The 127370-nt window shown below is 48.1% G+C and overlaps 2 protein-coding genes and 5 non-coding genes across 13 annotated transcripts; 3 read left to right on the top strand and 4 right to left on the bottom strand.

Annotated features, from left to right (window-relative positions):
- The first annotated feature begins 5942 nt into the window (after window positions 1-5942).
- LOC127056416 (uncharacterized) lies at window positions 5943-71906 on the top strand. Of its 4 annotated transcripts, none has more exons than XM_050964222.1 (6): window positions 5943-5959; window positions 70596-70715; window positions 70797-70880; window positions 70977-71063; window positions 71156-71230; window positions 71316-71906. In XM_050964222.1, exons 2-6 carry the CDS (start codon window positions 70602-70604, stop codon window positions 71904-71906), a joined length of 951 nt encoding a protein of 316 aa, XP_050820179.1. In that variant the 5' UTR covers window positions 5943-5959; window positions 70596-70601. The 4 variants fall into 4 exon arrangements, with proteins under 4 accessions (XP_050820179.1, XP_050820176.1, XP_050820175.1 ...); XM_050964219.1 differs by lacking the exon at window positions 5943-5959 and adding an exon at window positions 70272-70470; XM_050964218.1 differs by lacking the exon at window positions 5943-5959 and adding an exon at window positions 70272-70521.
- Window positions 18257-18329, bottom strand: TRNAK-UUU (transfer RNA lysine (anticodon UUU)). The gene has a single exon. It is a non-coding gene; the product is annotated as a tRNA-Lys (tRNA).
- TRNAS-AGA (transfer RNA serine (anticodon AGA)) lies at window positions 39477-39558 on the bottom strand. The gene has a single exon. It is a non-coding gene; the product is annotated as a tRNA-Ser (tRNA).
- On the bottom strand, window positions 69215-83398 carry LOC127056419 (uncharacterized). 4 transcript variants are annotated; one of them, XR_007775805.1, is made up of 6 exons: window positions 83315-83398; window positions 83169-83223; window positions 83034-83087; window positions 82622-82720; window positions 70004-70143; window positions 69215-69655 (listed from the first exon to the last, which is right to left on the bottom strand). XR_007775805.1 is itself a non-coding variant. In XM_050964232.1 (5 exons), exons 1-5 carry the CDS (start codon window positions 83330-83332, stop codon window positions 76946-76948), a joined length of 237 nt encoding a protein of 78 aa, XP_050820189.1. In that variant the 5' UTR covers window positions 83333-83398; the 3' UTR covers window positions 76326-76945. The 4 variants fall into 4 exon arrangements, 3 of the variants coding, with proteins under 3 accessions (XP_050820189.1, XP_050820186.1, XP_050820188.1); XM_050964232.1 differs by lacking the exons at window positions 69215-69655; window positions 70004-70143 and adding an exon at window positions 76326-76956; XM_050964229.1 differs by lacking the exons at window positions 69215-69655; window positions 70004-70143 and having other exon boundaries at window positions 80926-82720.
- A 22689-nt stretch (window positions 83399-106087) lies between these two features.
- On the top strand, window positions 106088-106169 carry TRNAS-GCU (transfer RNA serine (anticodon GCU)). Its single transcript has one exon. It is a non-coding gene; the product is annotated as a tRNA-Ser (tRNA).
- Window positions 106170-112904: 6735 nt separating this feature from the next.
- TRNAF-GAA (transfer RNA phenylalanine (anticodon GAA)) lies at window positions 112905-112977 on the bottom strand. Its single transcript has one exon. It is a non-coding gene; the product is annotated as a tRNA-Phe (tRNA).
- A 1619-nt stretch (window positions 112978-114596) lies between these two features.
- Window positions 114597-114670, top strand: TRNAI-UAU (transfer RNA isoleucine (anticodon UAU)). The gene has a single exon. It is a non-coding gene; the product is annotated as a tRNA-Ile (tRNA).
- Window positions 114671-127370: the final 12700 nt, after the last annotated feature.

Here is a 127370-nt window from a genome sequence, read left to right as displayed (position 1 = left end):
CAGAATCCTGGCTCCAAGCACTGCCAGGCAGTCCCCGGTCAGGCCCAGTTACTGTCATAACTTTCTATCCACTTGTCAAACACTGTGAGGTGAAATCACTGATGTTTCTTTTCTCCTCCCTTGAAAACTGCAGGAACTTCCAGTTCCATTGTGAATATTAATTCCCTCCCCCCAGCCCTTATCCTAGATCTGGGGGTGAGGGAGGTGGGAAGAGGGTCAGCACTGCCACACAATGGTCTCTTCCACAGCATTCTAGACTCATTTCTGAAATCTGGTGTGATTGAGACCATTGTTAATCCAGAGTCACTGTATGGAAAGACAAGGAGTGACTCCAGATGGACAGTGGGGCAAATGAGAGCAGCAATTCTCCCTGTGAGGAGGGGTTCTCATTAGCTGCTCTCCCCAGAGAGCTAAAGGAGGGAAGCTGCTTAGATGCTCTGTCCCTCTCTGCTCAGGATATTGGGGTTCAGTTTCCTGGGTCAGATGCTGTAAACTTCATTGTGATCTGTGAGACCAGGCTTGGCAGCTGCTGCTCCCCCAGTGGGTTTCTGTGCTGGCAAGTGACCTTAGTTAAAGCTTCTTTTCTGCCCAGCCCAGGTGATGACTTTCTCCAACTCGTACTAGCCCCTTGTGGGAGACCTGGGCCCTGTTAATACCAATTCTACCACAGACTCCAGGTAACTGAAAGACTTCAGGGAAAGTGCTGGGGATTGGCAAGAAAGTGACTCTTCACAAACAGCCCTTCCTCGTTTCTCCTCCCATTAGCAATTGCCAGGAGAAAATCCAGCCATAGAAGAGCAAAACCCCCAGGAATGGGACATTCCCAGCCAGAGGGGCGGGGAGGGAGGACAGGGGAAGGAGAGACTGAAAGGGGCAGTGGGAGAAATGAGTGGAGGGAGAGATTTCCAGCTCTCTAGTCCACCCAGACACATGTATTGCTGCATCCCTGGGCAGAACCACTTTCCAGTGAACAAAAGATGGATCAGAGAGAGGAAAAGCCAGGTCCTGACTCCATATTCCCCTGCTGGGGTGTGGCTGATGTAGGGTCAGTGTCCGAGGGAATCCCCCACAGTGACTCCTTTGGTTCTGCTCTTTTCTCTCCTTGTGTTCAGAGACTTTGTTATGAGGTCAGGGGAGGGAGAAGGGAGGTTAAAAATCTCTCTGTGGGCTTAGCCTGGCAGCAGGGGCCAGGTCTACAGTGTAATAACATGCTTGATCTCTTTCTCAGCATGGCAGAATCTAGGGTGTCTGTCTGCAGGGAAAGGGCCTGGGAGAATCATCTGGTGAAATTAACTAAAGCCTGTTCTGAAACCCCCACAACTGCTCTTCTCACCCAGACAGGTTGTAGAATGACATCCTTTTTTTGCTCCAGCTCATCCCATCCTCCCATGGGAGAGGGAAGAGAAATGGGTGCAGGGGAGCCTGTTAAGGTAGGGATTATCGGGAGGTTGCTGGTGGGTTCCTGCAGGGCGGGAAAGGGACAGCAAATATACCAGAGATGGGAAGATTTGCACAATCTGGTTTGGAGGTTGAAGCAGGCCAGGAAATGCACAGGGTGGGGAAGGGCGGAGGACAGCTTGAGATAAACCTCCTGGGAGTTGTTTATTAAGTGGCCTAGATTCTAGGAACAGGCCCATGAAATTAGGTGGTGGAAATATCCTAATTTGTGAAACTGAGAATAACCCACCCTCATAGAGCTAGTCAAACTGACCAGACCCCCAGTGCTGGAGCCCGACCTGACTAACCAGCGGCTGCTGTGAGATATGAAGGGGGAACCCATCAGTGAGGTTTAGGGGAGCTGCCTCTCCCTTCATATCCAGCTCCTCACGATGAGGTTATTGGGCTTCCTACCAGGGAGCTCTCCCTTGACCCTGCTCGGACCTCCATCTCCTATATCGTTCGGTGGCTAGTAGGGTGGTGATGGATCTGCTGAGAGAGAAAAGGGGCTCTCTCTTGGTCCCCTTAACATGGTGTTTCCAGGACGCTAGTTGCAGGGTGAGGGTGGGACTCTGTTAACTTTGATCCACCCAGAGCTTGCATTTGATTGGCTCCTCTCCCCCACAAAGAGTGGGGCTGAGAGTGGGACATCACGTACTGAGTGTTGGACTCTTACTCTTTCGGGGGCCGGTCACCATCGAGGAGGTGGCTGTGTATTTCACCAGGGAAGAGTGGGCTCTGCTGGACCCCACTCAGAGAGCCCTCTACAGAGATGTCATGCAGGAGAACTATGAGAATGTGACCTCGTTGGGTAAGGATTCCCGTCCCCTTGGTTCTTGGAATAGGAAATGAAGAGTTAAGGTTCATGCCAACCCCAAAATGCCACCTCTACTCTGCCCTGTTTCAGCATCACCCCAATATGCCAGTGATACACACACTGCCACATGCTCTCCCCTACTGCAGAACATTTTGGGAACAGAGCACAGGAGCCATATCGCACAGTGTCAAATAGCTCCTGTTTGCTCAAGGGAACTTCTTTGAGATGGGATGACCATATCTGCATGGAGTATTCGAGATGTGGGCGTACCATGAGTTTATATAGAGGCAATAGGAGATTTTCTGTTTTATTATCTATCCCTTTCTTAATGATTCCCAACATTCTGTTCACTTTTTTTTCACTGCTGCTGCAGACTGAGTGGATGTTTGCAGAGAACTATCCACAGTGACTCCAAGGTCTCTCTCTTGAGTGGAAACAGCTAATTTAGACCCCATCATTCTGTATATATAGTTGGGATTATGTTTTCCAATGGGCTGCAGTATGTGTTAACCTGACATCTAGTACTGCTGAGATCCTGAATTCAGTGATATCCCTGTCCTTCCTGTTCCCTTTCTCCACCGAACCACACCAGCCCATGCTTCCTGTTCCCAGCTTCCCCAGGACTCTCTCTTTTTCACTGTCTCTGGACTTTTCTGTCAGCAAGAAGCAGTGCCAGGGAGACTTGCCCTCTCTCTGGAGTCTTTGATTTCTGGGACATGGATTTACCTTCTCTGTGTTCTAGGAGACTCTTTGAAATTGAGTGTCTGTGATATTAACCACAGTGCAACCTAGACTGTTGAACAGCTGTGTCCCCTCAGTTTTCAAGCTGGGGTGCCTTTTCCACTACTCTACTCTGAGAGCAGCCACTCCTGGGCAGTTCACACACAGCCTCCAGCATGTAACTCACTCCCAGCTACAAAGTTTTGAGTGCTGCTAGTCAGTGACTCACAAATTACAGTACCCCACAGGAGAACCCCAGAAAATTCTCTGCTCCCTGACTTTCCCCAGAAATGTGCATCTTTCCCTTTCCAGCACACTCCTGAACAACGCAAGCTCATATGAAGTCTGTCATTTCATCAGTGGAAAATGACATGCGCCAGCCTTGTTATCCCAAATGGAGTTTCCAAAACACTTTAATACAAACACACTTGTTAGATAAAGAATAAAACAAGATTGTTAACTATAAAAAAAAATGTTAAGATACAGATAATAAGGCATAAAGCTCAGAATTGTTTACAAAAGAAATGCAAGATAAAACACAAACTAATGTCTAAGTTAACAAGCTGAAAAGGATTGAAGGCAAATGTTTTTCTCACCCTGTTCAGAAACAGGCTGGTTTTCCTTTCAGCCAGGACTCGGCCTAACCCACCCCTGCCGCCCGCATTCAGTTCTTCAGGAGTTGTCATGAGCAGAGGGAAAGGGCAGAGAGAGAGAGTCTCATGCATTTTCCTCACCTCTTTTTAGAATTCAGTCCTTTGTAATAGAAACCACTTCGGTTCTCAGCTCAGTCATGGAGACAGGCTGTCTGTTGGAGATGTGAGAATTGTGCGGGAAAGTCTACAGAAAGAGCTTTGGAGCTTTGGTCAAGCTAGTAGGCCTAAAGTATTAGCTGAGCTTGTTTCTCTGTGTAAAGGGCAGAGAAAGGCAAAGTGAAATGGAAAGTCCCCAAAATTGGGGAACAATGGCTTAGTGTGCCGAAGGGCCGAAGTAGGTGAAGTGGAAAGTCCCCAAACACACTGATTTGCAATAACCGAGATTGTGAAACATAACCACAGTGCAAGTGTTAGAAAAGTCAAACTACAAACTAGAGTAAGAATAACAATAAGAGGATAGGCCGAATATGGAAAAAAGATTGTTCAGTTTGTTTTTGACCTGCATCATATTTTGCAATATATTCCAAATAAGGTAATTAATGTGCAACCTATGTGTTTGTAGTTTTAAGCTTTAAAAGGCTTGTGTGATTTTTAGCTCAGGGGGACAGCATTTCAATAGCTGTCCGCCCCTGCATGCTTGTAACCAAGAAAAGAGCCTCAGGCTGAGCTGATTCAAAATCAATCGTGTGGTCATTTTCCACAACAGCTTCAAGAGGTCCCTGTGATGGAATGTAAATGTCTTCTTCACACCTTCCTCCTGCAGGAGAAAGGCTTTTTGACCAGCTGTTTGCCTTGCTGTCTCTGAGGAAATGGTCTGTGGGTGTTCCCCAGAACTGTAACTTTTTCAGTAATATCATACTGTAGAATCTCATATCTTTACATACAGTGTTACTACACATTTTAACAGGAGGATAATATTCCGTAGGTTATAGGTTTCCAAATGATACCTCAGAAGCCATACTGTGTACAAAATTGATCATAATTTTCTAGAAGAGTGAACACAGGGGTACAGACTGACACAGTGTCTGTGTTTGTGTTCCCATCAGCTTTGTGGGTATTTCAATCCCTCTAAGCATAGTGTTCGGCATCTTCATGGACCTGGAAATTCACTGGTTTCCAAGTGTGACACTGTATGGAATTGTGAGACACTTTGGTATTAATAATAAAATAATAAAATCTGATAAAATTGCAATGAATCGGGCTAGATATGCCATGAAAGGAGTCAGTGAAAATGTTATGATTTTCCAAGTATGATCATTTTGTTTCTATGTTTCGATCACCTTTGTATTGTGAGTTATAGATATGTAGGGTATATCTGTATTTCCAGACTTGGGCAGTGTTTCTGGGTGACACCTCCAGACATATTGGCATCAACACTGCCTAGCCTGTTTGATGGCCCATTGAGGGTCATCAGCTGTACAATGAGCCCATGGAAAGGACCAAGGGGATACACCTATTGAGTCAGTAAGACATTCCCGGGTAAGCCTGTGTAATGAGAACTCCAAGGCTTTTCCATGCCATGTGCTGTGAATCTTGTGTTTGGGACACAGGAAGAACAAGTCACATAGCAAAAGGAATATAAAGCGCAGCTGCATCATCTCCGTTTTGTCATCAATCCTCCTTCCTGCCTCTGGAGGAACTTCTCTACAAACTGAACCCTGGAACAAAGGACTGAATGAGTCATCCAAGCTGTGGATGTGTTCCCGACAGACTTTCACACTGGAAACTCACTAATACTGCTAAGAACCTGATCTATCCATTTTGGAATGTATCTGACTGCTTTCCCATTTCACTTCATTCTATCTTATTTCATTTAAATCTTTAGTTTAGATGCTAAAGATTGGCTGGGAGTGTGGTATTTTGGGTAAGATCCAAACCTTTACTGACCTGGTAACGTGGCTGACCTTTGGGGTCAGAAGATCATTTTGTTTATGTGAGCAGTTTTTAAATAACCTCTCACTGTGCTGGATCTAGGTGCTGACTGGGAGTCAGAGAACTGGGATGCAATGAAGGGGACTGTGTGATTTCTTTTTTCAGCTTCTCGGTAGCCTGTGTGGGTGATCTCTTTTTTAGCCTGCCCCGATCTTGGCATTTTCAGTGAGAACTGCCTCTGGCCCACCAGCTCACACTTAGCACTGAGGTTAAATAAACAGAATTTTTTTTATGACAAAGTCTTATGAAATCAACTGAACTCCTTTGTTTTGTTTCATCTCAGCAAGATTTCCTCTTACCCAGCCTGATATGATCTCCCAACTGGAACAAGGAGAAGAGCCATGGGTCCCAGACCTCCAGGGCTCTGATGAAAGAGAGATCCTGAGAGCTCCCCGCACAGGTGAGAAAACATTAAACCAACTCAGAATCTGTAAGTGCCTGAAGGAAACATCTGGTATGCCCAGCAAAGCCCTTGGGAGGTCTCTCAGTTCATTATTGTCCCTAGCAGGGGTTGTATCCTCAGGGTAAATATAGCTCATGGCTTCCTGTAGGTCCTATCAGACACCAGGCATTAGCTTCTTCCCTTCCCCCTGCGTATTTGGATAGGACGAAAAGGCTGAATTAATCCCCCTCCTCTGTCCTATTTAGGGGAAAAGTTTGGGGGAGTCCAGTTCCTGATTTTTATTTGACCTGTCTTCAGCGCCTGTTTTGGTTTGGTCTTCCCCTTTCCATCCCTGTTTTGAGGTTTCTGTCTCTATCGCAGCAGGTGATGCAATGACATGTGAGAAAGAGGAGCAGAATTATCAGCAGGGAAATGTTGAGCAACTGGATAAACACAGAGCATTATCGCAAAGTTCGAAAAGGGATGTGTCCAGGAGTAATGAGGAGGGAAACTCTTTTGAGATTCAGCACAGACCAGAAAGAGAGCAAGGAAACCAGGCAGGGGAGAAATTGGGTAAATGTATTTCCTCTCGGGAAACTCAGAAGGTCCTCATGGAAACCACAACACACTAGGAAATCCTTAGGCAAAAGAGAAAAAATACATGCACTAAGTGTGAGAAAAACTTCATTCACAGATCAAGCCTTTCTGTTCATCTGAGTATCCACACAGAGGAGAGGCCCTACGAATGCCGTGAGTGTGGGAACACCTTCAATAGCAGCTCAGACCTTTCTAAACATAGGAGAATCCACACAGGGGACAGGCCCTACGAATGCAGTGATTGTGGAAAAACCTTCACTCACAGATCAACTCTTTCTGTGCATCAGAAAATCCACACAGATAAGAGGCCCTATGAATGCCGTGAGTGTAGGAAAAGCTAAACTCACAGATCCTTTCTAGACATCAGAGGATCCACACAGGTGAAACACCCTATGAATGCAGTGAGTGTGGGAAAACCTTCAATAACAGCTCAAACCTGATTACCCATCAAAGAATTCACGGAAGTGAAAGGCCGTATAAATGTTGTGAGTGTGGGAAAACCTTCACTTGCAGATCAGGCCTTTCTGTTCATGAGATTATCCACACAGATGAGAGGCCCTATGAATGCCGTGAGTGTGGGGAAAGCTTTATTACCAGCTCAGCCCTTTCTAGACATCAGAGGATCCACACAGGGGACAGGCCCCATGTATGCAGTGAGTGTGGGAAAACCTTCAATAGCAGCTGAAACCTTATTACCCATCAAAAAATTCACATAAGGGAGAGGTCGTATAAATGCTGTGAGTGTGGAAAATGCTTCACTCACAGATCAGCCCTCTTTGAGCATCAGAGAATCCACACAGGGGAGAGGCCCTATGAATGCCGTGAGTGTGGGAAAAGCTTCACTGATGGATCAGCCCTTTCTTGACATCAGAGGATCCACACAGGTGAAAGACCCTATGAATGCAGTAAGTGTGGGAAAACCTTCAATAGCAGCTGAAACCTTATTACCCATCAAAAAATTCACACAGGGGAGAGGCCGTATACATGCTGTGAGTGTGGAAAATGCTTCATTAAGAGTTCGGCCCTTTCTGAGCATTAGAGAATCCACACAGAGGAGAGGCCCTACGAATGCTGTGAGTGTGGGAATACCTTCTCTTGGCTCTCAGCCCATGTTAGCCATCAGAGAATCTGCCACTGAGATCAACATTGTAACAATCTCTAGGGCTATCAAGACTTTCTTTTCTTTAACACTTTTCCTGATTCCCACACACATAGTAACTTTTAAAGCTCTTTGAACTGTTTGCAGCACCATTATTCCTCAGCTTGTCCAGATGAGTGGCCCATTTTTGCCTTTTGCAGTTCGCCCTCTTTTGAGATGGACCTATTTGTCCTTTCTATTGTCTCACAAGTAATTTGAGTGTGCCCTTCCTATGAGGAACCAGGGAATGTCACATTTGTACCATTCCTCCTATTGCAAAGTTATTGTTAGTCACCAGTGGTACAGATTGTATCATTGCCAGTTGTTCTCACGTTGCTCTGGGTTGTGCTGAAGAGCAGTTATATTGGGAATTTTTCAAATTAGATGTAAATGAAGAGGAGCAGGGGCAGGAAAAAAGTGTCATTTCAGCTTCCGTGACACTGGAAGGAGATGGGGTGACTCAAAGATTCCCTCCTTCTCCTTCACTGCAGAACTGTTACCTTTTGCCTGGGCCATGCAGAATTTATGTTCATCACATTCTATCCATCCACTTCTCAAAGTGTCATATGATGAAGCATTCTATGTTGTCTGTGCTTGCAGATGATGTTTTTACTACTATAATCCTATATTAGAATCACTGTGACTGGAGATGAGTGTCAAAAGTCCTGGCAGCGGAATTCAAATGGATTCCAAATACAGTGTGATCATTTAGAGTTTAAATCCCAGGTTCCATCTATTGTAAAGCCACTTCTGGGAAGAGGGCTGTTTTTCCCTTATTATGGGGATGCTAGAATACTAAAAAAATTGTAAATAACATAACTGACTATGGAGACAGGGATGAGGGAAGCAGGTTTGAATGGATCAGAGGACAATGTGGTGGGAGAATCTCTTGTCCCGGTTCTGAATAATCAGATGTAACCTGCTCCGGAATTTCACTTGACACTCTCTTTGTAATTTATTTTCTCTCTGTGATGTGGGTTTCTATCTTTCCTGAAGGCTGTGTTTGGTCACCCAATTGGATATTAGTTCATTTTGATAGGATGTAGCTCAGATTTATTGAAGAATTTAAGACAATGAGCCTTTGCTAAGTCCGCATTTATGATTTCAGCTTTGCTTTTTCCCCATCCCTCCATGATGACATGGAGAAAGTTGAAGTGCAGTGCTATCAACAGGAGTGAACTCTCTAATTTACTGGACAGGCAAACACGGAAACAGCAGTGATTTAAAATCTCAACTCAGAAATGGTGAACAACAGCACAACCCCAACTAACTGAAGGAAGTGAATATGATCACAGTGTATTTCAGTTGTTTAAGGCAATATTGTCTCCGATGATCTGGGAAGAGAATTCCATGGTAAATGATTTTGAACTAGGCAAAATGCTCATGTGTTTGGTTCCCAAAGTGTTTGTAACCCAGGCCCTACAGAAGATCTCTCCTAGCTAATCCTATGCTATGGGAAATGCAGCTGTTCATGACACAGATGTTGAGGAAATAGAGGTGGAGTTCTTGCTGAATTTATCCTTTGTAGGTTCTAAAGATGTGTATAAAAAAGCAGTGTTTAAAATGTAATATCTTCAGAAAAATGCCCATTTTTTAATAGAATCTCCAGCTGTGGTAACTAACGAAGATTCTGATCCAGGCCTGTATCCAGTCCCTTTCCTGGACCTGTGCCACTGAATTAAAGAAAAACTAGGTATGTTTCAGGAAGCCATTGCTCATTAACACTGCTGAGATTTTACGTGGTTTTGAAAAGGATTCTACTTCAGAGAAGTGTAAATTTCCCCTATCCAAGACCAAGTATTTGGAAAGAGCTGAGATTGAAAGAGTCCACACTCAGTTCTTGGTTTCCGCCACAGTAAAGGAAGCTATGGTGACCCAAGGAAAATTGTTTGTACAACTCCACTTCCTACTTCAGTGTCCCTGATTACACTTCCAAAGTATGCCAGGGTTAGACCGAGAAGAGTCATCCTTCACTGTTTGGATGCAAAGAGAGAGTGCTTCATAGGACATTCCTTCCCTGTGGATCCCAAACTTGCTGCCTGGCTGGGTAACAAGGACTTTCAGGCTGTAGAAATGATGGTAACCAATGAGGCAACGAATTTGTCAGCCTCCAATTTCAGACTTCCGGATACTCGCATGTTGAGTCCTGATACTATGGCTCTGTGTCTGACGCTGTGGCTACACAATTAAGCTGATGTTGGCACAGCTGCACCAATGTAGCTGCGCTGCTGTAGCACTGCTATTACAGATGCTCTAAGCCAATGGGAGAGATTTCTCCCATCGGACTTGATTAGTCCAGCCCCCGCAAGCAGTGGTGGCTTTGTTGGCAGTAGAAGCTCTCCTACTCATGTAGCACTATCTATACAGGGGGTTAGGGCTGTGTAACTACGTTGCTCAGCTGTGTGGATTTTTCACACCCCTAAGCAATATAGTTATCCCGATAAATGTCTTTAGTGTAGACCAGAGAGGTTTCTCTTGTGCTTTATGCATTTACATTACTTCTCTACCTCCTCCTACTTTGAAAGATTAGAAAGTGTGAAAAGAGAGGTATTTTTCTCCATGATGCAAAGATTCCGACATAGAAGACCCCTTCTACCAACACGTATGGAAGAAGATCCTCACAGAAGTGGTTGGGTCCTACATTGGGACAAACCACAATAAGAACCAGGGTTCAGTTGTTGGCAGTGGGGATTAAAAGAAAAGTAACATATGACAACAATTTGTGATCTTTGAATATGTTGTTGTTACCAATTAAAATGAAATTATAGGTGAAGTTACTGGTTAAAGAGTAAGAGACTGTGTGATAATCTGAATTATTTTGGAAAACTGACAGTTGTCTTGTTTTTGTTAGTCATACAGGAAATGATGGCTAATCTTGAAAAGTTACTTTGATTTAATTTACCCTGGTTCCTCAACTGTTGCTACAGCTCTAGTACCCATCAATCCAAAGACTGAGAGAAATGGAGAGTTCCAACCATTGTCCTTTTAGTATCTTATTGTTCCTCTCTCTGTTTTTTGTGCTGGCCTTTCTCTTCTATCATTTTCTGCCTTTCTTTAGCTGATAACAGTTGGTATCCATCACTCACATTTGTTTGTTTAAATCTCTATTCGTTAAATAATTTTTTGCTTGTTCAATAACTGTACTCAAGTGCTGAGTGAGATACTAGTTTTACTGTGGACCCTTGCTACTGTATCTTGGGATACTTCAGTAAGAGAGGATCTGGGATTTCACCAAATATCTGGTGGACACACTGAAGGAACTCAGGGGTTAGGGTGGCTGCTGTAACTCAGAGGAGGGTCCTTGAGTTCCAGCAGGCTGATGAGTTTGGTCACTAACATCCAGCTGCCAAATGCAAAACTCCCTCTTCCTTGTGGCAGGTGGCAACAAGGAGACTCACAGTCCTCAGTACCCTGAGAAAGGTCACAGGATGTCTCTATGTTGATCCACCTGTCAAATTCGCACAGGGAAAGCTCCCAATACCACAAAAGTCTGCCCTATGAAATCATGGAACATGTGCACTTCGCTCTGTGAAAGAATGTAAAAAATCCAAGCCCTGCAGGACAGGGTTTGGGTCCAGAGTGACCTAGACAAATTGGAGGATTGGGCCAAAAGAAATCTGAGGAAGTTCAACAAGAAGAAGTGCAGAGTCCTGCACTTAGGATGGAAGAATCCGATGCACTGCCACAGGCTGGGGACTGACTGAGTGTGGGGGGATTTGATAGCAGCCTTCAACCACCTGAAAGAGCAGGATTGTGGACTCTCTCCTAGCCACTTTTATTGGGCTGGGCAGGCAGCCTGGAAGCCTTTCTAGAAGAGAATTGGGAACTGAGTTAGAAAAAACAATGTGGAAACCAGAACCTCAGGTTTAGACTCATTTGTTTATAATATTAAATCTTCAATTCTAGTGTCACGGTCAATACAATTGTTTCTGCCTGATAGTTGCCCAAAGGGAAACTTAACTTCTCTGCAAAGGGAGTGGAGAGAAAACACTTTTCAGAGGCCAAGAGAGACAAGGCCAGCTAGGGTAAGAGCTTGTAGAGGACCAACCTCTGTTGGTGAAAGAGACAAGCTTTGGAGCTAACCCAGCACCCTGCTTCAGTTTTGTGTAGCCTGGAAGATCGTCTCTTTCCTAAACAGCAGTTAGAACACAAGAACAGCCATACTGAGTCAGACCAGTTCATATAGCCCACTGTCCAGTCTTCTGAAAATCACCAATGTCAGGCGCCCCCCAGAGGACCCATGGGACCAACATGGATACAACACCACAGCAACCAAGGTTAAAAGTCAATGCACGTGGGAGAAGCATCTTGTGTTTCATTCCTTACGTGCTAGTCCCATTGTGTTGCCATCTCCTTTTCTTTCTTTCTGTTAAAAGCTTTGGTGTTTTGCACAGAAACATTATTTCCCCAGCAGAGACCCAGGAGTGGTGGCTGCATTCCGGTACCAAACAGTCACTAGAAGGGGGCAGACAAAGGCCTTTAGGACGAGGCATCCCTCACTGTCAAAAAATCATCTCGCTCCTGCAGGTGACTGGCAGCCTGAATTTGTTCCTTATCCTCCCAGAGTCTGGGGGGCTGGAATTAGAACTACCCAGCCCCTCCATATGTAGGAGGAACAAACGTACACCTTGTCTTTGAAACAAGCTGTTCCCTTCCTTCTCAGGGAAGATTTTTCTATGAGTGAAGTTGAGTTTCAGTTCCCCTTTCCTGGGGTGGGGCCAGTTCCCAATGAGCTCTGATTTCACCTTTGTCCCCTTTCAGTCACTCTGGGATCCGAACTCTGCTCCCTGCCGTCAGGCAACTTCCAGCCCATCCATGCTGCTCATTAATTCCATGGTCATATATCACCCCCCTTTGCCAGCATCCAGAGCCTGCAGGAAAGTTACTCATACTAGATGCATTGGTGCTGTAGTGTTGTGTATAGGTGCTGTCCAAACAGTTGATCTGGGTTTGAATCCCAGCCAGTGCAATAATGGCTTTTTGTCTTCTGTCTCCTCGTCTGGAAGTGGTTTAATTTCAGTCCCATTGTGTTACAATCACATCCATAGAATGAGACAATAAGTGTGTCAAAGTCCAGCAGGTCATACACGATGGAGGCACACAAGGGGCTGGAATGTTTTCATCTGAGAAAGACAGAACACTTGGAAACCTGCATCTCCCATCCCCTGGCGTTCCGTGTTATGATTCCAGCTGTGTGAGCTGTTTGTATGATGTTCTGGCATGATGGGGAAATAAAGTATTGAGTCAGTTTTTGCTCCTGCAGATTCCTTTGCAGTTACAATTATAATGACATGAACAAAAGGGAGGCAAAATAAAAATAATCCCCAAATTGCAATACAGGTGGGGAAAGAGAAGATCACGGTTAAGCCAAATACATCAAAATAAAAATACTAAAAGGGAAAGGGGGAAGAGATCAGGTCTGTGGAGATCCCCTTGATATTTGAACTCACATTGTTAGAATCAAAGTTCAGACTTGACACTGGAAAACCTGCAACTACCTGTCTCTCTGAACACCTGTGATGAACAAGATCGAGTTGGGACACCGGTTCTGCTTCAATCATGTATTGTCTCTCTGTTCTCTCTTTCTTCTCCCCGCAATTCCTCGTATCCAATGTCTCTGCCTTTCTCCTCTTGTTCCCTCTCCCCCTGCCCTTTCCCAGTGGCAGCGACTCACAGGGCTTCTCCCCTGGTAGCTGGTGCTCATTATCAATCAAATAAATCAAAACACTTTCACCAGCAAGTGGATTTAGCCCAGGACCCTCAGAGTCAGCAGCTGTTATACCCCCACTGGGCTCTCTGGTCAGGTGTCCTAGCACTGGAAGCCTCCTGTGTAGATTCTAAAATAGTGTTTTTGCAGCAGGGGGCTGAAATATTGGACTGGACATTGTAGATCCACCGTTATTTTATTGAATTGCTTCAAAACAGCAAGTATAGAAAGTCTCCTAAGTGTCAGGCTCTCTGCCATGGAAACAGCTGCCCCTGCTCTCCAGGAGTCTGTGTGTTCCACCCAGCAACGTACAAACATGCTCCGAGCTGAAGGGGGGTCAGACAGTGATGGTAACGCAAATCTTCAGACAATTAACCCAAGTCCCTTCTTTTCTTGAACCCAGGACGTGCCAGTCACTTGTTAGCCATGGCGTTACCTTCATCTTCAAATACCTCTCAGGACATTTCACAGAAAGAGTGGAACCCCCCCTCATGGCTCCCTGTTGAGGCATTGTACCATACCTGCCCCTGGACACTGTGTGGTTTTTTACTCAGAGCTTTTTCTCTTCAAACCCCTTATCCCAATCTCTGGGCCACTGCCACATTTCAGAGTTTAGAATTTACTCTCATCACCCTCGTATGGCACTTTCCATGTGAATGAGACAAAGCAATTGGGGAAGCTCTGTGGCTAATGAAAACCGGTGTGTTGGGTGAGGCCTGAACTCATAACCCCAGCAGTGCGCCTCCCTCACTAACCAGTTGTATCCCTGTAGGTACTTCATACACAAGCCTGGGAAGTAGGCAGTTACCTGTTTCTGTGATTAACAAAGTTGGTGGCTAGTTGAAAGGCTGATGGTTCAAACCCAGGTGAAAATAGAGGTGTTTGGCTTTTTTGTGAAGAGAATCCTGTTCATTTTAACAGGCAAGAAAATGCCTCAATTCTGGCCTAGCCTCATTGGGCAAGCATAAGGAGTAATTTCACCAGATGTGTTGGTGGTACAGGGGTGAGCATAGCGGCCTTTTGAGCAGTTGACCTACGTTCAATTCCCAGCCACCACACTGAGGTGTTGTTTTCTCAGCTGGAAACTAGTTTAATTTCCGTCACGTTGTATCAGTTTATCAATGGAATGAGAGAATCAATGTCCTGCAGGTCATTAAACACCCAGTGAAGGAAGAAAGGGGCAGGACTATACAGTGAGCAGGTGAAGTCACCCTGGTATTACAATGTTTGGGTTTTTTTTTCTTTACTTCCCTCTCCCTTTTAGACTCAGAGCATTTAAGGTTAGAAGGGACGAGTGTGATCATCTAGTCTGACCTGCTGCACCTTGCGGGCCAAAAGAGCCCACTCACCCACTCCTGTAATAGACCTGAGATGGGAGGAAGCTCTGTGCTCTGCCCCTACTCCAGGCAGCGCATGGAGGCCCTCTGCCCCCCTCCCACAATGGGTGTGCAGAGATGTGCCAGCAGCATTAAGGTGGCTCCCTGCACACTCTGCCTCTGTCCCTCCGTGCCGCTTCCAGAAGTGTCTGGCATTTCCCAGCATCCCCTGGGGTGGGGGGAATGTCTCCATGTGCTGCCTCTGCCCCGAGAACCAACTCCACAGCTCCCATTGGCCAGGAACTGCAGCCAATGGGAGCTCTGGGGGCCTCGCCTGCAGGTAGCGGCACATGGAGACTCACTGTCCCCGCTGATCTGAGAGCTGCTGTCACAGGGTTGTGTGTACTGGTCATTTCGGGAGTTGCAGTGCCCGAGGTAAGCACCACCCCCTCCTGCACCCCAACCCCAAGCAGAAAGCCCGCACCCCGTACCCAAATTTCCTCCCAGAGCTTTGCTAGTCTTCCTTTCACCCAGAACTATCCTTCCTCTCCTGGGTTGCAAGTAGCCATCCTTGGGAAGCCACAAGGAAGGCACAGGATCCTACCTCCAAGCAGCCAACTGCACCTCCCCAGACTTTGCAGAATGAAAGGTGGTGCTCTACTAACCCCACTTAGCCGCAATGAGGGGCTTACCTTCTGCCCTGCCTTCCTCAGCTCGACTTTCCTCTTTTGCCCAATTCTTGCCTCACTTCCTCCTTTGGCAAGTCACACAAAGGAGGCCAGCAGGAAGAGCTGGTCTCCACCAGCCAACCTCCCAGGGCAGAGGAGACCAAGCCACAAAGCTCCAAAAGGCGACTGACCAGGATCCTATAGCTTTCCTCTGCTGATGCCAAGGCTCTTTTTCAGCTCATTTCCCCAGCCTCTGTCCTGCAGGGGTTGGATTTATCACAGGTACATGCCTGCGGCAGCAGTAGGAACTTTACTAGACAGCGAGGGAAGGTGGGAAAACTAAGCAATTTTGTTTTTGGTTGGTTGTGAACCAGGGACCTTTTGCATGTTAGGGAAACGTGATAACCACTACACTACAGAAACTCTGTCAGAGAACTCTGCCCCTCCCTTCATAAGAGTATAAGAATGGCTATACTGGGTCAGACCAAAGGTCCATCCAGCCCAGTGTCCTGTCTGCCAACAGTGGCCAATGCCAGGTGCCCCAGAGGGCGTGAACCTAACAGGCAATGATCAAGTGATCTCTCTCCTGCCATCCATCTCCATCCTCTGACAAGCAGAGGCTAGGGACACCATTCCTTACCCATCCTGGCTAATAGCCATTTATGACTTAACCTCCATTAATTTATCTAGTTCTCTTTTAAACCTTCTTATAGTCCTAGCCTTCACAACCTCCTCAGGCAAGGAGTTCAACATGTTGACTGTGCACTGTGTGAAGAAGAACTTCCTTTTATTTGTTTAAAACCTGCTGTGCATTAATTTCATTTGGTGGCCCCTAGTTCCTATATTATGGGAACAAGTCAATAATTTTTCCTTATTCACTTTCTCCTCATCCTTCATGATTTTATATACCTTTATCATATCCCCCCTTAGTCTCCTCTTTTCCAAAATGAAAAGTCCTAGTCTCTTTAATCTCTCCTCATATGGGACCCATTCCAAACCCTAATCATTTTAGTTGCCCTTCTCTGAACCTTTTCTAGTGCCAGTATATCTTTTTTGAAATGTGGAGACCACATCTATACACAGTATTCAAGATGTGGGTGTACCATGGATTTATATAAGGGCAAATATTCTCTGTCTTATTCTCTATCCCTTTTTAAATGATTCCTAACATTCTGTTTGCTTTTTTGACTGCTGCTGAACACTGCATGGTCGTCTTCAGAGAACTATCCATGACGACTCCAAGATATCTTTCCTGATTAACCGTAACTAAATTAGCCCACATCATATTGCATGTATAGTTGGGGTTATTTTTCCCAATGTGCATTACTTTACATTTATCCACATTACATCTCATTTGCCATTTTTTTGCTCAATCACTTAGTTTTGTGAGGTCTCTTTGAAAATCTTTCACAGTCTGCTTTGGTCTTAACTATCTTGAGCAGTTTAGTATCATCTGCAAACTTTGCCACCTCACTGTTTACCCCTTTCTCCAGATCATTTATGACTAAGTTGAATAGGATTGGTCCTAGGACTCATCATTGGGGAACACCACTAGTCACCCCTCTCCATTCTGAACACACCGATGGGCGAACCTGGAGAAACTGATGGCAGCCCTTCGATGGGTCAGCTGGCAGAGCAAAGGACTGGAGCTGGAACTCAGGAAGTCATCCTTATGTTGTCCTTCTGACTCCAGCTTGAAGGAGAGCTCCTTTTTCTTCCCCTTGCTGAGAAAGAGCAGGAGAAGAAAGAAAGATCAGATGAGTCAACTCTTGCTTGGGAGCCACCCACTGAAAATGTAAAAACAAAAAAGTAAAGCCATAAAAGACTTCAAAGCCCACCAGGCCCAACCTCTCTTCTAATATGGCAGAGAAGACACACGTCTAATGTCTAGGTAGGGATATCCTATTGCCCCACAAGAAGTGGAAGGCCATCATGTTCAGCCTCAGCAGTACTAATGGAGCAGGGGGAAATACATGGCTGAGGAAATTCCCTGTAGCCGAAAGATAGGTCTTGAGCATCACAGCTTTGTAGGTAATTACAAGGTCTACTTACGCCACCGGCTGAGCCATTCCTCACAGGCCAGCAACTGCTTCTCCCAGTTTGCGTTCCTCATCATGTACCCAACTAAATGCTAGAAGGCCCAGCTCATCAACCTGCCCACACTTGCAGCCCTCCCCTTCCACCCTGACTGATAGGGAGGAGTATTAAGCCTCCCTCCCTTAGGCCTTTCAGCATTCCTGGGGAACACCAACACCGTCCAAGTGACTTTGGGCCAGTTGGTCAACCAATAGGGCTGCCTCCTAGGCCAGGCTGCAGCCCAGCTTCAGGACTCAGAGGAAATGGAGCTCCCATCCCTACCTACAGGACTCCAAGCACGACCAGCCTTCTGAATCAAACATCCCCTCTTGTGCTCAAATCACAACAGCTAGCAGGCAAAAGGCAGGTTTTCATATCATTTGAGAGAGCAAGACAGAGCCTTGGAAGACCCAGCAAGATTAGGTCGCACAGGAATTGTCCTCAGATCCTACTGAGACTTCATCTCAGATTGCAGGATTCAAAGTCCTGAGGGCTGCTCTTACACCATGGGACCAATAGGGAACCCCCAGATCTCTGATGAGTTCTGGTGTGGATGACCCTGTGGGTGCAGCCCTGCATTTGCTCACCAAGTTGGCATGTAACAGTTTGCTGCAATTCCCAGAGGCCTTTCTTAATCCAGACTGAGAGGCCAGTGGCCATGTGAGGAAATTGCCCCTTCCATCCTAGGCAGCACATGGCCCTTTCTAGGAAACACCAAGTCCTGGAGGAAAAATGACTGTTGTGAAATAACATGCTTAGGAGATGCCTTTTTCAGTTGTTGGAGGAGTACCATATGGAGAAATGCTCCCTTTTCACCTAACCAGGAATTTGAACCCTGGACTGTCAGATTAAAAGCCTGATGCTCTACCAACTGAGCTAGCCAGGCTCATAAAAAAAAAAGGGCTAGTTTGATGCAGAAGAGAAACTAGTCAAGAAAAAAAGAGCTGAAAATTTGCTACTCTTGCTTCTTTAGCAGCCCTATGCCCATCTTGCTTCTCCATGTGGCACCCAGAGACATTCCTCTTTTTTTAGTTAAATATCAGATCCAGGAGAAAACACAGATATAGAAAGCAAAATAAAATTGACCTGTCTCATGCAGTGCTACATTGACTTCTGTTCAGACTGAGCCTAAGGGAGGGCCTTGCTTTGGGATCAAACATGCCCTGTTGTGCGAGTCACAACAGCTAGCAGGCAAGAGTCAGGCTACCATGTCATTGGAGAGAGTAAGAGGAAGCTTTGGAAATCCCAGAATAATTAGCTGGCAATGAAAGGACCCCACAATTCTACAGGGGCTGGAACTTTGATTTCAGGATTTATAGCTCTGAATACCAGCCCTTACACCATGGGACCAGCAGGGGACCTATCAAGAGAGTTTGACTTCTGGCATGAAAGACTCTGTGGGGACAATTTTTTCTGTTAGGGAATACCCAGTGGGAACGTGCCTTTCTGGCCAGCCCTACGTTTCCTCAAGAAATCAGCACACAGCATTTGTTGCAGGCCCAGAGGCCTTTCTTCCTCCAGACTGTAATGCCAGTGGACAGGTGATGAAGTAGCACTTTCAGTCCCAAGCAGTAAAGAGCCCTTCCTAGGAAAGGCCAAGTTCTGAAAAGGAAAAACTGAAGTCAAAGAGAGTCCTCAAGAGATGCCTTCTGAAAATCTTGGGGATTTGTCCTTCTACCTGACCAGAGACTTGAACCCTGGACCCTCAGATTAAAAGTCTGAGGCTCTACCAACTGAGCAAATTTGATGCTGAAGAAAAACTGCTCAGAAAATGAGGGCAGAAAACAATACAGAAAACCTGATGCTTTCATTCTCTTAGCAGTCCTAGCCCCAGCCTGCTCCTCCATCCGGCCCCCTGAGGCCTTATTCTTTTTTTAGTTAAATAGCAAATCCAGGAGAAAACACAGTTATACAAAGCAAAACGAAATCACAAACAGAAATGTCATTGGAAATACAAAAATTAAAAAGGAAAACGCAATTCCCATCACTTTATCATGTCTGGGCCATTCCTGTATCGAAAGCACCTGCTAAGGGCCCTGTGTGCTTACGAGAAACCTGGAGAAACTCATACCACAGCCTGAACATGAAACTCAACTACTCTCAGGTGCTGCAGTAAAACCCTTTCCCTGCTATGACGTTGCACTCCATATGATTTTATTAAAATATGCTAATGAGTGTGAATATAATGTAACTGGAATATGCTTTATGCATGTAAGGTAGCATTACAAAGTTTATAATCGACTGTGTGTGTTCATCGTTTGTGTATGAACCGATCATTCTTGTATCTGAAACTAGAAATATGAACAATAACTCTGAGGTCTTTTTGTAATGATGCAAAGTGTGGGCCACTAAGAGTGGTTTGGACTCTTGATGGCTCCCATTAACCAGGACAATTGACTGTAGATGGCTCTGTCCTGCACCATCTGTGAGACAGGCCAGGAAGAATGAAGGCTTAGGGTCTCACAGGACATGTGAGCATGTCACCTGGTAGAGGAATCCATCTTAAACCTTGGGCTTTTCCCCAGGAGAGAGACAAAAGATTCCTGTTTTGTACCAAAGTTATATAAGGGGATAGAACAGAAGAAAGGTGGCTGCAGTCATAAGAAATCCCCTAGCTACCACCTGAGCTGGAACAAGGATTACGCCAGGTGAAAAGATTGGGCCCAGACTAGAAATAAGCCTAGTCTGCAAAAGAAGCTTATTGGAAGATCTCTGAGGGTGAGATTTTATCTGTATTGAGTTTCATATTGTATTAGGTTTAGACTTGCATGTTTTTGATATATTTTGCTCTATGGAGAATACAAACTCTATAGAGAAGGAAAAGTTAATGCCTTAGAAGATTCTGTGTGTGTGTGTGTGTTAGATGGATGCGAAGGTGTCTAGAAAACACTGTCCTGTAGTCTCTTTTCTCTGATTTCCTTTAGAAAATTTGAAGCAGGGAGCAAAAACCATTGTTTTCTGAGAGGTTTGAACTCAAAGCCTTCAGATTATGAGACTGAGACACTACCAGCTGTGCTAAGAAGGCTTGGAAAAGATTTAGACTCAATGCATGTAGAATCCTTCTGCAGCAGTGACTGAGCCAGGGGTGCACTGGAAGAAGCAGGGGGATATGGTGCCCAGACATCTTTCCTGGCAGCTAATAGATCAATTTTCCCTGACAGTGAACAATCTACTGGAATTCATGGCAGCAGAGGGTGGATATTTCCAAGCTGAGCATCAGCTTCCACATTTCAGAACTTATTCTCCTTTTCCTAGTAGGGTACTTTCCATGTGAATTGGGCAAAACAAGTTGGGGAAGCTACAGGGGTAATAGAAACCAGTATTCAATGTAATGCTTGAACTCAGAAGCCCAGCAGTAGCCCCTTTTGCACTAACCAGTAGCACCACTGCAGTTGCTTCTTAGGCAAAGCTGGGAAGCAGGCAATTATCAGTCTCTGTGGTTCACACCTTTGCCTGGTAATTGAAAGGCTGCTGGCTCATACCTAACTAAAGATGCGACTTTTCAGCCATGAGACTCCAGGATATTTTACAAGGAAGAAAATCTCCTCATTTCTGGTTTAGCCTCATTTGACCCCTTCTGCCAGTCTTCTCCCCCACACCACCTCTTTACTTCCCCATTGGGGCCATACAGAGAGGAGCCCCAGTCACTGAGAAGTTCCCTTTTCTCCTTCACAGAGGGCTTTAACGCCCCTTATCTCACTCAGGCTCACAACCACCCAGAGTTCAAGAACTGTCCCTGTTCCCATTGGACAGATGAGGGGAGCCTGAGGTCCAGAGAAGGGAAGTGACTTACCCAGGGGCCTACAAAGCAAAGCGGTGGCAGAGCCAGAGAGAAAAGCCACCAGTTCCGACTCCTGTTCTAATGGACAACAAACCCCTCAGAGGCAGGGATGGAGCCCAGGAATCGAGATGGTGGGGAAATATCATTCAAACTGTTTCTGTCAGAAAATCCCATTCAGACTAAACCAGTTTGTTTCTCGAAATCATAACAAGTGGGATAAAAGCTCTTTGCTAAAATATTTTGTTGCAAAACAAAAGCATCTCCTGTCTGTCACAGTGTGTTAAATTGTCTTGTCGCACACAAGAGGAGACACTTAGATCTCAAACATTAGATAAGATGCTTCAGTCTGAGCTAAGTCATTGCTGCTCTTAACAATTTCAAAATAAAAACATACAAATCAAATAGACTATTTCAGCTATTCTATTATGTGTTAATCTGCTTTGAGTAAACGTGAAAGGACACCTCATACTATGCCCTACTCCGAGTGACACTCTCAAATGGATCCCCATCCTCCATCCACTGTGAGGTAGGTAGGAGTAGATCATTATTATCTCTACTTGAAAAAGGGAGAAGGTAAGTCTGAAAAAGGAGAATGGACTTGTCTTATGTCACACAGCATGTCAGTGGCAGAGTTGGGAATTGGACCCAAGAACCCTGATTTTCAAACTAACCATCGGAACTTGAATTTCAGACATTGAATGACCTGAATAAAGTGCTCTCAGATGAGCTCCAGACCAACAACAGTGCACAGTAATTCTTCAGCAAGTATTTGAGGAGAACTGCAATGAACTGCTCAGAATCATGAACTGCTCAGAGACAATTAATGCAGAGAAGCAGCAAAATTTGTCCAACATAGAACTGGTTCTGACTTATTTCCTTGATCTTAAAAGAGAACAACAAGGACCTGAGTCTCCTCCCTGCCAATCAGGGTAGAGCCTGAGGAGCGAAGGCTGAGGGTTCTCACCAGAGAGCACAAAGGATGGGCCAGGTCACCAGTGGGGATCACTGTCAGAGCACTATTTCAGCCCCACAGTTTTGGATGGATCACCCACAGTGGGAGCTGCACAGCACTCCCCTGCAACACACACTCACACACACACACACACACACACACCCTGGTGTTGGGAGGGGAACAGGAGAAAGGACAAAACAAGCAAGAGACAAAGAGAAAGGAAGGAGGGATGGATGGAGGGAAAGGTGAAACAAAAAGGACAAACCCTAATGTCCCCAGTGATTCGAAGGGACAAAATCCCAGGCGTGGAATAAAATTCTGCCTCCTTAAGCTCGTGTTTTCAATGCCTAGAATTCAACTCTCACCAGATGGATCAGACTGAACAGCTTTCAGACCTCCAGGAGGCTCTTGCCTTCTAAACAGGGATGGCTGTTTTCTAGTAAAATCACTACAAGGGAAGGAGAAAACTCGAAAGAGGTTCCTCCTGGCACTCACATCCGTGAACCTGAATACTCTGTCAGTCCTCAAGGAGACCTGGAGAAGGAGACTTGCTGAAGCAAAGCCACAGGGATCTCTGTGGTTTCCCTGGCCCCTCGCCTCTGTCCTGCCTGGATGATGTCAGCATCTCTCTGTGAGGTCACCACCTCCCCACCACCTTTGACCAATAGTCTGAGGTGCTGAAAAAGGCCTTTGTGATGTCACTGCCACACCTCTCCCTTGCTGTGTTAATGTCTTGCCTCTGGCCAGGCTCTTTGCAGGTTTAAGCTACTCCCTGTGCATCACCCCACTCAAGGAGCGTTCGTTCTAGGAAGCAAGCTGGCTAGACAGGAAAATATCAGACGCTGCTGGCAATGCTACATTCAGTTTTTCAGAAATTAGTCGACTTTATGGCCAGAAGAGACCATTAGAGCTTCTAATCTGACCCCCTTCATATCGCAGGCCTCCTGTATGACAAAAGAGCTACTTTGGGGGCAAACACATTCCAGAAAGGCATCTAGTCTTCATTAAATGACATCAGGAGATGGCAAATCCACCACTTTCCTTGGTAGCCTGTTCCTGTGGTGAATCATCCTCGCTGTTGAATATTTGTGCCTTAGTTGTAATATGAATTTGTCTCTTTTTACCTTCCAGCCATTGGGTCTTGTTATGCCTTTCTCTGCTCAATTAAAAAGCCCTCTAACACCCAATATTTTCTCTATATTAAGGCCCTTCAACACTTCAGTGAAGTCACCTTTCAATCTTCTTTTGATAAGCTAAACAGACTGAGCTCTTTCAATAGCTCACTAGAAGGCATTTTTCTCCAGCCCTCAGAACATTTGGTGGCTCTTTGCTGGCCCAGCTCCAATTTCACCTCATCGTTTTCAACCGAGGACACCAAAACTGGAGGCAGCATTCCAATGTCAGTCTCACTGATACCATGTCACCTCCTGTGACATTAATGACTTAATCCGTAACTGTATAGATCACCATTGCGACCACTGTTCTATATTTGCAGCCAATATTGTAGAAAAGTTGCCATGAAAGGGGTCTGTGAAAAGGTTATGATTGGCTGATTATAATGATGCTATCTCTAGATGTGTATCATTTTTGTAGTTGACATTATGAATATTGGTTCTATGCTGTCCATATTTCAAACTCGTGCTCTGCTTCTGGGGAACACTCAAGACAAGTTGGTGGCAGTTCTGCCTAGCCTGCTTGATGGCCCACTAAGGACCATCAGTTATACAATCGACCCATTGAGAGAAGGCAAATACACCTTGTGACTCAGCAAGGTATGCAGGGACCTGCCTGTGGACAGAACTCAAAGCTTTTCCTATGCCACATGCTGGATAGAGTGTCCTTGGGACAAAGAAAGCAAAGACCACGTGGCAAGAGACTATAAAAGGCTGATGCCTCATCTCCATCTTGTCTTCAGTCCTGCTTCATACCTCTAGAGGGACTTTGCTACAAACAAGCTTCAGCTCTGTACAAAGGACTGAATGCCCCATCCCAGTTGTGGATGGACTCCAGAGACTTGATTTGAACCTGCAGTTTATTCCATCGCTGCTACAGGCCTGAACCAAGAGCTTTGCCATTACTTCATGTGAAGGATTAAAAATCTATTTGCTCTTTATGTAGCAACCTGGTGCATGGATTGTTCCAGCTCTTTTCCAGACTCAAAGTCCAGAGTATGGTCAAGGACCAGAGGCCTAGCAAATAGTGATAAGCTAAGAGAAAGCTGGGGTAAACAGAAAGCCTTGCTTGCTAAGATAGGCCTGGTCAGCAAATTGCCAGGTGTTGGAGCTAAGAACTAAAGAATTGTGTCTTATTCAGAGATGCAGATTGAACAAAGAATCCCTGTTCCTATTGTGTTTGTTTCTTCTGTAGGGAGACGTTCTTCCCAGAGATCCAGTCTTGAGTTTCTGAAAAGTTGTCACATGTCAGTATAAGATATGTCATCCTTCCATGTCCCTTCCCAGCGACCAATGCCTGCCTTTAGACACACAGAAAATCTTTATTGCCATATACTTTCACTGTTTCTTTGCTTTAACCCCTAGGAATGCACCTGTTGGACAATCAAAGGAGTTGCTCCATTCCTATGGACCCCAAATCAGAATTCAACATAGATATTTTATACTAACAACCTTTTATCAAAGTATTAATGAAATGTTAACTTGCTAACTTGAGACCATGGGTGGAGACATTATGTAATCTGTTAACTATTGGCTAATGTGCTTATCTTGTCTTGCTGCAAAACCTATCCCGGGGTGTGGAACTGCCTACCCCGTCACTTTCCCCTGCTGGTGAAAAATCTATATATTCTATTGCAATTAATTAATTAACAATGTCTCTGAGCCTAATAAGCAAGGTGACACTCCGCCAGCACTGTGTGTAATAAACTCCTATTTTTGACCTCTACATGGTGTAGATTTCTGTCTTTCTTGGACACCTGCTGAATAAAGAGAAGATTCAGGATCCAGCCTGGCTGAATGTGTGTCCTCTCCTCACAGCTTGGTGATCTTTTGAGGAAATGGAGAAGACTGCCTTTGCCTAGCTGTACATTGCTTGCAAAAGAAACAGGTCTTTTTGGTGACAAGTGTTGAAAGGAGGCACTAGACAAATGTGGAGACAGGAAAAATGTCCCCCAACTGAACTGGCATCTGTGGATGCTGAAGTCACAACACAGAACACTAAACACTATTTGAGAATGGCTGGTGTCAGAAGAGTCTCTAACAAGGCCTCTTCCCCCCAGCAGGGGCCTCTCTGTGCACAGAACTCCTGGTAGCGTGATGGCTGCAGGCAGTGGAGAACTCTATTTTGGCATCTCTTTGCCTGTTTTGTTTTCAGCACCTGCAGTGGCTGTTAAAAGGTCTCTAGACAGTGATCTTTGGGAAGAGCTGGCTGAAGAGCCTTCCTACCAACCAGGAGAGCCTGGCTTGGCCTGCCAGTTCTTCCTTGCTGAACCTAGTGTGTCTGTTGGCTCCTTTTCTGTATCTCTTTCCAAAAAAAGAAAAGACCTGTCAGCAGAATCCTTCTAAGTGCTTGTTCAAGACAGAGAGAGCCTTCCTTGCGGCTAAGTCTTGGTGCCATGGGGAATGCCTCATTGCTGTGGTGCCTCTTGCTGACCATCCTGGTAATAAGTTCTGGTTCACCGGTGCGCCTTCATCTAGTGGCATCTGGCTGCATCTGTTTTATCATTAGGACCCATGGCGCTCTCAGGACTTCAGTGTCCTCTTATGGACACAGCCCTCTGGCTGTGCCCCACTCAGTTCTCTCCGTCCTTCCCGGGGGCAGCTTTTCTCTACCCGGACACTTGCCTCAGTCGCTGGCTGCAGTCCAGGGTGTAGCCACCCGTGTCAGCCACTACGGAGGCAAAAGTGGTGAACGTCCAACCCTGCATCTGTTTCCCTGGACCACTTCCCCACAGCCCCAGCACCTTCCTCTGACTTTGTATTAGGGCCTCAGTCTGGCAGAATTCGGCCAGAAGGTCACTCATGCTCCCCTTACCCACCCAGATCAGGGTGCTCACCCTTCCCCAGCCGAAGCCCCAGCCGCAGCCCCAGCCCCAGCCCCAGCCAAACCTCCCTCCTCAAATTCCAAGCAGTGACTCTCTTGCTGTGCTGAGCTGCCCTTTATACATGGGCTGCTCCAGCAAGCCTTCTCCTGATTGGCTCTCTCAATAAGCCCTTTCCTGATAGGCCGGTTTCTGCACCGTGTCTGCAAGGCTGCCTTAATCTTTCTCCTGCTTGGTTGGGGGCAGACAGCTCCCCACACTTGGAAAATGGCAAATGAGAAGCTTAGAGCTGGTGGAAAGGTTACCATGACTGAGAACTGAGCCGAGGTTGCTGCGACTGAAACACAGATCACTAACCGCTATATGATCACAATGGCTGGCGGGAGAAGCACATGTTAGAAGCCCTCTGTCATCTCAGCTGTGGCTTTCTGTGCACGGAGAGCCAGATACCTCAAGGTCTGCAGGTCTTGAGGGAAATGTGGAATGTCTGTACTTTAGAATTTGCTGGTGTTGTCCTGGACCATCAAATGGAACAGTTGCAAACAGTTTCTGGAGGTAGGCACCATGGCTTAGCTGGCTAAAGCGCTTATCTCCTAAACAGGAGATCCTGGGTTCAACTCCCAGTGTTGCCTTTGTGAATGGCTTTTGTCTCCTTTGCTCACATTTTCCTGTGTCTTCCTAGGAAACAGAAGAGACCTCCCTTGGTAGCCAAGTCATTGCTTGCTAAGGAAAAGGCTTCTTTGTAGAGAAGCATTGGAAAGAATCAAATCACAAGCTTGGAGTTGATGAAAAGGCTGCTGTGATTGGCATTAGCATGGTGGTTGCTTTGACTGCAATAACTGCAACGTGAGAGCCTGCGCCACACGTCCTTGTGATTCACTGGGGATGTCCACATGCAGATGTCATGTCACCTTCCTTTAGATAGTCACTGATTAAAAATGGAGCAGTTGGGAGAAAAGTTCCAGAGAGTGGCATCGTGGCTAAGCTGGCTGACTCACCTGCCAGGTAAAGTGGAGTTAGGGATGCAGAACCCAGTGGTGCCTTGCCAAATGTGTCTGCTCTCCCCATCTTTTGGTCAATCTTCTGAGGAAACAGAGAAGACTGCCTCTGCCTTGCAATGCAAATACTTCCAAAAGAAACCAGTCGTTTTTTCTGAGCAGTGTTTGAAGGAGGCACCTAAGAAATGTGGAGACAAGGAAAAGGTCATCGTAACTCAACTTGCATCCATGGCTCTTGGGGCCACAACGTAGACCACTAAGCACTGTATGACCACAGAAAAATGTAAACTTTACACCTTATTACACTATGCAGTAGTTAGGTCAAGTATTTTTCTCACCCCACTGGATGTTACCCTCCTTAATACATAGAATTCCCCCCTTCATTTTCTCAGGATTCCTGCTGCTTCCAACATAGGTGGGGGAGGAGAAAGGCAAAAACATGATTCCACAGTCTCCTATTTTATATCCTTAGTTCAAGTGTCTAGAAGACACTTGCCCAGACGTGTCCAGGAGGGCTCTGCTGAGTCACTAGGTTGGGGAATCCTCCTGGTGTGGTCTTGTGCAACTGACTCATAGACTTGAGCAGTCCCCAGAGTGCTGTGTTTGGGCATCTGTCATTGAATTGGAAATCCCTTAATTACAATTCCTCTGCTGATTCATGGTTGTTGAACTCCCTCCTTGGCAGGGGTCACTAGCAAAATTATAGCATATTTCAGTAACAACCATACAGCAAAATGCATAACTTCATACACCCTCATGCTATACATATTTGGACAGAGTAACCGATTTTAGCAGATCATGACTTTTCATGTGATAACTGACATGGAATTGTTTGTATGAGATATCACAGTCATATATGAATGATGAATATGTGAGCTACAGGGGGCTATTTTGAGGTACATCATGTCATAAAAGCCCCCAGAGACTGGTGTTTGGGAAGAGCTGGCTGAAGAGCCTTCTGAGTAACTGAGAGATCCTGGCTTGGCCGGCCAGTTTGTGCTTGTGAATTAAACTTGTCCGCTGGGCTCCCTTTTTTGTGTCTCTTTCACATAAACAGAGCAGAAGTTCTTGGCCAGTCCTTGACAGTGCTTGTTCAAGACACAGAGAGCCTCTGTGCTGGGGCAGGGGTAAGGGTGCAGGATGTGGTCGGAGGGGAGGTGCTTACCTCGGGCAGCACAGCTCCCAAAGTGACCAGCAGTCGGGATTTCCCCCAACAGTGCCCCACAGGGGTCCAGGATCAGCTCCAGCACAGGCCACACAGGAAGGCTTAATGCTCGAGCTACAGCACACGCTGGGCAGGCTTGAGGCCAGCGTCCCCATGGCAGCAGAGAAGAAGAAGTCTCGGCCCCTGGAGGGGCAGGATGGGCTTCCTGGATCCCATTTGCTCACAGCCAGGGCCCTGCCCCCACTCCCAAGTCGTCCATGGCACCCCCAGGTCAGCCAGAATGGAGCAGCAGTTTTCACTGCACCAAGTCCACTTATGGCTTACAGGCAACACCCAGACCCGCCACAGCCCATCATCTTGGCCAGAAAGGAGCCTACTCAGCCTCGTCATTGCTTATTTTCCTTCCCCCCAGAACCCCGCTTCTCCTGGGCTGCAGGGAGCCATCCCTGGGATGCCAACAGCCAGCCACAGGGGTCTATCTCCCAGCAGCCAACCGCACCTCCATGGTTTGGCCCTCAGAAGGGCAGGTGGGGGTTTCCTGGATCCCAGTTGCTCACAGCCAGCCCAGCCTCCACCTCTAAAACCATCAGTCATGCCCCCAGGTTGGCCATAAAGGAGCAGCCATTCTCCACTTGGACTCAGCTTTGCTTGTTTTCCTTTGACCCAGAACCCCCCTTCTTCTCCTGGGCTGCAAGTAGCCATCCCTGGGAAGCCAAGAGGCAGGCACAGGATTCTGCCTCCCAGCAGCCAACCACACCTCCCCGGGCTTTGCAGAATGAATGGTGGTGCTCTACTAACCCCACTTAGCCACAATGATGTGCTTATTTTCTGCCCTGCCTTTCTCAGCTTGACTTTCCTCTTTTGCCCCATTCCTGCCTCACTTCCTTCTTTTGGAAGTCAGGCAAAGAAGGCCAGCAGGAAGAGCCGGCGTCCACCTGCCAATCTCCAAGGGCAGAGGAGGACAAGCCACAAGTCTCTGAAAGGTAACATGCCTAACTCCTCTAGGTTCTCCAGCCTGACACCAAGGTGCTTTCTCCACTGCTGTCAGCACCTTCTGTCATGCAGGGGTTGGAGTTATCCCAGGGACAGGCCAGTGGCAGAAGGAGGAGCGCCTTCCTGAACAGCAAGGGGATCTGGGAAAAGGAAACCAACATGTTTCTGCCTAGCTTTGAATCAGGGACCTTTTGTGTGTTAGGCAAATGTGATTACCACTACACTACAGAAACTCCATCTGCTTGGCTGTTGCTCACCCTGCCACAGACCGATGGACAAACCTAGAGAAAGTGGTGGCAGCCCTTCAATAGGTCAGCTGGCAGAGCAGAGGACTGGAGCCGGCACTCAGGAAGTCGTCCTTACCTCGCCCGTGTGACTCCAGCTTGAGGGAGAGCTTCTTCTTTTTCTCCTTGCTGACAAAGAGCAAGAGAAGAATGAAAGGTCAGGTGGGCCATCTCGGTGCAGAAGCCCATGCTGTCTTTTCCTGCTGCATAGCCTGAAATGAGGGACTTGTGGCAGTTAAAGGAACTGCTGCACCTTTCAGAAAACATCCTACCTGTGCACAAAGCTGGATAGAATAGCCTGCTAGTCTAGCACGCTCCCAACTGAACTACTTCAGCAGCTGCTAGGTTTCTTTTTGGCTCATTAAACCACATCTTCAGTCACTGATGGCCAATGAGAGAGCGACATCGCTTGCTATTTTAGCACTTGAAAATGCCATTGGCCAATCTTTGGATCTCTTTAATGCTGCGCTTCAGTTCATGGGGGAAAGGTGAGAGAAATCACCTTTCAACTAAAGGCCTGGGGTTAACATCCTAACGCTGTCTCCTACTGTAACACTATTTAATCCTGGCCAGCCCTGTGCTGGTGACAGTTCCATTTCTAGATGTTAGTACGTTTCAGTTACCGTTAAAATTAAAAAGTTTCTATATGCTTAAAGAAAATGCATTTGTTTTATTTGCTTATATATGGCATGAATAAATACAGGTTTACAGAACCTAGCCTGCAAATTTAGCATCTTATATGACAGAGAAAATCATGCATCGAAATTGTACATCAAAATCATGTACTGAGCTACAAATGCAATGAAAAATAAGATACTTAAAATTTTTAACGTCTTGCCTGGGGTGCCACTTGGTCTAGGTCAGACCCTGCCAGGGAGAACAGGAATTAGTGTCTGTCATAAACAGATAGCTAAGGGTTAATGTCTCTTTCACCTGAAGCACCTGACTAGAGGACCAATCAGGAAACCGGATTTTTTCAACTTTGGGTGGAGGGAATTGAGTGTCTTTGTCTTTGTTTTCTGGCTGCCTGCTTTCTCTGAGCTTTGGAGAAGTAGTTTCTTTTTTCTAGTCTTCTGTTTCCAAGTGTAAGGACAAAGAGATCAGATAGTAAGTTATATGGTTTCTTTTCTTTGGTATTTGCATGAATATAAGTGCTGGAGTGCTTTGATTTGTATTCTTTTGGAATAAGGCTGTTTATTCAATATTCTTTTAAGCAATTAACCCTGTGTTGTATCATCTTAATACAGAGAGAACATTTGTACTTATTTTTCTTTCTTTTTATATAAAGCTTTCTTTTAAGACCTGTTGGAGTTTTTCTTTACTTCAGGGAAATTGAGTCTGTACTCACCAGGGAATTGGTGGGAGGAAGAGATCGGGGAGATCTGTGTGTGTGTTGAATTGGCTAGCCTGATTTTGCATTCCCTCTGGGGGAATAGGAAAGTTCTTTTTGTTTCCAGGATTGGGAACAGAGAGGGGGATCACTCTGTGTAGTTTCACAGAGCTTGTGTCTGTGTATCTCTCCAGGAGCACCTGGAGGGGGGAAGGGAAAAAGGATTATTTCCCTTTGTTGTGAGACTCAAGGGATTTGGGTCTTGGGGTCCCCAGGGAAGGTTTTTCAGGGGGACCAGAGTGCCCCAAAACACTCTAATTTTTTGGGTGGTGGCAGCAGGTACCAGGTCCAAGCTGGTAACTAAGCTTGGAGGTTTTCATGCTAACCCCCATATTTTGGACACTAAGGTCCAAAACTGGGATTAAGGTTATTACATGGTGTAGCAGCGGTGGGATATAGACAGAATCCGGAAGCCAGTAGGAATATTATATTTTTCTTTTCTCTGCTAAGGGCTTTTTAGCAGAGAGAGAAGCAGTTGGTTTTAAAAGGGAACCAGAGAGAATTTTTTTTTTCTGCTCTCTCTCGCAGTTTGTGGCTTGCATGTTAAGGGTCTTTTGTCATGCAATAGCCCTCCCATTAGGAGGCAAGTACCAGCACTTATAGGCATGCAAATAAAGTGGTTTTTCTGGTTTCCCTTCATTGAACATTAGCTAGAGAGAGAAAAGGAAAATTAGCTAAAGGCACTGTTGCTAGGCAGACTTCAGGAGGCAACAGAGAACCTGCAGTTCAGAAGATAAACACCGGAGGGCACCCCAACACAAGAAAACAGGAACCATGACTTCTAAGGCAAAAATTGACGCCGAAGAACAAATCAAAGAAGCTGAACACAGGCGACAACTGGAAATAAAACAAAAAGAGATGGAGATGAAAGAAAGAGAAGAACAGATCAAAGAGGCAGCCTACCAAAGAGAACAGGCAGCCTACCAAAGAGAACAGGCAGCCAAAGAGGCAGCCAAGGAGGCAGCACACAAAAGAAAACTAGAAGAAGAAGAGGTGGCCTACCGAAGGAAACAAGCAGAAGAAGAGTTGGCCCACCACCGAGAAATGGAAAAGCAACAAAAAGAAATGGAAGAGAAGGAAAAACAGAGGAAACATGAACTGGAGTTGGCAAAAGCTGGGCTGCATGTGCCAGCCAACCCTAACAACCCGGCGCCAAATATTGCTCCACAGCACAGGAAATTTCCCACCTACAAGGCAGGTGATGACACCGAGGCCTTCTTGGAAAATTTTGAAAGACCCTGTCTTGGGTACAGCATTCCCGAAGACCAGTACATGGTAGAATTGAGGTCACAGCTCAGTGGACCTTTAGCAGAGGTGGCAGCTGAAATGCCTAAGCACCAAATGAATGACTATAAACTTTTTCTAACCAAGGCCAGATACAGGATGGGGATAACCCCAGATCATGCCCGTCGGCTCTTCAGAACCCAAAAGTGGAAACCCGAGGTGTCATTTCCCAAACACGCCTACTACATTGCAAAAAACTATGAGGCCTGGATAACAGGAAACAACATTCAAACCTTGGAAGAACTAAACCTCCTCATACAAATGGAACAGTTCTTGGATGGTGTTCCTGAAGACATCACACGGTACATACAAGATGGAAATCCCAAAGATATCGCTGAGGCGGGGGAGATTGGAGCCAAATGGATGGAACTGGCAGAAAGCAAGAAAGCTACTGTCAAGGGGAACGATTACCCCAGGGGGCACACAGACCATAAACCCTACAACCGAGGACAGCCAAAGACCCCACATACCACCCAAGTAAAGCCACAGATACCCTACCCTTCAACCTCACCAGTCTCCAGTAACTCACCTCGGCCCAGTGACCCATCAGATGGAAGATGCTTTAAGTGTAATGAACTGGGACATATCAAGGCCAAGTGTCCCAAGAACACCATGCGAGTGCAATTCATTACACCACCATCACATCAAAGATCCCCAGGCCCGGATGCCTCTCAAATACCCTTGGAGCGAAGGGAAAATTTGAGAGTGGGCGGAAAGAAGGTTACTGCGTGGAGAGACACGGGGGCACAAGTGTCAGCTATCCACCAATCCTTCGTTGACCCCAAATTCATCAACCCAAAGGCCAAAGTTACAATTTACCCCTTCATGTCACAAGCTGTAGACTTGCCTACAGCTCAACTGCCTGTCCAGTACAAAGGCTGGTCAGGAATGTGGACTTTTGCAGTCTATGACAATTATCCTATCCCCATGCTACTGGGGGAAGACTTGGCCAACCAGGTGAAGCAGGCCAAGAGAGTGGGAATGGTTACACGTAGCCAAACCAGGCAAGCTTCCAGACCCATTCCTGTTCCTGAGCCATCCACAGAGGCCCCGTCTGTGTTACCAGAGACCCAGACAGAGGTAGTGGACCCGGATTCCATGCCAACCACTGAAACAGCCACAGCACCTCCAGTCCCAGGCCCGGAACTGGAACAGCAACCAGCACCGGCGATTGCAACCCCATCTTCAAACTCAACGCCAGTGGGCGCCAGCGAGCCACAACTGGCAGAAGCAACACACAGCCATACCCAAAAGGCTCAGCCAGAGCCTGAAATACCCTCAGGTGCACCAGCGGAGAGCGGTTCACCAGCAACGGAAACAACCCCATCACCTACATCGCTTCCAGAGGGACCAAGCCCAAGTCCACAGTCTGAGGAAGAACTGGTGACCCCATCCTCAAGGGAACAGTTCCAGACTGAGCAGGAAGCAGATGACAGCCTTCAGAAAGCTTGGGCGGAGGCACGGAGTACCCCACCGCCTCTCAGCTCTTCTAATCGATCCCGGTTTGTTATAGACCAAGGACTTTTATACAAGGAAATTCTTTCTGGTGGACACCGGGAAGAATGGCAGCCACAAAAACAGTTGGTGGTTCCAACTAAGTACCGGGGGAAGCTCTTAAGCTTAGCCCATGATCATCCCAGTGGCCATGCTGGGGTGAACAGAACCAAGGACCGGTTGGGGAAGTCCTTCCACTGGGAGGGGATGGGCAAGGACGTTGCCAAGTATGTCCGGTCTTGTGAGGTATGCCAAAGAGTGGGAAAGCCTCAAGACCAGGTCAAGGCCCCTCTCCAGCCACTCCCCATAATTGAGGTCCCATTTCAGCGAGTAGCTGTGGATATTCTGGGCCCTTTCCCAAAAAAGACGCCCAGAGGAAAGCAGTACATACTGACTTTAGTGGACTTTGCTACCCGATGGCCAGAAGCAGTAGCTCTAGGCAACACCAGGGCTAACACTGTGTGCCTGGCCCTAACAGACATCTTTGCCAGGGTAGGTTGGCCCTCCGACATCCTTACAGATTCAGGGTCTAATTTCCTGGCAGGGACCATGAAAAAACTGTGGGAAACTCATGGGGTGAATCACTTGGTTGCCACCCCATACCACCATCAAACCAATGGCCTGGTGGAAAGGTTCAATGGAACTTTGGGGGCCATGATACGAAAATTCATCAACGAATTCTCCAATAATTGGGACCTAGTGTTGCAGCAGTTGCTGTTTGCCTACAGGGCTGTACCACATCCCAGTTTAGGGTTTTCACCATTTGAACTTGTGTATGGTCACGAGGTTAAGGGGCCATTACAGTTGGTGAAACAGCAATGGGAGGGGTTTACGCCTTCTCCAGGAACTAACATTCTGGACTTTGTAAGCAACCTACAAAGCACCCTCCGACACTCTTTAGCCCTTGCTAGAGAGAATCTAAAGGATGCTCAGGAAGAGCAAAAGGCCTGGTATGACAGACATGCCAGAGATCGGTCCTTCAAGGTAGGAGACCAGGTTATGGTCTTGAAGGCGCAACAGGCCCATAAGATGGAAGCATCATGGGAAGGGCCCTTCACGGTCCAAGAGCGCCTGGGAGCTGTAAACTACCTCATAGCATTTCCCAATTCCTCACTAAAGCCTAAAGTGTACCATGTTAATTCTCTCAAGCCTTTCTATTCCAGAGACTTACAGGTTTGTCAGTTTACAGTCCAGGGAGATGATGCTGAGTGGCCTGACGGTGTCTACTACGACGGGAAAAAAGACGGTGGCGTGGAAGAGGTGAACCTCTCAACCACCCTGGAACGTCTGCAGCGGCAACAAATCAAGGAGCTGTGCACTAGCTTCGCCCCATTGTTCTCAGCCACCCCAGGACGGACTGAACGGGCATACCACTCCATTGATACAGGTAATGCTCCCCCAATCAGAACCCCACCCTACCGAGTGTCTCCTCATGCCCAAGCTGCTATAGAACGGGAGATCCAGAACATGCTACAGATGGGTATAATCCGCCCATCTACCAGTGCATGGGCATCTCCAGTGGTTCTGGTACCCAAACCCGATGGGGAAATACTCTTTTGCGTGGACTACCGTAAGCTAAATGCTGTAACTCGTCCGGACAACTATCCAATGCCACGTACCAATGAGCTATTGGAAAAGTTGGGACGGGCCCAGTTCATCTCTACAATAGACTTAACCAAGGGGTACTGGCAAGTACCGCTAGATGAACCTGCCAAGGAGAGGTCAGCATTCATCACCCATGCGGGGGTGTATGAATTCAATGTCCTTCCTTTCGGCCTTCGAAATGCACCCGCCACCTTCCAGAGGCTGGTAGATGGTCTACTAGCTGGACTGGGAGAATTTGCAGTTGCCTACCTCGATGATGTGGCCATTTTTTCAGACTCCTGGCCCGAACACCTACTACACCTGGAAAAGGTCTTTAAGCGCATCAGGCAGGCAGGACTAACTGTTAAGGCCAAAAAGTGTCAAATAGGCCAAAACAGAGTGACTTACCTGGGGCACCAGGTGGGTCGAGGAACCATAAACCCCCTACAGGCCAAGGTGGATGCTATCCAAAAGTGGCCTGTCCCCCGGTCCAAGAAGCAGGTCCAATCCTTCTTAGGCTTGGCCAGATACTACAGGCGATTTGTACCACACTACAGCCAAATCACTGCCCCATTGACCGACCTGACCAAAAAGACCCAGCCAAATGCCGTTAAGTGGACTGATGAGTGTCAAAAGGCCTTTACCCAGCTTAAGGCGATGCTCATGTCTGACCCTGTGCTCAGGGCCCCGGACTTTGACAAGCCATTCCTAGTAACCACAGATGCATCTGAGCGTGGTATAGGAGCAGTGCTCATGCAGGAAGCAACAGATCACAACTTCCATCCTGTCGTGTTTCTCAGTAAGAAACTGTCTGAGAGGGAAAGTCACTGGTCAGTCAGTGAAAAGGAATGCTATGCCATTGTGTACGCCCTGGAAAAGCTACGCCCATATGTTTGGGGACGGCGGTTCCAACTACAAACTGACCATGCTGCACTAAAGTGGCTTCATACTGCCAAGGGGAACAACAAGAAACTTCTTCGTTGGAGTTTAGCTCTCCAAGATTTTGATTTTGAAATTCAACACATCACAGGAGCTTCTAATAAAGTTGCTGATGCACTCTCCCGTGAGAGTTTCCCAGAATTCAGTAGTTAAAAAGTGTTCTTAAAATGTAGAAGTCTGTTAGTTATATACTTAGGAGTATATGTAAAGGTGTATGTGTTGTATTAATCTGTTTATTTTCAAGTTCTAGAAGGAAATCGCCGCCAGTGAGCTTCCCCACTGTCTGCAATTTGGGGGGCGTGTCATAAACAGATAGCTAAGGGTTAATGTCTCTTTCACCTGAAGCACCTGACCAGAGGACCAATCAGGAAACCGGATTTTTTCAACTTTGTGTGGAGGGAATTGAGTGTCTTTGTCTTTGTTTTCTGGCTGCCTGCTTTCTCTGAGCTTTGGAGAAGTAGTTTCTTTTTTCTAGTCTTCTGTTTCCAAGTGTAAGGACAAAGAGATCAGATAGTAAGTTATATGGTTTCTTTTCTTTGGTATTTGCATGAATATAAGTGCTGGAGTGCTTTGATTTGTATTCTTTTGGAATAAGGCTGTTTATTCAATATTCTTTTAAGCAATTGACCCTGTGTTGTATCATCTTAATACAGAGAGAACATTTGTACTTATTTTTCTTTCTTTTTATATAAAGCTTTCTTTTAAGACCTGTTGGAGTTTTTCTTTACTTCAGGGAAATTGAGTCTGTACTCACCAGGGAATTGGTGGGAGGAAGAGATCGGGGAGATCTGTGTGTGTGTTGAATTGGCTAGCCTGATTTTGCATTCCCTCTGGGGGAATAGGAAAGTCCTTTTTGTTTCCAGGATTGGGAACAGAGAGGGGGATCACTCTGTGTAGTTTCACAGAGCTTGTGTCTGTGTATCTCTCCAGGAGCACCTGGAGGGGGGAAGGGAAAAAGGATTATTTCCCTTTGTTGTGAGACTCAAGGGATTTGGGTCTTGGGGTCCCCAGGGAAGGTTTTTCAGGGGGACCAGAGTGCCCCAAAACACTCTAATTTTTTGGGTGGTGGCAGCAGGTACCAGGTCCAAGCTGGTAACTAAGCTTGGAGGTTTTCATGCTAACCCCCATATTTTGGACGCTAAGGTCCAAATCTGGGATTAAGGTTATTACAGTGTCACATGCCTATTTTCAGGCTGTAATCTGTGGGCACCTTGCTCTGCGGGAGGGATCGTGGTAGCCCAGACTCAGGGCTGGAACAGGCCCTGATTGAGGAGGTGGCTGCTGAGGGGGTGGCTTACAACGCTCCGATGTCTCAGACAATGTGTCTCTCCCAAAGCCTCAGAGCCCAGAAGGCTCCTGCGCTGCCTCCGCTCCTTTCACCTTCTACAGCAAGGAGCAGCAGCAAGGGTCAGGCATGAGCCATAGGCACTAGGTGGGAGGCAGAGGCTTCAGGAGCCCAGAGTGTTTGCCAGTCTGGGCATTTTGGCTGAGACCCCAGGGACACATTGTGAGGCAGAATCCCAGGCATCTGTATGAAAGGAGCATAGGGACTTTAGAGCAGCCAGACTGGGTCAGACTGGGTCCATTTTGCCCAGTGTCCTGTCTTCCCATAGCGGCCAAAGCCAGGTGCCCCAGAGGGAATGAACAGAACAGGTAATCATCAAGTGATCTATCCCCTGTCACCCGCTCCCAGCAAACAGAGACTAGGGACACCTTCCCTGCTTTTTGCCGGCCGCTGCACATTGAGTGGATGTTTGCAGAGAACTATCCACAGTGACTCCAAGATCTCTCACTTGAGTTGCAATAGCTATTTTACATCCCATCTTTTTATATGTAGAGTTGGGATTATGTTTGCCAATGTGCATCACTTTGCATTTATCAACATTGAATTTCATCTGCCATTTTGTTGCCCTTTCACCCAGTTTTGTGAAATCTCTTTTTAGCTCCTCACAGGCTGCTTCGCACTTAACTGTCCTCTGTAGTTTGGGATCATCTGCAAAATTTGTCACCTCGCTGTTTAGCAGATCGTTTATCAATATGTTGAATAGTCCCAGTACAGACACCACTAGTTACCTGTTTGCATCCTGAAAACTGACCATTTAGTCCTACCCTTTGTTTCCTAGCTTTTAACCAGTTATTGATCCAGGTGAGGACCTTCCAGAGGTGAAAGTAAGCCGGTCCGGTCCAGTATGGGGTACCGGCAAGAGCGGGTACGCTGTGCTAGCCCGGCCCAGCTTCCCCAAGCTGGTGATTTAAAGGACCCAGGGCTCCCTGCAGAGGCCAGAGCCCCGGGCCCTTTAAATCGCTGCCTGAGCCCCCCTGCCGGAGCCATGGGGAGCAAAGCACTGCCGTGGAACGCTGCTCTCTCCCGCGCCACGAACACAGAGCAGGGGCAACGGGAGCTTCCTTACAGTGTGTGGGGGGGCACTGTTGTCTGAACTGTGGTGCTCCCATGACACCCCTTCCCCAGGGACCCACATTCACACCACCCCTCCCCCGAGGCCACACCCACAGAACGCCTCTTCCCCCCAAGACTCCACCCTTCCCCCCACTCCATCATTTGTCCTAACAGCCAGTAAAGAGTGGTGGGGCCATGGCCCTCTACCCCCCCTCTTCCAGCACCCCTGACACAGAGCTAAGCAGGCAGCAGTGTGTGTGTGTCACAGAGGCTGCTGTGCTGAGCTGAGCCAGTGAGGGAAACAGGGGCTGATGTTGGTGCTGTCCCCCTCCCCCTGCCTCAGGACTGGTTGCTTGCAGCAGCTGTCTGAACTTAGAGACAGTGGGCCCACACAATCCCTCTCCCCACACACACAAACACACTCTCTACCCCACCAGACACATTGCAGTTGAAAAGCAGCTGGCAATCTAGTAGGATTCCCATGGAACAATGGGATAGAGAAACCTGCATCATGTGATGCTGTACCAGCCCATGAGGCTTTGCAAACCCTTCCCAAAGCACCCGCAGCCAGTTGCACAGCTACCCACAATGCACTGCTCTCTGTGGCCATCCAAGAGTCTAGCCTGGATGTGCTCTGGTGACACAAGGGGCATAGTGTGGACATACAACAGCTGTTTAATTGAAACACTTTAAAGCCACATTACCCAATAGCGTAGATATAGTTTGAGAGTGAGACAAGACCCAGCTCTGTTGAGACTGAAGAACCATAACTTCCTCCGTAGTTGGCAGGATTTGAACCTGTTCAGGGAGACCCCAATGGATTTCTAGCCCATCACCTTAACCACTCAGCCACAACTACTTGCTTGAGACGTGTCTCTCACTACACTCCAGTTCTGTTCTCACTGAGTGATCAATTCCAATTGTTTCCTCAGACCAGCTTCCACAACACACACACTGCTGTGCCATTGTTCAAGTGTGTCCCTGGCTGAACTGCAAGAATTCCTGCTCATTTCCCTTCTGGCTGGAGCATGAGGAGAGTGTGTTTGTGGTCAATGACGTTTCTGTAGATTGTTGTCCATTTCCTGCCTTGATCATTCAGACAGTTCCTTTACCATCATATCCCCAGCACATCAGGGATTGCAATAGCAGGGGGCAGGTTTTCTCTGGGGCACTGAGCTTTGCCACGGGGTTGGTGGTTCCTTTCCTTCCTCACCCTGGAGTAAACTCAGCTTTTTATTCCATCCTTGATGTTTCAAGGAATAACAAGAGATGACCAAGGAAAGAGGTGGACAGGGCGGGTCTCAGGTGAGGGGTAGAGAGGTGCAAGTGGTGGGCAGGGCCAGTCTTATGGGTGGGGCAAAGAGGTGTGGGTGGTGGACAGGGCAGGTCAGGGGAGGGGATAGAGAGGTGTGAGTGCTGGGCAAGGTGGTTCTCAGGAGAGGCAGAGAGGTGTGAGTGTTGGGCAGGGTGAGTCTCAGGGGAAGGGCAGAGAGGTGGGTGCAGCAGGCAGACCTTGGGGGTGGGGGTGGAGAGACACAAGGAGGCCTTCTTGGAGGAGAGGAGCAAGCAAAAGGTGGACCAGCAGGCCTCAGCCAAAGAGAAAGAGCAGGAGTGGGAAGTGGCCAAATGGGAGTGAGAGCAGAGCACAGGTGGGGCTTCAGAGGGAGGAGAATGAGTCAAGGGGGTGGAGTGGACAGAACTGCCCAGAGGATTCAGGGGGCCTGAGGCAAAACAATTTTGGGTGCCCCTTCCATAAAAAAAAGTTGCAATACTATAGAATACTATATTCTCATTGGATCCCTGCAGGGCCTGGGGCAAATTGCCCCACTTGCCCCCCCCCCGGGTGACCGTGCCCTCAGCCTCTCCTCGTAAGTCCACTGACCCCTAATCATTTTTGTTGCCCTCCCCTAGACTCTCTCCAATTTGTTTCTGTAGTGGAAGGGCAAAAACTGGACACAATGCTCCAGATGTGGCCTCACCAGTGCTGAATAGAGGGGAATAATCACTTCTCTCGATCTGCTGGAAATGCTCCTATTAATCCAGCCCAATACGACCAGTTACCCATATTGAATGCAGACCTAGCAATATTTGATCAATTGGTTACTGTCCATTAAGGATGTTCTTTCCTACCTATTCATAAAGAATGAAGATGCTCTAAGCAGAGGGGAGAGAGCTGTCCCGTCCGTGTAGTTAATTCACCTCCCCGAGAGGTGGTAGCTATGTCACTGGGGGAAGCTATGTGGGTGAGTGTGCAAGCAGTGGTGTCTCCATATATCTATAAGTTTAAGTGTGGGCCCCTTACTGAATGAGGGAGGTAACTTAGTGGACAGAGGATGTGGAAAAAGCTAATGTACTCAATGCTTTTTTTGCCTCTGTCTTCACAAACAAGGTCAGCTCCCAGATTGCTGCACTGGGCAGCACAGCATGAGGAGAAGTTGACCAGCCCTCTGTGGAGAAAGAAGTGGTTCGGGACTATTTAGAAAAACTGGAGATGAGCACATGTCCATGGGGCCGGATGCGCTGCATCCGAGGGTGCTAAAAGAGTTGGCGAATGTGATTACAGAGCCATTGGCCATTATCTTTGAAAACTCATGGTGATCAAGGGTGGTCCCGGATGACTGGAAAAAGGCTACTGTAGTGCCCATCTATAAAAAGGGAAGAAGGAGGATCCAGGGAACTACAGACCAGTCAGTCTCACCTCAGTCCCTGGAAAAATCATGGAGCGGGTCCTCAAGGAATCAATTCTGAAGCACTTAGGGGAGAGGAAAGTGATCAGGAACAGTCAGCATGGATTCACCAAGGGCAAGTCATGCCTGACTAACCTAATTACCTTCTATGAGGAGATAACTAGCTCTGTGGATGAGGGGATAGCAGTGCATGTGTTATTCCTTGACTTTAGCAAAGCTTTTGATACGGTCTCCCACAGTATTCTTGCCAGCAAGTTAAAGAAGTGTGTGCTGGATGAATGGACTGTAAGGTGGATAGAAAGCTGGCTAGATCGTCAGGCTCAGTGGATAGTGATCAACGGCCCATGTCTAGTTGGCAACCGGTTTCAAGCGCAGTGCCCCGAGCGTCGGTCCTGGGGCTGGTTTTGTTCAATATCTTCATTGATGATGTGGAGGATGGTGTGGATTGCACCCTCAACAAGTTTGCAGATGACCCTAAACTTGGAGGAGTGGTAGATACACTGGAGGGTAGGGATAGGATACAGAGGGACCTAGACAAATTAGAGAACTGGGCCAAAAGAAACCTGATGAGGTTCAACAAGGACAAGTGCTGAGTCCTGCACTTAAGACGGAAGAATCCCATTCACTGTTTCAGACTAGGGACCAAATGGCTAGGAAGCAGTTCTGCAGAAAAGGACCTAGGGGTTACACTAGACGAGAAACTGGCTATGAGTCAACAGTGTGCCCTTGTTGCCAAGAAGGCTAACGGCATTCTGGGCTGTATAATTAGGGGCATTGCCAGCAGATCGAGGGATGTGATCATTCCTCTCTATTCAGCATTGGTGAAGCCTCATCTGGTGTACTGTGTCCAGTTTGGGCCCGACACTACAAGAAGAATGTGGAAAAATTGGAAACAGTCCAGCAGAGGGCAACAAAAATGATCAGGGTCTGAAGCGCATGACTAATGAGGAAAGGCTAAGGGAACTGGGCTTGTTTAGTCTGAAGAAGAGAAGACTGAGGGGGGATTTGATAGCTGCTTTTAAGTACCTGAAAGAGGGTTCCAAAGAGGATGGACCTAGACTGTTCTCAGTGGTAGCAGATGAGAGAACAAGGAGTAATGGTCTCAAGTTGCAGTGGGGGAGGTTTAGGCTGGATATTAGGAAAAAACTTTTTCACTAGGAGGGTGGTGAAGCACTGGAATGGGATGGCTAGGGAGGTGGTGGAATCTTCTTCCTTAGAGGTTTTCAAGGGCAGGCTTGACAAAGCCCTGGCTGGCATGAATTAGTTTGGGATTGGTCCTGCTTTGAGCAGTGGATTGGACTAGATGACTTCCTGAGGTCCCTTCCAACCCTAATATTCTATGATTATATGATTAGATGCTCTAATGGTCTCTTCTGGCCATAAAGTTGACTAATTTCTGAAAAACGGAGCATAGCATTGGGAGCAGCATCTGATGTTTTACTGTCTAGCCGGCTTCCTGCCTAGAACGAACACTCCTTGAGTGCGGTGATCCTCCAAAGTGCCTGGCCTGGGGTAGGACATTAGCACAGCAAGGGAGGGGTGTGGCAGTGACATCACAAAGGCCTTTTGCAGGACCTCAGACTATTGGTCAAAGGTGGTGGGGAGGTGGTGACCTCACAGAGAGATGCTGACATCAGCCAGGCAGGACAGGGGCGAGGGGCCAGGGAAACCTCAGAGACCCCTGTGGCTTTGCGTCAGCAAGTCTCCTTCTCCAGGTCTCTCCTTGAGGACTGATAAAGTATTCGGATTCACAGATGTGAGCACCAGGAGGAACCTCTTTCGAGTTTTCTCCTTCCCTTGTAGTGATTTTACGAGAAAACAGCCGTCCCTGTTTAGAAGGTAAGAGCCTCCTGGAGGTTTGAAACCTGTTCAGTCTGATTCATCTGATGAGAGTTGAATTCTAGACATGGAAAACACGAGCTTAAGGCGGCAGAATTTTATTGCGCACCTGGGATTTTGTCCCTTAGAATCAGTGCGGACATAAGGGTTTGTCCTTTTTGTTTCAGCTTTTCCTCCATCCATCCTTCCCTCCTTTCTCTTCTTCTCTTACTTCTTATCTCCTTTTTCCTATTCCCCTCTCAACACCAGCAGGTGTGCTTCTGTGTGTGTGTGTGTGTGTTGCGTGGGAGTGCTCTGCAGCTCCCACTGTGAGAGATCCACCCAAAAATGTGGGACTGAAATAGTGCTTGGGCAGTGATCCCCAGCAGTCACCTGGGCCATCTTTTGGGCTCTCTGGTAAGAATCCTCAGCCTCCCATCCTCAGTCTCTATCCTGATTGGCTGAGCAGGGGTTTATTGACAGGGAGGAGACTCAGGTCCATGTTGTTCTCTTTTAAGAACAAGGAAATAAGTCAGAACCAGTTCTATGTTTGACATATTTTGTTGCTTCTCTGCATTAATTGTCTCTGAGCAGTTGATGATTCTCTCTAACATTGCAGTTCTCCTCAAATACTTGCTGAATAATTACTGTGCACTGTTGTTGGTCTGGAGCTCATCTGAGAGCACGTTATTCAGGTCATTCAATGTCTGAAATTCAAGATCCGATGGTTGGTTTGAAAATCAGGGCTCTTGGGTCCTATTCCCATCTCTGCCACTGCCTGGCTGTGTGACCTAAGACAAGTCAGTTCTCCTTTCTCAGCCTTAGCTTCTCCCTCTTTCTAGTAGCGATAATAATGATCCACTCTTACCTACCTCATGGTGGGTGGAGGATGGGGATCCATTGGAGAGTGTCACTAAGAGTGGTGCATAATATGAGGTGTCCCATCACGTTTACTCAGAGCAGATTATGACATAATAGATTAGCTGAAACAATCTTTTTTATTTGTATTTTTTTATTTTGGAATTGTTAAGAGCAGCAACGACTTAGCTCAGACTGAAGCATCTTATCTAATTTTCAAGGTCTAAGTGTCTCCTCCTTGTGTTTGATGACACAATTTAACACACTGTGACAAACAGGAGATGCTTCTGTTTTGCAACAAAATCTTTTTGCAAAGAACTTCCATCTCACTTATGATTCTGAGAATCAAACTGTTTTAGTCTGAATGGGATTTTCGGACAGAAACGGTTGGAATGAAATTTTCCTACCATCTCAATTCCTGAGCTCTATCCCTGCCTCTGGGGGGATTTGTTGTCTGTTAGAACAGGAGTCTGACTGGTAGCTTCTCTTTCTGGCTCTGCCACCGCCTTGCTGTGTAGGCCCTTGGGTAGGTCACCTCCCTTCTCTGTACCTCAGGCTCCTCCCATTTGTCCAATGGGAACAGGGACAGTTCTCGAATTCTGGGCAGTTGTGAGCCTGAGTGAGAGAAGGGGTGTTGAAGCCCTCCTTGAAGAAGAAAGGGGAGTTTCACGGTGTTTTAGAACCAAGGAATTCTAAAGTTTGCTAAAGTGTCTAGTCTGTGGAAACAAGAAATGGTCGGGGCCAAACTTTTTAACCACTGCCTTTTTAAAGCCCTTTCAAGGACTTGAGTCCCTATCTTTTAGGTACCTGGGGTTCTTTGCCAGCAGGAGACAAGAGGTTCCTGCCTCCTTTTTTGTGGCCTTAACAAACCAGGTGTTGTGCCCCAGTTCTTGTCTGAGACCTCTGAAAAAGAATACCTTCCCATCCATGAACAAGACAGGACCTATCTTTCAAAGGGGAACAAAGAGACCCCTGGGACTTACAGACTAGCTAGCCTCACTGCCATAGCTGGAGAGATACTGGAATACATTCTTAAACACTCAGTTTGTCAGCGGCACCTACAGGATAATTTGGTTCTTAGGACGAGTGAGCATGGATTTGTCAAGAACAAATCATTCCAAACCAATCCTCTTTCCTTCTTCGGCAGGGTTCCGGGCCTGGTGTAGGTGGGTAAACAGTAGATGGGATCTAGCTTGCAGTAACTAAGGCTTTTGACACTGTCTCGTAGGACATTCTCACAAGCAAACGAGGGAAATGCAGTCCAGCTGCAATCAGTGTAATGTGGGTGCAGAGCTGGTTGAAAGCTCAGACTCCAGGAGCCCTTCTCCATATATGGCTGTGCAATGGAGAGGGTGTACCTAGCTGGTCTGGCAGGCATCAATCCGGAGACCGGTACTATACAATATTTTCATGAATGATTTGGAAAATGCAGTGGAGACCATGCTTCTAAAATTTGCAACTGACACCAATCACTTTGGAGCACAGGATTTGAAATTCAAAACGTCCTTAACAAATTGGAGACTTGGTCTTCTTGAGCCAAACTCTATGGCTGGGCCCCTCTCTCTAGACTGGGCTGAAGTGAAACCCCAGAGCCAAACACTCCTCCTGGGCAGTGCGCTCTGACCTTGAATGGTCAGATGCTGCTTAGCACTGTCAGAGCAACTTTTGCTGGGAGATTCTCCCAGCACTTTCCAATAGCGGGAAAGTACGAAATCCCCATTTCACTGCTGGGGACAGAGCCCTAGAGGGGGGAGCAACTTGCCCAAAGTCCCCCAGGAAAAGGAAAAGAACCAGCAGTGGAACCAATAGGAAACCCAGCAATGGAACTCAGGAGTCCTGGGAGTGTGCTAGGGTGACCAGATGTCCTTATTTTATAGGGACAGTCCGAATTTTGGGGTCTTTTTCTTATCTAGGATCCTATTACCTCCCACCCCCTGTCCCGATTTTTCACACTTGCTGTCTGGTCACCCTAGGGTGTGCACATGTGTGGGTCCCAGCTTCTCCCTGCCCCCCTCATTGAAGCAGAAGTGCAGGGTTACTGCCCTGGGTACTGCAGGGCACCGGTGGACATGGGGCTGGCTGGAGGTAGGGTCTGGCTGCAGGCAGGGTAAGGGGTGCGGGGCTGGCTGGCTTCAGGCAGGGGGGTGCATTGGGTTGGCTGGAGACAGGGCAGGGGATGCAGGGCTGGCTGCAGACAGGGGGTGCAGGGCTGGTGCAGGCTGAGTGTGTGGGGGGGCTGGTTGGCTTTGGGCAGGGCCACAGGGGGGTGTGGCAGGAGATGGCTGGAGACAGGGCTTGGGGTTTGTCAGGGGCTTTGCTGCAGGGCTGGCTGCAAGTAGGGCAGGGAGGATGCGGCTGGTGTGGGCAGGGCAGAAGGTGCAGGGCTGTCTGGAGACAGAGGATGGCTGCGGGCAGGGCAGGGCAGGGGGTGCAGGGCTGGCTGCAGGTAGGGCATGGGGCAGGGCCGGTGCAAGGATGTTTCACTCCCTAGGCGAAACTTCCACCTTGCACCCTCCCCCCCCTGCGTCCCCACCCTGAGGTGCCCCACCCGTGGCAGCTCCTCCCCTCCACCCTGAGGCTCCCCTCTTGTGGCAACTCCCCCGCTCTGCCCTGCGGCACCCCCCCTCGCCCCAGCTCACCCCTGCTCCAAGCACGAGCACCCTGAGCACACCATGGCCGCTTCACTTCTCCTGCCTCCAAGGCTTGTGGCGCCTAAGCCTGCCAGGCAGTCAAGCACCCTCCTCTGAGCCACAGCAGCCCTGAGAGTTGACAATAGAGGCACCTTAGCTCCTGAGTTCCTTCAATGTGTCCCCCTCCGGGGTCCAGCTCCGATCACCAGATACTTGGGGTATGTCTATACCACCTGCCGAATCGGTGGGCAGCGATCGATCCAGCGGGGGTCGATATATCGCGTCTAGTGTAGATGCAACACATCGAGTGCTCTCCCCTCGACTGCTGTACTCCAGCTCGGTAAGAGACACAGGCAGAGTCTACGGGGAGCTGCAGCAGTCGACTTACTGCGACTGTGACATTATAAGTATAATATAATATCTCATTGAAAGGTGACAGGGCCAGAAAGAGTTAATTAACTCACCTCACCGACTGAGCTGACCCATGGGTGAACCTTAAGAACTGGTTAGCAAGATATGTGAATGAACAGAGCTTTGAAATGCAAGTCTGCATTGTTAGAGGTAGAAGGGGAGATGTTTGCTCAGGTCTTGTGATGTAGGCAAACAAGTCTTGTCTATTGCTACAGTTTTAATTCAAAGAGCAAAAAAGGAATATTAACATTAATGATGATACTTGAGTGAAATAGTATTATTGTCTATGTGTCTCTTTGAAGGTTGTGGTAACCTGTATCTGAACTGTTTAATGAATAAATTACTCTGTACTAATTGCCAGGATGCTTGGAAGGAGAGTTAAGCCTATTGTCTTCTGAGGCCGAAAGGCTGCTGGAAATGTATAAGAACCCTGGGACACGATCCTTCTTCATCTCAGATCTGCTTTGGGTTTCAAGAGGGGGAAACCTTAAGCCACAAGGATTGAGATCCCCAGTCATTGACTGGAGCCACCCTGAATATGGAAATTGGACTATAACCTATGGACTATTTCTAAAAGAACTTTTGGCAACTACAAGCTCACCTCTACTATGTATCTGAACCTCAAGAATTGAATTCAGGTCGATATGTCTATTAATCTTTTAATCAACACTCTGTCTCTTTTCTTTTCTAATGAATTTTAGTTTAGTTAATAAGAATTGGCTATAGCATGTATTTTAGGTAAGATATAAGTTATAATTGAACCTGGGTAGGTAGCTGATCCTTTGGGATCAGAAGAATCTTTTCTTTAACATGATGAAGTAAGATTTTCAGGAATCATCATCATATCTGACAGGTGTGTCTGGACGGAGGCCTGAGGCTGGGTACTTTAAGGGAACTGCGTGGCTTAAACTTCTAAGTAACCAGTGAGGTACTACAGAAGCTGTTTTGTGTTGGCTTGGTAAATCTAAGTATCGGAATAACCAGCAGCGTTTGGAATTTGTCTGTCCTGTTTTGTTTGCGGTTCACCCTGATTGAGTGACCTCAGCTGGCTCCCACGGGCAGCACCATCACACCTACATCCAGGCTGTAGGGGTCCGGGGGATCTTAGGGGCCTTGGGGTGCACAGATACCTACGTCCAGGCTGTAGAGGTCCCTGGGGGCTTAGAGAGTTTTGGGGGAGGGCACAGATACCAATCTCCAGGCTCTAGGGGTCCCAGGGGGGCTTAGGGGGTTCGTGGGGGGCACATATTCGTACATCCAGGTTTTAGTGGTACCAGGGGGGCTTAGAGGGTTAGTGGGGGGCATAGATACCTACATCCAAGCTGGAGGCATCCTGGGAGTCTTAGGGGATTTTTGGTGGCCCAAGATACCTATGTCCAGGCTGTACGGGTACCAGGGGGTCTTAGGGGTTTGGGTGGGCACAGATACGTATGTCCAGGCTGTATCAGTCCCGGAGGGGGGTCAGAGGTTTCATGAGGGGCACAGATATCTACGTCCAGATTGTAGCTGTCCCGGGGGGTTTAGGGGGGTTGTGGGGGTACAAATACCTACGTCCAGGCTGTAGGGGTTCCTGGGGGGTGAGGGGGTTTCTGAGGGGCACATATACCTACGTGCACACTGGAGTGTCCCGGGGGGCTTATGGAGTCCCTATAGGGCACAGATACAAATGTCCTGGCTGTATAGGTACCTGGGGGGCTTAGGGGGCTTGTGGGGGGCACCGATACCTAAGTTCAGGCTGGAGGGGTCTCCGGGGGTCTTAGGTATTTGGTGGGGGGCACAGATACCTACATCCAGGCTGCAGGGGTCCTTGAGGGGCTTAGGGTCTGTCACGGAGTGTGGGGGAGTCCAGTCCTGCACCCCTCTTCCTGGGACTCAAAGTGACTCTCAGCCAGCCAGTAAAACAGAAAGTTTATTGGACAACAGGAGCGAAAGATACAGCAGAACATGAAGGCACAAGCAGGATCCCGCAATCGAGTCCTTCTGGGGCTTCAGGAAACTTAGTTCCCAGTTTGGGATTCCCTGAATTCCAACCACCCAGACCAAAACCGAAACTGAACTAACCCAACTCTCTCCAGCCAGCCCTTTCTTTTGTCCAGCTTCCCGGGCAAAGGTGCTGACCCCCTCCCTCCTGCCTAGCTCAGGTTACAGGCTGAGCACGTGTCCGGTCCTAAGGTCACCCCCTGCTCTCCCATCTCCCACACAGACAGTCCCTACTCCATCACAGTAATGCACAGAGCATTTCCCGCATGGAGCAACAGTGACACCGTGTGGCCACGCAGTATAATGCACAGAGCATTTCCCTCACAGAGCAACAGTGACACCATGTGGCCATATAGGGTAATGCACAGAGCATTTCCTGCATGGAGCAACAGTGACACCATGTGGCCACGCAGGATAATGCACAGAGCATTTTCCTGCATGGAGCAACAGTGACACCATGTGGCCATGCAGGGTAATGCACAGAGCATTTCCTGCATGGAGCAACAGTGACACCGTGTGGCCACTCAGGGTAATGCACAGAGCATCACACCTACGTAGATGCTTTAGAGATCCCTGGGGGGCTTAGGGGTCATGGGGGGCACAGATAGCTACGTCTAGGCTGGAGGCATTCCGGTGGGTATTAGGGGCTTCATGGGGGACACAAATATCTACTTCCGGGCTGGAGAGGTCCCTGGATGGCTTAGGGGGTTGTGGTGAGCACAAATACATAGGTCCAGGCTGTAGTGGTCCCTGGGGGTTTAGGGAGTTGGTGAGGGGCACAAGAACCTACGTATGGTCTGGAGGGGTCCCTGGGGGACTTAAGGGGTTGTGATTGTGCAGATACCTACGTCCCAGTTGGAGCTGGCCCTGGGGAGCTTAGGGTGTTTGTGCCTCATACACACACCTACAAACAGGCTGGTGGGGCCCCTATTTGTCTTAGGGGGCTTGTTGGGGGCAGAGATACCTATTTTCAGGCTGGAGAAGTCCTGGGGAGGCTTAGGGGGTTCCTGGAGGTCACAAATATCCACAACCAGGCTGGAGGGGTTCTGGGGGTATTAGGGAGATGTGTGTGTGGGGCACAGATACCTATTTCGAGGCTGTAGGGGTCCCGGGGTTACTTTTGGGCATTTTGGGGTACAGATACCTACGTCCATGCTGTAGGGGTCGCTGGGAGGATCAGTGGTTTTGTGAGGGTGCACAGATACCTATGTCCAGGGTATAAGGATCCAGGGGGGGCTTAGGGGTTTGTGGGGGGCACAGATACCTTCATCCAGGCAAGAGGGGTCCTGGGGGCCTTAGGCGGTTTGTGTTGGGCACAGATACCTGCGTCTAGGCTAGAGGCATTCCGCGGGGCTTAGGGGGGTTGTGAGGGCACAGTTAACTATGTTGAGGCTGTAGAGGTCCCATCATGGCCTAGGAGGGTTATGGGGGGCACAGATACCTGCGTCTAGGCTGGAGGGGTTTTGGGGGTCTTAGGAGGGTTGTGGGGGCACAGATACCTATGTCCATGCTGGAGGGGTCCCGTCGTGGCTTAGGGGATTCGTGGGGTCAGAGATACCTACGTCTAGGCTGGAGGGGTTCTGGGGGGGATTAGGTGTTTTGGGGGGGAACAGATACCTATGTCCCGATTGTAGGGGGCCCTGGGTAGCTTAGGCGGTTTGTGGGGATCACAGATACAAACATCCATGCTGTAGGGGTCCCGAGGGTCTTTGTGTGGCTCTGGGGGTCACAGATACCTACCTACAGGCTGGAGGGGTCCTGTGGGTCTTAGGGGGTTTGTGGGGCATACAATGCCTACATCTGGGCTTGTGGGTTCCCTGGGGGGCTTAGAGGTTTGTGGGGAGCACAGATACCTTTATCCAGGATAGATGGGTCCCGGTGGGATTAGGGGGTTGTGGGGGGCACAGATACCTATGTAAGCAGAAGCAGGATGAACTCTACCCTGACATCTGGTGGTGAATTATGGCGAGTGTGGAAAAGAATTTCAGGGGCTGATCGTGTTTGCGTAGGCACACCCACCCCGCCTGACACGGCCACGGCAGCCTGGGATGGTTGCTTTGGCAGCTGTGGTATCCCGTTTATTTGTTGTTGGGGCATGAGATGTAGAGTATTGCCACCCTGATTGTGTGGATGAGGAACTGTGAAACTGCTTTGAGACAGTGATTCTCACCACAAATTGAGTGGCACTCGCTAGACAAGGGAGTGGGCTCCTTGGGTGAGCTAGAGTCACCAATTGCACTTTTTTTCTTTTAACAGTTGAATAGCAGTGTTGATTTTTGATTCTCTTAAGAGCTGAATTTCTAGGTTCTTGAGCTGAAATCACTGAAAAGATGTGTTAGCTTGTGGGGGAGTTTGAAACTGTATTGCAGAGCACAGTAGTTGGCAGACAGGAGCAGTTTGTGGGAGTGGCCCACGGAGTGAGGTGAGTCTAGCAGTTTTGGGGGACAGCTGGAGCAGAACACAGGTCGGCTTTCAGAGCAGCTGGTGGACCGAGCTGAGCAGTTTGTGGGGAAGGCAAAAGCAGAATCCCATGGAGAGGCAGAGCAGTCGGCAGTGGACCACATAAGGTGCCCCTTTCTACTCAGGCTGGCAGGGGGAAAAACCCTGCAGATAGACTCTTGAACTCTGGGGCTACGGGACTGTGGGTGATTTTGGGTTTGCTGGACTCTTGAAACATTGGAGATATTGGACTTTGGAGCCTTGGGGTGATTTGGGGATTGCTGGACTCATGAGCCCAGGGAAAAGGACACGGCCTAGTTGAGGTGTTTTCCCAATTTAATGCTATGTTGTTTATCTCACGTTATTAAACATTTTCTGCTACACCCAGACTCTGTGCTTGTGAGAGGGGAAGTATTGCCTCTTTGAGGCACCTAGGGGTGCGTATGTAAAATTTTCCCATGTCACTGGGTGGGGGCTCGAGCTGGTTTGCATTACATTGTAGGCAAGGGACCCCTATGTATTGAACCCAGTCCTTGCTGCTATCAGTTCAGCCTGGCAGAAGGGTTCCACCTACGTCCAGGCTCAAGGGGTCCCTGGGGGGCTTAGGGAGTTCGTGGGGGGCACAGATATCTAGGTCCAGGCTGTAGGGCGTCGGGGGGAGGCTCAGGAGTTTGGTGGGGGGCACAGATACCTACGTCCAGGCTGCAGGGGTCCCAGAGGGGCTTAGGGGGTGTCACGGAGTGTGGTGGAATCTGGCCCTGCACCCCTCTTCCTGGGACACACAGTGACTCAGCCAGCCAGTAAAACAGAAGGTTTTTTTGGCCAACAGGAATGAAGGAGACAGCAGAGCTTTTGGGCACAACCAGGACCCCTCAATCGAGTCCTTCTGGGGGTTCAGGAAGCTTAGTTCCCAGTTTGGGATTCCCTGAATTCCAACAACCCAGCTCCAAACCAAAACTGAACTAACTCCCTCCAGCCAGCCCCTTCCTTTGTTCAGCTTCCTGGGCAAAGGTGCTGACCCCCTCCCCGCTGCCTAGCTTAAGTTACAGGCTTAGGTCCTGTCCCTCACCTAAAGTCACCTGCTGCTCTCCCATCCCCCACACAGACAGTCCCTACTCCATCACAGTAATGCCCAGAGCATTTCCCGCATGGAACAACAGTGACACCATGTGGCCAAACAGGGTAATGCACAGAGCATTTCCTGCATGGAGCAACAGTGACACTGTGTGGCCACTCAGGGTAATGCACAGAGCATCACACCTACGTAGAGGCTGTAGAGATCCCTGGGGGCTTAGGGGTCATGGGAGGTACAGATAGCTACGTCCAGGCTGGAGGCATTCTGGGGGGCTTAAGGGGGTTCGTAGGGTCACAGATACCTACGTCCAGGATGGTCGGGACTCTGGGGGAGTTAGGGGCGTTGTGGGGGGCATAGGCACTTGCGTCCAGGGTGTAGAGGTCCTGGTGGGGATTAAGGGCTTCCTGGAGGACACCAATATCTACGTCCGGGCTGGAGAGGTCCCTGGGCGGCTTAGAGGTTGTGGTGAGCACAGTGATCCCTGGAGGTTTAGGAACTTGGTGAGGGGCACAGATACCTATGTTTGTCCTGGAGGGGTCCCTGGGGGTGCTTAGTGGTATTGTAGGGGACACAGATACCTACGTCCAGGCTATAGGCATTCTGGGGGGGCTTAGGGCTTTGGGGGGGCACAAATACCTACATCCAGGCTGGAGGGGTCCCTGGGGGCTTAGAGATTGTGGGGGGCACAGGTATGTACGTCCAGGCTGGAGAGGTTCCAGGGAGTATAAGGAATTTTTGTGGACAGCAGAGATACCTATCTCCAGGATCTAGGGGTCCCTGGGGGGCTTAGGGTTTTTTTGGGAGGCACAGATAACTATGTCCAGGTTGGAGTGGTTCCTGGGGGGTTTAGGGGGTTCCTGGGGGGCACAGATACCTAGGTCCATGCTGTCGGGATCCCCGGGTGGATTAGGGGTTTTCTGAGGGGTACAGATACATACGTCTAGGCTGTAGGGGTCCCTGGGAGGCTTAGGGGGTTTGTGGGGGGCAGCAATACCTAAGTCCAGGCAATAGGGCTTCCAGGGGGAATTAGTGTGTTGTGGGGGCACAGATACCTAGATCCAGGCTGGAGGGTTCCCGATGGGGGGGGGGGCTTAGGCAGTTTGTGTTCGGCAAAGATACCTACCTCCAGGCTGGAGGGGTGTCTCGGCACTTAGGGATTGTGGGGGGGCACAGATACCTCCGTCCAGGCTGGAGGGTCCCTGGGGAGCTTAGCGGGTTCGTAGGGGGCACAGATACCTAAATCCAGGCTGGAGGGATCCGGGGGGGGCTTATGGGGTTCAGGGGGCACAGATACTTATCTCTAGGCTGTAGGGGTCCCTGGGGGGCTTAGGGGGTTTTGGGGGGCCCCAGATACCTAAGTCCTTGCTGTAGGCATCCCTACAGGTGCTTATGGGTTCATGGGGTGCACAGATACTTATGTCCAGGCTGGAGGGGGCAGGGGGGGCTGGGGTTTCATGGGGGGCACAGATACGAACCTCCAGGTTGTAGGAGTCCCAGGGGGTCTGTGGGGGTACAGATACCTACATCTAGGCTGGAGGGGTCACAGGTAGTTACGTCCAGGCTGAAGGGGTCACTGGGACGTTTAGGGTGGTTGTGGGAGCACAGATACCTAAGTCCAGGCTAAAGGGGTAATGGGAGTGCTTAAGGGATCGGGGCTGACACAGATACCTACGTCCAGGGTCTAGGGATCCCGAGGGATTGGGGATTGAGGGGGGAACAGATACCTACGTCATAGCTGGAGGGGTCTTGGGTGGTTTAGGAGGTTCATTGGAGTCACAGATACCTAAGTCCAGGCTGTAGGGGTTCCTGGGGCATTCAGGGATTTCTGGGGGTCACAGATACCTACGTGCAGACTAGAGGGGTCCCAGAGGGCTTAGGAGAATTATGGGGGTCACAGATACCTACATGCAGACTGGAGGGGTCCTGGAGCGCTTAGGAGATTTATGGGGGGCACAGATACCAACATACTGGCTGTAAAGGTCCCTGGGGGGCTTTGCGGGTTCGGGAGGCACAGATACCAATGTCCTGGCTGTAGATGTTCCTGGGGTACATAGAGGGGCTGTGGTCGCACATAACCCTACATCCAGGCTGTCGGGGTCCCGGGGGCCCCTGGCCAAATTGGGTCCCCCTGGAAAAGTCTCCCTCACGGTGGCCCCAGGGCTGGAGGAGCTCCCACTCCCTGATACGGCCCAGAGGCTGCAGCAGGGGCACAGAGCTTCTCTGGTGTCAGGGCCACAGCGGGGCAGGGGTAAAGGAGTGAGACCAGAGAAGCTCTGTGCCCCTGCTGCAGCCCCCAGGTAATAGAAGGGAGTGGGAGCTCTTCCAGCCCTGGGGCCACCGTGGAGGAACATCTACAGCCAGGACATTGGTATCTGTGCCCCCCATAAACCACCTAATCCCCACGGGAACCCCTACAGCCAGGATGTTGGTATCTGTCCCCCCATAAATCTCCTAAGCCCTCTGGAACCCTTCCAGTCTGAACGTATGTATCTGTGACCCCCAGAAATCCCCGAATGCCCCAGGAACCCCTACAGCCTGGACTTAGGTATCTGTGACTCCAACGAACCTCCTAAACCACCCAGGACCCCTTCAGCTAGGACGTAGGCATCTGTTCCCCCCTCAACCCCCAATCCCCTCGGGACCCCTAGACCCTGGACGTAGGTATCTGTGTCCGCCCCGATCCCTTAAGCACCCCCATTACCCCTTTAGCCTGGACGTAGGTATCTGTGCTCCCACAAACCCCCTAAACGTCCCAGCGACCCCTTCAGCCTGGAAGTCCCTATCTGTGACCCCCACGAACCTCTAACCCCCCAGGGATCCCTACAGCCTGGACACAGGTGTCTGAGCACCCCACAAATCCCCTAAGCTCCTCGGGACACATCCAGCCTGGATGTATCTGAGCCCCCAGTGAACCGCCTAATCTCCTCGGGACACCGACAGCCTGCACCTAGGTATCTGTGCCCCCCACAAACCCCCTATAACCCCCAGGACCCCTCCAGACTAGATGTAGGTATCTGTACCCCCACAGCCCCCCTGGGACTCCTACAGCCTGGAGGTTCGTATCTGTGCCCCTCATGAAACCCCAACCCCCCCTCGGCCCCTGGAGCTGGGGTTGAGGGCCCCAGGGTTTGGGCCCCTGGAGCTGAGGTTGGGGCCCCCAGGGGCTGGTCCCCTATTGCTGGAGTTGGGGCCCCAGGGATTGGGCCCCTGGAGCTGGGGTTGAGGGCCACAGGGGTTTGGCCCCTGGAGCTGTGGTTGCGGCTCCAGGGGTTGGGGCCCTGGAGCTACGGTTGGGACCCCCAGGGGTTGCGCCTCTGGAGCTACGGTTGAGGCCCCAGGGGTTGGGACCCTGGAGCTACGGTTGGGACCCCCAGGGGTTGGACCCCTGGAGCTGGAGTTGGGGCCCCCAGGGGCTGGGACCCTATTGCTGGGGTTCGGGCCCCCAGGGGTTGGGCACCTGGAGCTACGGTTGGGGCTCCTAGGGGTTGGGCCCCTGGAGCTCAGGTTGGGGCCCCCAAGCCTGAGCCCCTATTGTTGGGGTTGGGGCCCCCAGGAGTTGGGCCCCTGGAGCTACGGTTGGGCCCCTGGAGATGGGGGGGCACAGATACCTAAGTCCAGGCTGGATGGGTCCGGGGGGCTTATGGGGTTCAGGGAGCACAGATGCTTATCTCTAGGCTATAGGGGTCCCTGGTGGGCTTAGGGGGTTTTGGGGGGCCCCAGATACCTAAGTCTATGCTGTAGGCGTCACTACAGGTGCTTATGGGTTCGTGGGGTGCACCCCCAACACACTAATTCCCCCTGGAAGCCCTATTGCCTGGAAGTAGGTATCTCTGCCCCCCACAAACCTCCTAAGCCTCCCAGGGACCCTTACAGCCTAGACGTAGGTATCTCTGCCACCCAGAAAACCCCTAATCCACCCAGGGACCCCTACAGCATGGACCTAGGTATCTGTGCCCCCCAGAAACTCCCTAAACCCCCAGGAACCACTCCAACCTGGACATAGATATCTGTGCCGACCAAAAAACCCTAAGCCCCCCGGGACTCCTAGAGTATGGAGATAGGTATCTCTGCCATCCGCAAAACCCCCTAATTCTCTCCAGAACCTCTCCATCCTGGATGTACATATCTGTGCCCCTCCCCACAAACGACCTAAGACCCCCGGGACCCCTCCAGCCCGGATGTAGGTATCTGTGACCCCTCAAAGCCCTAAGCCTCCCCAGAATGCCTATAGCCTGGACGTAGGTATCTGTGTCTCCTACAATACCACTAAGCGCCCCCCAGGGACCCCTCCAGGACATACATAGGTATCTGTGCCCCTCACCAAGTCCCTATACCCCCAGGGATCACTGTGCTCACCACAACCTCTAAGCCGTCCAGGGACCCCTTCAGCCCGGACGTAGATATTGGTGTCCTCCACGAAGCACTTAATCCCCACCACGACCTCTACAGCCTGGACGCAAGTACCTATGCCCCTCACAATCCCCTAACTCTCCCAGGGTCCCGCCCATACTGGATGTAGGTATCTGTGACCCTAAGAACCCCCGTAAGCCCTCGAGGCATCTCTACAGCCTCCACGTAGGTGTGATGCTCTGTGCATTACCCTGTTTGGCCACATGGTGTCACTGTTGCTCCATGCAGGAAATGCTCTGTGCATTACCCTGCGTGACCACATGGTGTCACTGTTGCTCCATGAAGGAAATGCACTGTGTATTACCCTACTTGGCCATATGGTGTCATGTTGCTCCATGCAGGAAATGCTCTGTGTATTACCCTGCTTGGCCACACGGTGCCACTGTTGCTCCATGCAGGAAATGCTCTGTGCATTACCCTGTGTGGCCACACAGTGTCACTGTTGCTCTATGCAGGAAATGCTCTGTGTATTACCCTGCATGGCCACACGGTGTCACTGTTGCTCCATGCGGGAAATGCTCTGGGCATTACTGTGATGGAGTGGGGACTGTCTGTGTGGGGGATGGGAGAGCAGCAGGTGACTTTAGGTGAGGGACAGGACCTAAGCCTGTAACTCGAGCTAGGCAGGGCTGATAGGGTGGGCACCTTTGCCCGGGAAGCTGGACACAAGGAGGGGTCGGCTGGAGGGAGTTAGTTCAGTTTTGGTTTGGAGCTGGGTAGTTGGAATTCAGAGAATCCCAAACTCGGAACTAAGCTTCCTGAACCCCCAGAAGGACTCGACTGATGGGTCCTGGTTGTGCCCCAAAGCCTTGCTGTATCCTTCGTTCCTGTTCGCCAAAACAACCCTCTGTTTTACTGGCTGGCTGAGTCACTGTGTGTTCCTGGAAGAGGGGTGCAGGGCCAGATTCCACCACACTCCGTGACACACCCTAAGCCCCTCTGGGGCCCCTGCAGCTGGGACGTAGGTATCTGTGCCCCCCACCAAACCCCTGAGACCCCAGGTACCCCTACAGCCTGGACTAGATCTCTGTGCCCCCCAGGAACCCCCTAAAACCCCCAGGGACCCCTTCAGCCTGGACATAGGTGGAACCCATCTGGCGGGCTGAATTGATAGCAGCAAGGACTGGGTTCAATACATAGGGGTCCCTTCCCTATTACATAATGCAAACCAGATCGAACCCTCACCCAGTGAAATGGGAAAATTTTACATACGCACCCCTAGGTGCCTCAAAGAGGCAATACTTCCCCTCTCGCAATCATAGAATCTGGGTATAGCAGAAAACGTTTAATAACGTGAGGTAAAAAACACAGCGTTAAATTGGGAAAACACCTCAGCTAGACCGTGTCCTTTTCCCTGGGCTCTAGAGTCTAGCAATCCCCAAATCACCCCAAGACTCAAAAGTACAATACCTCAAATATTTCAAGACTCAAGCAACCCCATAATCACCTACAGTCCCGCAGCCCGAGAGTTCAAGAGTCTATCTGCCGTGTTTTCCCCCCTGCCAGCCTGGGTAGAAAGGGGCACCTTACGTGGTCCACTGCTGACTGCCCTGCTTCTCCGTGGGATTCTGCTTCTACCTTCCCCACAAACTGCTCAGCTCAGTCCACCAGCTGCTCTGCTCCAGCAGCCAACCTGTGATCTACTACAGCTGTCTCCAAAAACTGCTTAGCTTACTTCACTCTGTGAGCCATTCCGAGTGTTCCATACACTGCTTTTCTCCATCAGCTGCTTCGCAATATATTTTTTAATTCTCCCAGTAGTTAATACAGCTCTTCAATGACTTCATCTCAGGATTCTGAATTTTCAGTTACTAAAAAATTCAACAAACAGCTCTACTATTCAACTGTTAAAGAAGAAGAAGATGTAATTGGTGTTTCTGGCTCACCCAAGGAGCCCACTCCCTTGTCTAGTGAGTGCCACTCAACTGATGGTGAGAATCCCTGTCTCAAAGCTGTTTCACAGTTCCTCATACACACAATCAGGGTGACAACACTCCACATCTCGCACCCCAACAACAAATAAACTGAGGATACCATAGCTGTCAAAGTAACCATCCCAGGCTGCCGTGGCCATGTCAGGCACGGTGGGTGCGTCTATGCAAACATGATCAGACCCTGAAATCCTTTTCCACACTTGCCATAATTCACCACCAGATGTCAGGGTAGAGTTCATCTTGATTCTGCTTACAAAGGTATCTGTGCCCCACACAACCCTCTAATCCCACCAGGACCCATCTAGCCTGGATAATGGTATCTGTGCTCTCCACAAACATCTAAGAACCCCAGGGAACCCACAAGCCCAGATGTAGGCATCTGTATGCCCCACACACCCCCTAATACCCACAGGACCCTTCCAGACCGTAGGTAGGTATCTGTGACCCCTAGAGCCCCACAAAGTCCCTCGGGATCCCTACAGCATGGATGTTTGTATCTGTGACCGACAAAAACCGCCTAAGCTACCCAGGGCCACTTACTATCAGGATGTAGGTATCTGTTCCCCCCGCCAAACACACCTAATCCCCCCGGAACCCCTCCAGCCTAGATGTAGGTATCTCTGACCCCACGAATCCACTAAGACATGACAGGACCTCTCCAGCATCGACATAGGTATCTGTGACCACACAACCCTCCAAAGACCTCCGAAACCCCTCCAGCCTAGACGCAGGTATCTGTGCCCAGCATGAACCACCTAAGGTCCCTAGGACCCCTCTTGCCTGGATGAATGTATCTGTGCCCCTTACAAACCCCTAAGCGGATCCCTATAGCCCGGACGTAGATATCTGTGCACCCTCACGAAAGCACTGATCCTCCCAGCGACCCATACAGCATGGAAGTAGGTATCTGTACCCAAAAATGCCCCAAAGCAGCCCCAGGACCCCTACAGCCTCGATATAGGTATATGTGCCCCCACACAACTCCCTAATACCCTCAGAACTCCTCCAGCCTGGACGTAGATATTTGTGACTTCCAGGAACCCCCAAAGCACTCCCTAGGACTTCTCCAGTCCCTACATAGGAATCTCTGCCCCACATCAGCCTTCTAAGACCCATAGGGCCCCCACCAGCCTGGTTATAGCTATGTGTATGCCACACAAACCCCCTAAGCTCCCCAGGGCCCCCTCCAACTGGTACGTAGGTATCTGCACAACCACAACCCCTTAAGTCCCCCAGGGAACCCTCCAGACCATACATAGGTTTCTGTGACCCTTACCAACTCCCTAAACCCCCAGGGACCACTACAGCCTGGACGTATGTATCTATGCTCACCACAACCCCCTAAGCCATCCAGGTACCTCTCCAGCCCTGACGTAGATATTTGTGCCCCTCATGAAGTCCCTAATGCCCACCAGAAAGTCGCCAGCCTGGACGTAGCTATCTGTGCCCCCCACGACCCCTAAGCCCCCCAGGGATCTCTACAGCCTCTACGTAGGCGTGATGATCTGTGCATTACCCTGCGTGGCCACATGGTGTCACTGTTCCTCTATGAGAGAAATGCTCTGTGCGTTACCCTGCGTGGCCACATGGACTCACTGTTGCTCCATCCAGGAAATGCTCTGTGCATTTCCCTGCATGGCCACATGGTGTCACTGTTGCTCCATGCAGGAAATGCTCTGTGCATTACCTGGTTTGGTCACAAGGTGTCAATGTTGCTCCATGCGGGAAATGCTCTGTGCATTACCCTGCCTGGCCACACAGTGTCACTGTTGCTCCATGCGGGAAATGCTCTGTGCGTTACTGTGATGGAGTAGGGACTGTCTGTGTAGGGGATGGGAGAGCAGGGGGTGACTTTAGGACTGGACACGTACTTAGCCTGTAACCTGAGCTAGGCGCGGGGAGGGGTCAGCACCTTTGCCTGGGAAGCTGGACACCGGAAATGGCCAGCTGGAGGGAGTTGGGTTAGTTCAGTTTCAGTTTTAGTCTGGGTGGTTGGAATTCAGGGATTCCCAAACTGAGAACTAAGTTTCCTGAACCCCTAGAAGGACTTGATTGTGGTGTCCTGCTTGTGCCTCCAAGCTCTGCTGTATCCTTCGCTCCTGTTGTCCAATAAACCTTCTGTTTTACTGGCTGGCTGAGAGTCACTGTGAGTCCCAGGAAGAGGGGTGCAGGACTGGACTCCCCCACACTCCGTGACAGACCCTAAGCCCCTCAGAGACCCCTGCAGCCTGGACGTAGGAATCTGTGCCTCCCACCAAACACCTAAGACACTCAGAGATCCCTCCAGCCTGAACTTAGGTATCTCTGCCCCCCACAAACCCTCTAAGCCCCCAAGGGACCTATACAGCCAGAACATTGGTATCTGTACCCCATATAGACTCCATAAGCCCCTGGGATGCTCCAGTGTGCACGTAGGTATATGTGCCCCTCAGAAACCCTCTAAGCCCCCAGGAACCCCTACAGCCTGGACGTAGGTATTTGCACTCCCACAACCCCCCTAACCCCTCCTCCAGGGACATCTACAATCTGGACGTAGATATCTGTGCCCCTCACGAAACCTCTAACCCCCTCTGGGAACGATACAGCCTGGACATACATATCTGTGCCCACCAGAACCCCTAAAACCCACTGGTACCCCTACAGCCTGGACATAGGTGTCTTTGGCCCCCACAAATCCCCTAAGACTCCCAGGATGCCTCCAGCCTGGAGGTAGGTATTTTTGCCCCCCACTAACCCCCTAAGCCCCCTTGGTAACCCTACAGTCTGGATGTAGGAATATGTGCACCCCACGAACCCTCTAAGCCCCCCTGGGAACCCTAGAGCATGGAGATTGGTATCTGTGTCCCCCTCAAACTCTCTAATCCCCCCAGGGACCCCTATGGCCTGGACGTAGGTATCTGTGCACCCCAAGGCCCCTAAGATCCCCCAGAACTCTGCAGCCTGGATGTAGGTGTGACGGTGCTGCCCGTGGGAGCCAGCTCAGCTCACTAAATCAGAGTGAATTGCGATCAAAACAGGGCACACAAATCCCAAACGCTGTTGGTTATTTCAATACTTAGATTTACTAAGCCAGCACAAAACAGCTTCTGTAGTACCTCACTGGTTACTTAGAAGTTTAAAACACGCAGTTCCCTTAAAGTACCCAGCCTCAGGCCTCCGTCCAGACAAGCCTGTTAGATATGATGATGATTCTTGAAAATCTTACTTCATCATATAAAAGAAAAGTTTCTTCCGATCCCAGAGGATCAGCCACATAACCAGGTTCAATTATAACTTAGATTTTACCTAAAATACATGCTACGGCCAATTCTTATTAACTAAGCTAAAATTTATTAGAAAAGAAAAGAGAGAGAGTGAGTGTTGGTTAAAAGATTAATAGACATAAAGACTTGAATTCAATTTTATAGGTTCAGATACAAAGTAGAGATGAGCTTGTAGTTGCCAAAAGTCCTTTTAGAAATAGTCCATAGGTTATAATCCAATGTCCATATTCAGGGTGGCTCCAGTCAATGTCTGGGGATCTCAATCCTTGTGGCTTAAGGTTTCCCTCTCTTGAAACCCAAAGCAGATCTGAGATGAAGAAGGATCGTGTCCCAGGTTCTTATACATTTCCAGCAGCCTTTCAGCCTGAGAAAACGATAGGCTTAACTCTTCTTCCAAACATCCTGGCAATTAGTACATCCATCAAATAGTTCAGATACAGATTACCACAGCCTTCAAAGAGACACAGACAATAAAACTATTTCACTCAAGTATCATCATAAATGTTAATATTCTTTTTTTGCTCTTTGAATTAAAACTATAGCAATAGACAAGACTTGTTTGCTGACATCACAAGACCTGAGCAAACACCTCCCCTTCTACCTCTAACACTGCAGACTTGCATATCAGAGCTCTGTTCATTTACATATCTTGTTAACCAGTTTTTAAGGTTCACCCATGGATCAGGTCAGTCGGTGAGGTGAGTTAATTAACTCTTTCTGGCCTTGTCACCTTTCAATGAGATATTAGATTATACTTATAATGTCACAGTCTCGGTGAGTTGACTGCTGCAGCTCCCCGTAGACTCTGCCTGCGCCTCTCACCGAGTTGGAGTACAGCAGGCGAGGGGAGAGCACTCAGTGTATTGCATCTACATTAGACGCGATATATCGACCCCCGCTGGATCGATCGCTGCCCACCGATTCGGCAGGTGGTATAGACATACCCCAAGTATCTGGTGATCGGAGCTGGACCCCCGAGGGGGACACATTGAAGGAACTCAGAGGTTAAGGTGCCTGTATTGTCAACTGTCAGGGCTGCTGTGGCTCAGAGGAGGGTGCTTGACTGCCTGGCAGGCTTAGGCGCCGCAAGCCTTGGAGGTGGGAGAAGTGAAGCGGCCACGGCATACTTGGGGTGCTCATGCTCAGAGCAGGGGTGAGCTGGGGCAAGGGGGGTGCCGCAGGGCAGAGCAGGGGACTTGCCACAAGAGGGGAGCCTCAGGGTGGAGGGGGGAGCTGCCACTGGTGGGGCGCCTCAGGACAGGGGTGCGGGGGGGGAGGGTGCAAGGTGGAAGTTTCGCCTACGGCATGAAACATCTTTGCACCGGCCCTGCCCCACGCCCTGCCTGCAGCCAGCCCTGAAACTCCTGCCCTGCCCTGCCGGCAGTCAGCCTCTGTCTCCAGTCAGCCCTGCACCTTCTGCTTTGCCTGCACCAGCCGCATCCTCCCTGCCCTGTCTCCAGCCAACCCCTGATGCACCCCCCTGCCTGAAGCCAGCCAGCCCCACAGCCCTTGCCCTGCCTGAAGCCAGACCCTACCTCCAGCCAACCCCACATCCACTGGTGCCCTGCACTTCCCAGGGCAGTAACCCTGCACATCTGCTTCAATGAGGGGGGCAGGGAGCAGCTGGGACCCACACATGTACACACCCTAGGGTGACCAGACAGCAAGTGTGAAAAATCGGGACGGCGTGGGGGGTAATAGGATCCTAGATAAGAAAATGACACCAAAATTCGGACTATCCCTATAAAATTGGGACATCTGGTCACCATAGCACACCCCCAGGACTCCTGACTTCCATTGCTGGGTTTCCTATTGGTTCCACTGCTGGTTGTTTTCCTTTTCCTGGGGACTTTGGGCAAGTTGCTCCCCACTCTCGGGCTCTGTCCCCAGCAGTCAAATGGGGATTTCATACTTTCCCGCTATTGGAAAGTGCTGGGAGAATCCCCCTGCAAAAGCTGCTCTGACAGTGCTAAGCAGCATCTGACCAATCAAGATCGGAGCTCACTGCCCAGGAGGAGTGCTTGGCTCTGGGGTTTCACTTCAGCCCAGTGTAGAGAGAGAGCCCTAACCATGGAGTTTGGCTCAAGAAGACCAAGTCTCCAATTTGTTAAGGGTGTTTTGAATTTCAATCCTGTGCTCCAAAGTGCTTGGTGTCAGTTGTAAATTTTAGGAGCATGCTCTTCACTCCATTTTCCAAATCATCCATGAAAACATAGAATAGTACCTGACACCAGACTGATCCCTGCCAGACCCACTAGGTTCACACTCCCCGTTGGGCAGCTAAACATGGAGTAGGGCTCCTGGAGTCTTGGCTTTCAACCAGCTCTGCACCCACATTACACTGATTGCAGCTGGACTACATTTCCCTCGTTTGCTTCTGAGAATGTCCTACGGGACTGTGTCAAAAGCCTTAGTAACACCAAGCTAGATCCCATCTATTGTTTACTCACGTCTATCAGGTCCAGAACCCTGCCAAAGAAGGAAAGAGGATTGGATTGGAATGATTTGTTCTTGACAAATCCACGCTCACTAGTCATAAGAACCAAATTATCCTGTAGGTGCTGCTGACAAACTGAGTGTTTAAGAATGTATTGCAGGATCTCTCCAGCTATGGCAGTCAGGCTAGCTAGTCTGTAAGTCCCAGAGGTCTTTTTGTTGCCCTTTGAAAGATAGGTCCTGTCTTGTTCATGGATGGGAAGATATTCTTTTTCAGGGGTATCAGACAAAAACTGGGGCACAACACCTGGTTTGTTAAGGCCACAAAAACGGAGGCAGGAACCTCTTTGCTGCTGGCAAAGAACCACAGGTACCAAAAAGATAGAGACTCACATCTTTGAATGGGCTTTAAAAAGGCAGTGGTTAATAGTTTGGCCCCAACCATTTCTTGTTTCCACAGACTAGACATTTTAGCAAACTTTAGAATTCCTTGGTGCTAAACACTGTGAAACTCCCCTTTCTCCTTCACAGAGGGCTTTAATGCCCCTTATCTCACTTGGGCTCTAAACTGCCCATAGTTCGAGAACTGTTCCTGTTCCCATTGGACAGATGGGAGAAGGGAAGTGACCTACCCAAGGCCTACACAACAAGGCGATGGCAGAGCCAGAAAGAGAAGCAACCAGTTCTGACTTCTGTTCTAACAGATGAAAACACCCCAGAGCCCAGGAATCGAGATGGTGGGAAAATTTCATTCAAACCGTTTCTGTCCGAAAATCCCATTTAGACTAAACCAGTTTGTTTCTCAAAATCATAACAAGTAGGATGAAAGATCTTTGCAAAAATATTTTGTTGCAAAACAAAAGCATCTCCTCTTTGTCAGAGTGTGTTAAATTGTCTCCTCGCACACAAAGAGGAGACACTTACATCTCAACCATTTGATAAGATGCTTCAATCTGAGCTAAGTCATTGCTACTATTTACAATTTCAAAATAAAAAAATACAAATAAAATAGACTATTTCAGCTAATCTATTATGTCATAATCTGCTCTGAGTAAACATGATGGGAAACTTCATATTATGCGCTACTTCTAGTGACACTCCCAAATGGATCCGCATCCTTCACCCACCATGAGGTAGGTAAGAGCGGATCATTATTATCCCTACTTGAAAGAGGGAGAAGCTAAGGCTGAGAAAGGAGAATTGACTTGTCTTAGGTCACACAGCCCGTCAGAGGCAGTGTTGGGAATAGGACCGAAGAGCCCTGATTTTCAAACAAACCATCGGATCTTGAATTTCAGACATTGAATGACCTGAATACTGTGCTCTCAGATGAGCTCCAGACCAACAACAGTGACAGTAATTATTCAGCAAGTATTTGAGGAGAACTGCAATGTTAGAGAGAATCATCAGCTGCTCAGAAACAATTAATGCAGAGAAGCAGCAAAATTTATCAAAGATAGAATTGGTTCTGACTTATTTACTTGATCTTTAAAGAGAACAACAAGGACCTGAGTCTCCTTCCTGTCAATAACCCCCTGCTCAGCCAATCAGGGTAGAGACTGAGGACGGGAGGCTGAGGGTTCTCACCAGAGAGCCCAAAGGATGGCCCAGGTCACCGGTGGGGATCACTGCCCGAGCACTATTTCAGTCCCACATTTTTGGGTGGACCTTCCATAGTGGGAGCTGCAGAGGACTTCCCTGCAACACACACACACACCCCTCCGTCCTGTTGTTGAGAACGGAACAGGAGAAAGGACAAAAGAAGCAAGAGAAGAAGAGGAGGGAGGGATGGAGGAAGAGGTGAAACAAAAAGGACAAACCCTAATGTCCCCAGTGATTCTAAGGGACAAAATGCCAGGTGCGCAATAAAATTCTGCCTCCTTAAGCTCGTGTTTTCCATGCCTAGAATTCACTTGTCACCAGATAGATCAGACTGAACAGGTTTCAAACCTCCAGGAGGCTCTTACTTTCTAAACAGGGACGGTTGTTTTCAAGTAAAATCACTAAAAGGGAAGGAGGAAACTCGAAAGAGGTTCCTCCTGGCGCTCACATCCATGACCCCAAATAATCTCTCAGTCCTCAAAGAGAGACCTGGAGAAGGAAACGTGCTGAAGCAAAGCCACAGAGGTCTCTGAGGTTTCCCTGGCCCCTCGCCCCTGTCCTGCCTGGCTGATGTCAGCATCTCTCTGTGAGGTCACCACCTCCCCACCACCTTTGACCAATAGTCTGAGGTCCTGCAAAAGGCCTTTGTGATGTCACTGCCACACTCCTCCCTTGCTGAGCTAATGTCCTGCCCCTGGCCAGGCACTTTGGAGGTTTGAGCTACTCCCTGTGGATCACCCCACTCAAGGAGCGTTCGTTCTAAGCAGCAAGCTGGCTAGACAGGAAAACATCAGACGCTGCTCCCAATGCTACACTCAGTTTTTCAGAAATTAGTCGACTTCATGGTCAGAAGAAACCATTAGAGCGTCTAACCTGCATATCACAGGCCTCCTGTATGACACAACAGCTACTTTGGGGGCATACACATTCCAGAAAGGCATCTAGTCTTCATTAAATGACATCAGGAGATGGTGAATCCACCACTTTCCTTGGTAGCTTGCTCCTGTGGTGAATCATCCTCGCTGTTGACTATTGTGCCTTAGTTGTAATATGAATTTGTCTCTTTTCACTTTCCAGCCATTGAGTCTTGTTATGCCTTTCTCTGCTCCATTCAAGAGCCCGTAAATACCCAATCTTTTCTCTCCATTAAGGCACTTCAACACTTCAATGAAATCACCTTTCAATCTTCTTTTGAGAAGCTAAACAGATTGAGCTCTTTCAATAGCTCACTGGAAGGCATTTTTCTACAGCCCTCAGAACATTTGGTGGCTCTTTGCTGCCCTAGCTACAATTTCACAACATCTTTTTCAAATGAGGACACCAGAACTGGAGGCAGTATAAAGGTTGTATAAAGGTAAAATTAAATAGGTTGCAGAGGAGTTTTTTTTAATTTCGGCTTTTGTTGCTAAAAATTTTGTCTCTCTGTGGTGAGAAAAAACACTCCCCGAATGCCAAAATTTGAGCCATGAAAAGCGGCAGTGTGAACAGCACTTCATAGGTGGAGCTGTACTCCCGGTGATGAAGCTCCTGTCCCTCATTGTAGGTAGTTTGGCTTTGTTGCCGGGGAAGCTCTCTCCCAGCGATAAGGACGGCCACACAGTGCACCTTACAATGGCATGGTTAGAGTGGCACAGCTGCACCGTGGTAAGGTGCGTGGTGTAGACACAGCCTCAGAGCTGGGGAAAGCCGACAGGCGCAGAGGAGCACAGGGTTCAGACAGAGACATCCGGTAGGAGAGAAACTAGTCACAGGGATTCTCTATAGCCTAGTAAGGTGGAGAGGATGGAAGATGATAATGTACAGGTAGGTTCTGATGAGAAACAGTGAAATGAAAGAGTCTCCCTCAACTACATCATGTAATAGCAGACAGCTAAAATGGGACACATTTTAGAAGTGCTTAAATACAAACGCTAAATGTCTAAGTACTAAGACTGGTGAATTTGAGTGCCTGGTATTGAGTGACGATATTGATAGAATAGGCATCACAGAAACCCCTGCACCCCCTCCTGCGCCCATGTGGGGACACTGACCTGTGTGCATGGAGCAGCTGGCATTGCTGCCCCCCACTCCTCCCTGGAACGCTGCTCATCTGGGCACCCCTAGGGGCTGTGGGATGTGGGGGCAAGAAGTGAGATCATCCGAGCTCCCTGCATCCAGGTCACTTTCCTCCTCTGGGCTGCATAGCGGGAGGGCAGAGAGCAGCAGCTTCTGATGCTCCCCTCACAGCACAGCCCAAGTGGGAAAAGTGACCAGGACGCATGGAGCACATAGGGTTGCTCCTTACTCTCCTCAAACCTCTATGGACCCATGGAGGAGCATTGGGGCAGGGGAGAGCAGTGAGCACCTTTGCACTGCCACACGGTGCCCTTTGACCCCTGGAGCCCTAGGCGGCTATCGGGGGGCACCACCCCTAAGGCCGACCAGGCTCCCCGGAACGAGCAGCAGAAAACACAGAGACTGGCCACACACTGAGCAGTGGTAGCCTGGGCGGCTCATAATGGAGGCTCGGGGGGAGGGGTGTCAGTAGTAATAATCTCGATAGTATTGATCACCATGCAATTTTGACAGGTTTCCACGCCCCTTTTAGGGCTTTTGTCCCGCTTTCCCACCCCCCGTTTTGGTTGGCGCTGTCGGCCATTTTGAAAAAATGTGTGTGTGTGTTTGACTAGGGGAAGTGTATTTAATATCAGGGTGGATTAAGAGAAAAGTTAAATAATATTGAAGACTAGGTTTATAAAGGGAATTTACTACGGCAAAACCTGTTTGTTAAGCACCGAATAAAAAAGCATTGAATGTATTCAATACCAATGTAGGTTAAGAAAAAAACATTATAAACTAAGTTTAAAAGGATAATTAAGTGAAGCAAAACCTGTTTTGTAAGGACATAAGCAAAAACTATAAGGAAATACTTAAAAAGTAGGTTTAAAAAAATTAACCAAGGCAAAGCCTGTTTGGGGTGCCCTGGGTAAAAAAGGGATTGAAACTTTTGACTGCCAACATAGGTTATAAAAAGCTTTTTAATATTATTAAGTAATATTAAAAACAATACAGCTAGGTTTAAAAGGGGAATTGACTGAAGCAAAACCTGTTAAGTAAGCACATGGCCAAAAACTATAAAGGGGTCCTAAGAAAAAGGCTTTTAAAAACATTAAAAACTAGGTTTAAAAGAAAATGTACTAAGGCAGTGTAATAAAAGTGAAACAAACGTATTAAAACTAGTCAATACCAATGTAGGTTAAGAAAAAACGAGGTTTAAAAGGAAAATTGACAAAGAGAAAGCCTGTTTTGTAAGCACAGGGTAAAAACTCTATAAAAAAGTGGCTAAGAAAAATACAATAAAGCTCAGGGTAAAATTAAAAAATGTTTACCTTTGCAGTCTTTTTGTAAAACGAGGCAGCTTTTCTGGTTTAACCCTAGTAAATAAAACACATTAAAACTAGTGAATGCCAATGCAGGTTAAGAAAAAACGAGTTTTAAGAGGAAAATTGACCAAGGGAAAGCCTGTTTGGTAAGCCCGGGGTAAAAAAGCATTCAATATCAGTGTAGATTAATTAAAAAGAGCAAAGATAGAGAGCACGCGGCGGAATCAGAATGAGACAGAGAGAGAAGCAGGCAGAGTCTGTTTAGTAAGCACAGGGTAAAAAAGCATTCAGAAGCAGGGCGGGTTACAAGACAAGAAAAGCGAGGAGAGAATCCGCTTTGGAAAGAGCAACGATAGAGAGCACAGGGTAGGATTAAAGAGAAAGAGAGAGAATTGTTACCTTTGCCCGTCTTTCTGTAGAATGAGGGAGATTTCCTGCTTCTGACACTCTCCAGCTTGTTATCACCGCTTTTGGATCGGCCCAATCAGAGGTGGTTTTACAACAGCGTCATAGAATTCATTTTCCTGAACCAACCAATCCTAGTGTTTCAAGAGTTTAAGCAAGAGCCTTTTAAAAACCGGTTATTGTCTACCAATCAGCATGTGTTTTTGTGTATAAAAACACGTGGTTTTGCGAGCGGGTTTTTCAACACAGAGAAACTAACTAAACACAAAGGCATGTCCCTGTACAAAACACCTACAGAAGCCAAGAAGCCGGAATTGCCCCTGGGTGCGCCAGACCGTGTTCAGAAAAGAAGGCTCCTTTACAGTTGTTTTGCCAACGAGAAAGGCTTGTTGTCGAGCCCTGTGTTTTATTCTGAAAGAGAACTGAAAAAAGAGGAGCCACAGCCGTTTGTAAAAAATCAAGTGCGAAAAAATTTGTTGTCAGATTTGGAAAAAACAGAATTAAAGGCAGAAGTAAATCTTTTTTTTTGTAACAAATTACAAAATGTTTTATAAAAATAAAGGGTTAAATCTTTTTCTTTTTATAGGGGAGAATGGAAGAAGAGCCTATATATGAGGACATGGCAACCGAGGAACAGCCGCAGGATAGCGATGTTGAAAACCAACCTATAGACCCCGAGTTGTGGAAAGATGGCGATATTGTTACGGTATAAGCTTTATTAGTTGTAAAAAAAAATAAAAAATTATTGTATTTACACTTTTAGAAAATGACTTTTGATTTTTAACAGATAACCAAGCCTGGGCCGTACAAGATTACTGCTTTGGTGTGTAACAAACTGCCAACAGTTGCAGAGACAGAAACACCCGAGGAGGTAAAGACAGCTTAACTTATTTGAAATATATATATATATATATATATATGTGCATGACACTAATTAAGCGTTAATATACGGTTGGTTTAATAATAGGCTGCTGAAACTATGATTGATGAAGGTGATTCAGAAACAAAGGACACAAACGGGGTGTCAATAGTAAAACCCAAAGAACACTACAAGGTAAAAATTACTTAAATAATTTAAAAAATATATAAATATAAACATATATAAGAGTGGTAAAATAAAACTATATGTTTTGTGTTTAATAACAGGAAGATGATATGGGGTTCAACGGTGCGACAGTCGAGGATGATGATAATTCAGAATCAGACGAGGGTACGACCGAGGTAGCACAAATAAACTCTAGGCTTTTTTATTTTAAAATTTTTGCATCAAAAAACTTAAAATATGTTTTTACAATGTTTTTAACAGACATCTTCAGAGGATGAAAAGAGGCGGTCTCTAAGTAGAACAGCCGTAATATGTACCTGTTGTTTTTGTGTGAAGCAAGATGTTAAAAAAAAGTCTGTAAAAAGTGAAGAGAGTGACCAGAAAAGCGGTGAAGAAAAAGAGGATCCAGTTATGGTTGATATTGTTAGAGCTGTTGTAGTAAAAGCCTTTTACCACTGTTTGAAAAAACAACTTTTGGAAAACTGTGCAGCCTGCGCTGTAAATAAGTCCAACCCTTTTAGTCACCCTTGTATTTTTTGGGATCGCTCAGAAGTATTTTACCAGCTTAGACGTATTTCTTCTAAACTGAACGCGGCCCAGCTGGTAAATGTAATTATAGCTGAAGGCTACAAACTAAAAAAGCTTAACATAACCACTGAAACTATAACCAAAGTTGTTAAAATGATTAGGGAGGTTGGAAAATCATCTGACCCGGTGGCCTTGCTGGTAGATCTGTCAAAAGAGGTGGCCCCCTATATTGGCCGAGCGGTGTGTAGCAGGGTTCGCCAAATGGATTATAAAACTTTTTACATGCAAGGTTGTGACCCTAGAGGCTTAAAAAATATATATTAATTAAAAATGCATTGTTAAAAGAAACTGTATCACAGTTTTTATATTATTTTGCTTAACCGTTAAAAATGTATGTAATTGTATCGTATTACTTTACTGCCGCTTTAAAAGTTAAATGTGTATAAACGTTGTTGTGTTAAATAAAAACAAAAGCAGAAACAAACTTTTGTGTATACAGTGTTTTAAAGCAAGACGGGGTAAGCATGGCAAAGCTGCTAAAGAAAATTTATTACTCACCCGAAAAAGTTGGTAGTTTTGGGGGCATAACACCCTTATTTCAGGCCGCTAAAAGACACCGTAAAAGCTTAAGCAAAAAGCAGGTTTCCGCTTGGCTTACGGATCAAGATGCTTACGCTTTACATAAACCTGCAAGGCTTAAATTTAAAAGAAATAAAACAGTGGTGTCTAATGTGGATACACAATGGCAGGCAGATTTGGTTGATATGGCCGCCTATTCTAAAGACAATGACAACCGTAAATATATTTTAACAGTGATAGATATTTTGTCTAAATACGCCTGGGCGGTAACCCTAAAAAATAAAACAGGAAAAGAGGTGGCAGAGGCGTTTAAAGCTATTTTTTCAAAGGGGCGCGTGCCTCAAAAATTACAAACAGACCGAGGAAAAGAGTTTTTAAACAAAGCTTTAAAAAATTTGTTTAAGCAATATGGAGTACACCATTTTGTTACCAATAACGAAGTTAAAGCGGGAATTGTGGAGAGGTTTAACAGAACTTTAAAATCAAAAATGTGGAGGTATTTTACCGCCCGTAACACCTTTCGCTACATTGATGTGCTGCAGGCCTTCATAGACGGTTACAACAGAAGTTATCACAGAACTATTAGAGGGCGCCCAATTGACGTGACAGAAGCTAATGCGCTAAGCGTGTGGAAAACCGTCTACGAGGGTAGTTTTAAAATAAAGAGGCAACGTGTGGTTTTTAAAAAAGGGGATCACGTAAGAGTATCTAAAACGAAGGGCACTTTTGAAAAGGGCTATCAGCAAACCTTTACCGATGAAATATTTATCGTGTCAGGGGTTTTATTAAGAGGACAAAGACCGGTGTATGCATTACAAGATTATGAAGGGGAGGAAGTTGTGGGGTCTTTTTATCCTGAAGAATTACAAAAAGTAAACCCTAACCAGGACCGAGTTTACAAGGTAGAAAAAATTTAAAAAAAAAAAGGTCGGGGAAGAAACAAATATTTCTTTGTAAAATGGAAAGGTTGGCCTAAAAAATTTAATAGTTGGGTTAAAGCGTCTCAAGTGCAGGACCTTTAATAAAAAAATGACTGAACAAAGTTTTTATATGACATTACCAAGCAACGCCTCAGCGGGGGCTTTTCCTCAAAATACTAGTTCCAATTTTACAATACAACTAGCCAAGCCTTTAAATTTAATAGGGCGGTGGGATGTCGCTTTATCGGAAATTCATTATTGTCACTCTTGGAACACGCTTCTTTTCGATACAGCATTTACGTTAGCATCGGAAAAAAAAATTCGAACCTACTACATGGATGCCGGCTATTATTCGAGCATTCACCATTTAATAGAAGTTATCAACAAGAATATAGACAAAGATGCCGAAAAACCAAATGCCTACGTTATTTACAACCCTGTGACTAGAAGGGTTCAGCTAAAACCAAACGATGGAAAGTACTTTTTTTCCACAGGTGGTAAATTGGCAACAATACTGGGAATGCTTTCAAATCATCCGTGTAGGATTGCACCGTACCCCGCAGACATTACGGGGGGTTTTAACTCTTTATACGTGTACACCGACATAGTGGAACATCAGTTAGTGGGGGACTACTATGTGCCGCTGTTGCGCTGCGTTCCCATCCGCGGTAGCAACAACGAATTTGTTACAATAACGTATGACAAACCGCATTACGTCCCCGTAAGTAAGCAGCACATCGGAACCATTACTATTGAAATAAAAACGGATCAAAATAAACACGTTTCATTTAGTTTTGGAAAGGTAATTGTTAAACTACATTTGCGTCCCAAAAAAGCTGAAGAATGGTAACTATGAAAAACTACGGGGACCCCTTTTTGTATAGAAACTACTACAAGGCCCAGGCTGGCTATGGCTTACCAGGATATCAAGGATTACCCGTTATGTACGGGGCAGGTTTAGGAGGAATATTTCGCAGCCTTTTTAGAAAAGCCGTGCCACTTTTAAAAAGAGGTTTTGACATTATTAAACCCCACATGAAAACAGCCGCGAAAAATATAACCAGAGACGTCGTAAACCACGTATCTAGCGCAGTTATAAACAAAATAGGAGCACAGGAAGGTTCCGGTTTAGTGGTAATGAGAAGAAAAAGAGCAGCGTTGCGCCAGCCCTTTAAAGGCCCACCTAGACCCTTAAAAAAAAAAAAAGCTGTGAGAAGAGGTCTTAGCCATATACCAAAAAGGCGTCCTAAGAAGAGGAAGCGTCGCGCTACCAGCGATAAAAGGGATATATTTTAAAATGGCTTTTATTCATTGTGGCTCTGACGAATGCACCAAATCGGAGCTGGATTTATTTCAAATAGCCCCCACACAAACCAGTATTGAAAATAGCTTTTATGTAGAGGTGCCTCCTTTGGCCGCTTTAACGGTAAACGCCCCTCTTGAATTTTTTATTTCGGGACATGGGGATCATTACTTAGACCTTAACAACACGCTGCTGTACGTGTGCTGCAAGGTGACAAAAGAAGACGGATCAGACATTGATGATGATGCCCGGGTGGCCCTAACAAACTACCCCATCGCCACTCTTTTTAACCAGCTGGATGTTACTTTAGGCGATCGTCTTATTAGCCAGAGCAACAATTGTTACCCTTACAGAGCCTTAATAGAGCTAATTTTAAACTACAGCCACGACACCCTTGCTACTCAGTTTTCGACAGGCGGATTTTATAAAGACACGGCAGGGGGCCACGAAAGCACCCTTTTGGTCGGCCAGGCCAATGAGGGGTTTATACGCAGGGCCAAACTAACGGCCGGCAGCAGGAAACTGGATTTGTTGGGACCTTTACACAGCGATTTGTTTTTTCAAGAAAAACTACTGCTAAACGGCGTGGATTTAAAAATCAAACTAACACGTAGCAAAGATGTTTTTTGCCTCATGAGCGGCACTGCCAACGAGAATTATAAAGTAAACATTATTTCGGCGTCCCTGTTTGTAAAACGTGTAAAAGTAACCCCGGGGGTTCGTTTGGGGCACGCTGAAGCTTTAATGACCGCCAACGCTAAGTACCCCGTAGACCGGGTAAGCATAAAGGTGTTTAGCATACCGGCCGCCAGTCGTGTCAGTAACCAGGAAAACCTTTTTTTGGGGCAGCTACCCAAGCAGCTAGTAATCGGTTTTGTAGATAACGACGCCTTCAGCGGCAGCTACGTTAAAAACCCTTTTAACTTTAAACATTATAACATTAATTTTGTGGCCTTGTATGTGGATGACGAACAGGTGCCAGCAAAACCCCTACAACCCGATTTTGAAAATGGAAACTGCGTGAGGGAGTACATGCAGCTCGTGCAGGCTACTGGAAAATATGTAAAAGATCGATCGCTCTTAATTAACCGCGATGAATTTGCCCAGGGCTATACGCTGTACGCCTTTGATTTGACCCCGGATCAGGAGTGCGCCGACCATTATTCTTTAATTAAAACTGGAAACCTGAGAGCGGAAATTCGGTTTGCAACGGCTTTGCCCTCTACGGTTAACATGATAGTGTATGGGGTTTTTGATAACGTGCTCGAAGTAAATCATAGAAGAAACGTTCTGTTTGACTATATGTAATCATGAACACCGTGCAGCTACGAGATATTTTATCAAAGGACCCTTCTTTTTTAGATGTTTTTTCTAGCGATTTGCTTCCGAAAAGTTTTGTGTCCGGAAGACCTTTGGGGCTTATTGTTAACACCCACCCCCATAAGTTACCCGGGGAACATTGGCTGGCCCTTTATTTACCGAAACGGGGGCCCGGCGAGTTTTTTGACTCCTACGGTTTTTCCCCAGACAGTAACTTTTTCCCTAAGTCTATTATGACTTTTTTAAACCGTAACTGTGATAAGGTTGTGTTTCATCAGAGACAACTACAGGACCCCCTAGCTGTAACCTGCGGTTATCATTGTATTTTTTTTTTAAAACAACATAATAAGGGTTTATCTTTTGATTGTATTTTAAAATTGTACTCCGATGATTTAGCAGAAAATGACCGCTTGGTGGTACGATTTGTAAAAGGAAAAAGACCCGGCATGCCCAGACCTGTTTTAAGCATGTTTCAACATGTTCAAACGTGTTTATCTTGTCGTGTGTTTAAAGAGCTGCATCAATAAAACACAATTTTTAATTTTGTTTACGTTTTTTATTTTACATTGTTAACCAGTCAATTTTTCGTTTTTTAACAGGGACGCTTTTAAAAGAGGCGGTGTTACTTGTGGCCTTGACCGGCTTTAGCCCTATTTTTAGACGCTCTAAAAATTGTTTATTGGTAACATGCCCTACGACGGTCGTAGGCACGTTTAGCTCTGCCAAGGCTTTCATAAAAACATGCCACCCTTTAGGAGCCCTCTTGTTAGCGAAAGAATAAGAGCCGGTTACCCCCCTGACTAAATCAAGCATGTGAGACCCCTCAATCGCCTTCCCCCGGTACACAAAACGGCCATTATCAGCCCAAGAAGACACATCTTTACGTTGTTTAAGCTTATTTAACAATATTTCAGCTTTTTTTTTATAGCGAGGATTTACCCCCTCCAACACCTCCTGAATAACAAAGTCCGATACATCCCCCTGAACGTTAGGAGGTTGAAACTCCTCTTGCTCTTGCTCTTGCTCTTGCTCAGGGGAAAAAAAAAGGTTTATTTTAGTCTTTTCCATTTCACCACGCTTGGCCAATACCAGGTATTTTTGCAGGACCGCCTCGTAGAGTTTAGCCTTTTCGTAGTCGGATAAACCGGTTCTTTGAAGAATGTCTTTCATTTCTGAATCCAACTGGCGAGTGGTTGTGGTTCTGATATTTTCTTCACCGCTAGAAGCCCGCTTTATTTGTTCTAACTGGTGGCTAGGAACAAGGTACATTTTTTCGGCGTATTCCATTATCTGTTAATTAAAAGGCTTGACAGCAGGGGGAGTGCAAAGCTTAACAAAGGGCCAATAAAGCCACCAGTTTGTTTTACAATAACCTTTTTTCTTTTTAGGGATAGCTTTTTATCGCTTAGCTTTTTAATAATTTTTCGGTTTTTTTTAAGGATGCTTATTTGTCGAGGTTTTAAAGGAATGTTTCCTTTTAAAGTGTTAAGCGCTATTTCTGAGATGGCCGCTACTAGGTCGTCAGACGCCGTACAGAGAATAGCCTTTCTTTGTGGCGGCTTGGCTTTGATAAGAAATTTTAAAAGAGCCAGGTTTTTTTGCACACGGTAAGACATGTTTGTTCGGGAGGTGATTTTTTTTTAAATGGAGGATTAATAAAAAATAACTATTTTTTATGGGTTTTTTTAAAGGTGTATGCACAGGGCCAGTCTGGGGGGAAAAGACCTGTTCTTAACCTGAGGTTTTCGGGCGTTGAAGCATTTAAATCCACCAGCAGATACCCGTAGGGGTTTTTGGTAGCGTCCTCAAAAGCCTCCAAAAAAAATTGTGTTTTACCAGGGTACATTTGCCGGGCCAAAGTGGTGACTTGTAGTTTATCGCGGGGGTTTTTAAAAAGAACCATATATTTAGTATTTAAATTAATTGTACGGCTTTTTTTCCCTGACAAAACATATTTTGCACAATGTACATAATACTTAAGTTTTTGTGGTGTACGTATTTTGTAAAGGCTTTTTCAATTTCACCACTGTCAGAAGCAGACTCCATTAGATCATCTATAATAACCATATTCACTTTATTACTAGGAAATAAATGTTCATCATTAAAAGTATTAGGTAAACCTTCCAAAAATGTAATACATGAAAATTTTTGCAGCAACTCTGTATACAGCGGTTGCCAACAGCTATAACACCACACAATATTTTCAGGCATACATGATAACAGTTTATGACCATTTTCTAACAACTGTTTTATAAAATATGATTTTCCAGAATTTGAGGGCCCACAAAGCAAACAGGAAAAGGGATGAACAAACTGAACGTGGTTTTTCATAATAATTAATACCCGTACGGCAAAGTTTTAAAAGCCTCCTCGAGGGCTCTTTTGTCGTAAATGACTTTTTGGGTTTTTTTTTAGAGTTCTTGTTTCTATTAACCAGTGTTTTTTTACCCTTACGATTCCTGGCTGCTGTATTACGATTTCTTTTGGGTCCTCTCCCGCGGGGTAATCCCAGACGAGTTCTTTTAAGCTTTCAAAATTAATCTTTTCACTGTTTCCTGAGTTAAGTGTGATTCCTTTTAATTTCATACAGGTTTTACCGCTGGACAGTTTGTACCCGTATGTTTTAGGTCCCGCGGACACAAACTCCACAATGTGTTCATCTGGGGGTATTTCGCTAGTTAAATCTCCTAAATAATCCCCTAGGGGGGGATTCCACTCCCCTTCTTTACTTACAAAAATTACAGAATCCGTATCATGATAAAGACACCGGTGCTGTAAACGATCTAACAAGCGGTAGAGCTCTAACCGAGCATAAGCGGTGGTAAAGCACGCTATAAACACGTTAGTGTTGCTGGAATGGGTGCAGTGTTCTTTTGCGTACTTCCAAGACACTACGGCTGTATCATCATCGATAAACTCGCACGATGACACATCGTAATAAGGTACAAAAACGTACTTAAAGAGCTCGTCCGGGTCCGTTACTATACTAGTGTTAGTCAAATTTGTTAGCTGACCAAAGTTTCCCCACAAGGAATTTAAGAACAGCTTTGAAATTTGTCTTTTGGCGGGGTTTACCTTAATTTTGTTTAGACGCAGACACACACCTTCTTTTTCACGGTACTCTTTAACGTACTGTTCTTTTTTAAGCTTGTCCGTACACCAGTGAGGAAACCCCGAGGCCTCTTGTTTTTGTCTTAGGTGTGTTTTAATATAGTCTGAAAACAGGGCATCTGAAGAGCGGTTAAAATGCCAGACTTCATAAATTTCAGCGATTTTGTACCCTTTGTTTAAAGCCTCCACCAACTCTATTGTGCACCAAGTCCCTGTTAAAGCCCTCTCCTCCTGACTGTGCCCGCAGGGATCCTTTTGTTTTGTTTCTGCACAAAGGGCGCACAGGGGAAACATTAGTTTACCATCAACCCTGTATGGTAACACGGGAAAATACAAACCTCTTGGAGGGTACACTTTAACCTTGGCTATGCCAAAGTACTGGCCGATATCCCCAAAACCCTCATACACAATAACGGGATGTCCCACCGGGTACTGTTTAGTTTTGTTAACAAATGGGTAGAGGCTGGTAAAATCGTAGTAATGAACCTGCTCCCCGGGCTGCGGTTTGTAATAAAGGCAAATGGCGTTTGTTCTACCACCGTAAAGGGCGTCTCTAGGAACCAGAGGCTGTGGCAGCTTTTTTTCTCGTAAAAAATTTTCCACCCGGTTATCGTTTGCTAGCATGGCCTGCCACTCGTGTTCCCACACGGTCCTTACCTCAAACCCCTGGCTTTTTAAAAATTCAGCCTTAATAATGGTTCGGTTGTACAGCTGTCCGTAGGTTGCCTTAAGCAACGGGTTGTAATCATTTTCGCAATAGCAAATGGGGCACCCGTGAAAAAAACACCCGTTAAATTCAAAGGCCGTGGGTTTACCAGCTATAATGGCGTAACCGTCCAAAAAATAGGGCCCAGTTTTAAACTCGCCACCCTGCAAAGCGTGTTGAATGTAAATATTTTCAGTGTGGGCTACGTACATCAACCACTGAATGGCCGGCGTGGAATATCTCTTCTGCTGTTTGTGGTAATTGTCTAACGGCAAAAGCGCTATGGTTTGCGGCTTTAAAAAATTAAACCGGTACATGGCCATGCAAATCGAGGCCAATGTGAGGTGCTGAAAGGGATCTATACACTTAGTAACCACTTCCTCATTATCCTTTCCGGGGTTTTTAACAATTTGCTTTTCGGTCATTTTTATAACTTCGTTTCTGAACCGGTCGCAAGCCTCTCGCAAAATTTCAACATCTTTTTGACAATAATAGCGTAGTTCTTTTTGAAGATCAAAGCTGTTTTGGCGATTGTGCTGGTACCAGTTTAAAAATTCTTTTTTTTCTTCAGGCATCATGTAGTCTACTCCAAAGTACTCTATTTCGGGCATAGGTCCCACATAGTTTTGATTTTTAACGGTGTTAAAAAAGTGTGGAAAGTACCCCTTCGCTTCCTCAAACCCCATAGCTTTGGGTAACTTGCTAAGTTTCATGGGGAGAAAATTTAAAGAATCTATAAATTTAATGGCTAAGTTTACCACCGTCACGCAAATAAGTTTTCCCCCTTGAGTTACGGTGCTAACAGCCATTTTTTCTTTAATTAACTGCCTTAGAATAAAATAACTATCGTAACCTTTAGCGTTATGAGCAATAAAAGTGTATCCCTTAAAGCGCTTGTCTATAAAGGTTAAAACAAACTCGCTAATGCATTCTTCCCCCTTAAATTCCCAGCTAGTTTTTTTATTTAAATGCAAAGCATAAATATAATTTGGCACGTGTACCCCCGTTTCCTGCATACATTCAAAATCATAAAACACATAATCCTTTCCCTCTTCTGGAGACCAAATATTACGCATATAACACTCGTGACCCTCTATGTTGTCTGTTTTTTGATGGCACTGGGGACACTTTTTGCTTCTACACTGGTGATTTTTAACCGTGTAGAAGCCGCATTTATCGCAAAAAATTCTGTTTTTACAATCAACTTTACCGTTGGTCGCCAAAGCGCTGTGCCTTTCTAAACAGTCGTCAGACCTGCAAAACAGCTTACAGCTGGGGCATCTTTTTTTTTCACCTGCCACTTCGAGGCACTCGGCGCTATTACACGTACGGCAGTGGTTTTTACAGGCGTGCTGGTGTTTGTGGCTATAGGGAGCATAACAGTAGTTGCACAAATACGGGGCGCCTATAAAGGCTTTAATATTTAAAATACCGTAAAAATGTTTGTTATGTAACAAAACAAAAACAGTTTGGAAACGCTGTACACCCCCAGTTGTAAAAAAACACCAATTTCCATTTTCATAATACAAAACGGTAATAGCTACCCCCAAGCGCTCTTCGAAAGAGCTCACGTCTGTCAAGCTAATCATTTTTTGGTCCGAAAACCCCAACTCCTGATGAAGGTGTTTGGCCCCCTCTAACAACTGGGCATCTGTAAGTTTTTTATCTGATAAAAGACCCAGCACGCTACCGGCAAAACATAAGTTGTTACCCTGATTATTTAAATCAATTAAATGTTTTCTTTTTTTTTCAATAATTTTACTGTACGTAATAGTTTTTAGGGGTCTTACAGACCCAACTCCACCAAGCCTGTTTCTAATAATTGTAACAACCAGGCGTAAAGTTCCGGACCCCACAATCTCTGCATTACTTTGCAACACATTAACGATGTTATTTAAAAAATCTATGGCGTTTAAATTTTCCCAAGGCCTCCGTAAAGAAAAGAGCGGGTGATTTAGCCCCGGGGCATCTAAGCGTAGCTGTACAAAATCTTCAGGACCCACCTGATTATTAATATCATCTAGCAAATTTTGAATAGCAATGTCGATGGCCGCCATGGCTTCTGTGAACCCTGTTACTCTGTCCAAATTAGCAAAACGAAATTCCTGAAAATATTCATATGCGTTAAACTCTCTTCGGGGTCTTATCCAGTGTCTTACACGCTCCAAATACACCTGTGGTGGTGTATCAGGAGCGGGGGAATCTGGACCTTCAGAAGAAGAAGAAGGGGTGGGAGGGTCTATTTCCCTTTCTTGGTTGGGGGGTTGTTTTTTTAAAATAGCTTTGGCTTTTTTTATTCTTTTTGCCAAAAGCCTTCTTAACATTTTAGATTTTTTCCATTTTTTTTTCCAACCCCTTTTTACATTTTTAGGTTTCATGTGTAGTCACCCTCTTCCTTCCCCCTTTAACGCGCTTTCGACCTTTTCAATTAGTGCCCGGGTGTCTGCTATTTTTTGGTCTAAAACAACCCTTTCTTCTGGAAAATTTTGTTTTTGAAATACCTCAAGAATTAGCTTTGAAAACTTTTTATCTATTAAACGCTTTAAAGATGAACAAACACTAAACAGCTCGTTACAAGCAGCAACTGATGCGGCCAGCCCCACAGGAAGATTGTTATTTGTAGCAGGGGTTTTGCGGGTTCCGAAAGCTTGGGGGTTAACTTCTTCACCCTGCTCGAACCCACCCCTAGACACGGTTCCTTCTACAGAGTTGTTTATTTTTAAAGCTGATTGGGTCGGGGAGGCATAGGTCTGTTGAAAACGAGGGGCTTTACCGCCTCCGCCTCGCTTACCATGGTTTTTGAAAGTTGTAGAGGTAGCTTTGGGCGGTTCAAAAGAGGGGGGTCTGAGCCCCTTTCCCCCCGCCCTGAAAACGGATGCTGTTTTAGAGGTAGACTTTTTGGCCTTTTTTAATGCCGGCTGGTTTTGTTCAATAAGGGATTTAGACGTACAGGGCTGTTCAAAATCGGTGTGCTTAATACCCTTGCTTCCGACTGCAGCTGCCTCAGAGGGAAATTTTTTGCCCCTCTTTAAAGGTTGCGGGTTTTGGGCAATGAGGGATTTGGACGTGCAGGGCTGTTCAAAATCGGTGTGCTTAATACCCTTGCTTCCAACTGCAGCTGCCTCAGAGGGAAATTTCTTGGCCCCTTTAAGCGCTCTTCCCTTCAACATTTCTTCTTGAGGAATAACGCTTGATAAGTCTGCCGATACACATAAAAATGTTTTTTAGCACGGGGTTTGTTTTTTTTTTTACTAACAACAAACATGTCCCCCAAATATATATATTTTAAAAACGTTTTTGCAATAAGGGGGCTAAAAACCGCGTTTAAGTATAATGTACAAAATAAAGCGCTCTTTTAGTTTACCCCCCCCCTTGGGGCTGTACAACGGCAGCTTTTGTACAGTAAAACCTTTAAAAGTTTTTTTCCTAACAATAACAAACAAACCCCTAAAATGCACACTATTTCCAACGTCAATTTTTAAAAAACCACATATTTAAAAAACAGTTCACACCTTCCTCTGTAATTTCAGGAAAACCTATTGGGTGGTTTTGACTTCCATCTTGTTCTAAATTAAAAAAATAAAATTTTTTAAAACCTTTTTTTCTTAAAAATAAATTATACTTGTGTAGCATATTAATTGGCTTACCAAAATTTAAAGCTTCTAGCGCGGCATCTGGAATGTCAAGAAAAAAGTTCTCGTCCTATTCAAAAGAAAAAATGTTGGCTTTTAACTAAGCATAACGCTGTTATAATATCTTGGCGGCCCATACAAATTATAGTAAGGTTTCTTACCATGTTGTTGCTTCCCATAACGGTAGAAGTCTTGTATTAGCAATATTTCTTTAACAGCCTTGTTTAGTTTTTTGTTCCCCTATTTATAGGTTTAAACCTGCTTTTTTTAAAAAAAAAGGTTTTGCCCCCCACACCCAAAATTCTTTAAAAAAAACAGGGTGTGTAAAGGGCACTTTTCTAGGAAAAAAGGCGGGTGCAGTTTTGGGGGGCGCCAAATACTTTAGCTTTAATGGCTAACAATGTTGTTTTTTATAGTAAATGTGTTGAAACAGTTAATAAAAAGCCTTTGTAAATGGTAATATACCTATTTACAGCTTTGTAACCAAAAAGTTTTTTAAAACTGCAACCTGTATTTTTTAAATTTGTTATATGGCCTTGGTTTTTAAAACAAAACTGCTAATTTAAAAATAAACCACCTTGAACTTTTACAAAACTTATTTTACATTGTTAGTAAGTTAAAAAATTAGGTATTACTTTAAAAACACATTTTAAAACGGAATATAGCTTTTGTTACAGGGTTAAAAAAAAAGCCGAAGGCTCTGGCTGTTTAGATAAGGGCGGGAGGAGGGGGGGGGGGGGGGGGGGAGGGGGGGGAGGGGGAAGGGGGGGGTTGTCTTAGTCGGTTTTTTAAAAAAGGCGGGAAGGTTTTTGGCTACACACTTTAGCTTTTAAACTTTAATGGTTAAAAAGCTTAGTTTTAATAGTAAGTAAGTTAGTATGCTTTTTAATACCTGATCTGGCTATTTTTTGCTTTAAAAGAAGACCTTCTTATGTTTTGTTCTTTTTATTTTTAATTTACTGACTTACAGAGGCTGCTTTTGCTGACAGCCGCTCTGCTGCAAAAGCCTGCTGTTTTTACTTTAAAATGTGCTAATTTAAAAATAAACCACGTTAAACTTTTACAAAACTTATTTTACATTGTTAATAAGTTAAAAAAATTAGGTATTACTTTAAAAACACATTTTAAAACGGTAATTAGCTTTTGTTACAGGGTTAAAAAAAAAGCCGAAGGCTCTGGCTGTTTAGATAAGGGCGGGAGGAGGGGGGGGGGGGAGGGGGGAGGGGGAAGGGGGGGGTGGTTGTCTTAGTCGGTTTTTTAAAAAAGGCGGGAAGGTTTTTGGCTACACACTTTAGCTTTTAAACTTTAATGGTTAAAAAGCTTAGTTTTAATAGTAAGTAAGTTAGTATGCTTTTTAATACCTGATCTGGCTAGTTTTTGCTTTAAAAGAAGACCTTCTTATGTTTTGTTCTTTTTATTTTTAATTTACTGACTTACAGAGGCTGCTTTTGCTGACAGCCGCTCTGCTGCAAAAGCCTGCTGTTTTTATTTTAAAATGTGCTAATTTAAAAATAAACCACGTTAAACTTTTACAAAACTTATTTTACATTGTTAATAAGTTAAAAAAATTAGGTATTACTTTAAAAACACATTTTAAAACGGTAATTAGCTTTTGTTACAGGGTTAAAAAAAAAGCCGAAGGCTCTGGCTGTTTAGATAAGGGCGGGAGGAGGGGGGGGAGGGGGGGAGGGGGAAGGGGGGGGTGGTTGTCTTAGTCGGTTTTTTAAAAAAGGCGGGAAGGTTTTTGGCTACACACTTTAGCTTTTAAACTTTAATGGTTAAAAAGCTTAGTTTTAATAGTAAGTAAGTTAGTATGCTTTTTAATACCTGATCTGGCTAGTTTTTGCTTTAAAAGAAGACCTTCTTATGTTTTGTTCTTTTTATTTTTAATTTACTGACTTACAGAGGCTGCTTTTGCTGACAGCCGCTCTGCTGCAAAAGCCTGCTGTTTTTACTTTAAAATGGTTCGCATTAGCCTAAAATTAAAAAAAAACAAACCTTTTTTTGTTACAACACGTTAGTTTTATAGCCCTAAACTGTTTTTGCACACTTACCTGTTATTAAAACACCTGTGCCTAAACAAAGGCTATGGGTCTGCAGGTTTCCTTTTCACTTTTATTTGTTAAATAGTAAAAAAAGCAATCTTTTCTCTAATCCACTAACTCACAAATACTGCTTAGCTAACAGGCGCTTTGCTTCTTTGTCTTTTTAATTTACTGGTTTACAAAATAAGGGATATATAAACCGCCTGTTACTAAAAAACCTAGGGTGCTTCTGTATAATTTTTTATTACAACACATACAAAAAATTGTTTTTTCGAGTCCTTATCCTTTTGCAAAACTTAATGTAATTGTAACTTCTGTTTGTTAAAAAGCACGAAAAAGAAGCAGCCTTCTTATCTCTGATTCACTAACTCACAGAGGCTGCTTTGCTAACAGGCGCATTGCTTCTTTGTCTTCCTAATTTAATGGTTTACAAAATAAAAAATATATATACCGCCTGTTACTAAAAAACCTAGGGTGCTTCTGCATACTTTTTATTACAACACATACAAAGGGGGTGTTTTTTTTATTCCTTTGCAAAACTTAAGGTAATTTTAACATGTGTTAAAAATGGTGTATTAGTAAAAGCTTATGGTTTTAACTTTTATAAAAACTCTTTGTAAAAGGGCTACATGGCGGGAAAATGCTAGGGGTCTGTTTCTTTAGATAAGAAAAAAACAGTTAAAAGGGCGGGGGGAGAGAGAAGGGGAGGGGGAAAGGAGGGGGCTGGCTCTTGCTTAAACTCTTGAAACACTAGATTGGTTGGTTCAGGAAAATGAATTCTATGACGCTGTTGTAAAACCACCTCTGATTGGGCCGATCCAAAAGCGGTGATAACAAGCTGGAGAGTGTCAGAAGCAGGAAATCTCCCTCATTCTACAGAAAGATGGGCAAAGGTAACAATTCTCTCTCTTTCTCTTTAATCCTACCCTGTGCTCTCTATCGTTGCTCTTTCCAAAGCGGACTCTCTCCTCGCTTTTCTTGTCTTGTAACCCGCCCTGCTTCTGAATGCTTTTTTACCCTGTGCTTACTAAACAGACTCTGCCTGCTTCTCTCTCTGTCTCATTCTGATTCCGCTGCGTGCTCTCTATCTTTGCTCTTTTTAATTAATCTACACTGATATTGAATGCTTTTTTACCCCGGGCTTACCAAACAGGCTTTCCCTTGGTCAATTTTCCTCTTAAAACTCGTTTTTTCTTAACCTGCATTGGCATTCACTAGTTTTAATGTGTTTTATTTACTAGGGTTAAACCAGAAAAGCTGCCTCGTTTTACAAAAAGACTGCAAAGGTAAACATTTTTTAATTTTACCCTGAGCTTTATTGTATTTTTCTTAGCCACTTTTTTATAGAGTTTTTACCCTGTGCTTACAAAACAGGCTTTCTCTTTGTCAATTTTCCTTTTAAACCTCGTTTTTTCTTAACCTACATTGGTATTGACTAGTTTTAATACGTTTGTTTCACTTTTATTACACTGCCTTAGTACATTTTCTTTTAAACCTAGTTTTTAATGTTTTTAAAAGCCTTTTTCTTAGGACCCCTTTATAGTTTTTGGCCATGTGCTTACTTAACAGGTTTTGCTTCAGTTAATTCCCCTTTTAAACCTAGCTGTATTGTTTTTAATATTACTTAATAATATTAAAAAGCTTTTTATAACCTATGTTGGCAGTCAAAAGTTTCAATCCCTTTTTTACCCAGGGCACCCCAAACAGGCTTTGCCTTGGTTAATTTTTTTAAACCTACTTTTTAAGTATTTCCTTATAGTTTTTGCTTATGTCCTTACAAAACAGGTTTTGCTTCACTTAATTATCCTTTTAAACTTAGTTTATAATGTTTTTTTCTTAACCTACATTGGTATTGAATACATTCAATGCTTTTTTATTCGGTGCTTAACAAACAGGTTTTGCCGTAGTAAATTCCCTTTATAAACCTAGTCTTCAATATTATTTAACTTTTCTCTTAATCCACCCTGATATTAAATACACTTCCCCTAGTCAAACACACACACACATTTTTTCAAAATGGCCGACAGCGCCAACCAAAACGGGGGGTGGGAAGGCGGGACAAAAGCCCTAAAAGGGGCGTGGAAACCTGTCAAAATTGCATGGTGATGAATACTATCGAGCTTATTACTACTGGTATCATAACATTTTTTCCCAGATTTGGACCTTAGCGTCCAAAATATGGGTGTTAGCATGAAAACCTCCAAGCTTAGTTACCAGCTTGGACCTGGTAAAGCTGCCACCAGTCAGGGATTTATACAGTGCCTGGCTCACTGTGGTCTCCCCAAAACCTTCCCCGGGGGACCCCCAGACTCAGATGCCTTGAGTCTCACAACAAAGGGGAATAAACCATTTCCCTTCCCCCTCCTCCCCTCCAGGTGTTCCCTCCCTGGGTTCCTGGAGAGATATACAGAAGCAAGCTCCGTGAATCTAAACAGAGGGACTCCCCCCTCCCTGTTTCCAGTACTGGAAATAGAAGTACCAAGATACCTAATCTCTCTTCCCCCTTACCCAGAGGGTATGCAAAGTCAGGCTAGTAAATCTAACACAACGAGATTTTCCCCCTGACTTCTTCCTCCCACCAATTCCCTGGTGAGCTGCAGACTCAATTCCCTGGAGTCCCCACTAAAGAAAAAATCCAACAGGTCATAAAAAGAAAGCTTTATATAAAAAGAAAGAAAAGGACATAAAAATGGTCTCTCTGTATTAAGGTGACAAATACAGGGTTAGTTGCTTAAAAGAAAAAAATGAATAAACAGCCTTATCCAAAAAGAATACAATTTAAACATTCCAGCAACTACACACATGTAAATACAAAAAAAACCAATATAAACTTATTGTCTTATTATCTTTGTACTTACAACTTGGAAACAGAAGATTAGAAAGGCAGGAGACAGAAAAATCACTCTCATAGCCGAGACGCCACAGACACGAGACAAAGAACAAAGAACTCACACACAAACTTCTCTCCACCCAGATTTGAAAACGTCTTGTTTCCTGATTGGTCCTCTGGTCAGGTGTTTTAGGTTACTGGTGTTACCCCTTTATAGGTAAAAGAACATTAACCCTTAGCTATCTGTTTATGACAAGGGGGCTCAGCTTCCCCAAACCTTGCACTGCCAAGGGGACAGTGGGACCCATGATCAGGGGCACTGGCCAAGTTAGGTCCCCCTGGAAAAGTCTCCCCTATGTCAGCCCCAGGGCTGGAGGAGCTCCCACTCCCTGCTACAGCCCGGGGGCTGCAGCAGGGGCACAGAGCTTCTCTGGTCTCAGGGCCACAGCGGGGCAGGGGTAAAGGAGTGATAGGGTGGGGCTGGTGAGGGAAGGGGTGGAACAGAAGTGACAGTGGATGGGGCCATGGGTGGAAGGGGGTAGAGCCACTGACAGAAGGTAGAGGCATGGTTCTGGTGCTGGTGCCCCCACACTTGTTCTCCCTTTCCCGGGGCTTTGGCATCACTAGCCTCGGCTTAGCGAGTAGGGTTCAGTGGTCCCCATAATGTGGGGTGCGACTCCTAGGGGGACACAGAGGAACATTCATGGGGGCACCTCAGGACCTGAGCCAGCCCACATAGATGGCAGGGAGGGAGCACCACTCTGCCACAGCTCTTCCCCAACCCCGCCCTCAGCCTGAGACTCTGGCTCCCAGCCCAGCGTCGACCCCTTTACACCTGTCCGCACCCCTCTCCCCAGCAAGCAACAGCCCCACTCCTCCCAGCCCCGGTTCTTGACCGTGGCTTCCGAGGGGCCACAGCCATGGCTAAGAGGGCACAATGTGAAATGTTTGGGGACCACTGGTTTAGGGTGACGTCCTCAATCACTTCTCTGCAGTCCAATAAAAGCTATTCCTCACTCACCTACCCCTCATCAGGACGGACTAGGTATGTTCTGCTGCCCTTCACTCATACAGGAAGGAGAATAACATTTCATTCCACTCAATCCTAAAGTGATTTGTAACCCAAGATCATCCCAAACTGGTCATTTTGGGGAAGCGGCCCCATCATGCTGTATAGCTAGGCAGAGTAGGTGTGTCTATGCAAACACGGTCTGTTCCTGAAGTCTTTCCCCAGCTCCTCACTAGGTGAGAGAGGGGAGCTCATTCAGACCCTGCTTACGCTTAGTATTTAAAAACTCCTTAGTGTCCCTATCTCTGCCGGCCTTAGATTTCTCCTCCTGTCCGTTTTTTGACAACTCAGATGAGGTGACCGAGTGGTTAAGGTGATGGACTGCTACCCCATTATGCTCTGCCTGCATGGGTTCAAATCTCATTCTTATCAGAGGCATTTAGTTTTCACCCTCCTTTATAGACAACCATCTTCCCCTTTGGTACAATAACAGATCAAACAATGTTGCTTGTGTTACCCAAAATTGGGTCAGTTAGTAAGCTTAGAGAGGACTAATAATGCCCCTCCCCCCCAGAGTTTGGCAGAAAGCAGAACATTTATTAGCTTGATAGCTAAGCTCAAAAGAAGGGATGGGGGAGCGTGTCACACTCATACTCACGCTCCTAGGACAGGCCTGGCAGTGGAGATGTCAGGATCCTTTAAGGTAAGTGTCCCACAGCGCAGCGATGGACGGTGCGATGAAGATCAGTCTCCCTGAGGTGCAATAGAATATAACACAGCGAACCACTGGCCAGATGGGCCGGGTGAAGGACATTCACTGGAGGTACAAAGGAGAGTGGGAAAGCCACTTTAGAGGCATTCAAAGAGGGAAAGGACACAAGCTGGGGGAGTTTAACAGACCTTTTGAGCATACAGGTTATACAGAGCATACAGATCACTGCTGCTCCTACAACATGATAAGTTCTCAAGCAGCATGTTTCTTACTTTGCCCATCTGTCAATTTTGATGATTATTGATGGAAATATTTTGCCATTGGGTTGTGTGTTTACACAGAAATTGACATTTACCAACAAATACGCAATTCTTCCAAGCCTGCCTAGACTGCAGTTGATGGGTTTAGAGGGACACATTCACTCTTCCAGGTCCCCATGCCAGGCCTGTGCTCTCCAGGTTGTCAACTTCCCGCACTGCTGGGATCCTTCTCTCATCTCCCCCCAAACCACTGCCCCACCCGCACTTCTGGGGTCCCCTCCCTACACTGTCTAACTCCACTGCTGGCAGGTTCCCTTCCTGTTCCTTTCATTTCCTGCCTCCACTCTGGGCAAAAGCTGTGCACTCTTCCTACACCAGAAGTTGAACCCAGGCCACCTGGGTGAAAACCAGGAATCCTGACCACTAGCCCATATGGGACTATTGTTGCATCTGACGAAGTGGGTATTCACCCACGACAGCTCATGCTCCAATACGTCTGTTAGTCTATAAGGTGCCATCGGATTCTTGGCTGCTATTATTACTACAACTCAGGCCTTGGCTACACTGGAGAGTTACAGTGCAGGTGGTGGCTTTACAGCGCTGTAACTTACTCCCCGTCCATACTGGCAAGGCACATACAGCGCTGTATCTCCCTGGCTACAGTGCTGCATGTGGTCCACCTCGACGAGAGGAATAAAGAGAACAGAGCTGGTGATGCAGCGCTGGGGTGCCAGTGTAAACAGTGATTAATCTTACTACGCTGTCACTGACCTCCGGAACCTTCCCATAATGCTTTTAAGTAGAGATAACGCTCTTTGTTTTGCTGTGATGCCTCTGTTTGTTTTGTTGTGAGCTCAAGGCTCCCAGAGCTGCTTATCTAAAAACCAAACACAGTTACTGTTTGCAGTGAATGAGCAGAGGCAGGGGGATCCCTTTGGAACACCCACAGCTGGTGTTTGCTTGAGGAGAGAAGCAGCCCGGTGGGCACGGGGGGGGGGGTCTGTTTTGGAGCAGCTGCTTATCTGGTCTGTGAGGAAAAAAGCAAAGGCGGCTATTTGCATTTAGTGAATGAGAGAGGGGTGGGGGAGAAGGCAGCTTGAACTTGCCAGGCAGGGAGCTGACACAGTGTCAGCTCCAAAAATCCACTTGCTCTGTCTCCCCCACTCTCCGTGTCACACTCCACCCCACCCTCCTCTTTTGAAAAGCACATTGCAGCATCTTGAATGCTGGGATAGCTGCCCATAATGCACCACTCCCAACAGCGCTGCAAATGTGGCCATGACAGAGTGCTGGTAGCTGTCAGTGTGTCCACACTGCAGCGCTTTCCCTAAACAGCTGTAGGAAGACAGTTTTAACTCCCAGCACTGTACAGCTGCAAGTGTAGCCAAACCCTCTCTAAGCCGACCCCTTATGAGAACAGCAGGGACTAGCATGACTAGATGTCCCGATTTTTGGGTCTTTTTCTTATATAGGTGCCTATTAACCCCACCCCCGTCCCAATTTTTCACATTTGCTGTCGGATCACCCTAGCAGGGGTTACACACAGGGCTGCATTAACCTTCAGGTGCTAAGGTTTCCTTCTCTACATTCCCAGAGCCTGTGATCAGGAAACAGACATCAGGACTCCCAGGTGCTGCACAGACCATGACTGAGATCAGACCCCATATTATGCAAGGTGCTGTGCAAACCCTGGCCAACACTGAGACACCCAGGGGGTTCCCCTCAATTTCCCTGGGCCTCTGCTGCCCAACTTCTTCTGAATCCCTCTGGCGCACCCCCCCCCCACAAAAAACCCACGTTTCCAAACAGTCCTTGTTTCCTTGCCCCATGATTCTGGTTTCACACCCTGGGACCATCTCCTCTCTTTGTCTCTCCCACTCCAGGTGAAGCAGAGATGGAGGCAACTTCAGCCACTGGAGTCAGCCTCAGCAAGCACTGCAGCCGGCCCCGGGGGAGGAGGGGTGTTTGCAGACACAGGAAGGGAGCAGGGGGTGCTGGGAAGAAGGCGGCAGGAGAACAAAGCTCAGAGACCCAACATGGGGAAATTCCAGGGGGCGGGGCTCTGACACATCCCAGGTGCGGGCAGCTCCTGGGGGCGGGGCTTTGGCTCAGCTGGGGGGCGGGGCAGCTCCTGGGGGCGGGGCTCCAGCACAGAGCGGGGGCGGAGCAGCTCCTGGGGGCGGGGCTCTGGCACAGCCCAGGGGCGGGGCAGCTCCTGGGAGCGGGACTATGGTACAATCCGGAGGCGTGGCATCTCCTGGGGGCGGGGCTCTGGCACAGCCCGGGAGCGGGGCAGCTCCTAGGGGCGGGGCTCTGGCTCAGCTCAGGGGCGGAGCCCGGGCTGAGCAGCTGCTCCCTGGTTCTCCACGTGCTTCCAGCAGCGCTGGAGCTGCCCGAGCTGGAGTGGAGCCGCTGTTCTCAGCTGCAGCCAGGATCTGCCCCCGGCCCCGCTGGGATCCAGGTGGGGACAGAGACTGGGGTCCGGGGGTTCCCCTTGGTGTGGCTGGCGGGGGAGGGAGGGGAGAAGCCGGAGCTGCAGGCGGGGGAAGGGCGGTGGGACATTGTGACCCGGAGCCCCCGGGGAGTGAGAGGCGCTGGGGGGGGGAAAGTGACTCTGCCCCAGGGAGCCTGAGAGAAGCCTTGGAGCCGCCTCGGCCCCAGTGGAGCTGCAGGAGGATCCCCCCGCCCCGCTGGGATGGGGGGGCCAGGGCTCGGCCGTCGTCTGGGGGGGAGGTGCGGACCCCGGGTCCGGCCCAGGGGTGGGCGGAGCCTGGTGCAGAGCCCGAGGCCCGGCGAGGGGGCGGAGCCTGGGGCCCGGCGGGTGGGGGGTGTGTATTAAATCACTCCCCATAGCAATGTGCTACTGCCGAGCACTGCGCATGCCCAGTAACAGCCGCTGAAGCCGCTGCCCTTCCCCCTGCCTGGACCAGCCGTAACGTTCTGCCGGGCGCTGGGGGAGGGGCTGGAGCGGGGTGGGGGAGTAACAGGGAGCGTGGGGGGGGCGGGCGCTGAGCAGGAAATTGATGGGCGCGGGGGGGGGGTCAGGCAGCTGGAGGCCGGGTTCCGAGGGGGCTAAATGGCACAATCCGGGCTGTGGGGAGGAGCAGGAGTTGAGCTCAGGGGGAGGCGCTGACAGAGCCCCCCCTTTGGTGTGAGGGCGGAGGTGTCGGGGCGGGGAGGAGAAGCCAGAGTTGCAGGGAGGAGGAGGTCACTGGGGTGGGGGGTTAGAACTGTCTCTGGGCAGCCAGGACATTCCCGGCGTGGGGGGGAGGTGAGTTAACTGGATCCTGTCCCTGTTTTTGCCACTTCCTCCCACACACACATTCTCTCAAGATTTTCCCTTTTCTCTCTCATTATCACACGTGGCTATAAAATCCAGGGAGATTCTCCTCCCCCACCCCCCAAATGATCAGCTCTCTAATTGCCTCTGGTTTTCCCTTTTCTCTCCATACTTCTCAAATGTCAATTTAAAATCTCTCCGATGGGGGGTGGATTTTCCCACCCATTTTACCTTTGCCTGTGTGACTGGCCAGCAGGAGGTGGTGTTAACTTTCTAGCCACTTCTCACACTCTGTGAGGTAACACTTGCAGGGGCAGGGAAGGTGTCTGTGTGGGGAGATTGCAGCTGAAGGGGCATTGTGGTAGGGGGAGGCCTCTGGGTGGCTGGGCAGGGGGTACTCTAGTCAGGTTGGTGGGTTGTGGAGGTTTGGGGTTTTCGGGGGTGGTGGTTCTGATGTGCCCATCCCTGAGGCTATGAGTCCTGGAGCTGGGTATCGCTGGTGGTCTGGTGGCTGCAGAACAGTGGGGGTGGGTGTCTCTTGTGGGGGCGAGACAGAGGGTTAGAGGGAGCCTGGTTCTGTGCCAGGGGCTCTTTAGGTGCTTCCCCCGCTGGTTCCTGGTTTTGTTGCCATGCCCAGTGCACAGAGCTGGGGGGGAGGATCCCTGGCACTAGGTCAGGGCATGCCAGGGAAGCAGAGTGAGGGGTCCCACTGTAAAGCATCAGGGGGTCCCACTGGGCAGAGGAGGGGGTCCCAGGCAAATGTCAGGGTAGATAGTTCTGGAGGGTGGGGAAGTTCCTAGGCAGGCAGTGAGGGACTGAGTTCCCAGTGGGGGGGGTCCTTTGAGGGGGTCCCTGGCTGCTGGGGGCACTTGGTGGGGGTAACTCTTTGGGATTCCCAACCTGGCAATCATGGTCTGGTGCGGGTTCTCTGGCTGGTGGGGCTTTGAGGGGTATCTGGGGTCCCTGGTCAGGGACTCTGGGGGCTGCGTCCCAGGGAATATCTGATGGGATCCTGGCTGGGGGGTGTCTGGGGCCCCTGATTGGGGGGTCTGGGCTCTGGGTACTAGGGGGTGTCTGGGGGCTGCTGCTAACCATGATCCTTCTCTCTGGTCGACTTGTGGCAGAGTCCTGGCTCCAAGCACTGCCCGGCATTCCCCAGTCACGTGCCGTCACTGTGATAACTTTCTGTCCACTTATCAAACACTGTTAGTGTGAAATCACAGATTTTGCTTTTCTCCTCTTTTGAAAACTGTAGGAACTGTCGGTTCCGTTTGGAAAATTTATGTCCCCAGTCCTTGTCCTAGATCTACGGGGGTGAGGGAGGTGGGAAGGGAGTCAGCACTGCTACACGATGGTCTTTTCCACAGCGTTCTGAACTCATTCTTTTTGAAATCTAGTGTCATTGAGACAATTGTTAATCCAGAGTCACTGTATCGAAAGACAAGGAGTGATTCCAGATGGACAGTGGGGCAAATGAGATCAGCCATTCTCCCTGTGAGGAGGGGCTCCCATTAGCTGCTCTACCTGCTAGGGTGATCCGACAGCAAATGTGAAAAATTGGGACGGGGGTGGGGTTAATAGGCACCTATATAAGAAAAAGACCCAAAAAGACTCTCCTCAAACGCGCTGTCCCTCTCTGCTCAGGATATTGGGGTTCAGCTTCCTGGGTCAGAGACTGCAGCGTCCATTGTGGTTTGGGAGACTAGGCTTGGCAGCTGCTGCTCCCCCAGTGGGGCTCTGTGCTGGGAAGTGACCTTAATTAAAGCTTCTTCTCTGCCCGGCCCAAGGGATGACTTTCTGCAGCTGGTCCTAGCCACCTAGGGCAGCGCTGGGCCCTGTTACTACAAAATTCTGAGCCAGAGTCTCCAGGTAACTGAAAGACCTCAGGGAATGTCCTAGGGTCTGGCAAGAAAGTGACTGCACAAACAACCCCACCTCATTTCTCCTCCCATTAGTGGTTGAGAGGAGGAAATCCAGCCATGGGAGAGCAAAGCCCCCAGGAATGGGACTGTCCCAGCCAGAGGGGCAGGGAGAGAGGACAGGGGAAGGAGAGACTGAAAGGGGCAGTGGGAGAAATGAATGTGGGGGAGAGATTTCCAGCTCTCTAGTCCACCCAGACACATGTATTGCTGCATCCCTGGGCAGAACCACTTTCCAGTGAACAAAACAAGGATCAGACAGAGCAAAAGCCAGTTCCTGACTCCATATTCCCCCTGCTGGGGTGTGGCTGCCGTGGGGTCAGTGTCTGAGGGAATCCCCCACAGTGACTCCTTTGGTTCTGCTCTTTTCTAGCCTTGTGTTCAGAGAAGAGATGAGGGAAGGGAGAAGGGAGGTTAAAAATGTGTCTGTGGACTTAGCCTGGCAGGAGGGGCCAGGTCTAAATTGTAATAAACAGATTGAACATTTCCCAGCATGACAGAATCTAGAGTGTCTGCCTGCAGGGAAAGGGCCTGGGGGAATTATGATGTGAAATTAACTAAAACCGGTTCTGAAACGCCCACAACTGCCCTTCTCCCCCAGACAGGCTGCAGAATGACGTCCATGTTTTGCTCCAGCTCATCCCAGCTGGCGTGGGACAGGGAAGAGAAATGGCTGCAGTGGAGTCAGTCCAGGTAGAGATTATCGGGGGGTTGCTGGTGGGTTCCTACTGGAGGAAAGGGAGAGCAAATACACCAGAGGTGGGAAGGTTTGCAGAGTCTGGTTTGGAGGTTGGAGCGGGGCAGGAAATTCACAGCGTGGGGAAAGGAGGAGGTCAGGATGTGGCAAACCTGCTGGGAGTTATTTAATAAGTGGCCTAGATTCTAGGAACAGACCCAGGAGGTTTGGAGGTGGAAATTCCCTAATTTGTGAAGAAAGAAAATAGCCCACCTACATGGAGCTAGTCAAACTGACCAGACTCCTGGTGCTGGAGCCTGACCTCACTAACCAGCAGCTGCTGTGAGATATGAAGAGGGCACCCATGAGTCAGGCTTATTGGAGCTGCCTCTCCCTTCATATCCCGCTCCTCACAATGAGGAGGGTGTTGGGCGTTCTACCAGCGAGCTCTCCCTGGACCCTGCTGGGGGTTCCATCTCCTGTGTCAGTCAGTGGCTAATAGTGGGGTGATGGATCTGCTGGGAGAGACAAGGGGCTCTCTCTTCATCCCCTCGCCCTGGTATTTGCTGGATACTCTGAGCAAGGTCGAGGTGGGACTCTCCTGACTACGATCCACCCAGAGCTTCCATTTGATTCACTCCTCTCTGCCACAAATAGTGGGGCTGTGAGTGGGGCAGCAAGTCCTTAGTGTTGGACTCTTGCTCTTTCAGGGGCCGGTGACCTTTGAGGAGGTGGCTGTGTATTTCACCAGGGAAGAGTGGGCTCTGCTGGACCCCGCTCAGAGAGCCCCCTACTGGGATGTCATGCAGGAGAACTATGAGACGGTGGTCTTGCTGGGTAAGGGTTCCTGTCCCTTCTGTTCTTGGAAGGGGAAATGAAGAGTGAAGGTTCATGCCACCGGCACAATGCCATCTGTACCCTGTCCTGTTTCAGCATCACCCCAATAGGCCAGTGACACACATACTACCGGAGACCCTCCTCTGCTGCAGAACACTTTGGGAACAGAGCACAGGAGCCGTATTGCACAGTGTCAAATATCTCCTGTTTGCTGAAGTGAAACTGGAGGTTAGGTCTGGCATAATTTTCCCATATCCCTAATCATTTTTGTTGCCCTTTTCTGAACCTTTTCCAATTCCAATATATCTATTTTTGAGATGGGGTGACAACATCTGCATGCAGTATTCAAGATGTGGGTGTATCATGGATTTATTTGCTGTTTTTACAAATATGATCTATGAGATATTGTCATATCTATCCCCTTCTTAATTATTTCCTACATTGTTCACTTTTTTTCACTGCTGCTGCACATTGAGTGGATGTTTTCAGAGAACTGTCCACAGTGACTCCAAGATCCATCTCTTGAGTGGAAACAACTAATTTAGGCCCCATCATCTTGTATGTATAGTTGGGATTGTGTTTTCCAATGGGCTGCACTATGTGCTATCCTGTCATCTAGCACTGCTGAGATCCTGGATTCAGTAATATCCCTGCCCTTCCTGTTCCCTTTCTCCACCGAACCCCGCCAGCCCATGCTTTCTGTTCCCATCTTCCTGTTCCCCAGGATTCTCACACTGTCTCTGAACCTCTCTGTCAGCAAGAAGCAGTGCCAGGGACACTTGCCCTCTGTCTGAGTCTTCGATTTCTGGGACATGGATTTACTTTCTCTGTGTTGTAAGAGGCTCTGTCATAGTGAGTGTCTGTGACGTTACCCTGAGTACAGTCTGGACTGTTAAATAGCTGTGTCTCCTCAGTTCTCCGGCCTGGGGTGCCTTTTCCACTGTTTTCCCACGAGAACAGCCCCTCTTGGCCAATTAACACACAGTCTCCAGCATGTAACTCACTCCCAGCTACACAGTATTGAGTGCTGCTAGACAGCCACTCATGAATTACACCTCAGGAGAAAACCAGCAAATTCTCAAGTGCCCAACTTTCCCCCAGAAATGTGCATCTTGCACTGTCCAGCATGCTACTGAACGATGCAAGCTCATATGAAGTCTGTCATTTCATCATTGGAAAATGACATGCACCAGCTTGTTATCCCAAACAGAGTTTCCAACACACTTCAATCCACACATACTGGTTAGATGAACAATAAACCAAGATTGTTAACTACCAAAAACTAAAACTAGTCCCAGTTCATGAAAGGGGCACTCCCAGGAGAGACTGTATAAAGGCTGGAACATGAAACACCTTTGTAAACCTGAGACAGCTGCCTTGGGGACAATGACAGGGAGAATCCCCCAAAGTGACTCTGTTTCTGCTCTTCTCTGGCCTCCGATTGTTCCTTCCAACATGGAGTACTTTGCACTTGTCTGTACTGAATTTCATCCTATTTACTTCAGATCATTTCTCCAGTTTGTCCAGATCATTTTGAATTTTAATCCAATCCTCCAAAGCACTTACAACCCCTCCCATCTTGGTGTTGTCCGCAAACTTGATACGTGTAAGAGAGAGACAGTTACTGGGAGGGTTTCCCCATGTGTCAGAGGGTTACACCCTGGTGGGAGGGGGCTAGGCCTGTACTGGAATAAGGTCACTCTGTGCTTCACAGTGTGCCAGAACCTAGAATATGCATTAGCAGGGGAAAAGCTGGGGGGAATCGGCTTGTGGAATGGACAAAAGCCTAGTCTGAATTCTCACACCTTGCCCTTTTCACCCCGGCAAGCCAGAGAATAACATCCATGTTTCGCTGCAGATCATCTCGTCCTCCCAGGGGCAAGGAAATGGCTGCAATGGAGCTGGCTCAGGTAAGAGATTATCAGGGAGGTGGTGGTGGGCTCTGCTTGGAGGTTGAGGAGCAGTAAATGCACAGGAGGGTGGGAATTGCTAGAGGTGGTGGGAAGCAGGAAATATCTCGGGTGGAGAAAGGGAGGGGACAGCATGTGACAAACCTGCTGAGACTTGTGTAGTGTAGGGCATGATGGGTTGTCACCCCCAGGCGGCAGTTTGTGGAGCTTCTGGGAACTACTGTGTCCTCTAACCCTCACGCTGGGCTGGCCCTTCTCACACTGCTTTGCTGGAGATTTCGCCACCCTCTCCAGGGCCTGTTATCACCCAACAAAACAGCAGGTGACGCCATGCTGCCAACTAAGCTACCTGAGTGCTCTACCTAAGCCACTCAAGGACAGATAAAAGACAAGAGCCAATTTCCCACTCCCCCACCTTGCACACTTGCTGTAGTATAAATCCAGAATTATACCATCTTATAGTGCACGGGGATCTCTATAATGCTGGCTCATTAATATAGTTCCCCTTCCCCTCGATATGGGACAGATGTGCACAACAAGCTGAGATTTTCCCCAGACACTTCACTCAAAATACGCTGGTTAAGATAAAGCATCAGACAAGTTTATTAACTGCAGAAAGATAGATTAAGTGATTATAAGTGATAACAAACAGATCAAAGCAGATTATTTAGCAAATAACCAAAACTCAGACTAAGCCTAAGATACTAGATGGATAGAATTTGAATTAGCAATTTCTCACCCTGACTGATGGTACAAGCAGTCCCCAAAGTTTCCGTACACAAGCCACAAATCTCTTGATCCTGGGAGCAGCACTTCCCCCACATCCGTTTTTGTTTCTCAGGCATTTCCAAGAGTTCTCTTGTGTTGGGAATGAGGCCAAGAGATGATGTCACACCCCACCTTATGTAGCTTTTCCATATGGTGGGAACCTTTTGTTCCAAACTCAGTTCTTAGTCCAGTTTGTGGAAAAATACAGGTACTAAAATGGAGTTTAGTGTCATGTGGTCTGGTCACAGGCCCTGCTGAGTCATAGTAGCCATGACTCCTAGGCTGGCTGAAACATTCACAGGAAGGCTAAGCTCTTCCACAGTCCATTGTCTTTGTTGAGCCATTAGCGCTGTCTGGCTTCTTCACTGTTGTACCTGAAAGGCTCGTTGTGGGTGTTACCCAGAGTAAACACGTTTGAAATACAGATACAGAGTCAAGATCCATAACTTCAGATACGAACATGATATGTGCACACAAATAGAATAATCATATTCAGCAAATCTGAACTTTTCCAGTGACACCACACATGATGCATCTTGTACAAAATAGATCATAATTATGTCCTAATCATATTATAATCATACCACTATGATGAATATGGGGGTTCAGTGTCAGATAGGTCCTAATTTCAAGGCACAGGAGTTGGGAATGGAACTTCCCCTCTTTGTGGAACAGGAAATAACCCTCCTGCCAGGGCTGGGACAACTTCCCAGACTCCCAGTGATGGAGACTGAATCTCCTGGCATTTCATTAATTACCACCAACCCCAATCTTTGTGGCAACTGTAAACTTTATCAGTGATGATTTTGTACTCTCTTCTAAGTCATGGATAAGAATGTTAAATAGCACAGGGCCAAGAACCAATCCCTGCAGGAACCTGCTAGAAAGAAATCCACTCGACCATGGTTCCTCATTTACTATCAGAGTTTTTAATCTATTTAATGTATGCCATGTTTATTTTGTATCATTCTAGTTTTTTTAGTAAAAATATTGTGGTGATCAAGTCATGTCCCTTACAGAAATTTAGATATATTACATCAATACTATTTGCGGCAACTAAACTTTTGGTCTCATCCAATAAGGATATCTCATTAGTTTGATAGGCTCTATTTTCTCTAAACCTTTGTTAATGGGCACTATAATTCTGACCTTCTAACTTCTATTCTTTACTATTGACTTCCCCTTTCTTCCATATATTTTATTTGGAGAGTGCTGGGATTCCTACCAGGGAGCCACTAACAGGGTCCAGAGACAGCCCCATCTCCTATATTTAGCTCTGGCTAGTAGCTATGTGATAAATGTGAAGACCCTGCTTCTGTCTGTCAGCTGGGAGACACAAAGGTTCTCTCTTTCTACCCTCTGATACCTCCTGGCTGCTGTAAGCAAGGTGGGGTGGGACTCTTTTAACATGTGCCTTCCGGAGCTTCCATTTCCTTGGTGCTGCTGTTGCGTGACTAGTGGGGTTGTGAGTGGGTCAGCAGGTACTGAGTGTTGGACTCTTGCTCTTTCAGGGGCTGGTGACCTTCGATGAGGTGGCTGTGTATTTCTCCAGGGAAGAGGGGACTCTGCTGGACCCCACTCAGAGAGCCCTCTACAGGGATGTCATGCAGGAGAACTTTGAGACGATGGTCTTGCTGGGTCAGGATTCCTGTCCCTTCTGTTCTTGGAAGGGGAAATGAAGAGTGAAGGTTCATGCCACCCCCACAATGCCATCTGTACCCTGTCCTGTTTCAGGATCACCCCAATAGGCCAGTGACACACATACTACCGGAGAACCTCCTCTGCTGCAGAACACTTTGGGAACAGAGCACAGGAGCAGTATCATACAATGTCAAATATCTCCTCTTTACTCAAGTAAAACTGGGGGTTAGGTCCAGCATAATGAACAGAAGGTTCCTACCCCCAGCCTTCTCTCAAACCCTGAGCCTTCTCTACCCAAACCAGAATGTGCTTGGGGTGTAACAAGCAGGCGGCTGGAATCAGAGCTGCCGGTCCAGGGTTACTTATCATACAGACACTCAGTGGGTCCTTGAACCCTGGCTGGGAGTATCGAGACAGGGGAGCTTCAGCAGCAGAACACTGAATCTCACCCAGGATTACAGATGACACAACTCCTCACTGATCTAGATTGTACCCTAGCATGTGAAAATGGCCTAGGTTGGTAGTGACATTTCTTGAGACATGGAGAGTCTTGCTCCCATATCACCAGGTGTAATAAAAATAACAGGAAAGGCCAAATATGGAAAACTGATTGTTCAGCTTGCTTTTGACCTGCATCATATTTTGCAATATATTCCAAATAAGGAAATTAACGTGCAACGTATGTGTCATTGTTTGTGGTTTTAAGTTGTAAAAGGCTTGTGTGATTTTTAGCTCGGGGACAGTATTCCAATAGCTGTCGCCCCCTGCGTGCTTGTAACCAAGAAAAGAGCCTCAGGCTGAGCTGATTCAAAATCAGTCCTGTGGTTGTTTTCCACAACAGCCTTAACAGGTCCCTGTGATGGAATGTAAGGCTACGTCTAGACTACCCACCGTATCGGCGGGTTAAAATTGATTGCTCGGGGATAGATATATCGGGTCTCATCTAGACACCATATACCGATCCCCGAGCGCGCTTATATCGATTCCGGAACTCCACCAACCCCAACCGAGTTGCGGATTCGATAGGGGGAGCCGCGGACATCGATCCCGCGCGGTGAGGATGGGTGTGTAATCCGATCTTAGATATTCTACTTCAGCTACGTTATTCACGTAGCTGAAGTTGCGTATTTAAGATCGATTTCCCCCCGTACTGTAGACCAGCCCTTAATGTCTTCACACCTTCCCCCTGCAGGAGAAAGGCTATTGGACCAGCTGTTTGCCTTGCTGTCTCTGAGAAACTGGTCTGTGGGTGTTCCCCAGAACTGAAACTTTTTCAGTAATATCATACTGTAAAATCTCACAATTTTACATACAGTGTTACTACACATTTTAACAGGAGGATAATATTCAGTAGGTTATGTGTTTTCTAATGATACCTCACAAGCCATACTGGGTACAAAATTGATCATAATTTTCTAGAAGAGTGAACACAGGGGTATAGACTGACACAGTGTCTGTGTGTGTGTCCCCAGCAGATATGTGGGTATTTCAATCCCTCATAAGCACAATGTTTGGCATCTTCAAGGACCCGGGGAACTGGTCCTGGGAATTCACTAGTTTAGCAAGTGTGAGACTGCATGAAATTGTGAGACCCTTTGGTATTAATAATAAAATAATATAATCTGATAAAATTGCAATGAATCATGCTAGGTATGCCATGTAAAGTGGCAATGAAAATGTTATGATTTGACAAGTATGATAATTTTGTTTCTATGTTTCTATCACCCTTGTATTGTGAGTTACAGATATGTAGGTATATCTGTATTTCCAGACTTGTGCAGTGTTTCTGGGTGACACCCCCAGATATATTGGCATCAACACTGCCTAGCCTGTTTGATGGCCCATTGCGGGTCATCAGCTGTACAATGAACCCATGGACCAAGGGGATACACCTATTGAGTCAGCAAGACATGCTGGGGTATGCCTGTGTAATGAGACCTCCAAAGCTTTTCCATGCCATGTGCTGTGAAGCTTGTGTTTGGGACACAGGAAGTACAAGCCACATGGCAAAAGGAATATAAAGTGCAGCTGCATCATCTCCATCTTGTCTTCAATCCCCCTTCCTACCTCTGGAGCAACTTCTGTAGAAATTGAACCCTGGAACAAAGGACTGAATGACCCATCCAAGCTGTGGATGCGTTCCAGACAGACTTTCAAGCCAGCAATTCACCAATACTGCTAAGAACCTGATATATCCATTTTGGAATGTATCTGACTGCTTTTCCATTTAACTTCTTTCTGTCTTTCTTTCGTTTAAACCTTTAGTTTAGATGCTAAAGAATAGTCTGGAAGGATGGAATTTAACTTCATTCTTTCTTTCGTTCTTTCTTCTAAACATTTAGTTTAACTGCTAAAAGATTGGCTGTCAGCATGGTATTTTGGATGAGATCCAAACCTATAGTGACTGGGTAATGTGGCTAACCTTCCACCCACCCACTTCCTGGATCCAATTAGGATCACTCTCCTGCTGCCCTCTGGCCATGCTGTATCACAGTGAGCAGAGTTTTTAAATAACTCTCACTGTACGGAACCTAGTTGCTGATTAGGAGTCAGAAAACTGTCATGCAATAAAGGGGGCCGTGTGATTTCTTTTTTCCGAGTCTCGTTAACCAGTGTGTGGGATCAGAAGCACAGTTTGTGACTGGTCAGTGAGTTTAACTTCAGTGTTAACCACCAGTTTGGGGAGCATCTGCTCTCCCTTTTTCAGCCTGCTCTGACCTTGGCATTTTCAGTGTGGACTGCCCCAGGCACACCAGGTCACACTAAGCACTGAAGATAAATTAATAGAATGTTTTTAATGATTAAGTTTTATGAAATCAACTGAACTCCTTTGTTTTCTTTCATCTGAGCAGGGTTTCTGGTTTTCCAACCTGATGTGATCTCCCAGCTGGAACAAGGGGAAGAGCCATGGCTCCCAGAGCTGCAGGGTTCAGAGGAAAGAGAGATCCTGAGATCTCCCCGCACAGATGAGGAAACATTAAACCAACTCAGAATCTGTAAGTGCCTGAAGGAAACATCTGGGATGCCCTACAAAGCTCTTGGGAAGTCTCTCAGTTCATTATTGTCCATAGCAGGGGTGGCATCAGCAGGGTAAATATAGCTCAAGGCTTCCTATAGATCCTAGCAGACACCGGGCAGTAGCTTTCTCCCTTCCCCCTGCGAAGTTGGATGGGATGTGAAGGCTGAATTGATCCCCTCCTCTCTCCTGTTGGGGGGAGCTGATTTCCTGATTTTTATTTGACCTCTCTCCAGCACTTGTTTTGGTTTGGCCTTCCCCTTTCCATCCCTGTTTGAGGTTTCTGTTTCTATCACAGCAGGTGATGCAATGATGTGTGAGAAAGAGGAGCAGAATTCTCAGCAGGGAAATGTTGAGCAAGTGGATAAACACAGAGCATTATCGCAAAGAATGAAAAGGAATGTGTCCAGCAGTCACGAGCAGGGAAGATCCTGTGAGGTTCAGCACAGACCAGAAAAAGAGCAGGGAAACCAGCCAGGGGAGAAAATGGATAAATTTATTTCCTGTCAGGGAACTCAGAAGGGCCTTAAGGAAACCAGAATACAGCAGGAAATCTGCAGGGAAAAGCAAAAAAATACATGCGCTGAGTGTGGGAAAAACTTCACTTACAGATCACGCCTTTCTCAACATCAGAGAATCCACACAGGGGAGAGGCCCTATGAATGCCGTGAGTGTGGAAAATTCTTCACTGAAAGATCAGCCCTTATTAGGCATCAGAGAATCCACACAGGAGACAGGCGCAACGAATGCCGTGAGTGTGGGAAAACCTTCAAATGCAGCTCACACTTTATTAGGATCGGAGAATCCACGGTGGGTGAGGGGGGCGGGGGGGGGACGACAGGCCCTGCGAATGCTGCGAGTGTGGGAAAACCTTCAATCGCAGCTCAAACCTTATTACCCATCAGAGAATCAACACAAGCAAGAGGCTCAGCGAATGCCGTCAGCCTGCCTGCACAACTCGTAAAGCGGCGAGGGCCAATTACTCTAAAGAAAACAGCTAAGGGCGGAAACCCCCCAGCCCTGCGGAACCACCCCCACCTCAGGACGTCCCGGCCCGGTGGAAACACCCCGCCCAGCCCTGCAGAAACAAACCCTCCTTCCCCAGCACCGCCCCACCAAAACAGCTGTGGGTCAAAAAGGAAGGTTGGGGGTGGGGTGGTGATACTTGATTTTAAATCAACCAGAGGCTCCTAGCTGAAGAGGTGCCTGGGAGCCCTCAGAGTGAAATTAAAGGGCCTGGGGCTCGGTGGCTGGGGGAATCCGGAGCTTTGTGGGGCTGGGGCAGCGATTTAAAGGGCCCAGAGCTGTTGCTGAGAGGAGCTAAGCCCTTGAAATCCCAGCCCCCCTCCATCCGCTTTAGCTGTGGCCGGTATTCAAAGGGCTCTGGGCTGCCCGTGGTGACAGAGAAGTCATTGAGGATATCACCCTAAACCAGTGGTCCCCAAACATTTCACACTGTGCCCTCTTATCCATGGCTGTGGTCCCTCAGAAGCCACAGTCGAGAACTGGGGCTGGGAGTGGGGCTGTTGCTTGCTGGGGAGAGGGGTGTGGACAGTGATAAAGGGGTCGATGCCAGGCTGGGAGCCAGAGTCTCAGGCTGAGGGTGGGGTTGGGGAAGAGCTGGGACAGAGTGCTGCTGAGTAGTGCTCCCTCCCTGCCCTCCATAGGGGCTGGCTCAGGCCCTGAGATGCCTACCTCTCCATCAGGACGCAATAGGTATGTTCTGCTGCCCTTCATTCATACAGGAAGGAGAATAACATTTCATTCCACTCAGTCCTAAAGTGATTTGTAACCCACCACCATCCCAAACTGGTCATTTTGGGAAAGCGACCCCATCATGCTGCATACCTAGGCAGAGTAGGTGTGTCTATGCAAACAGGGTCTGTTCCTGAAGTCTTTCCCCCAGTTCCTCACTAGATGTGAGTGGGGAGCTCATTCAGCCCCTGCTTACGCTTAGTATTTAAAAACTCCATCATACCCCTACCTCTGCTGGCCTTAAATTTCTCTTCCTGTCCATTTCCTGACAGCTCAGGTGAGGTGACCGAGTGGTTAAGGTGATGAACTGCTAATCCATAGTGCTCTGCACGCATGGGTTTGAATCCCATCCTCATTGGAGGCAGTTGGTCTTCACCCCTCCTTTATAGACAACCATCTCCCCCTTTGGTACAATAACAGCTCTAGCAATGTTGCTTCCTACAAACAAAAACCTTCTGAGAAATTCAGACCCCCCATTGCTGTAAATAAAATGTCTATATCCCACATTTCTAAAATGTTTTTTTCTAGTCCTGTATTTCTTAGATTTTCTCTCAAAAGGTAACATCCTCATAATCTCCCCCAAACACCCTGGGACCTGCCCAAATTCTTAAAATACTCCCATCCTGAGCAAGGCCTTAACAGTGAACCAAAGCTAGTGTCTAGGCCAAGCTGTTCTGAAGGAGGCAGCTCAAACATTTTCTCTCTGCTTCCCTTGGCAAAGTCTGACTGGGAAAAGAAAATCCCCCAAACTGAAAATTTTCTGCTGAAAAACCAATACCCTAGTCTGTTTGGGGATTTTGGTTTGAATGCATTTTTATTATTCTCTTCTGATTTCTGAATCAGTTTTGTCATCCAGGTGTGTTTCCAGCTGTTGAGTTGTGGGGAGAGAGGCCAAGTCATGATGTCTCTACCCCTCTTTCATAGTTCCTTCCAACTTTCTAGAAAGCTCCTTTGCTAGGATGTGAGTCAAGCACTGCCCAGTGTTGCTGTGTTATCTCGGAGAAGTCTGCATTGTACACGGTTCCTGGGATAGTCCTTGGGAGTGTGGATCCCTTTCATGGGCCAGCAGCGAGTCTGGTTCCTCCATTGTCACACCTGAAAGGCTGGTGGTGGGCATTTCCCAACCTCATAACATATCTCAGTAACACACACAGAGCAAACTTCATAACTTCCCAGCCAATGCTACGCACACAGACCAACACAATATTAATGTTCAACAGATCAAGACTTTTGAAATGATACCTCACCAGGCAGACTTTGTACAAACCGTATCATCATTATATGAGAGTGGTGAATATGGGGCTTCAAGGTGCTACTCTGAGCACAGCGTGCCACATCTGGGCTGACATTGCAATGGAGATATACCCGTAGAGTCCATCTCTGCTAGGATAAAGATGGCAGCATGGCTGGCCTGGGTCATCTGACTTGGGCTCATGGAGCTAACGCTGAGGGGCTAAAAACTGTGGTGCAGATATTTGTGTTCACGCTGAAGCCTGGGTTCAGAAACCCTCACCCTCCTGGAGTCTCTGAATTTGGGCTCAAGCCCATCTGTCTGCACTGTAATGTTATAGTCTTGCAGCCCAAGCCCCATAACCCCGAGTCAGCTGGCCGGGCTTTGAGACAGGTGCCTTGCGTGTTTTAATCACAGTGTAGATATAACATTAGCATACATCTACAGTGCAATGAAACACCATGGCTGGCCCATGTCAGATTAATCAGGGTCATGCGGCTTGGTCTGTGAAGTTGCATTATACGTATCTCGGCTCAGGCTCTGTACCCTGCTCTAGGAGCCCAGAAGGTTGGGAGGGAGTTTAGCGAGTGGAAATGGTAAAACCGCAGTGAAGTATTACCCTGGACTCATGGCATTTCTCCATCGGTCTGTCTGCTTTGGGAGAGGGACATAAACATGTCCTGCTGCAGTCGTTATTTCAAAGGGTGGGTTAGGATTTTCATTCTCAAACATGGTGCACAAAGTAGGACTCAATCCTCAGTGTAAATAAACAAGCTACCAACACATCAGGGATTCCAATAATAGCGGCAGGTATTCTCTGGGCACTGAGATTTTTCAAGGAGTTGGTGGCTCCTTTCTTTCCTCTTCCTGGAGTAAACTCAGCTTTTTATTCCATCCTTGATGATTCATGGAATAACAGCAGCAGCCTGAAGAAAGAGGAGAGGGAATATCTCACTGCCAGGGGTGAAGGTGGCCACGTCCCCTTTGTATGACCATTGCCATTGCAGGAGAGAAGGTTTCAGTTGAATTGAATGCTCTGGCTCAGACAAGTGACACAGGAAGATTTTACTGTTCATGGATCCATGCAAAGGAAATTGTGTCTCTGTGTGAAAATGGGGAGGGAAATGAAACACCCACATGGTGGCATCTAAGGCAGAAGGGACCCCTGTAGGATTAGAACAGAATAAATTCTCAAGCAACATGTTTCTTACTTTGCCCATCTGTCAATTTTGATGATTACCAATGGAAATATTTTGCCATTGGGTTTTGTGTTTACACAGAAATTGACATTTACTAACAAATAAGTAATTCTTCCAAGTCTGCCTAGTCTGCCAGTGCTGAGTTTAGAAGGACAGAGTCACTCTTCCCCGTCCCCATGCCAGGCCTGGGCTCTCCATGCTTCCCACTTTCCGCAATGTTGGGATCCATCCCTGATCTCCCCTCAGACCTCTGCCCTCCACCCCAACTTCTGGGATCCCCTCCTCACACTCTCCAAATGCCCTACTTCTAGGGTCCCTCCCCCTTGCCCTTCCTCCCCTCTGAGCAAAAGCTCTGCACTATTCCCACACTGGGAAATGAACCCCAGGTTACCTGGGTGAAAACCAGGAATCCAGATCACTAGACCACATGGGATTGGGATGGGATGGTTGGTTTACTAAACCAACCCCTCATAAGAGCAGCAGCACCACCCAGCAGGGGTTGCACACAGGGCTGCATTAACCCTTCAGGTGCTGAGGTTTTCCCTCTGTCCATTCCCAGTGCCTGTGATCAGGAAATAGACATCAGGGCTCCCAGGTGCTGCACAGACCATGACTGAAATCAGGACCCCTCATTGCGCTAGGTGCTGTACAATCCCTGGCCAACACTGGGACACCCAGGGGGTTCCCCTCAATTTCCATGAGCCTCTGCTGCCCAACTTCTTCTGACTCCCTCTGGCTCACCCCCTCCCACAAAAAACCCACCTTTCCAAACAGTCCTCCTTTCCCTGACCCCTAATTTTGATTTCACACCCTGGGACCATCTCCTCTCTTCGTCCCTCCTCTCCCCCCGAGGTGAGCAGAGATGGAGGCTACTTCAGCCAGCAGAGTCAGCCCCAGCGACCCACCGGGGGCAGTGTTTGCAGACACAGGGAGGGAGCAGCTGGCAGTGGGGGGTACTGGGAAGAAGGAGGCAGGAGAACAAAGCCCAGAGCCTGGGGGCGGGGCTCTGGCACTGCCTGGGGCAGGGCAGCTCCTTGGGGTGGGGCTCTGGCACAGGCAATGGGCGGGGCAGCTCCTGGGGGAGGGGCTCTAACACAGGCCGGGGGTGGGGCAGATCTTGGGGGCGGGGCAGCTCCTGGGGCGGGGCTCTGGCACAGGCAAGGGGTCGGGCAGCTCCTGGGGGCGGGGCTCTGGTGGCAGTGGGATGTTAGGTCAGCTGCTCCCCCCTCCCTGCTCCTGCGGGGGCTGAGTGAGTCCCCCCCCCAAACAGCCTCAGGGGTCGGGGTGGGCGGGGGTGCGTGGCCAGCAGCAGCACAGTCCGCCTCGCTTCCCTGGGCTGCCCCGCACACCTTGGGCTGATGGCTCTGCCATGGCATCCTCATGAATCGCTACTCCCTGCCCGCCAGGCTCGGCTTCAGCCACAGCGGCATCGGGTGCCCCAGGGAGCCCAGCTAGGCTGGGGCTGGGGGCAGTGAAAGGTTATGGGAAGAGGAAGCTCCAGATAGTGGCAGAAGGGGTGGGGGAGGGGAGAGAAGCCGAGCTGGAGTGGGAGGAGGAGAAGCCCCAGAATGGACTGGAGCCACGCTGGGGAGGGGAGGGGGTAGGAGAAGCCCTGGGCCCCTGCAGGAGCTGCAGTTGGGGGAGGGAGGGGGAGAAGCACCAAGCTGGGGAAGAGGAGGAGAAGCCACGCTGGGTTGGTGTTATATCCTTGGGGGCAGCCAGTTTAGGAAGAACTCACTTGAGGCCAGACAGCAGACAGTTAACAAAACTACCATTTACTTACAGACACAGAGCTCGCCTAACAGGCTGAAGCTGGCTGGACTATCCCCTAATAATCTAATTCAGTTGCCATAGGAACAAAAGCCATGAAAACCAAATACACAACATTTTCCTCCCCCGCTAATAAGAACACCTCCCCTAAATAAAACACACACTAGACTAGAGGCATCAAAGAATCCTGTGGCACCTTATAGACTAACAGATGTTTTGGAGCATAAGCTTTCGTGGGTGAATACCCACTTCTTCAGATGCATGTAGTGGAAAGTTCCAGGGGCAGGTATATATATGCAGGCAAGCTAGAGAGAATGAGGATTTCTTCCTCCCACCAATGGCAGGACTGGGCTTTGAAAAAGAGATTCGTTTTTCCTCCCCGTTATGAGAAAGAAAGTAAGAGCTGGCAGCTCTGGTGCAGAAAATCACTTTTTCCTCTGGCTGCGGAGCTTCCAACCAGGTGCAGACGACTGGTGTCTCTTGAAGGGGGGGGCACAACATCAAGGTTCAGCCCCATCCCCTTGCAATCAACAGCCCCCTCAGCTGTGAACAGTGCAGGGAGAGGAAGCAGCAAAGGCAGCCCCTCTCCATTCACCCCTGCAGCAGCTGCTTTGCAGGGAGGGGGCTTGGCAGCACAACATAATGCAGCAGGCGATAGCTAACCCAGGTGGGGCACATGACCCCACACACGCCCTCTGCAAGTGTTGCCTCTGAAATTAGGAACACTGGTGAGTTCAGGGCACAGCTGCACACCCAGAAGAAAGCCCAGCACAACACACCCAGGGTGAAGGGGGTGCTAACGCCTGGCATTAAACCAGAAACCTTTAGATCTTCAATCCGATGCACTCCCAGCTGAGCTACTTTGGCAAGGACCAGGCCCACCAGGAAGGCTTAATACACGAGCCACAGCACATGCTGAGAAGATTTAAATCTGGATGTCACAACGCAGGAGCCAAGCAGTGGACTTGACCTGGAGGGGCAGGCTGGGGTTTCCTGTATCCCATTCACTCAAGCCAGCACCTGCCCCCTCACAAGCTGTCACTGGCACCCCCAGGTCAGCAAGAAAGGAGCAGCGGTTCTCACTGGAACAACTCCTCTCGCAGGCTTCTCCCAAGCCTAAAACAGAAAACCATCTTGCCAGAAATCAGACTACTCGTGTCATAGTATAATTCCCAAATCTGGACCTTAGCGTCCAGGATATGGCACTAGCATAAAGTCCTCTAAGCGTAATTACCAGCTTAGATTCTGTAGCGCTGCCACCAATCAGGAATTTCTAGGGCCTGATACCCTCTGGTCCCCCCAAAACCTTCCCAGGGGACCCCACGACCCAGATTCCTTGAGTCTCACAACAAAGGGAAATAAACCATTCCCTCCCACCTCTTTACCTCCTCCCAGATCTTTCCTGCCTGGGTACACTAGGAGATACCGTGATTCAATTCCTTGAAACACAACACAGAGAGATCAACTTTCTCTCTCCCCTTCTCCCAGAGGCAATACAGATTCAAGTTCCGTGAATCTAACACAAAGAGGAAATTTACCTTTCCCTCCCTGCTTCCCCCTCACCCAGAGGCAATACAGATTCAAGCTGTGTGAATCTAACACAAAGAGGAAATTTATCCTTCCCTTCTCCCCACCAATTCCCTGGAATATACAGACTCAATTCCCTAGAGCCACAACTGGGAAAAAAAATTAAACAGGTCTTAAAAAGCAAAACTTTTAATAAAAAAGAAAGAAAAAAAGTAAAAGGTTTATCTCTGCATTTTAGATGGTAAAAAGTTACAGGGTCTTTCAACTTATAAACAACAGAAAGAAACTTTCTCCAGCAGAAACACAATTTAAGCTATTCCAGCAAGTACACATATGCAAATGGAAAAAAAACAAATTAAAAGACTATGACCGCCTTTTCTTACTTACACTTCTGAATAGATAAGAGACTGTAGCAGGGAGATTGGCAGAAACCTGGTTGCACCTCTAGCCCCGTCCAGGACCCAAAGAGAACAAAGCCAAACCCAAAACCCACAAACAAAGGCTTCCCTCCACACGAGATTTGAAAGTATCTTGTCTTCTGATTGGTCCTCTGTTCAGGTGTTTGGGTCCCTGTTTGTTAACCCTTTACAGGTAAAAGAGACATTAACCCTTAACTTGTTTTCCTTCCACCCAGAACCCCACATTTTTTCCTGGGCTGCAAGTAGCCACCCCTGGGATGCCAAGAGGTAGAAACAAGATTCTAGCTCCCAGCAGCCAAGTGCACTTCCATGAATTCGACTGGCCTAATTCCTCCAGCTTCCCCAGGCTGACGCCAAGGTATTTTCTCCACTGATATCACCACCCTCTATCGTGCGGGGGTTGGGGTTATCCCAGGGACAGGCCAGTGGCAGAAGGAGGAGGCCTTGCTGGACAGCAAGGGGAGCTGGGAAAAGGAAGCCACTACGTTTCTGCCTGGTTTTCGGGCTGAGGCCCTTTTGCAGATTAGGCAAATGTGAGAAACACCACGCTACAGAAACTCCATCACAGTGCGCTGCCCTCTCCTGCCCTGCCCTCAAATTCCCTGCACTTTGGTGGTGCTCATCCTGGCACACACTGAGGGAGAACCTGGAGAAAATGGCGGCAGCTCTTCAATGGGTCAGCTGGCAGAGCAGAGGACTGGAGCTGGCACTCAGCAAGTTGCCCTTACATCGCCCGTGTGACTCCAGCTTGAGGGGGAGCTGCTTTTTCTTCCCCTTTCTGAGAAAGAACAAGAGAAGAAACAAAGTTCCGGAGGGCCAACTGGCTGCAGAAGCCAATGCTGCCTTTCCCTGCTGCATAGCCTGAAAGAAAGAACGTGCATTAGGTAAAGGGACTGCTGTGTTGCCAGGAAACAGCCCACAGCTGCACCAAGAGGGATCGAAGAGGCTGCTGAAGCCTGGGATTGAACCACAGATCTTTAAAGCTTCAGTCTAACGCTCTCCCAACTGAGCTACTTCAGCACCTGTAAGGACCTCTTTTGGGCTGCTGCTTCTCACCTTGAAGCTTATTTTCAACAAACCTGCTCTCCAGTCACCACTGGCCAATGCAAGAAGGACAGCGCTTGCTATTTTAGCACTCAGAAATGTCATCAACTAGTCTCTGGATCTATTGAATGCTGCACTTCAGTTCATGGGGGAAAGGCGAGAGACACAACCTTTGAACAAAAGGCCTGGGGTTAACATCCTAACGCTGTCTCCTACTGTAACCCTTTTTAATACTGGCCAACCCTGTGCTGGTGAGAGTTCCATTTCTAGGTGTTTGTACATTTCAGTTACTGTGAAAATTAAAAAGTTTCCATATGCTTAGATTAAATGAATTTGTTTTATTTTCTTATATATGGCATGAATAAATACAGATTTACACATCCTAGCATGAAAATGTATTGTCTAATATGATCGAGAAAATCATGCGTCCAGATTGTGCATTGAAATCATGATATGAGCTACAAATGCAATAAAAAATAAGGTATTCAATGGTTTAACATATGGAGTAGGGGTTGGCGGCACCGAAGACACATCTTGCCTTGAGTAGGGAGTAGCTCAGACCTCCAAAGGGCCTGGCCAGGTGCAGGACGTTGGCACAGCAAGGGAGGGGTGTGGCAGTGACATCATAAAGGCCTTTTTGCATAACCTCAGACTATTGGTCCAAGGCGGTGGGGAGATGGTGACCTCACAGAGAGATGCTGACATCAGCCAGGCAGGACGGGGCAAGGGGCCAGGGAATTCTCAGAGACCCCTGTGGCTTTGCTTCGCTTCAGCAAGTCTCCTTCTCCAGGTCTCTCTTTGAGGACTGAGAGAGTATTCGGGTTCACGGACGTGAGCGCCAGGAGGAACCTCTTTCAAGTTTTCTCCTTCCCTTTTAGTGATTTTACTAGAAAACAGCCATCCCTGTTTAGAAGGTAAGAGCCTTCTCCAGGGAAGGGGTGTCATGGGGGTGTCAGAGTTCAGATGCCAATGCCCCGCCGCCCCCACTGTAAGGAAGCTCCTGCCACCTGCTTTATGTTTGCAGGGTGGGAGTGAGCAGCATCCATGGCAGAGATTTGCTCCTGGCTGCCGGAGCAGAGCAGCAGGCTCAGCTGTCAGAACTTCCTGGAGCTATGAAAGGGGAGGGCTCGATGGCTCTGTAGCAGAATGCAGGGCAGGTGAGCTCACAGATGGCATTGTGGGATACTGCTGGAGGCCAGTTATGGTTATATAATGAACGGCAGCATCTAAACTGGCACTCTGTCACTTTAAGTTTGCTGCAAAATGCTCTAGGCCTCTCGTCGAGGTGGTTTTATTTTGTCACCAAAACAGGGCAGTTTTGTGGCCAGACGTGGCATTGCAGTGTGTGCACCAGCCAAAAGCTGGTGACCGAGGGAGCGTTGTGTGTTTTTCACGCACCTCAGCAATGTGATGATGCTAAAATAACTTTGTAGTGCAGACCTTTCCAAAGATTCACACACACACGCACAGCTTACAAGGAAAACCTCATCTGCTCCTCTGCTTTGCAGAATCCAAACACAAGCAAAGCTTGTCAGGGCCTGGTGGAGATGTCAGTGAGTCAGGTGTGGTCAGACACTGTGTTTTAGCTACATTCAGGCACCATGGCTCAGCTGGTTAAAACACTTACCTTATAAGCAAGGGATCCTGGGTTCAACTCCCAGTGGTGCCTGGGGGAGTAGCTTTTGGGGCACCTGGTATTGGCTACTGTCAGAAGACAAGATTCAGAGCTAGATGGGCCTTTGGTCTAGCCCAGTGTGGTTTTTCTTATGGTTTAAATTATGCTCACAGCCACTGATAATAGAGTTACTGAAAGTTTGGGAGTTAGGAGCTGATAGTTTAGTGGTCCAGTCCCCTTGCAGATGACCTCCTCCCTCTGGGACAGGGACAGATCTGAGCTCTCACACCAAATGCTCATTGTGGCTGCCAGAATCTGTGGGCAGCTCGTTTAGTTTGCATCGAGGGTTGAGTCCTGCCTTGTGCTCAGTGTCTGAGAATGAAAATCCTAAACCGCCCTTTGAAATAACAAATGCAGCAGAACATGTCATTGTCCCTGTCCCAAAGCAGACAGACCAGTGGAGAAATGCCATTGAGTCCACGGTAATACTCCACTGCCGTTTTACCTTTTTGGCTTGCTAAACTCCCTCCCAACCTTGTGGGGTCCCAGACCCCGGTATTGAGCCTGAGCTGAGACGCCTACACTGCAAATTTACAACCCCACGGCCCAAGCCCCAGGAGCCTGAGCTGGCATGGGGCAGCTCTGGGTGTTTCATTACACTGTGGACATAGCCTAGCATTACGTCTACACTGCCATTAACACACCCAAAGCCCCTATTCTCAAACCCTGGGTCAGCTGATTCAGGCTTCTGAGGCTTGTGTTGCAGGGTAATAAAATTACAGTGTAGACACTTGCGCTTGAGCCCAGCCTCTGAGACCCCACGAGGGGTGAGGGTCTCCGAGCCTGGGCTCCAGTCTGAGCCCAAATGTCTGCACTGCAGCTTTTAGCCTCACAACCTGAGCCCCAGGAGCCCAAAACAGATCATCCAGACCAGCCGGGCCACAGGGATTTTATCTCAGTATAGCTGCACTCTCAGGGTACGTCTACATTGCAATGCAAGCCCAGGGTTAGCAGAAGTCATGTCAGCAGCCCCAACACATAAACCTAAACCACGGGGAAAAGATCCTCCCACAAATAAGCTGGGCATTGTCCTTTTCCCTACGGTTCGTAAGTCCAGCAACCAATAGTCATTTAACATGAGCCATCCCCTCTCTGCACCCCACTCACAGCTGTTGTCCTTAGTCAGTGCAAGCCCAGAGGTGCCTCTGTAGAGTTCATCTGCCATCCTGGGTGGAAAAGGGGGAAAATAAGAAGGCACCGTACTCACTATGTTGTCTAGGGACTCACTCGCCCCTCCACAGCCACCCTGTCCTAAAGTTGGTCTAATACCTAAATTTTACTATGAGGACTCAGACCCCAGCCCACTTGGCTTTGGAACCAATGTCCCCTGCCTAGCGAGTGCTATTGAATTGAGGGTGAGTCCCTCCATCGGGGTCTGCCAAGCACAGTTCTGCTGCCCTCGATTCACACAACAAGGACAACAACCCTTTATTTCTCCTGTCCCAATAACAAGGAGACTGGGAATCCAACACCAGCCAAAAGTGATCATTTTGGCAAGCAACCCAACATATTTCCAACATACTGTAAAATCCACATGAAGACTCATACACGAAACCTTGCAAGAAAATCTTCCTAAGGGAGTCTGAAGCACCTGCTGCTGGAGGGAAGGAAGGAGCTGTGGGCTGGGACTGAGAAGCACTGGGAATAGGAGGGGGCTGTGGGTTGAGATTGAGGGGCACTGGGAATAGGAGGGGGCTGTGGGTTGGGATTGAGGGGCACTGGGAATAGGAGGGGGCTGTGGATTGGGGCAGAGGAGAAGGGTGAAAAGGAGCAGGCTCTGTTTGGGAGTGAGGAGCAGTGAGCATAGGAGGGAATGAGGGTTGGGTCTGAGGGGCATTGGGAATAGAGGGGACATGGGTTTAGGCTGAAGAGTATCCTCATTTGGGGATCCAGCAGGATGGGGAAGGCAGCAGGCGATTCTAATTCCTTAGGGATATTCTGTGTGTATGTGTGCAGGGGTGGAACATGCTATATGCTCAGAGGCCTTTATTCCTCCAGGCTGTGAGGACAGGGGGGATGTCAGGCAGTTGCCCCTTCAATCCCCACCCCCACAAAGGCCCTTCTTAGGAAAGGCAAAATCCTGAAGAGAAAAAACAAGATAAAAGACGACTCCAGAAAGACAGATTTTTAAAGATATAGTGAACAGTTTATCACCTGACTAGGGACTTGAACTCTGGACCTTCAGATTATCAGTCTGCTGTGCTACCAACTGAACTAGCCAGGCTCACCAAGTAAAAGTGTAAGTTGGTGCAGAAGAGAAACTAGTCAAGAAAACAAGAGCAGGAAACAATAGGGGAAACCTGCTGCTCTCTCTGGCGTGGCCAACACTACGAGTTTATATCCAATTTAGCAGCATTAAATTGCATTAACCCTGCACCCATCCACACAACGAAGCCCTTTATATCAGTATAACGGGCTCTTAATACCGGTATCTGTACTCTTCCCTGATGATGAGTAGTGCTGAAATCGGTATAGCTATGTCGGATTAGGGTTAATGTGGCTGCAATTTGATGGTATTGGTCTCCGGGCACTATCCCACAGTGCACCATGGTGACCGCTCTGGACAGCAATCTGAACTTGGATGCACTGGCCAGGTATACAGAAAAAGCCCTGCGAACTGTTAGAATTTTGAATTTCATTTCCTGTTTGCCCAGCGTGGAGTGCTGATCAGTACAGGTGACCATACAGTCCTACAATCAAAAAAGAGCTCCAGCATGGACCGTACTGGAGATACTGAAGCTGATCTCTGTATGGGGAGATGAATCTGTTCTATCAGAACTCCGTTCCAAAAGATGAAATGCCAAAACATTTGAAAAAAATCTCCAAGGCTATGATGGACAGAGGCCACAACAGGGACTCAATGCAGTGCTGAAACTTAAGGAACTGAGACAAGCGTACCAGAAAGCCAAAGAATAAAATGAATGCTCATGGAGGGAGAAGCGACTGACGACTGTAGCTATCCCACAGTTCCCGCACTCTCCGAAAACCATTTGAATTCTTGGCTGAGCTCCCAAAGCCTGAAGGGTCAAAAACATTGTCGTGGGTGGTTCAGGGTATATGTCGTTGCCTCCCTCCACTCGTGAAAGAAAAGAGAAAAAAAATCCTTTCTTGCCTTTTTCCAATGTCACCGTATGTCTACTGGATGCTGCTGGCAGACATGGTGCTACAGCGCTACACAGCAGCATCCCCTTCCCTTCCCTTCCCTTGCAGACGGCAGACAGTACAGTAGGACTGGTATCTGTCATTGTCATCCCGTGAGTGCTCCTGGCTGGCCACAGTGAGGTCGGCCAGAAGTGCCTGGGCAAAAATGGGAATGACTCCCAGCTCATTCTCTTCTTTAAGCTTTGTCTAATGGACATTCAGTCCTGCCTGGACTATCCTAGCAGCTGGAGGCTGCGCTCCCCTCCCCCCTTTGATCTCTGCTTGCAGAAGCAATAAAGTCAGTGTTGTTTGAAATTCCTGCATTCTTTATTACTTCATCACAAAAATGGGAGGATAACTGCCACAGTAGCCCAGGAGGGGTAGGGGAGGAAGGGAAGCAATGAGTGAGGCTAGAATGACATGCAGCTCATACTTTCTGCCATACTCCTTCCTAGACAGTCTCTTCCCATTCTGTATGTGTGAAACTGATTGTTCCTTCCTAAGTGGAGCACTTTGCATTTGTCTTTATTGAACTTCATCCGGTTCACCTCAGGCTATTTCTCCAATTTGTCCAGATTATTTTGAATTTTGACCTTGCCCTCCAAAGCAGTTGCAATCCCTCCTAGTTTGGTATCGTCCACAGACTTAATAAGCATACTTTCTATGCCAATATCTAAGTCGTTGATGAAGATATTGAACAGAGCTGGTCGCAAAACAGACCCCTGCGGAACCCCACTTGTTATACTTTTCCAGCAGGACTGGGAGCCATTAATAACTACTCTCTGAGTACAGTTATCCAGCCAGTTATGCACCCACCTTATAGTAGCCCATCTAAATTGTATTTGCCTAGTTTATTGATAAGGATATCATGTGAGACCGTATCAAATGCCGTACTAAGTCTAGGTATACCACATCCACCGCTCCTCCCTTAGCCACAAGACTTGTTGTCCTATCAAAGAAAGCAGTCAGATTGGTTTGACATGATTTGTTCTTTACAAATCCATGCTGGCTATTCCCTATCACCTTACCACCTTCCAAGTGTTTGCAGATGATTTCTTTAATTACTTGCTCCATTATCTTCTCTGGCATAGAAGTTAAACTAACTGGTCTGTAGTTTCCTGGATTGTTTTTATTTCCCTTTTTATAGATGGGCAATATATTTGCCCTTTTCCAGTCTTCTGGAATCTCTCCCATTTCCCATGATTTCCCAAAGATAATAGCTAGAGGCTCAGATACCTCCTCTATTAACTCCTTGAGTATTCTAGGATGCATTTCATCAGGCCCTGGTGACTTGCAGGCATCTAACTTTTCTAAGTGATTTTTAACTTGCTCTTTTTTTATTTTATCTTCTAAAATTACCCCCTTCCCATAAGCATTCACTTTGTTAGACATTTGTTCAGACTTCTCAGTGAAGACCAAAACAAAGAAGTCATTAAGTATCTCTGCCATTTCCAAGTCTCCCGTTACTGTCTCTCCCTCCTCACTGAGCAGTGGACCTACCCTGTCCTTGGTCTTCCTCTTGCTTCTAATGTATTGATAAAAAGCCTTCTTGTTTCCCTTTATTCCAATAGCTAGTTTCAGCTCATTTTGTGCCTTTGCCTTTCTAATCTTGCCCCTGCATTCCTGTGTTATTTGCCTATATTCATCCTTTGTAATCTGACCTAGATTCCATTTTTTATATGACTCCTTTTTATTTTGTAGGTCATGCAAGATCTCGTGGTTAAGCCAAGGTGCTCTTTTGCCACATTTTCTATCTTTCCTACCCATAGGAATAGCTTGCTTTTGGGCCCTTAAGATTAATGTCTATTAATCTTTTAACTAACACTCTCTCTCTTTACTTTTCTAATAAATTTTAGCTTAGTTAATAAGAATTGGCTATAGCATGTATTTTGGGTGAGATGTAAGTTGACTAGTGAGTCTTACCCACATGCTCAGGGTTTAGCTGATCGCCATATTTGGGGTCAGGAAGGAATTTTCCTACGGGGCAGATTGGCAGAGCCCTAGAGGTGTTTCACCTTCCCCTGCAGCGTGGGGCATGGGTCAATTGCTGGTGGATTCTCTGCAGCTTGAGGTCTTCAAACCACAATTTGAAGATTTCAATAACTCAGACATAGGTTAGGGGCTTGTTATAGAAGTGAATGGGTAGGGTTCTGTGGCCTGCTTTGTGCAGGGGATCGGACTAGATGATCACATTGGTCTCTTCTGACCCTAGAATCTATGAATCTATTAATCTAAGTTATAATTGAACCTGGGTATGTGGCTGATCCTTTGGGATCGGAAGAATCTTTTCTTTTATATGATGAAGTAAGATTTTCAGGAATCATCATCATATCTGACAGGTGTGTCTGGATGGATGCCTGAGGTTGCGTACTTTAAGGGAACTGCGTGGTTTAAACTTCTAAGTAACCAGTGAGGTACTACAGAAGCTGTTTTGTGCTGGCTTGGTAAATCTAAGTATTGAAATAACTACCAGCGTTTGGGATTTGTCTGCCCTGTTTTGTTTGCAGTTCACCCTGATTGAGTGACCTCAGCTAGCTCGCACGGGCAGCACCGTCACACCTACATCCAGGCTGTAGGGGTCCGGGGGATCTTAGGGGACTTGGGGTGCACAGAGGCATCCTAGGAGTCTTAGGGGATTTGTGGGGGCCCAAGATACCTATGTCCAGGCTGTAGGGTTACCAGGCGGTCTTAGGAGTTAGAGTGGGCACAGATACATATGTCCAGGCTGTATCCGTCACAGGGGGGATTAGAGGTTTTGTGAGGAGCACAGATATCTACGTCCAGATAGTAGATGTCCCAGGGGGCTGTTAGGGGGTTTTGGGAGTGCAAATACCTATGTCCAGGTTGTAGGGGTTCCTGGGGGGTTACGGGGTTTCTGAGGGGCACATATATCTACTTGCACACTGGAATGTCCCAGGGGGCTTATGGAGTCTATATGGGGTACAGATACCAATGTCCTGGCTGTACAGGTCCCTGGCGGGCTTAGGGGGGTTGTGGGAGGCACAGATACCTAAGTTCAGGCTGGAGGGGTCTCCAGAGGGCTTAGGTGTTTGTTGGGGGGCACAGATACCTACGTCCAGGCTGCAGGGGTCCCGAAGGCGCTTTGGGTCTGTCACAGACTGTGGGAGAGTCTGGTCCTGCACCCCTCTTCCTGGGACTCACAGTGAGTCTCAGCCAGCCAGTAAAACAGAAGGTTTATTGGACAACAGGAGCGAAGGATACAGCAGAGCTTGGAGGCACAGGTAGGACTCCGCAATAAAGTCCTTCTGGGAGTTCAGGAAACTTAGTTTCCAGTTTGTGATTGCCTGAATTCCAACCATCCAGACAAAAAGCGAAACTGAAATAACCCAACTCCCTCTAGCCAGCCCCTTCCTGTGTCCAGCTTCCCGGGCAAAGGTGCTGACCCCCTTCCCCCTGCCTAGCCCAGGTTACAGGCTGAGCACGTGTCCGGTCCTAAAGTCACCCTCTGCTCTCCCATCCCCCACACAGACAGTCCCCACTCCATCACAGTAATGCCCAGTGCATTTCCCGCATGGAGCAACAGTGACACCGTGTGGCCACGCCGGGTAATGCACAGAGCATTTCTGTCAGAGAGAAACAGTGGCACCGTGTGGCCACCCAGGGTAATGCCCAGAGCATCACACCTACGTAGAGGCTGTAGAGCTCCCTGGGGGGCACTGGGGTCGTGGGGGGCACAGATAGCTACGTCCATTCTGGAGGCATTCCGGTGTGGATTAGGGGCTTCATGGATGACACAAATCTCTACGTCCGGGCTGGAGAGGTCCCTGGATGGCTTGGGGGGCTGTGGTGAGCACAGATACATACATCCAAGCTGTAGTGGTCCCTGAGAGTTTAGGGAGTTGATGAGGGGCACAGAAACCTATGTATGGTCTGGATGGGTCCCTGGGGGACTTAAGGGGTTGTGGTTATGCAGATACCTACATCCCGGTTGGAGGGGGCCCTGGGGAGCTTATGGGGTCTGTGTGTCATACACACACCTACAGCCAGGCTGGTGGGGGCTCCATGGGTCTCAGGGGGCTTGTGGAGGGCAGAGATACCTATGTCCAGGCTGCAGAAGTCCTGGGGAGGACTTAGGGGGTTCCTGGAGGTCACAAATATCTACATCCATGCTGGAGGATTTCTGGCAGTATTAGGGAGTTGTGGTGGGGGGCACAGATACCTATTTCGAGGCTGTAGGGGTCCCAGGGTTGCTTTGGGGCCTTTTTGGAGTACAGATACCAATGTCCATGCTGTAGGTGTCGCTGGGAGGATCAGTGGGTTTATGTGGGTGCACAGATACCTACGTCCAGGCTATAGGGATCCTGGGGGGTGGTCTTAGGGGGTTCGTGTTGGGCACAGATACCTGTGTCTAGGCTGGAGGGGTTCCGGAGGGCTTAGGGGGGTTGTGGGGAGCTCAGATAACTATGTCGAGGCTGGAGGGGTCCCATCATGGCCTAGGGGGTCTGTGGGGGGCACAGATACCTGCATCTAGGCTGGAGGGGTTTTGAGGGTCTTAGGAGGGTTGTGGGGGCAGATACCTATGTCCACGCTGGAAGGGTCCCGTTGTGGCTTAGGGAATTCGTGGGGTCAGAGATACCTATGTCTAGGCTGGAGGGATCCTGGGGGGGATTAGGTGTGTTGAGGGGGGAAGAGATACCTACGTCCCAATTGTAGGGTGCCCTTGGTAGCTTAGGAGGTTTGTGGGGTCACAGATACAAACATCCATGCTGTACGGGTCCCAAGGGTCTTTGTGGGGTTCTGGGGGTCACAGATACCTACCTACAGGCTGGAGGGGTCCTGTGGGTCTTAGGGGGTGTGTGTGGCATACAGATGCCTACATCTGGGCTTGTGGGTTCTCTGGGGGGCTTAGAGGTTTGCAGGGAGCACAGATACCTTTTTCCAGGCTAGATGGGTGGGATCAGGGGGTTGTCGGAGGGGGGCACAGTTACCTATGTAAGCAGAAGCAGGATGAACTCTACCCTGACATCTGGTGGTGAATTATGGCAAGTGTGGAAACGAATTTCAGGGACTGATCGTGTTTGCATAGGCACACCCACCCCGCCTGACACAGTCACGGCAGCCTGGGATGGTTGCTTTGGCAGTTGTGGTATCCCCAGTTTATTTGTTGTTGGGGTGTGAGATGTGGAGTGTTGTCACCCTGATTGTGTGGATTAGGAACTGTGAAAGTGCTTTGAGACAGGGATTCTCACTATCAATTTAGTGGCACTAGCTAGACAAGGGAGTGGGCTCCTTCAGTGAACCAGAAACACCATTTGCACATTCTTCTCTTTTAGCAATTGAATAGCAGAGTTGATTTTTGATTCTTCTAAGAATTGAAGTTGTAGTTTCCTGAGTTGAAACTACTAAATAGCTGTGCTAGTTAGTGAGGGAGTTTGAAACTATATTGCAGAGCAGAACAGCTGATGGCGAAGAGTAGTTTGTTGGATGGTTGGAGTGGCCCATGGAGTGAAGTGAGCTGAGCAGTTCTTAGGAACAGCTGGAACAGATCACAGGTTAGCTGGTAGAGCAGAGCAGCTGGTGGACTGAGTTCAGCAGTTCGTGGGGAAGGCGGAAGCAGAATCCCATGGATAGGCAGGGCAGTCGGTAGTGGACCATGTAAGGTGCCCCTTTCTACCCAGGCTGGCAGGGGGAAAAACCCTGCAGATAGACACTTGAACTCTAGTGCTGTGGGACTGTGGGTGATTTTGGGGTTCCTGGACTCTTGAAACATTTGAGGTATTGGACTTTGGAGTCTTGGGGTGATTTGGGGATTGATAGACTCAAGAGCCCAGGGAAAAGGACATGGCCTAGTTGAGGTGTTTTCCCAATTTAATGCTATGTTGTTTATCTTACGTTGCTAAACATTTCCTGCTACACTCAGACTCTGTGCTTGCGAGAGGGAAAGTATTGCCTCTTTGAGGCACCTAGGGGTGCGTATGTAAAATTTTCCCATGTCACTGGTTGGGGGCTGAAGCTGGTTTTCATTACGTTGTAGGGAAGGGACCCCTATGTATTGAACCCAGTCCCTGCTGCTATCAGTTCAGCCTGGCAGAAGGGTTCCACTTACGTCCAGGCTCAAGGGGTCCCTGGGGGGCTTAGGGGGTCTGTGGGGGGCACAGCTATGTACGTCCAGGCTGGAGAGGTTCTGGAGAGGATTAGAGGGTTTTGCGGATGGCAGAGATACCTATCTCCAGGCTCTAGGGGTCCATAGGGGGGCTTAGGGTTTTTTTGGGAAGCACAGACATCTATGTCCAGGTTGAAGTGGTTCCTGTGGGGTTTAGGAGGTTCCTGGGGGGCACAGATACTTAGGTCCATGTTGTAGGGGTCACCAGGTGGATTAGGGGTTTTCTGGGGGGCACAGATACATACATGTAGGCTGTAGGGATCCCTGGGAGGCTAGGGGGTTTGTGGGTGACAGAGATACCTACATGCTGGCAATAGGGCTTCCAGGGGGAATTAGTGTGTTGGGGGTGCACAGATACCTAGGTCCAGGCTGGAGGGTTTTCGGGCGGGGGGCTTAGGCAGTTTGTGAGGGACACAGATACCTGCATCCAGGCTGGAGGGGTGCCTGGGGGGCTAAGGAGGTTTCTGGTGGGCACAGATACCTACCTCCAGGCTGGAGGGGTTCCTCAGTACTTAGGGATTGTGGGGGACACAGATACCTAAGTCCAGGCTGGAGAGGTATGGGGGGTCTTATGGGGTTCGGGGGGGGAATAGATACTTATCTCTAGGCTGTAGGGGTTCCTGGTGGGCTTAGAGGGTTTTCAGGGGCCCCAGATACCTAAGTCCATGCTGTAGGCGTCCCTACAGGTGCTTATGGGTTCGTGGGGTGCACAGAAACTTATGTCCAGGCTGGAGTGGTCCCGGGGGGGGGTTGGGGTTTCGTGGGGGACACAGATACGAACCTCCAGGCTGTAGGAGTCCCAGGGGGGCTGTGGGGGTACAGAGACCTACATCTAGGCTGGAGGGGTCCTGGGGGTATAGGGGGGTTGTGGGGGGCACAGATATCTAGGTCCAGGCTGTCGGTGTCCCGGGGAGATAAGGCGGTTCACTGGGGGCTCAGATACATCCAGGCTGGATGTGTCCCGAGGAGCTTAGGGGGTTCGTGGGGTGCTCAGACACCTGTGTCCAGACTGTAGGGATCCCTGGGGGCTTAGGGGGTTCGTGGGGGTCACAGATAGGTACATCCAGGGTGAAGGGGTCGCTAGGGCATTTAGGGGGGTTGTGGGAGCACAGATATATACGTCCAGGCTAAAGGGGTAATGGGGGTGCTTAGGGGATCAGGGCAGACACAGATATCTACGTCCAGGGTCTAGGGGTCCCCAGGAGATTGGGGGTTGAGGGGGGAACAGATACCTACGTCCTAGCTGGAGGGGTCCTGGGTGGTTTAGGAGGTTCGTTGGAGTCACAGATACCTACGTCAAGGCTGTAGGGGTTCCTGGGGCGTTAGGGGGCTTCAGGGGGTCACAGATACCTACGTGCTGACTGGAGGGGTCCTGGAAGGCTTAGGAGATTTATGGGGGGCACAGATACCAACTTCCTGGCTGTAAAGGTCCCTGGGGGGCTTTCCGGGTTCGTGGGGGGCACAGATACCTACATCCAGGCTGTAAGGGTTCCCATGGGGATTAGGGGGTTTATGGGGGGCACAGATACCAACGTCCTGGCTTTAGATGTTCCTGGAGTGCATAGAGGGGCTGTGGTTGTACATAACCCTACATCCAGGCTGTCGGGGTCCCGAGGGGGACTAAGGGGTTCGTGGGGAGCTCAGATACCTACGATCAGCTATTTGCTGGGCAGGCTCCGCTCAACCGCTCTCCTCTCACTGCTCCTGCGGGGGCTGAGTGATTCCCCCCCAAACAGCCTCAGGGTTCGGGGAGGGAGGTTAGGGGGAGGAGAAGCGATACAATACGGTAATAACAGTAATAATGATAATTACTGCAGCCAGGAGAGGTGAGGCATTTTAGAACTCGTTACTCAAAAAACTGAATTTAAGCATGAGACAGAAATAAAATGATGAAATGCACAGATCTGTTAAAAAGCTCCCGAGACGGGAACTTCAGCCCCACATCTTCTGCCAGGGTCCCGGGCTTCTCCTCCCTGCCCCAGGGTGGCTCCTCTCCCCATTCATCCCCCCCAGTGCAGCTCCTGCTGGGGTCTGGGCTTCTCCCGCCCGCCCCCCCAAGCCTCCCAACCCTGTATGGCTTCTCCTCCCCTGCCCCAGCTTGGCGCTTCTCCCCCTTCCTCCCCCCACTGCAGCTCCTGCAGGGGCCCGGGGCTTCTCCTCCCCCCCGCCCCCTCCCCAGCGTGGCTCCAGCTCAGTCCTGGGCTTCTCCCCGACTCCAACTCGGCTCCTCTCCCCCCGCCGCCCCCTGCCAGTATCTGGAGCTTCCCCTCCCCCCAACCTACCACTGCCCCCAGCCCCAGCGTAGCCGGGCTCCCTGGGGCACCCGATGCTGCTGTGGCAGGAGCCGAGCCTGGCGAGCGGGGAGCAGTGATTCACATGGACGCCATGGTAGAGCCATCACCCCGAGAGGTGTGGGGCAGCCCCAGGAAAGCGGGGCAGGCTGTGCTGCTGCTGGCTCTGCACCCCCGCCCACCCCGACCCTTGAGGCTGTTTGGGGGGGGACTCAGCCCCCGCAGGAGGAGGGAGGGGGGAGCAATTGAGCAGAGCCTGCCCAGAAAACAGCTGATCGCAGCTGTGCGCAGGCTGCCCTCAGGGAAAAGCTCAGCTGGACATAGGTATTTGTGCCCCCATGAACCGCTAAGCACTCCAGGGACCCCTCCAGTATTGACATAGGTATCTGTGCCTCCCACAACCCCCTAAGCCCCCCAGGGACCTGTACAGCCTGGAAATTGTCACCTGTGCACCCCATAAACCTCCTAACCCCCCTGGGACCCGTCTAGTCTGCACGGAGGTATCTGTGACCTCCAGAAATCCCCTAAGCCCCCCAAGACCCCTCCAGCTTGGAAGCAGGTATCTGTGCCCCTCACAAACTGCCTAAGCCCCAGCCTGGGAACCCTCCAGCCTGGACCTAGGTATCTGTGCCCCCTCAACACACTAATTCCCCCTGGAAGCCCTATTGCGTGCACTTAGGTATCTCTGCCCCCCACAAACCCCCTAAGCCTCCCAGGGACCCCTACAGCCTAGACGTATGTATCTGTGCCCCCCAGAAAACCCCTAATCCACCCGGGGACCCCTACTGCATGGACCTAGGTATCTGTGCCCACAGGAATCCCCTAACCCCCCCCCCCCGGAACCACTCCAACCTGGACATAGATATCTGTGCCTTCCAAAAAAACCCTAAGCCCCCAGACACCCCTAGAGCCTGGAGATAGGTAGCTCTGCCGTCAGCAAAACCCTCTAATCCTCCCCGGAACCTCTCCAGCCTGGATGTACATATCTGTGCCCCCCCCACACCCCCTAAGCCCCACGGGACCCCTCCAGCCTGGATGTAGGTATCTGTGCCCCCCTGATGCCATAAGCCCCCCCCCAGAATCCCTATAGTCTGGACGTAGGTATCTGTGACCCCTACAATACCACTAAGCCCTCCTA

Source organism: Gopherus flavomarginatus, chromosome 8 (genome assembly GCF_025201925.1).
Source record: "Gopherus flavomarginatus isolate rGopFla2 chromosome 8, rGopFla2.mat.asm, whole genome shotgun sequence".
NCBI classification, from domain to species: domain Eukaryota; kingdom Metazoa; phylum Chordata; order Testudines; family Testudinidae; genus Gopherus; species Gopherus flavomarginatus.
The sequence above is the reverse complement of the archived record's forward strand: the minus strand, read 5'-3'. Positions and strand labels throughout refer to the sequence as shown.

Excerpts from the sequence above, each read along its gene's own strand:
- LOC127056416 (XM_050964218.1), top strand. The coding sequence starts at position 70,282 with ATGTCCCTGTACAAAACACCTACAGAAGCCAAGAAGCCGGAATTGCCC. Across the intron at positions 70,522-70,595 it reads AAACAGAATTAAAGGCAGAA|GGGAGAATGGAAGAAGAGCC; the intron begins GTAAATCTTTTT and ends TTCTTTTTATAG. Across the intron at positions 71,064-71,155 it reads AACCCAAAGAACACTACAAG|GAAGATGATATGGGGTTCAA; the intron begins GTAAAAATTACT and ends GTTTAATAACAG.
- LOC127056419 (XM_050964229.1), bottom strand. Across the intron at positions 83,088-83,168 it reads GCTAGAAGCTTTAAATTTTG|AACAAGATGGAAGTCAAAAC; the intron begins GTAAGCCAATTA and ends TTTTTAATTTAG. Across the intron at positions 82,721-83,033 it reads TCCTGAAATTACAGAGGAAG|ACTTATCAAGCGTTATTCCT; the intron begins GTGTGAACTGTT and ends GTGTATCGGCAG.